Consider the following 144179-nt stretch of genomic DNA (forward strand, 5'->3'; position numbering starts at 1 on the left):
TTTCATCGGCATCTTTTGATGTGTTGGTGAATGGACAACCATCTCGGGAATTTAGGCCGTCTAGAGGACTCCGACAGGGAGACCCTTTATCCCCATTCCTCTTTATTATGTGCGCCGAAGGTTTATCAGCTCTCCTCCGGGATGCTGAGAAGAAAAAACTCATTCACGGCATTAAAATTGGGAGACATGTTGAGCCAATATCACATCTTTTCTTTGCAGATGACAGTCTCCTCTTTGTTCGGGCAAATGAGGATGAAACTGATATGGTTCTTGACATTCTTTCGACCTATGAGATGGCGTCGGGTCAGAAACTGAATATGGAAAAATCGGAGGTGTTTTTAGCCGAAACATTGATCTTGAGAAGAAAAATATGCTTCAGATGAAGTTATCTTTAAAGGATGTCGATGGACACGAGAAATATTTAGGGCTCCCTACGTACATGGGTGGTTCTAAAAAAATTGTTTTCCAGAATATTCAGGATCGGATCTGGAAGAAGCTTAAGGGTTGGAAGGAAAAATTTTTGTCACAAGCAGGCCGGGAAATTCTTATTAAATCAGTGGCTCAAGCTATTCCTACTTACGCAATGCAATGTTTTTCTTTCCCCGTTAGTATCCTTAATGTGGTGGAAAGAATGTGTAGGAATTTCTTTTGGGGTCAAAAGGAAGAGGAGAGAAGAACTTGTTGGGTGGCTTGGAACAAGATGTGCCGTGCCAAGAACCAAGGTGGGCTGGGTTTCCGTAATATGCAGGTTTTCAACAGGGCTATGCTTGCAAAGCAAGCGTGGAGAATTGTGACAAATGGAAATTCCCTCATGACTCGTGTTTTGAAGGGGAAATACTTCTCTCACTCGAATTACTTTGAGGCAAAACCTGTGTCTAATATGAGCTTTACATGGCGTTCAATTCTCAGTGTACGAGATGTTATTGAAAAAGGTGCAAGGAATATGGCGGGAAGGGGCGTTTCTATAAACATTTGGAAGGACCCCTGGGTGCCAAATTTGCCCGACTTACGCATTTACTCGAGTAAGGGGAATGGTGAAAATGTTCCAGAATATGTGTATGAGCTGTGGGAGGATAAAAATTGGCGCATTGACACTCTTAAGGAGCTATTCTCTCAGCGTGAAGTACTTGAAATATGCAGCATTCCGATTCCAATGGGTGATGATGATGAAGATGGATGGACTTGGCATTTCTCAAAGGATGGTACTTTCAACGTTAAGAGTGCTTATAATGTTTTAATCGAAGAGGAGGAAAGGAGGAAAGCGTCTTCTTCTGAAACTAGCACTCCGTTCTGCTGGAAAGCAATCTGGCACGCTCATATTCCACCCAAAGTGAAGCTTTTTGCGTGGAGATGTGTTAAAAATGGGCTACCTGTGAGATGCAATCTGGTGGCTAGGGGTATGAGCATTGATAATAGATGTTCTTTGTGTGGCGAGAAGGAAGAAAGTCTTGAGCATATGTTGCTTTGGTGTAAAACTGTGACCCCAATCTGGAAATACTCTGTCCTACGCATTGACACACAACTTGATGAGCAGACCAGTTTCAGAGAATGGTGCTTGAAGTGGAAGAAAAAAATTTTAGACTCCAAGTGGTGGGATATTTTTTGGTGTCTTGCTTGGGGCATTTGGCTGAGACGCAACAGATGGGTGTTTGAAGGTAAAAGAAAGTCTGGTTCTGATATTATGCATAAGGCTGTTAGCCTTGTGGGGGAGTATAATCTTGCTATGGAGAAGCTTTCTGTCACCCAACCTGCTCAACCTCTGAGTACAACCTGGAAACCTCCTTTAGATGGCATTTACAAGCTCAATTCTGATGTTGCAATTTTTGGGAGGAGTCTTGAGGGATGCGACAGGAGATGTAGTAATGGCGTGTTGTTTGGTCTTAGATGGGGCTTTTGAGGTGGATGTTGGGGAAGCTATGGCAATGAGGCAAAGTGTATTATATGCTAGAGAAGCAGGATACAGTAAACTGATTTTAGAGACCGACAACTTGAAGCTATTCCATCACATGAAGAAAGGCACGACCCCTCCAACAGCCTTTGGAAGCTTGGTCAGGGACATTTTGCGTATTACTTCTAGCTGTCTTTTTCTGTCTTTTGATTTTGTTAAGAGGTCTGGTAATGATGTAGCACATAGACTAGCAAAATTGAGCTGTAACTTTGACGAGTGCCGTATATGGCTTGAGGAGTATCCTGTGGAGATACACGAAGCTGTATGCAAAGACATTGACTTGATTGAGTAATAATATGCTGTGTGCTTGTTTTGGTGTCAAAAAAAAGAGTAATTAGCTGGAATACTATACATATAAAGAGTAAGAGAGTGGTGACACATATATATGTGTAAAGTCATACGACTTTCCCATGGGTACTAGTAACTTGTTTACTTGTGTATAATTTTCCTATATAAATGACGAATTGTGTTTGCAAGGTATATATAAAGGCTAGCAATTTTGGTTTTACTACCAATTGGTAAAAGTTGAAACTTGGGTTTACTAGCAATTTGGGTTTACTCCAATTACTCCACTTTTACCTCTCATTTTATTTAAGTCAATTAAATTGTCTAAAACTATGTGCCGGTCAAAGTGTAATGCTTAAAAAAACACGGAGAGAGTATGTATCTCTTCGGGTCTGTAACTTACCGTTTTTAGTTTATTCCTTTAAAAAATTGATAGCGCCACGTACAACAAAGTTGTTGGTGGAATTTCGTTGCTTGACTTTTCGAGTCCATATGCGCTTATATTTTTTCTTTGTAAATATGAGGGTAAAATAGTCATTTGACATCTATAATGGTACTCGTTTTTTTTTATGGTTACAGACTTGCAGTTTGTGAAACGTTTTTGTGTACTATTATGCATGTATATTATACATTTAGATTATTGATTGTCTTATAGTACTAGTATATCTCACATTAGTATAATATTTGACGTACAATTTACATACTTAGGGCCTGTTCTCATTGACTAAACTCAGTTGAACTGAACTGAACTGAACTGAATTGAGCTGAACTGAACTGAACTGAAATGAATATTTATACCACTACAACATTTAATGTTACTATTACATACTCTTCTTTTTTTTGTTGAATAGCAAAAATATTTCATTAATCAAAAGTCATACGACATTTACAATAGATATTCGACATTAACAAATACATAATTTATTGAATCAAATAAAATTTTCCTTTATAAAAACTACGATCGTTGAGTAAATCTTGCACTATAAAACACCTCTCGCTTATATTGTTGGAAAATACAACCTTGTTGGAGAGCTAATCTAATGATCATTTGTAGCCATGAGGATGTTTTTCTTCTGATTTATCTGTCTGTATTCGAAAACTTGATAGCTTTTTCCCTAACGAAATAATTTCACGATAATCTATTAGATCTAATATCATGAATTCAAAACTAAGAAATTTCTCTCCCTAAAAGTGGAGATAAACCTTGTCTTTCAAAAAAGGTTGAAAAACCCTTGTGTTTTGAATGAGATCGAAAACTCTTTATTTCGAGGGAGAAAAATTACTCCAAAAAAAAAGGAAGCATTATTAAAAAAAACCTACAAAAACTTTAAAGAAACAAAATTGGGGCTTTTTACCGGTTAAAACCGATGAAAACTCCTTTAAAATTCAACAATGGAGGCTAGAGTTTTAAAAAGAGAAATAAGGTACTATTTACATACTTGATGATATACTTTATACTCATGTTAATATTTACAACTTAACCATTCTATTTGATTCAAAACAAATACGGGTTATGCGCTGACAGTTATTCTGGTGACTTTTCTTCCCATAAAGTACAAAAATTTAGCATTCTTAATTGTCTTATCAAGAGTTGACTTGTCCAATTATAAAGAGAGTTTACTAGTCTATTTATTTATTTTGTATATAAAGGGTGGTGGGTCGGTGGCTGCTCATATGAGGCATGGCAATAGTATGCTTTCTCATCACTAGTAGAAAAAACGCATTAGGCAGTGGTTCAAACCCGGTTTAAGGCACCGGTTTGAACCGCTGCCTATTTAAGGGGTGCCAAAAACCCCCTATTTGGCACCGGTTCAAAACCGGTGCCATAGGGTTTAATAGGCACCGGTTAAAGGTGTCATATGGTGGAATAGGCACCGGTTAACCGGTGCCTAATACTGCTCTCCCGCCATTTTTTTTTTGGGTGGTGGATAGTTTAGGCACCGGTTCCTGCCTAACCGGTGCCTTTTGTATATTTTTTTTTTTCGTTTTTTTATTTCCATCGTGCAATAATATTTAAAAAAAAAACCTGCAATAATAATACCCTGTAATTCCAACAATTATATTAAATATAATAATTAATAATTTTATTATTATAATAACTAATAATAATATTATTAATTATTATATACAAAAATAATATTAGATACAAGAATTCAATTATATATATATATAGATATAAATATTCCCAAACGCAATACAAAAAAAAAAAAAAAAAAAAAAGTTGCTTACATATACAAATAATAGTAAGTACACATATATAATGAATAATAAGTTATATATAGTTCAAAAGTTAACATAAATAATTTACAATTACAATGCATGCCATTTAGATGTTGAAGGTGATGAAAGACGCCAACATGTCACGAACTTCATTAAGCTCCTTGATTGTCAACGGACCATCCTTTTGGACCTTGCAAAACTAGAAATACAAAAACATTATTTTAAAAATAATTAATTAGGCAAAAAATATGTATTTTATCAAATATTACCTATACAACTTCTATATAGCCCATTTACTACATTACTTATCAAATGAACTATTTCTTTCTCATAACATTTCAATATTGGATAGTTGTATGTGTGTAAGCCCTAAAATTGTATAGGAGAGCATTTTATTAAGGTTTATGACGGTTTTTACCCAAAATGGCCCGAATATGGCCTATATGTCCTTACTTTGCCCATTTCCTACATTTCTTATTAAATGAACTTTATTTATCTCATAACATGTCAATATTATCTAGTTATAGGTGTATAAGGAAAGAAATCACATCAAAAGAGCATATTAACACAAAATGGCCCTAATATGGCCCATATGACTTATATTCAACCCATTTTCTACCTTTCTTGTGAAATAGCCTTTTTGTTTCTCATAACATGTCATTGTTGGATAATATTAGGTGTCTAAGGCTAGAAATCACATCAATATAGCATTTCAAGAAGTTTAACAACGCATTTTACTCAACATGGCCCAAATAGGGCTTATATGACTTCTATGTAGCCCATTTTCTACATTACTTATCAAATGAACTATTTCTTTCTCATAAAATTTCAATGTTGGGTAGTTGTATGTGTGTAAGCCCTAAAATTGTATAGGAGAGCATTTTATTAAGGTTTACGACATTTTTACTCAAAATGACCCGAATATGGCCTATATGACCTTACTTTGCCCATTTCCTACATTTCTTATTAAATGAACTTTATTTATCTCATAACATGTCAATATTATCTAGTTATATGTGTATAAGGAAAGAAATCACATCAAAAGAGCATATTAACACAAAATGGCCCTAACATGGCCCATATGACTTCTATTCAGCCCATTTTCTACCTTTCTTGTGAAATAGCTTTTTTGTTTCTCATAACATGCCATTGTTGGGTAATATTGAGTGTCTAAGGCGTGAAATCACATCAATATAGCATTTCAAGAAGTTTTAGGACTTACCTCATCAAGCTGTTGAGTGTCCGTACAATGAGTCACAATGTCAAGCATGAATCTCATCACATACAAAGCACAATCAAGTCCATTCTCTTGTTGTGCGCACTAGCATATGACAAACAAATCACATCAGTGAAACATGCAAAGGAAATGAGCAAATATTTACTACTATAGATTTTCAAGATAATCACAATAATATCATGTAAATTACCAACGGTGTCTTCCATGTTGGACCCTTTGGAGCACGACAATGTATCTTCTTCATAACACTGTAGTATAAAAAAATACAATCAAATTTGATTAGTCGTATGATTACTAAATTAGTTATTATTAACAATAATCATCACTATAGGTTGCTATATATATTTACTTTTGCAATATAGACTTCACGAGCCACTTCTCCGATGATCGAGCTGAATCAAGGTGATAAATTGTGTTAGTGGAATTACAAATCACCATGAGGCTCCAATGCTCCCTACATAAGTTCACAATAGACAAGGTAATTAATATTTAGGAGTCAACATATAATGAGGCCAAATCGATTGAATTTGACATGGTTAGTCATACTCTCTATAACATGGGGCGAATATGAACTTGTCTCCCGCACGCGTTGATTCCCTTATACTCTGTTCAACATAGTACAACACGTCATGGGGGTTGCCTATGATTTTAGTAGTGGATAACTGCTCGGGGCATAACCACCCAACTTTACAAGGAGAATTAGTGTCAGTTAAGTGCTCCTGTAGTGCTCTGCGTGCATGAACATTGATTAATTTATCAGATGTAGGATAATCACCATCAATTTGAATAACTTGAAAAAAGTATGAACTTTATGTGGGCATTGAAGTACCTCATGAATGTTTGAATGAGGGAAATGTTAAGCTTTGCACCACGTAGAAATTCCTTCACATCTTCTTTGCTGATCCATGCAATTGCATCCTCATCATAGTGGAACATTGCCTTAGGAAGTGCAACTTCCATGGGATCGACCAAATGACAAGCACGGTTGTGAAGAAAGGTCATGTCAGTAGAGAGCGATTGAAGAACAATGTCTTCAACAATTGGAGTAGGTGGCATGGGTGAACCTTTCGAAGAGTGCAACTTCGACGCTTGTTCACTCTTGGATTGTTGTTCACTAAGCTTCTTCTTAGGTTGATCAATTCTTTTAGGCTTCTCCACCCTCTTTCTCTTTGAAGTTTTGCTTCCATTGGAAATCTGAAATAGTTTGAGAAATAATAAGTTTCAACTCACAATCACTTATAATAGCCAAGTGAGTAGCCATTTTGGGTCGAAATGGCTTTTTTTGATGAATTGGACCCAAAAACTTAGAACTTGGCGATTTTTATGTAATTTAAATGACAAACACTTATAAATATGTGATTATGAGTTTTTTTGAGATGCAAGGAGTTTATAAGTTGAGAAATAAAGAAAATAGTCAAGTGAGTAGCCATTTCGGGTCAAAATGGCTTTTTTTGATGAATTGGACCCAAAAACTTAGAACTTGACGATTTTTATGTAATTTCAAATGACAAACACTTATAAATATGTGATTATGAGTTGTTTTGAGATGCAAGGAGTTTATAAGTTGATAAATGAAGAAAATAGTCAAGTGAGTAGCCATTTTGGGTCAAAATGGCTTTTTTTGATGAATTTGACCCAAAAACTTAGAACTTGGCGATTTTTATGTAATTTCAAATGAAAAACACTTATAAATATGTAATTATGAGTTGCTTTGAGATGCAAGGATTTTATAAGTTGAGAAATGAAGAAAATAGCCAAGTGAGTAGCCATTTCGGGTCAAAATGGCTATTTTTGATGAATTTGACCCAAAAACTTAGAACTTGGCAATTTTTATGTAATTTCAAATGACAAACACTTATAAATATGTGATTATGAGGTGTTTTGAGATGCAAGGAGTTTATAAGTTGAGAAATGAAGAAAATAGCCAAGTGAGTAGTCATTTCGGGTCAAAATGGCTATTTTTGACGAATTGGACCCAAAAACTTAGAACTTGGCAATTTTTATGTGATTTCAAATGACAAACACTTATAAATATGTAATTATGAGTTGTTTTGAGATGCAAGGAGTTTATAAGTTAAGAAATGAAGAAAATAGCCAAGTGAGTAGCCATTTCGGGTCAAAATGGCTTTTTTTAATGAATTGGACCCAAAAACTTAGAACTTGGCGATTTTTATGTAATTTCAAATGACAAACACTTATAAATATGTGATTATGAGTTGTTTTGAGATGCAAGGAGTTTATAAGTTGAGAAATGAAGAAAATAGCCAAGTGAGTAGCCATTTCGGGTCAAAATGGTTATTTTTGACGAATTGGACCCAAAAACTTAGAACTTGGCGATTTTTATGTAATTTCAAATGAAAAACACTTATAAATATGTGATTATGAGTTGTTTTGAGATGCAAGGAGTTTATAAGTTGAGAAATGAAGAAAATAGCCAAGTGAGTAGCCATTTCGGCTAAAAAAGGCTTTTTTTGATGAATTGGACCCAAAAACTTAGAACTTGGCGATTTTTATGTAATTTCAAATGACAAACACTTATAAATATGTGATTATGAGTTGTTTTGAGATGCAAGGAGTTTATAAGTTGAGAAATGAAGAAAATAGTCAAGTGAGTAGCCATTTCGAGTCAAAATGGCTTTTTTTGATGAATTTGACCCAAAAACTTAGAACTTGGCGATTTTTATGTAATTTCAAATGAAAAACACTTATAAATATGTAATTATGAGTTGTTTTGAGATGCAAGGAGTTTATAAGTTGAGAAATGAAGAAAATAGCCAAGTGAGTAGCCATTTCGGGTCAAAATGGCTATTTTTGATGAATTTGACCCAAAAACTTAGAACTTGGCGATTTTTATGTAATTTCAAATGACAAAAACTTATAAATATGTGATTATGAGGTGTTTTGAGATGCAAGGAGTTTATAAGTTGAGAATCGAAGAAAATAGCCAAGTGAGTAGCCATTTCGAGTCAAAATGGCTTTTTTTGATGAATTGGACCCAAAAACTTAGAACTTGGCGATTTTTATGTAATTTCAAATGACAAACACTTATAAATATGTGATTATGAGTTGTTTTGAGATGCAAGGAGTTTATAAGTTGAGAAATGAAGAAAATAGGCAAGTGAGTAGCCATTTCGGGTCAAAATGGCTTTTTTTGATGAATTTGACCCAAAAACTTAGAACTTGGCGATTTTTATGTAATTTCAAATGACAAATACTTATAAATATGTAATTATGAGTTGTTTTGAGAGGCAAGTAAGTAGCCATTTCGGGTCAAAATGGCTTTTTTTGACGAATTGGACCCAAAAACTTAGAACTTGGCGATGTTTATGTAATTTCAAATGACAAACACTTATAAATATGTGATTATGAGTTTTTTTGAGATGCAAGGAGTTTATAAGTTGAGAAATAAAGAAAATAGGCAAGTGAGCAGCCTTTCGGGTCAAAATGGCTATTTTTGATGAATTTGACCCAAAAACTTAGAACTTGGCGATTTTTATGTAATTTCAAATGACAAACACTTATAAATATGTAATTATGAGTTTTTTTGAGATGCAAGGAGTTTATAAGTTGAGAAATGAAGAAAATAGGCAAGTAAGAAGCCATTTCGGGTCGAAATGGCTTTTTTTGATGAATTGGACCCAAAAACTTAGAACTTGGCGATTTTTATGTAATTTCAAATGACAAACACTTATAAATATGTGATTATGAGTTGTTTTGCGATGCAAGGAGTTTATAAGTTGAGAAATGAAGAAAAAAGGTAAGTAAGTAGCCATTTTGGCTCAAAATGGCTACTTTTTGATGAAATGATGAAAATTGCTTAAATTTTTTATTTTTTTTAAATATGCAACGGCAGCCGCACCGGGATACCCGAGGGAGGCGCCCCCGCTGCTGGAACAGTGAAGGCAGCCCGTGCCGAGGCCACAGCAGCCCCGACAGGTGGCTGCCAAGGCTGTAGCAGCCACGGCAGGTGGCTGCCAGTCTGCTGCTGCCTCGACAGGCGGCTGCCATGGCTGTAGCAGCACCTGCCGAGGCTGCAGCAGCCATGGCAGCCGCCTGTCGAGGCTGCAGCAGCCCAGGCAGGCTGCTGCCGAGGCTGCAGCAGTCTGGCAGCCACCTGCCGTGGCTGCTACAGCCTTGGCAGCTACCTGTCGGGGCTGTTGTGGCCTCGTTGGGGCTGCCTTTGCTGTTCCGGCAGCGGGGGCGGCTCCCTCGGGTGTCCCGGTGCGGCGGAAGTTGCTTATTTTTAAAAAAAAAAATAAAATTGAACTAGGCGATTTTTATGTAATTTCAAATGACAAACACTTATAAATATGTGATTATGAGTTGTTTTGAGATGCAAGTAGTTTATAAATTGAGAAATGAAGAAAATAGGTAAGTGAGTAACCATTTCGGCTCAAAGTGGCTTTAGTTTGATGAATTGGACCCAAAACCTTAGAACTTAGCGATTTTAATGTAATTTCAAATGACAAACACTTATAAATATGTGATTATGAGTTGTTTTGATATGCAAGGAGTTTAAAAGTTGAGAAATGAAGAAAATAGTCAAGTGAGTAGCTAATTTACCTCCTTATTAATCAACTTCACCCATGCATGTGGCCAATCAACGAAGCTACCTACAGCTTGCCAAAGCGCTGTTATCTCAACCTCCTCTATCGGTACGGGTAGTGGGATGTCTTCGAACCCCGCAACCACTGAATCGATCCCAACCGAGTAATGATGTGGCCCCGCCGTAGCACCCGTCGTCGGTTGGGCACTACCATACGCCACCAATGTCCTCTACCAAACGAGGATCATGATCGTCCGCCATGAGATATAAGCACCTGTCAAAGCAATCATAAAACAATATTAGTGTATAGTAAAGTATATGCATGATAGTTATTATGGTTATGTAGAAGCTATTTTAGCCATTTTCACCTACTTATTATGGTCCTATAACCTTGTATATGCATGATAATGAGTACAAAATGCCAATTTCAATCTACATATGGAAAATAGGTTGTTAGAATGAATAAATGTTAGTTCATACACAAAACAAAGGAGTTGGGTTAAGTAGAAGCTATTTATGCTAGTTTCACCTACTTATGGTCCTATAACCTTGTATATGCATGATAATGAGTACACTTAGGCAATTTCAAAACTACAAATATATCATTTTCGCCTACTTATGCTCCTATATACATGATAACTAAACTATATTTGCAATGAAACCATTACTAACTTTTAATCAAACTACCTCATTCTGAAATTCCTTCGTTGTGGTCTGATCGCATATAACCTGCTTCGTTGTCTATGTCATTTAGTACTCTAGGTCTAGGAACAGTGAAAGGTGCTGAATCATCAAACGCATCATATTCTTCCTCATCCTCAACATCTCCAATGCCTAGGATTCTTCTTTTGCCAGCTAGCACTATAGACCATTTTGAATCCATTGGGTCTGTTACGTAGAACACTTGCTTAGCTTGAGATGCAAGGATAAATGGTTCCGCACTATCATTCAAGTGGCCAAGATCTACAAGAGTAAAGTCCTCATGTTTTACGTTTCGCCTGATATTATCAACCCACTTACACTTGAAAAGAGCAACCGTGAAGTCACAATAATCAAGCTCCCATATTTCTTGAATTCGACCATAGTATGACAACTCTGCATCGACAGGTGATTTATCCTTAGAACTTGCAAACTCCCTTGACGATGCCACAAGAGTTACACCACTGTTTTGGGTGGAGGAAGATTTCAAATCACGAGCCTCGGTCCAAAAAGTGTACCCATTGATGTCATATCCCTCAAATGAACGGACATCATCCCTAGGACCGTACGCAAGCCACCGTACTGTATCGGTCACATTAGTATCATTCAATCCACTCATTACTCGTTCACGAAACCAATCAACAAATTTCTTATTATGCAACTGCATAAGTGCCCTTTCACCTTTGGATGGAAATTCGGCACGCAAACAAGCCATGTGCTCGTCTAAATATGGGTGCACATCTGAAACATGGTGCTACACATAAAGGTGTGCTTGTAAGAACTGATCTCGGTCTGGTGACATTCGTTTCGACCCAATTGTGCCATGACCATCAAGTCTACCTTCATGTCGAGAAGTAGAAAGACCAATAGGTTGAGCAAGGGCTATGTAGTTCGCCACAAAGTTACCTATCTCCTCACCCACTGTCCTTTGCATTATACTTCCTTCAGGGTGATCTCGGTTCCGTACTTTATCTTGTAATGTACCCATGTGTCTTTCAAAAGGGTAGCACCACCTCATGAACATTGGACCGCACAACTTAATCTCACGCACCAAATGAAGAACCAGATGAACCATTATGTCAAAAAATGAGGGTGGGAAATACATCTCAAATTTGCACAAAGTCACAACCACATCAGCTTGCAAAGCATCTAGTGTACAAGGATCAAGAACTTTGCTACAAATTGTATTGAAAAACGAACAAAGGCTTGTAATCGCTTCCCTCACGTGTTTCGGTAGAATACCACGGATTGCAATCGGTAGGAATACTTGCATCATAATGTGACAATCATGGGATTTCATACTTGTCAGCTTCAATTCTCCATTTAAGGTTACAAATCTTTTCATGTTAGATGAGTACCCTGATGGAACCTTAATGCCGTACAAACATGCACAAAACATACGTTTCTCTACCCTTGACAATGTATAGCAAGCCGGGGGTAAATAATTCTTTTCATCCTTCCCTTTACCCTTAACTTTCTTCTTTGACGCATCTTTGGCCTTTCCCTTTCCTTTGCTCTTCTCCTTCCCTTTTTTCGAAACACTTTCATCTTCTATTCTCGGCTCCTTTCCCTTTCTGACCTTTTCTTGAGGACACAATTCTGAACGAATCCCCATCTCTTGCAAATCTAACCGTGCACCCTTTCCTTCCTTTGTTTTGCCTGGGATATTCATAAGCATCCCAAAAAGAGCATCACACACATTCTTCTCTATATGCATCACATCAAGACAATGCCTAACGTCATGTTCTCTCCAGTACGGCAGCTTCCAAAAGATTGATTCTTTCTTAAATAGAGCAGCTGAGACCACAATTTTTTCTGATTTTCCAAACACCGTTTGTATCCCTTTCACCCGAGCACTAATCTCAGTACCAGTCAATGGTCTAGGCGCAGTATCCTCTTCCACGGTTCCATCGAAAGCCTTTTTCTGCCTACGGTACGGGTGATCACGCCTAAGGAACCTTCGAGTCCGTAGGTACACATCTTTGTGAGAATGAGTCAGGTATACGCTTGATGTGTCATCAATACATATGGGGCATGCTTTTTTCCCTTTGACCTTGTACCCACACAAGTTGCCATATGCAGGGAAGTCATTCATGTTCCACATAAGGGCTGCACGCAATGTGAACATCTCGTTCTGATGAGCATCGAAAACGGAAACCCCTTCGTCCCACATCTTTCTCAAGTCGTCAATAAGTGGCGCAAGGTAAACATCTATGTCGTTTCCAGGTTGCTTAGGACCAGTTATTAGCAATGAAAGCATTACATACTTACGTTTCATGCACAGCCAAGGAGGCAAATTATAAATCACTAAAAGTACCGGCCATGTGCTGTGTTGGGTACTAAGAGTGCCAAATGGATTCATCCCGTCCGTGCACAACCCAAGCCTTAAATTTCTGACTTCATTACCAAATTCCTCAAACTTCAAATCAATGTTCTTCCACTGTGGAGAGTCAGCTGGATGCTTCAGCATTCTGTTTTTCTTTCTTCCCTCTGCATGCCACCTCAAGTTTTTAGCGTCTTTTGGTATTGAGAACAGACGCTTAAACCTTGGAATAATGGGAAGATACCACAACACCTTAGCAGGAGGTCCCTCCGTGCCAGGATTGCAACTCATGCGCTTGTACCGCGACCGCTTGCATCGTGGACACTCCTGCAGTTTTTCATACTCATTTCGATACAAAATACAGTCATTAGGACATGCATGTATCTTCTTATACTCCAAACCAAAGGGACACATGAGCTTCTTTGCCTAATAATAAGACTTAGGAATTTCATTCCCATCAGGCAACATATCACTTAATGCGGTCAACAAAGAAGTAAAACTGATGTCCGTCCACCCATGCTTCGACTTAATGTTGAAAAGTGTTAGCACGGCCGATAGTTTGGAGTATTTTTTGCACCCGGGATACAAAGGCTTTTTGGAAGCCTCCGATAATAATTCAAACACTTCACCTTCAACACCTTGCAACATCTCATCCACTTGTTCATCCTCGACCTCATCCGCCTGATCTTCATCGGCTCCATCCTCACCATTATCAACAATATACTCATTATTCTCGTATTCCTCGTCCACATGAATCTCAGTGCTTCTAACACGCACATCATTCCGATCAAGATCCCCACTGTACCCTCCACTTTCTCCGTGCCAAATCCACACATGGTAAAATTGCCTAAACCCACGACATAATACATGATCTCTAATGATTTCAACACTATCGACCACATTCACACAATTACAATCAACACAAGGACAATAAAGGCCTTTGCCTCCCAGTGTGCGTTGATAAGCTAAAGCCCTCTCGCAAAACTCTTGAACCCCATTCCAAAATTCCAATGTATCGCGTCTACCATACATCCAACCACGATCCTTCTCCATTTAGTAAATTGTCTCTAAACATATATATAGCACCATATAATTATAATGTGTAAGTGCTACATATTTTATGTAAATCAAATTCAAGTACAAAACGTGAATATACCATTCATATAGTGAAAAAATGCATGTTTCCAAAGGGTCCTTATCACTCCAACCTAACCCATCCTTGAATGTCTACTCTCACTAGTGAATGTATGTCAACTTTCCAATTTTAAGGAAAATCCGGCAGCATTTCCCCCTAGTTCTCCAAGTACACAATGTAGATAATTAATTACCCACATATGTACCCAGAGAACATAGTGAGGAAATGGTAAGCCGAGATGTTCCTTAAAATCGAAAAGAAAACATACATTCACCACCTAAGTGAGAGTACACATTCAAGAATAGTCCCAACCGGGGACTATTCAAGACTTTCTCCTAATGAGAAAGCCTTGAACGGGTATCTAGGCATATGATGATGCAATTCAAGTATTCTATATATTGTTGTATTTATTTGCAATTAAACAATACACAAGTTGCAATTTCATGAATAAACTTTTATTAAATGGATGAATAGAAAGAAATATAGCTAAGTAAAGTTTAGTAGTCATACCAATATAGCAACTACCCACTTGAGCTCAATATGTAGTCCTTAGATTGGCGTGGTGATGGGGTATAGTCGCGGTGGGGGTGGTGCTCTGGTTTTGTCTGGGCTGGTGGTTGGGCTGGTGGTAGGCAGGGTTGGGTTGGGATAAGGTTGTCATTTTATTGTATAAAATTTACTAAAAAGGGAAAGAAAAAATTTTGTTGCAGATAATAGGTAGCACCTATTTATGGCAAATGTTGCAGATAATTGAATGCGGAGGGAGTACATAAAACCGTGTTTAAGAATAAGTTAAGTTAACTTATTTATATTTTATAAAACCTACTTTCTATACGAGTAATACTTGTATAAATAGTAGAGAGAAAAATGGTTTTAGGTTTTTTTTTTGTGAGTTTATGCGTGGAGAAATCACAGTGCTATAATTGAGTAAGTTTACCAAGCTTCTAACTTGTCATATTAGTTTCGGATTTCGTGCATTGCTTATCTATCATACTAGGTGTTATACATTTGTATTGGTTGGGTTATTAGGGTGAGTTTATAGTTTGCTTTACATACAGTTTGTGTAAGCTTCTAGGTGAAGCTATGAGTTTCGTACTTAGGTGGTACAAGTATTTTGTACTTTGGCAGTACGTGTAGTACTTTGGTGGTACGAGTGAATCTAAGTGTGGTAGGTAGGATAGTGTCCTATCAAGTAGCAAGTCCAGTGAGGAACTTGTGAAATAAAGGTCCGTGTCTAATAGGTTGTAACTTGGTGTTTGCCCTATTATAGTGAAGTTTGTGTGTTTGAAATCCCTAAGGTAGGGTCGAGGTTTTACTTCCAGTTGGGCCCTGGAAGGTTTCTTCGTAAAATCCGTGTGTTCTTGCAAGTTCCTATATGCATTGTTTTATTATTCCGCAAAAGTAGTCAATAGGAACTCTAAACAATTCACCCCCACTCTTGTATTAATAATCTAAACTAACAAGACATCACTATAGTAGTTGTGCTTGGTTAAGTTAAATTTGTGTGTTTAGCTTAAGTTAATTTGTGTTAAATTTATTTGCTTCGCTTGTGAATGTTATGGGACCAAATTTAATTGTCTTCTCGTTTTTAGTTTTGAGATGTTTTGGTTTACTTTTTTAGATTTATTTTGTTATTTTTACAGATAACATATGTGAAAATCAAACCTACATCTTCTATGTATTTATTTAGGAAAAATTGAGTTTATAAATCCCAACTTTGGACGGTTTACTATGAAAAATCCCAACTATTCATTATCCCTTAAAAATCCTAACTTTGATACCCATATTCTTTTAAAGATCCCAACACGTCACCAAACCTTTTACTTCAAGTTACAATAATCTATGTGTCAACACGGGATTAGTAAAAAAATAAATAAATTAAAAAAAAACTACTCCCCTCTCGGAAAACACCCTACCCCACCCCCGCTGGAAAATTGGCCCCCCACCCCCCGAAAACCCCTCCTCGTGATGCCGGGAAACGGCGCCCACCCTCCCCCAACCTCGCAAAACCCTCCCACCCTAAACCCTAAATCGGAAAACACCCCTCTTAAAACCTCCACCCTCGAAATCGCCCCCCTCCCTTCCCGCACCCCTGAAATCGACCCCAATTCCCCACCCACGTGGAACCCTCCCGGTGGATCGATTTCAGGGGTGAGGGAAGGGAAGAGGGCGATTTCAAGGGTGGGGGTTTTGGGAGGGGGTGTTTTCCGGTTTAGGGTTTAGGGTGGGATGGTTTTTGCAAGGTTGAGGGGGAGGGAAAGGGGTGGGTTTCGAGGGTGGGGGAGGGAAAGGGGTGGGTTTCGAGGGTGGGAGAGGGATTTTCGGAAGTGGGGGCCGATTTTCCGGCAGGATGGGCTGGGCGTTTTTCGGGATAGGGTGGGGGTTGGGTTGGATTTTATTTTTTATTATATCGGATTTAAAAACAATTAATTTTATTTTTTGGACCACTAAAATTCTGACAAGTGGTAATTTTTTTTAAAAAAAAAAAGAGTTAACCTTCTTTTCAGGTAACCGGTCATCTAGGTTCTTTAAAAGAAGATGGGTATCAAAGTTGGGATTTTTACGGGATAATGCATAGTTGGGATTTTTCATTGTAAGCCGCCCAAAGTTGGGATTTATAAACTCAATTTTTCCATTTATTTATTTATTTATTTGCATAGTGATCTACCATTTAAGCTAATATGTTTTATCACACTTGGTGCTAAGAATCGAAAATAATGTAGACCAATATAGCACACAATTCACAATATATACTCTATAAAGCCGCACTAGGAGTTAATTCAAAAGTAATAGCAACCTCCTTATTCATGACAAGTGAAAAGCTAAAATTCTATGTATCAGCACTAGAGCCTACTCTAAAAATAATGGCACAGAGACAGAAATATCTGTGCAGGGTCAATACAAGATTTAAAAGACAGGATATTAGAAATTTAGGACTACACTATAAGCTGCATACATGCTGTGAAGTATTGAGGGCTAAACAGCAAATAGTTTTACTTCTTCTAACATATAAGCTCCCATATTATTACAATAAGACCATAAAATAGCATGATTATAATCTCTAGACTACCTATTAGTCAAATAATTAAGCATGTTATTGCTATAGCATAAAGTTTAAAGTATGTCTACTATACTATTCAGCTCACTGCACATATCTAGTTTGACTATTTCAGCAACACCATCAAATGCAGCATCTATATTACATGCAATTAACCAAACATTGCGTTATTTACTCAACTATCAAACACATTACACTAATTCTTGCTAAAGAACATGCCCTTAGAGTTTGACCTAAGAAAGTCAAATGACAAAAGTCTATTAAAAGAAAATTTATTAATAATTAAACAAATAAATCACCACCATTCGCCCATTCGTGAATGAGATGGGGATGGCGAGTGATGATCATTCACAAAATTAAAATCTTAATTAGCATAACCTTGGTCAACTTTGCTTGGTGGTGTACGTCCATGATCATTTGGAAACTTATTCAACCACAAAATAAAATTAAATTAGTTTAGAGATTTTCACAAAATTATACAAATATTAAAATAAGTTTTTTTTTTTTTCATGTGTCATTGAAGTATTTAACCTAATTGTTAGTGGACCAACTCAACCAAAAGGGCCTTTCATGTGAGGGGAAGTGATAGAGTATAAAACATATTTTTGGGCTTGAAATGTGGATGCAACACAGGCCCACCCATATCTAGTGCGCGCAAATTATAACATGCACCCTTGTGCATGTAGTTCAGTGTGAACCATTAATTAAACGATGCGTTTAATTGGGTAATTCACAAAACTTCAATGTTCTTCTATTCCTTTTCTATTTTGTGCGTCTTCCAAGCTCTTCTATTTCCTTATTTAAATCTGTCCAATTTTCTGATTATGTCTTCTCTTCTTCTTAAACTTTCCTCCACTTTCTCTCTCCTCAATTTTTCTCTCTCCTCTATTTTTCTCTCTCTGCTTTGATTGAATTCCTTCATCACTTTGTAACTCAATAAGTTGATCACTCTGCTTGTATGAATTCGTTCATCGCCATTAAAATACTGAGCACTATGGAAGACATTCTTATACATACTTGACGAGATCGGCAATGTATGTCAGATTTTTTTTTATTACAATTGATATTAATTTCTAATTAGGTCATATGTTCTTAATGCATTTTAATGATTTTGCAATTGAAATGGATTTGATTGAGGTTTTGATGATTTGGCAATCTAACTACGTACTCTTTCAATTATTAGTTGTAATTTGGTCTACTTTCTTATAATTCACTTTTACAATTAATTAAGCTTTGATCTAAGGATTGATGAGTTTTGTTTGTTTTTAGTATGATTATGAATGTTTTGTTCATAATTTGGTATTTTGAACATTTTTTGTTAAAATTATTAACATTTTATTTGAAGAAGAAATCTACTCTAACTCTATGAAGAACAAGTCAGAAATAGGAACTTATAAAGAAGACTTTTGAGCTATAAGGGTTATTCTTTTTTTTTTTTTTAATTGCTTAATTTTTTTTTTTATTTTCAGTTTCATTTATAATTTAATTGTTGAATTGGTGCTTTAATTTGTATTTAATGAATATAATTTGTTTATATCATGTTTTTGAACATTTTGTTCATATAATTCGCACTTATCATTTTATTTATTATTAAAATTGTTATTAGCAGTATCATATTATGAACATTGTTTCTATTTTTACGAACACGTAGGTTACTTTAATGAACCTTTGCGTTTTACATAATTCTCTGAGTATGTATATTTGCTTTTTAAAAAATAATTGTACACGTAATTATGAACATTTTTTCCCTGTATTTAAACTTTGTTGTTTTATTTTTGAACTCCAGTAATGATAATTATGAACTGTGTTTGTTTATTGCAGTTAGAACGTATGAAGTTGTTTATAAGGAAAGTCTAAAGGCTGAGCAGCAGTGTCTTCAGGTGCAGAAATTTTTGAAGGGTGTTCAGTGGTTTGTGGTTGGGGTTCAGAAGTTGTTGTAGGGGGTTCAGAGGTTTGTGGTAAGGTTTTCAGTGGTTTGTGGTAGGGGTTTAGAAGTTTTTGTAGGGGGTTTAGAGGTTTTTGTAGGGTATTTAATGGTTTGTGGTTGTGGTTCAGAATTTTTTGTAGGGTGTTCAGTGGTTTGTGGTTGGGGTTTAAAAAGTTTTTGTAAGGTATTTAGTGGTTTGTGGTTGGGGTTTAGAGGTTTTTGTAGGGGGTTCAAAGGTTTTTGTAGGGTGTTAGTGGTTCGTGGTTGGGGTTCAGAAGTTTTTGTAGGGGCTTTAAAAGTTTTTATAGGATGTTCGGTGGTTAGTGGTTGAGGTTCAGAAGTATTTTTAGGGTGTTCAGTGGTTTGTGGTTGGGGTTCAGAAGTTTTTATAGGGAGTTCACAGGTTTTTGTAGGGTGTTCAATGGTTTGTGGTTGGCATTCAGAAGTTTTTATAGGGGGTTCAGAGGTTTTTGTAGGGTGTTAGTGGTTCGTGGTTGGGGTTCATAAGTTTTTGTAAAGGGTTCAAAGGTTTTTGAAGGGTGTTCAGTGGTTCGTGGTTGAGATTCAAAAGTATTTTTAAGGTGTTCAGTGGTTTGTGGTTGGGGTTCAAAAGTTTTTGTAGGGGGGTTCAGGTGTTTTGGTAGGGTGTTCATTGGTTTGTGGTTAGGGTTCAGAGGTTTTTGAAGGTGGTTAAAATGTTTTTGAAGGGTGTTCAGTGGTTTTTAATTGGGGTTCAAAAGTTTTTGTAGAGGGTTTAGAGGTTTTTTAAGGTGGTTAAAATGTTTTTGAAGGGAGTTCAGTGGTTAGTAATTGGGGCTCAGAAGTTTTTGTAGGGGATTTAGAGGTTTTTGAGGTTGGTTTAGTGTTTTCTGGTAGCTTATCAGAAAATTCTTTGGGCTTATCAGAAGTTTATAGGGGCTCTTGTGTTGCTTCTAGTGATTTATCATAAGTTTTTGGGGGATGTTCAGAAAATTCTTGAAGGTGTTCAGTAGTTGGTCTATAATTAAATATTAAACAACAAAAGAAGAAAATACATAAGATCCAAATAAATTATTATTTCATACCAAAATACTTAATAAATTTTTACACAAATTATTGCTTCATACAGCACATATATATGGACATAAAAGACAACGTATGTGAACATCAAACAGGAAATATATGGAAAAAAATATGAAGGTAATGAATATGTAACGATTAACATTAGATTTGCTAATTTTATTGCACAATCCACCAAAATTGGTCAAAAAGCTAAAAAAAAAATCCATTTTTTATTTTACAAAATACAATAAACTTTATATTAAAGTGGATAGAGAAAGTAGAGTTCAATTGTTGAAAATTTTAGAGCTTCTAGTAGTTTAAAGATAGAAAAAAGGGAGAATCAAAATTGTCAATTAGGGAAACAAAAAATAATCTTAATTTAAAAAAAAAAAAAAAGAAGAAGAAGAAGAAGAAGAAGAAGATTAAATACGAAAAGGTTGTTGAAAGTTTTAATTTAGATTTTCAAAGAAAAAAGATAATATCAAAATTCAATGGTGAAAAAAAAAGGGCTGGGCTTCTTACTATTGGGCATGGGCTTCTTTATGTTGGGCACGGATCCTTCTGGGCTAGGCACGTATTGGGCCTGGTGCACCTATTTCAAGGTGCACCATGGTGTATGTAATACCAATTGTCTAGTGCGAATTAATTCCACTTTGAAGGAGGGGCGGATGAGATTCGAACCTGTGACCTTTGTGTCACGCTGGCTCCGATACCATATTAGTGGATCAACTCAACCAAAAGGTTAAGCTGATGGTTGAAGCCCAGGAATATGTTTTATACTAATTTTGTCTATCTTATTTTCTAGAAAATAGGCCACAAATTTACAAATCAAAATAGACTTTGCATAAAAAAAAAAAAAAAAAAAAAAACAAATCAAATAAATTATTAAAATTTTTATTTTTCTAAGATTTTATTATTTCAATATAGAAATATAAAGATCGATTAAATTTGTATGCATAAGATATACAATATATGCATTAATAACTATATTTAAAAGAATTTTTAGCAAAGGTAATCATCATAAATCTATAATATTTGTTTCAATACTTTAATTTAGTACATAGTTATTAATGATTCGTAATTATACAAAGTATTTTTTAATTAATCATTTTTTTGTACAGTAGATATTCCTATTACGTTAATACAAAAGATATGATCATGTGAATAATCAATCAATAACATAATAATAAAACAGACACCAAGAATGACACATGTCACATCTTGGTGATGTTTTTTTCCCTCCAAAACCACTTTTTTATTTTTATATTTTTATTCATCAAATCTTCATCAAATATACTTACCATATTCCATATTATTAAAATATAACCTTCCTATTTGATCACTATATTTTTGTCAAACACTAAAAAGGATTTAAGCCATTTTCCTGTCAAAAAAATATCTAAAATTATCACCAAAATATTATTGCATACATCGCAAATATAAATTTTCAAATTAAATCTTCATATACACTCAAGTCAATAATTTATCTATAACAATTTTTAGTATTATTAATATGTAAATAATACTAAAGTAGTTACCGCTAACATCATAACTATTCCTAGTGAAGTTTTTTCCCTCAAACACCTCTTCCCTCTTTTTGTTAAAACCATCCTTGAGAATTTAAGTATAATATAGCTATCTTAATATATTTCAAATCTTTTATAATAAATATATCCCTTTATTGGCTTTATAGATATTACTTTGTTGCCCATATCTTTTAATAATACGACAATAAATCATAACAAATATAATTGTGTATGCCTTATTTTTAATACATCTTATTTTATTCAAAATGATGAATCTATTAAATAATAGATTCGTATTGCACAAATTATAATTGTAATTATTACTCTGTATTATTATTTTTTGTTATTTTAATTGATTTCTCGCCTATTTCAAATATGAATAACATTATAGACACTTTGGGCGTGTTCGGCGTTAGCTTTTGAGTAGCTTTTAGTGGTTTGACCAAGTCAAATCACTACTTAACAAAAAAAGGTGAGTGTTTGGCAAAGTAGTGGTTAGGGTAGCTTTTAGTGGTGGAGGTAGCTTTTGTGAAAAGTTAGAAAGATTAGCTTTTGAAATTAGAGGTAGCTTTTCAGGTAACTGTTGAAAATTTAATCTATAGTTTTAAAAATAAAATATTGATTTTTATATGTAACAGCTAGTCAACCACTACTTTACCGAACACTCATATCTAAATTATTTATCTTCACAGCTAACATCTTGTTGACAGCTAACAGCTACTTACACAGCTAACAGCTACCTCCACAACTATATTTTGCCGAACACGTCCTTAATCTATGCATATAATAGTCATGTAAGAAAATTTGATTAAAATATCATTTTTAATTTATTTATGGGACCATTGTCTCAATAGTCTTTCAACGTGGACTTCCATTATATTACATGTGGATTTGTTTATGGGATAACACTTCCACACACTCACATATTATCATGCTAGTTTGTTGGGCCCATATTTTGCAAGCCCATTTCTAAAACGACAATCAAGAATGAACCTAGCTGCAATCTACAAGAATAAAGAATGGCAAGAGAATATTCAACCAAGGCAACTTAAGGAAAACCAAACAAAATAAAGGAGATACACAATCAATCAAGATCAATTTGAATTATTTGATCGTCGTAATTTTTTGAACAATGTACGAAGTCCCTAAGATCTCATATGTGTAATAGGCTAATAGATGTTACATGTAAGATAAACTTTTTAAAACAATCGACATTAGTGTACATCTATTATAAAGATAGGCTAAAGTGATCAAGAGTTACCCCTAAAATGAATAAAAGTTACTTCAATATGCATAAAAGTAACCCAATACAAATAAAAATTACCTACGCTTTATTAGTAAAGAATCACATTTTAAATGACTAAAAATCAATTATTATTGATGGAATGTAATTAAATTACCATTGTAAAACTTTTCTTGTTGTCTATTTATATAAAAATCGTATTATGTTTAAAGTTACCCAAAAAAAGGCAAAAAGTTACCCTAAAATTAGGTAAAAGTTACCCTTATACCGCTCGATATACAATAATACTAGTGTAAACCGGGTGTATACAAAAGTTTTCCTACATGTAATAGCTTAGCTTCATTCATTCACGCATACAATCTAATATATATATATATATATATAAAGGGGAGTTTTTCCCCGAATTCTTAGAGTGCCACGTAGGATTCAATTTTCTAAGCGCGCCACGTAGGATTATAATTTAAGTTGTAACCAATTAAATAAGAGATTATTAATTTCATTTACAATAAAATAATTCAAATGCCACGTAAGCAAATTTGACGAATGAAATTTTAAAGTTTAAATTAATTATAACAAGGTATTATCTTTTGAGATTAGGAATTTTATCTAATATTTTATTATTTTAAAACTATATAATAACAATTTTAATCACATAAATATGAAAAATATTTTTTTTTAAAATACTGACAAACCGTGCGTCGCACAGGCTTCATCTAGTCACTTATATTCTACTGTATTTTCAATAGAGATCGGTCATTTCTCAGTTTAGTTATGTAAATATATAATCAGATTTGTCCCTTATTGTCTTTGATTTTATCCATTTAATTACTCGTTTATTATTGATCTTAGCATATTATATCGCGTTAATTGGTTTGTTGTTGAAGTTGCATTTTAATCGTTTTTGGAGATTTGATTATTATATATGTTGGAATTTCTTGATGAAAACAAAGAAAAAAAGTGGTATAAGAGTGAGGTAAATGTCCCACATTAAAGAAAGTGAGTGATCTCCCTTAGCTTGTTTCAATATTGTAGTGCCTTTCCCTCAAAAAACTTTTAAAAAAAGAAAAAAAATAAAATTGTAGTGCCTTAAACCTGCTTTGTGTATAATTTATGGTGCAATAGACAATGGTCCATAGCAAAAAGGAATAATGACTATTTGCGAGCATTATTTATGAAAAAAGGCAAGGTTTTTTATAATTAAAAATTAATTAAAATTATAAAAAAAATTGTATTATGAAATTTTATATTGATACCAATCAAATAAATTTTTTTTTTAATGATAAAATAGATTTTTATTATGTTAGTAAAATATTATAAACAAAGTTAATACTACGTATATGAGTAGTGAAAAAAGTCGAACATATCACTTATGATGAGATGTAGGGAGTGTTAATTAAGATTTGAACCTAAATTTGCAAGTTAATAGACGGTGTATGAATAATAATAGTAGGTGGCATAAATAGCGTTGCTTTACTTTTCTTCCCATAGTTAATTAGAGGAGAGAAATAAGAAAATTCAAGCATATCAATATTTGACTTATCAACGGCTTTGTCAAAAAAAGACTTATCAACGGCTGACTAATGCAATTACTAAAAAACCCATTTTCAATTCTTCAACGGAAAAACAAGTCAGAGGGCATTTGTGTCAATATAACGATGACAACATTTTGTACCTTGTACGGATATTTTTATCTTCGGACATGATATTGAAGAAATTGTCAGCAAATTATTTCACTCGTTTTCCTTACTTCACTACTCTGTTTTTTTCCTTTACAATAATTTAGTTCAATTTCTCTTTACTATTTCATTGTTTGCTTCACTCGTTTTCTTCTCTACACTTCACTCTTGTTTACTTCATTTTCTCTCTCTTTTTTTGTCACAAATTAATGTGTAAATGGCGGAGGTAATCATATTACCGATTGCCAAATCTATACTTAAGAAGATCGGTTCTTTTACCGGTGATGTTGTCATTTCCTCTGTTTCCGAAGAATTAAAAGCGGCCAAGTCAGCTAAGAAAGATATCAATAAGATAGCCGATAAGCTCACTGCTATTTGTGCTGTCCTTCATGATGCTGAAAACAAGCAATACTCGAACGAAGCCATGAAAGTTTGGCTAAGAGATCTCAAGCGTGTTGTTTATGATATTGATGATCTCTTGGATGAAGTCGCCTTTGACGCTTTACAACGCCGTGTCAATAAAGGTCGTTTTCGCCGCAAGCTTAGGTACTATCTTTCCTCCTCAAACCCCATCATTTTTTCTTTTCATGTGAGTCACAAATTACGAGACCTCCGTGAACAGCTAGAACACATTGTGGCTAAGAAAAATGATTTTGGTTTGACTGAGAATCCGGTTGACTACTCAACCGCTGACATCAGGGATCCTTTTGATAGAAGCTCATATGTCCATGTACCTGATGTTGTTGGAAGAGATGAGGCTAAGCAAGACGTTATAAGAAGATTGGGTAGTGTCTGTGATGTTAGTGAGCTCTCTGTGCTTCCTATTGTTGGGATGGGTGGGATCGGAAAAACTACATTGGCTAAGTTGGTGTATCATGATGTCCAACACTTTGATCTTAAGTTGTGGGTATGTGTTTCAGACACGTTTCACATACCCAAGATCATAGAGGACATTTTGAAGGATGGTACCGGTGACAGTACTCCAAACCAAGATATGAGTATATTGGTGAAAAAGCTCCATAGTTTGTTGAGAAGGAAGAAATACTTGCTAGTGTTGGATGATGTCTGGGTCGAGGATTTTGCAAGTTGGAAAGAGCTTAAGGATGTGCTAGTTGTTGGTAATTCGGGGAGTGTACTTTTGATCACCACAAGAAACTCCAAGGTTGCTTCTATCACTCAAACATTTGAATCGTCTTATGATTTGGAAAGTCTTCCAATGGAAGTTTGCTGGTCAATGTTCAAGCACCTTGCATTCAAAGATGGCGAGGAAGGCAAATATCCGAGACTTTGTGAAATTGGCAGGTCTATTGTTAAAAAATGCCATGGCATCCCACTTGTTGTGAAGACTTTGGGGAGTGTATTAAGAAGTGTGAGGGACGAACAGGAATGGCAACGAATTAACGATATGGAAAGTTTTACAAAATTGAAGCAACATTATGGTAATGTTTTACAACTACTAAAATTAAGTTATGATAAATTACCATCTCACTTAAAACCATGTTTTGCTCACTTGTCCTTGTATGTGAAAGATCATAAATTATATTCAAATTTTGTACCATGTATGTGGAGCGCACTTGGATTGTTGCCACTGGATCAGAGAAATAAGTATATTGATGGTCTGGGATACTCTTATTTAAGGGAACTGACATCAAAGTTCTTGGTTGAAGAATCAAGTGAACATGTTGTGGGTTTATATTGCGAGAGTAAAATGCATGATCTTTTGCATGATCTAGCAGTGAACATTATGGCAGAAGAGTTAGTTGTTGTAACTTTGGATAAGATAATAGATTTAGACCATGCTAGGCATGTTGTTTGGGGATATGAGGAAGTTGATAGTTTAAAAGAAGAACAATTTCCAACAGAACTTCTCAAAGCGAAGAAAGCCCGGACGTTTCGATTTGGTTATAGAATGAAACATGTAAGCATGTCCTTTCTAGAGGGTATTATATCCAATCTCAGCTGCTTACGCATCTTGGATCTTGAGGGTCTTTGGTTTGAAGAGCTGCCAAAGTCGATCGGGAACTTGAAGCATTTGAGATATCTTGACTTGTCATTCAATCCCATCATGAAATCACTTCCAAATACAATATGTAATCTATTGAATTTGGAAACTTTTCATATCTATGGATGTGAGCAATTAAAAGAGCTACCAAGGGAGATACATCAGTTGCAAAGCTTAAAGAATTTCATGGTGACAACATGTCAAGAGAGCTTAGTTGACACCAAATTTAATGAACTAAGTTCTCTACAATTCTTACATTTTTATTCATGTAAGAGCCTGATCTCGTTGTGGGACAGTGATAATATTGGGCACCTCAACTCCCTCAAATACTTGAGCATTATGGATTGTCCAAAATTGACAAGTCTTCCAAAAGGTATGAAGTACCTTGTTGACCTTCATATATTAGACATAACGAATTGTGAAGAGTTCGATATGAACAAGGGAGATGCCCTTCAAGGCCTTCAAAGCCTCCGGGTATTGATCATCGAAAATGTGAAAATGGCAAGTCTTCCAAATGACATACAATCTGCTGCAACTTCTCTTCAATATCTTCGTATTGCAGATTGTGAAGGTTTGGTGGAGTTTCCAGAATGGTTACATTGTTTTACCTCTCTCCGGGAATTTGAAATTGAAGATTGTCAAAATGTGTTGGGTTTGCCTAAATGTATTAGCCACATCAATTCTCTACAAAAGCTCGAAATTGAGGGATGCCCAAACATATCAAAAAGATGCGTTGTACCAGATGGAGAAGACTACTCTCTCATACAACACATTCCCACATTCAAGCTTGACGGCGTCACATTTACTCCAAATCAAAGCCACTGAAAAAAGGTCTCAACTTCTATACTCACTAATATTGATTTTATATTCTTTTATTGTCTCATCTTTGGGTAGTCTTTGATTTCCTCCAAATTTATTTTAATTTTTAAATTTTTTTACTTAATTATTTCTATTATACCTAAATATTACTAACAACTAAGGTAATTGGGGAAGAATTATAAATCATGATTTTCATTAGTTCTAAGAGTATACTCTGTAACTATGATGTGTTGTTGACGTTTTTGCAATTATTTGTTTTACAGATTTTGGGACGACTTTCTTTTGCTATTGGAGAAAGTATTAGTCTGATCGTTAATGGCTCATATCTATTTGAATACTCAAGGCCTCAAGGGCATATATATGTCTAAGTCGTTCTTTTGTATGATATAATGATTGATGCTATGTATCTATCCTTTAAATGCTTTATAGGAGTTATATGGTTTTACCTTACTCTTAAAGTGAGGGTTTTACATGTAACAAACTTTTTTTTTTCATTGTACGTTGTTTATTTGATTGTGGCTGGCCGCACGGTGTGGTCAGCCACATATGAAACTTTGTGTTGTTTATTTGATTGTACTTTTAAGAATGTTTGAGTTATTGTGTTAAAATATCATTGTACTGCATAATTTAAGTTATATCCAATTAAAATAAAGAAGAGATTTATAAATTAGTTTAGAACTTTTCAAATACCACTTAGGTAAAATTAACGAATAATATTTTAAAGCTTCAATTAATTAAATATAAATATTATCTCTTAAGATTAAGAATTTTATCTAAATATTATATAACAAATGAGAGGAAAGAAATTCACCATATATATATATATATATATATATATATATATATATATATATATATATATATATATATATATATACATGTGGGAGGGATCCGGTAAGAACCCCTCTTTATATTAGAACCTTTTCTTATGTAAGAACACCTTATGTTCTAAACTTTTTTCTGTTTATATTCTAAAGTTTTTCGTATATTCTAAACTTTTTCTAATGTTCTAAATTGTTTTTTAAGATAATGTTCTAAATTTGTTCCTATGTTCTAAATTATTTTTTAGCTTATGTTCTAAAGTTTTTCTTGTATTCTAAATTTTTTTCTACTGATGTTCCAAATTATTTTCAATGTTCTAAATTGTTTTTTAGATTATTACTAAATTTGTTCCTACGTTCTTAATTATTTTTTCAGCTACTGTTCTAAATTTTTTCCTATATTGTAAATTATTTTTTCAGCTTATGTTATTAATGTTTATTTATGCTATAAATTAATTTTTTCAACTTATGTTCTAAATTATTTTTCTTATGTTCTAACATTTTTGGTTGCTTATGTTCTAAATTTTTGCTATCTTCTAAATTATTTTTCTTATGTTCTATAATTTTCTGCTTGTGTTCTAAATTTTTTTTGCTTATGTTCTAAAATTTTACCTATGTTCTAAATTTTTTTCTATGTTGTAAATACGAACTTCTCAAAATTACAGATATGCTGAGATTGGTTTTTATATAAGATTGGGTTCTTATATAGAGGAGGGTTCTTACACGAGCCTTCCTATAAATTTTTTTTGGTGTGAATTATTGAAGGTGGATAATTTGATGGTGCAATATATAGACAATGGTCCATCGTAAAAAGGAATAACTTTTTTTTTTTTTTGTGCACAGGAATAACTTGGTTTTCAATAATTGATTTAATGTTATGAAATATACATTAATGTATGTCCATTATACTTTTGTAACCTATTAAGCTTTATTATTTCCTCATAATGGTTACTTCTTAGTGTCACTAGGAAGTTACAATGATCTCATGTATATATATATGTTGTATGGAAAATGGAATGGACAATGTATATTTGCTCTACATCTTCGTCATTTATTCTTTCTTTTCCTCTAATTTATAGCACGTTATCAGCACCAACCCTAATCGACTGAGTATGCAAATGTTAAAGGAATATGATATTACTGATATTGAGGTAAGTATCATCGTTAGGCATCATGACCCTTGTATATGTTGGACATGCATATGATGGTTGTGTAATTTAAAAGTTGGAGTTAAGAGTACAATTAGGTACTCAATTCTTCCTTTTTTCACCTTTTAGGTACTCAATTTTTTTTGCTTTGCTTTTGGGTACTCAAAGTGATTTTCAGGTGAACTAACTCACCACTAACTCATCACTAACCATACCTAATTAAAAAATTAATATTTAAAAAAAAATCTTAACTTTGACTCATAAATTAGTCGTTATTACTCTATTTAAAGGGGCATGAACTTGGCCAAAAAATGCCATGAAAACACCTGCAAAACACTAGCACCACACCATTTTTTCTTAACAAAATTCATCCAAAACGATTTTCCCTGATTCAATTTCAATAAAAAAATAAAAAAAAAAACAAAAAACAAAAAACAAAAAACAAAAACAGCAACGCAGAAGCTGAGCAGTACATACACTAGCAACAAATATCATCAAAACAGGTTCATTCACCATGTCTATTTAGGCACAAATTCTTTAACAAGGTTTTCCCAGATTTTTTAGAAAAAAAAAAAAAAAAAAAAAAACAGAAACAGAAGCTGCTACTAGGTTCTTCCCCTGCTGCTGCTAGGTTAAAGTGATATAATGACGTCATAGTTGGGTTTAATGGGGGTTTGGTAGTAATCGCAACATTTTAAAATTTTTTGCGGTAGTAATTCACAACTTTTTAAATTTGCGTTAGTAACTTACAAAGTAGTATTAACTTGCGGTAGTAATTGGCAAATTTTCCAATTTTTTATACTGAAATTGTTAAGTTCTCTAAGTTATATTTATTTTTTACTAAAATAAAATAAAATTTTTGACAAATAGTTTTTAATTTTAATGCAATAGTAAAATAAAATTTTACATTTTAGCTACAAAAAAAAAAGGAATTACATAAATTAATTAAAAGGAGTATTCTCACCATATTTTTTTTTTTTGGTAAATATGGAGAATTTTATTACCAAAACGGGAAGTTACAACTTACAAAAGCTAAGTAGTAACAAACACCAAACCCCACAACCCCACCTAGACTCAGCTGCAAAAGCAACAGGACTAGACAAAAGAGGGAAAACACCAACTCAAGAAACAACCAAGAAAAACACCAGAACAAAATAAACCAAAAACTGACTAAAATCAGCAGTAACAGCAGACCAAAACCAGCAGCAGCAGGCCAGAAAACAGCAACAGCAGCAGCCAGGATCAGCAACAACAGAACAAAGCAGCAGCACCAGCATCTGACAGTATGACAGCAGACCAGAACAGCTGCTAGTACTGCCTGCAGACTAAGAGCAACCCAAACCACCAGCTGCCACCCTGAACCACCTGCAGCATATCTGAAACAGCAAGACAGCACTGCAACAGCAGCAGAACAACAACAACAACAAAGCAGCAACAGCAACCCAAAACAGCAACCAACTGCCAGAAACCAACAAAACCAGGCTGCTGAAGACTGCAGGCAGCACAGAAGCAAAGAACTGACCAGGAACCAGCTGCCACCCAACCAGAACAGCACCAGAAAACAGCAGACAACTGCAGCACCAGAAATTCAGTGAAGCAAAAGCAGCTTCCTGTCTGTTCCTTTACATCTAATAGCAACATGAAAAATAGTGTCTTTAAAAACAGTTTCTGCAGGTTTACAGTCACCTGTAAACATCAAACTATTCCTTTGCAGCCATATACTGTGGATAGCCTCAGCAAAACACATAGAGTATACTCTACCCTAGCTGCTAGACTTCCTGCAAGTCTTAACTATCCATTGTTGTTCAATGTGAAAAGGTTGAACTGCTTTTTTCACATCAAGAAGCTTCAAAATCTGTTCCCAAATAGTCTTAGAGTAAGGACAGCAGAAGAACAGGTGAGAGACAGTTTCACAAGAGTTCTGGCAGAAAAAACAAAGAGGATCACAACTTGCATTCCACTTAACAATTCTGTCCTTAGTGGCAAGTTTGTCAAGCAGAGCTAACCAAGTAATGAAAATACTCTTAGGAGCGGCTTGGTTATTGCAAACAATTCTTTTCCACCCTACTTTAGGAGTCTGTGGTCGAATCCGGGCATAAAGTTTAGCAATACTCATTTTCCCATTTTCCATAATAGAGGACCAGCCACCAATATCATCAATAATATCTCTGCAAGTCAAGATTTTCTTCAAAACCCAAGAGCATTTCTTGGGAATAGTAGCAGTCCAAATATTCCTATTGCTGAAATAATAGGTATGCACCCATTTCACCCACATATTGTCAGATTTGTGAGCAAGATCCCAAAGAACCTTGCAAATAGCAGCTTTATTCCAATCACCAAGAGAGGTAATATTCCAGCCACCACAAACCTTAGGAAGAGTCATATGATGCCAGGAGACAGGGGCCTTTTTTGCATAAGTGTTCTTCCCAGTCCAAAGAAAAATCCTGAACTTAGTTTCAATTTCCCTAAGAATCTTCTTAGGAAGAATGAAAATCTGAGCCCAATAAGTTTGAATACCAAAGATAACACTTTTGATAAGCTGTAACCTGCCAGCATAAGATAAGTGTCTAGAAGTCCAGCATCCAATCCTAGCATTAACCCTTTCAACCAAAGGCCTACACTGAGCAACAGTAAGCTTTTTAGAAGACAAGGGCACCCCAAGATATCTAAAAGGCAAACTACCTCTACTCATACCAAGAACAGTTTGCAGCTGATCTTTATCAGAATCAGAGATACCTCCAAAATAAACCTCACTCTTACTTAAATTAGCCATCAGACCAGAAGCACAAGAGAATTTCTGGAAAGCCTGCAAGAGAAGCTAAATAGAGATGGAATCAGTCCTAGAGAAGAGGAGAAGATCATCAGCAAAAATCATGTGGGTAATACCTAATTTCTCACATCTAGGATGAAAATTGAAATTAGGATTCCCAGTCATTTTCTTAAGTCACCTAGATAGGTACTCCATACATAGAGCAAAGAGAAAAGGAGACATATGATCTCCTTGCCTAAGACCTTTTTTTGCAGAAAAAGGCTTAGCAGGAAAGCCATTAACCATCACAGAGTAAGAAACAGAACAGACACAAGTCATAATCCACTTCACAACAGAATGAGGGAAACCAAGCTCTTCTAAAACATTTGCAAAAAGGGCCATTCAACAGAGTCATATGCCTTCCTCAAGTCAATCTTGATCATGCATCTAGGAGAAACAAACTTATGAGAGTAGCCTTTGATCAATTCAGTAGCCAGGAGAATATTGTCACCAATGTGCTTACCCGGGATAAACCCAGCTTGAGCATCATTAATAACAGTCCCCACCACTTTAAAAATCCTATTTGTGAGAACTTTAGAGATCAGCTTGTACAACATGGTACAACAAGCAATAGGCCTAAACTCTTTGACATAAGAAGGATGCTAAACCTTAGGCACTAAGGTGATTGTTGTACAATTCCACTACTTAGCAATGACACCAGTCTCAAAGAAAGAGAAGATAGCAGCATAAATATCAGTTTTGATCATAGGCCAAGCCTTTTTGAAGAAAACAGCATTGAAACCATCAATTCCACGCGCCTTATCATCTCCAATCTGAGCCAGAGCATTATCAATCTCAGAAGTAGTAACCACAGAAGTCAAAATATCAATGGAGCTAGAGCTGAGTTGAGAACCTCTCCTAATAGTGGCCAAGTCAACAGCAGGAAGAGAACTAGCACTAGAACCAAGCAGCCCTTTATAGAACCCCACAATCTCATTTTCAATAAGCACAGGATCTTTCAAAAGGACATCATCTTCAGTGAAGATAGAATCAATTCTATTTCTACCTTGCCTGTGCTTCATAACAGAAAAGAAGTAGTGAGAACTGGAGTCCCTCAGCTTAATCCAATCAACCCTAGATTTCTGCTTATAAATGGATTCCTGGGTATACATCCAATGCTTCACCATATTTACAGCTTCAGCCTCTTTAAGATGAAGGTCAGAATTAGAATAATCCACAGCAAGCTGGTCCTGAATGGCTTTCAAAGAGGCAAGAGCCACATCAACTTTCTCATCAACATTAGCAAAGTACTTAGTGTTCAAATCTTTCAGGTTCTTTTTGACAGATTTCAAATTCTGCCAAATGGTAACCATAGCAGAAGAATATGTAACACTATGCCAGCTGTTTTCCACAATAGAACAAAAGTCAACATGATCAGTTAGGCAATTAAGAAACCTAAAAAATCTCCCCTTAGCAACAACAAATCTACACACTTCAACCAAAAAAGGGTTGTGATTAGAGAGGAAAGGGGGAAGATAGATAGATTCAACATGAGAATACTTGTTCAACCAAGCCTGATTCACAAGCCCCCAGTCAATCCTTGTAGCAATTCTAGTATCACCATGACCCTTATTAGACCAAGAGTAAAAAGAACCTTTACTCTTGAGCTCACAAAGATCAAGATTGTCAAAAAAACTTCTAAAATGGTTAACCTCATAATCAGTGACAGCATTACCATTAATTCTATCATAAGAATTGAGAACAGAATTAAAGTCACCAATAACAAGCCAAGGCCTAGAAACAGCTCCAAGACTAGAAATACCATCCCAAAGAGGCAACCTGTCATGAATAGAATGCAAGCCATACACAAAGGTACAGAAAATCTGATGTTGAAGATCCTTGGAGCTAATTTGGACATGAATGAACTGCTCATGAAAGGAGAGGACTAAAAGATTAACCTTGTCATGTAACCAGCCAACCCAGAGTCTACCCCTATGTGAAGATGAGTAGTTACAAAACCAAGACCAAGCAGATCCAAATTTCTTCTGAAGCTTAACACTCTTATCACATTTCACCTTAGTTTCCATAATACCAATAACATCCACACACTGTTCAACTAGCAGTTTCTTAACAGAAACTACTTTGCAGGGATCATTAAGACCCCTGATACTCCATGATAGGATAATCATGACCCCAAAGAGGGATTACCATCACCCCCGATAGGAACAAGATCTCCAGCACCATCCCCATCCTTAATCAGAGCAACATAGGTATTAGAATTAGGAACACTAGTAAAGACAGGAGGATTACTATGACTTCTATGCTCCCTTCCCACCACTCTCCAATCATCATCAGAATTAGCTTGCAAAGTAGTTGGAGCAGCAGTGAAAACACCAGCACTATGAACAGAGCCATTACCCCCAGATTCAGGCACACTAGGCTCAGGTGCAGGAACAGTAGCAGGTTGGGGCTTAGAAACTCACACCTTTTGCTTAGGCTGCTCCTTAGAAGCCACCTGCTTCTTTTGAGGTTGAACCTTCCTAGGAATAGCACAGTCATGGCCCACTTTGTTACATTTGCTACAAAAGGGGGGTGTCCATTCAAAAACAACTTTTTGTTCAATCAAAACACCATCTGGACTTTCAAACCAGATAGTCTTGGGTAAAGCCTTTGTTACATCAACTTCAATGAGCAATCTAGCAAAAGAGACTCTCAATTGCTTTGAAGTACATTCATCAGCACATAAAGGAACTCCTAAGGCACTTCCCAGTCTGCTCAAAGTGTCCACACCCTAGCAATTCAAAGGTAAGTTAGGTAACTTAACCCATATAGGAACAGTTCTCAAAACCTCAGCATGAAAGTCAAATTTCTCAGACCAAGGCTTAACAATAGCCGCCTTACCAAAGAACATATGTGGACTAACACTAAGAACAACATTCATATCATCAGAGTTTTTCATTTTAATCAGAAAGTAGCCATCATCATGCCAAAAAACATCAGGTTTAGCTATAACACTCCAATTTTCAACAATATATCTATGAACAGCAGCTATAGTAGGATAATAGCCTATGACATAGAAAATTACAGAATTCTTCCACTTAAGATTACCTTCAGTAATTTCAGCTTGTTGTAACATGGCAACAGACTTGCCATCTTTGAGCACAGGAGCTACGAAAGAGAGGGCAGAACCCTTAGCTGTGAGCTTAGCAATGCCAGGCTTAGTAGCAGGAATAGAATTAGGCTAAGGAGGTACCACATCATTCTCCAAAGGAATCGGGTCAGCAATTGGAGTAGAATCGACCTCAGAAATCAATGGAACAATAATTTCAGGAACCCTAGGAACTTCTGTCTCTGGAATTCGAGGAACTGATCCAAAATTGAGGACAAGATTACCTTCAGCCATCTTAGAATCACCTGTCGAAGCACAACCTGCATTAAGATCAGACGAGGAAGCTCTGAGATCCAATGGAACAGTAGAACGGGGTACTGTTTTATTGGCTTTAATCAATCGGACATGGAAATCCTCAAGGGCTTTCAGCTCAGCTCTAGTAATCTTCTCGGTTGAGAATCGACTCAAATGAGAAGGAGGAGTGACAAGTTCATCAGGGTCCTCATCAACTTCTGGAATCGAAGCAGAACCAGAAAATTTAGACACATTCAACCGATTAACACCATCATTCAATAGAGATAAAGAAGATTTGGAAGGATGATTCAAGTTATTTGAGGGTTTAGGAGTAGATTGCTTCTTCTTCTTCGCCATTAAGACTCAACTAAGCTGAAGAAAACCAACAAATTCAAATCGCCATGGGAGGAAAGAGAAGAGAGAAAAGTCAACGCAAAGTCAAACCCTTAAAAATTATGTGTTTGAACTAAGTTTATTCTCACCATATTTATTTACAAGTGTTATATTATGATTAACACATAGCATTCTGTGATTTAATTAATTTAAATATAAAATAGGCCGACGCGTTTTGTGTGTGGCTAGCCATATCATGTGGTTGCTTGTAAAAGAACAAAGTAACCCTCGAATAACCCTGTAATACTAATCAAGTAGACCTTATAACATTGATCGAAATACCTCTATAACATTGACAAAGTAACCCATGTAAAAGTGACCTAGTAGCTCCTACAACACTAATGAAGTAAGTTCCATGATGGTTGGTCACGCCGTGTAGCCAACCACATATAAAAATTTGTGATAAGCATTAAGTATGGTAATTGGAGTATAAAAAAGTTGTAAAGGAAAAAAAGTAGGGTTAATAGTTTATTGAAAAGAATTAATGAATACGAGAGAAAATAATAATTATGTAGAAGAAGGTTTGAATCAAAACTATGAAAGAAGAGAAATCATATAACTAATATATAAAGCTAGCCAGGCGACGAGACAACGACACTTGATGTTTCACCTCTTTGCCAAGTGTTGTGCCACGTAGGATAGAGTTGTTGGCAAAAAACCTGTTGATTCCAATAACAAAAAATAGAGAAGATGAAAGGGAAAATACTTGATTGAAGATCTCAAACTCACAGTTGCGCCGTGGAACAATAATCCACTGCCTTAGAAGCGAAATACGCCACCACCGGTACAGGTTTCCTGATGACGCACGCCCCCCAAGTTTAACGCAACTCTCCCCGTAATTCGTGCACCCGAACCCGAAGAGTGGAATTGCTCAAGAACTGTTCAGATCTCAAAGGGTAGGTTTTTGTTTATGTGTTTAGGGTTCAATAATATTAAAATTATGAATACAGGAAAGGCAATGCTCGTATTTATATGTGTCCTGAAATTAGGAAACAAATAAACAAAGCGACCTAAGAAAAAAAAGGCGAGCTCGATCGGGCAACCAGCCGCCCGATCGGGCGCGAGATGAAGTTTTCCAGACCTGGTGTCGTGCCCGGTCGGGCGAACCACCGCCCGATCGGGCGATCTAGAAAACCCACCACGGGCGAGCAATCGGGCGAGAGCCGCCCGATCGGGCTCGTCAAAACTCGACTCCGTCGCCCGGTCGGGCGAGAGCCGCCCGGTCGGGCGCGAAAGCCCTCCTATTTTCCTTAGCTAACTCCGCCCGGTTGGGCGAACCACCGCCCGACCGGGCACGAGGATCCGTTTGCATTACCATCTCCAACAATCCCCCACTAATGCGAGCGGATTATCAACATGAAATCTGAACAGTAAATGAAAGTTTTAGTACTTAAATGCTAGCATCCAAAGGTTTGAACTAACACATTAGTGCACAAGGTTTTCAACACTTCCCTAGTGAGTATCCTAAGATTTGAGATCCTAGGAACGAGGAAGGGACCTTGTATACACAAACCTTGACTTTAGAGCTTAAGCAACTCCGCCAATCTTGGCCTACACCTTGGGCTCTCATGAGCACTTCAGGAAAACTACACCACAATTTTCCCTTGAAGGAGGCCACCCCTCGTAGGTGTTCCGTCTGTGCATTACTTACACATTCCCAGCATATCTAGGGTCTTTCCATGCAGGCTTAAAACACATTCAAGCACCTTGCAAACCCAAGATTATCTATGCAATGGAATAAGAACATTAAGGGATACTCCCAACCTCAGTCATTCGGTACCACTATCGTTCCCTACTCGAGAAGTATCAGGGCTAGTGATTCTAATTTATTTAAGAATCACTATCGTTCCCTCCTCTCAAGCAACTGGGCTAGTAGTATTAAGAGAAAGCAATGCTCAATCTTCCACCTTCGGTGTCATTTTCAATCCTACTCTAAGAGCCACTGGGCTAACGGTTTTAAATCCACTTAAGAACCATTATCAATCCCTGCTCAAAGAATAACTGGACAAATGACATTAAGAGCCACGCTCAACCTTACTGAATCTATCTACCTGGTCAACAGGCCACAAAAAGAGTTATAGATTCAATAAACATATATGGTGTAAATTCACCAATGAGTCAACCAAAACAAGGCTCCAGACCAATTCAGAACTAAAGTTCAACAAATTAAAACACTTTGGTGTGTCCATGCAAGCTGTCTCAATAATTGACCATCCAACCTGGGTTATGGACATATTAAGAGCACTTTAAGCTCAACCTACAAACATCTCATAACAAATCTACCAAAGCATCTCATAACCATATAAATTAGAGGGTTATCAAGCCAAATCACTTCAGGACGTAGACTCAATTTTTTAAACTTCGTCACTAGAATAATTTAAAATACCCCAAAGGATCTTAAATATATTCTCTTAGACAATCAAGCACTTACTTGTGCTTCATCCTTGTATAAGGACCTGCTTGATTCTTCTTTGTTTTCACGTACTCTAACATGAATATCACCTCCACAAAATCTATCTAACTTTGTCACTACATCTGTAGTTCCTGACAACATACATAGACACTTATGAAAAATAATGTAGAGAACATGAGGATCAACTTACCCCCACAATGGACAAACTTCTAGAGATTAATTTTTGCAACAATCATCTTCTTGACACACGTCATCCAATCTAATGAACCTTTGATTCATAATGGATAGTGTACAACAATTTGTTTTGCAGTTCACTCGAAACAGAGCATCACCCTTCATCATGTAAAAACCATACACTGAAGAAATTCAACTAATCATCGTTGTTCATTCAATAATTGTCTCTTAGAACTTATTGGATAGGTACTTGAGAAATTTTCTCACTTTAACCTTCATCCCTGTACTAACTGAAACTTAAACAATAATTGAGTAATTCTCTTTTGACAAACAGAATGAACAATATAGTTCACAACAAAACCACTACACGTCAAGAATAGTTTGTTCATCATTTAGATTGCAAAACATTAGCACATTTGAATCAAACATCAATGCCAAATCATAAAAATAACTCTAGCTTAGGCATGATAAATATAATTCACCAAACCACTTTCTCTACATCACAATAATGAGATTGATGCGTACCTTTATTAGTTCATTGGCATACTGCCTAGAACCATTCTGCTTATCTCATTATCTTGTACTTGTTTCTTGGCTTAGAGACACATATACATCTTTATCTCAATAAACAACATGCATGTGAAGTTAACAACTTATGATCATTCTAGCAAAAGAACTCTATCAATGCGAACCATAGTAACATCACACATGCATCAAGAAGTTCGACTCACATGCCAAGAAAAACTTAACATAACATGTTAGAGTACTCAAATTTAACCCCCACTCACCATACATATCACAAAGGATATAACATCATGAGCAAAAATACCTCATCTTCTAAGTTGTCACTTGTGCATGCGTTTTAATTACACACCATTGATTTACAATCAATCATGCTAGGAAGCTTAAGCAACCTTACTGCAAACCAGACAAGCTCAGAACAAACCAGGTGAGTCATAAGAGTTGGTCAGCACCAAACTTACAGAATAAATGCTAACAACATAGTATCTTACCTTTAGCCCATTTTCAATCAACCACCTTTCAACTCACCTTGAAAGATACTTATAACTGATGGATTTATAATAACAAGGAAAGATATACTATTCTCAAGCATATAAGACTCAAAGGAGCGCACACTAGCATTAACATGCTTCTTTCAACAACTAGTTAATCAAGGTGTATTCATATAGTTCAGGAAGTTTTCATCCACCACTACATGAATATATACCACACAACAAACCATCTACATAAAACTTTCGATCAAGAAAGTAAAACCCAAGATGATACACAACTAGTTTAAGCGTTAATCCAATACACCTTAGATGATGAACTTGTCAACTTTACTGGCAGAATAAAGCTTAGGAAGCAAGAACAAATCCTATGAACGAGCAAAACTAACATGTCATATCATAGGAAAACATATACTTGAGACATTTCAAGGATTTAACATATCAAGCTCGTACATGATAAACGTAGCAGATATTCAGCATACATATCACCCACAGTCCCACAAGCCTTCATGCTTTACGTGAAACATATCTAGAAGTCAATTCTTCATTATTGAAAATCCCATCACATATACCACATGAAAATAATCATGACTCGGGTAACAAAATAGGGAGTATCAACCAAAATCTTGGGTGAACTACTTACTACACAAATAATCAACTGAAACATATTTGCAACCCCCACAATACTAACATTCATAGAATATTAATAGATTTTTAAAGACATATGGAATGTTAATTCTCATCCTTACCTCATGTGGGGCACTTACACTTCAAACTTGCACGACCATTCTAGCTTTGTTAAGTCAAGCCTTTTTATTCTGCTAATAAGCACGGAAATCAACCCGGTCTCATCTAGACCATCAACAAGAAAAATAAATTACACCTCTAGTAAAATAAATACATTTCAAGTTCGTGAACAAGGCTGATTAAGGTCACAAGAATTAAAAGAAACAAAAAATCTAAATCCCTTTTTAATCTAAAAAGGGGACACTTACAAGCTTATCACATTCTCCGTGCTCAACAAAACATTGTCCATGATTAGGAATAATAACAATAAAAACACTATCATGTGATAGAACATATTTAAATATCATCCCTAATCTACTAGGACAAATCACATTAAAGTCCATGAGCATAAGTAAATTATCATTGGACAAAACATACATTAGCAGAGGTAAATTACTTGTAAAACAACAAGTCAACAACAGATAGCCACAGATAAACATCTCTTACAGAAACATTCCTCCTCAAAACCACTCTTGAACAACAATAACACTAACATACTAGTCAGTCTCAAGATCTAACTCAAATCACCCCCACATTGCTACACAATACATCATAATAATTAAATTATGCATACTTGGGGCACATATAATAAACATATTGTATAAAGATAGAATTTAGTCACAACAATAAAATTTGAGAGGAAACTTTCCTGATGATTGGCACAAAATTGGTCATCGATGTCATCCGTCCAGGGCGACCTCTCGATTATCATGGTATGCCAGTTGCACATAAACAGTACGCGAATCATGACCAAACTCGTTGCTTGGAGAAACCCGAGAACTATCGCGAGCCTAGTTATTAATAGACTAAATTTGGAAATAAATTCCTTCACCTTTCTGACACAATGACCACCAAGATCACAAAATAAAATCAAGTAGGCTGCTTTATCAAAGATTAAAAGACAAAGCTAAGGTTTAGCGGCAACACATGTCATGAGTAAAAATATATGCAACCAATCATGAAGCAAATAGCTTCTGCCTGTACATGGTATCAAATTGATCGAAACAACTAGTTTCTGACTCCTTTGAATTCTTGATTTAATTACCCAAATTAAATCACCCGTAAACAATAATCTGAAAATAAAATCAACATCAATTTCCCTTGTCCTATGATCGAACAAAACGGTACACACAAGGAATCAACAGTATAAATAAAATATTATTTCACTTCTAAATTGTTGGCAAAAAACCTGTTGATTCCAATAACAAAAAATAGAGAAGATGAAAGGGAAAATACTTGATTGAAGATCTCAAACTCACAGTCGCGCCGTGGAACAATAATCCAATGCCTTAGAAGCGAAATACGCCACCACCGGTACAGGTTTCCTGATGACGCACGCCCCCCAAGTTTAACGCAACTCTCCCCGTAATTCGTGCACCCAAACCCGGAGAGTGGAATTGCTCAAGAACTGCTCAGATCTCAAAGGGTAGGTTTTTGTTTATGTGTTTAGGGTTCAATAATATTAAAATTATGAATACAGGAAAGGTAATGCTCGTATTTATATGTGTCCCGAAATTAGGAAACAAATAAACAAACTGACCTAAGAAAAAAAAGGCGGGCCCGATCGGGCGCGAGATGAAGTTTTCCAGACCTGGTGTCGCGCCCGGTCGAGCGAACCACCGCCCGATCGGGGCGATCTAGAAAACCCACCACAGGCGAGCAATCGAGCGAGAGTCGCCCGATCGGGCTCGTCAAAACTCGACTCCGTCGCCCGGTCGGGCGGGAGCCGCCCGATCGGGCGCGAGAGCCCTCCTATTTTCCTTAGCCAACTCCGCCCGGTCGGGCGAACCACCGCCCGATCGGGCGCGAGAATCTGTTTGCATTACCATTTCCAACAAGAGTTATATAGAATTCAATTTGTAGGATAAAAAAGTTAGTACATAATTATAAATAATCAAATTTGGATAGAATTTTAGAATATATTTTTCATTTATATTATTATTAGTCATTGCATGTCTATTACATAGTTTAAATCATCACAAAAATACATCAATTCCTAACTAATTTTGTATCAATGATATATTTTTAAAAATTACATATAGATTAAAATTTATCTTAATTTTATATAAACAACCCGGGCATTGCACGGACACAAAACTAGTATAATAATAAGAATATATGGAGTAAATTTTTACCAAAAAAAAGTGCAACATCCAAAAATTAGCGGCTGCACTTAAAGAAGTGTAACTAGAGCTTGCAAAGTTGACATACAGACACAAATCAGACATAGAAATATTAGATTTTTGTTAAGGGTTTTTGAGACATCCAATCAAACGCCCGGGACAGTACGACAAGACACTTTTACTTAAATAGATTATATTAGTGTTGAATTTCCCTTTAATCAATTTTTGAAACTTAAGTGTTTTGAAAATATATCATAATTTCCTGTGAAAAAGAAAGAGAAAAACATCTTAATTCAATCATGGGAATTGAAGAGCACAAATGAAACTGCCTCCACCTACACAATATCACCTCCCACTCTCCATTTGTCATATCACATGGCGGAAGCAATAATATTACCGATTGCAAAATCCATACTTGATAAGATCGCTTCCTTTACCGGTGATCTTGTCATTTCCTCTGTTTCCCGAGATTTAAAAGCGGCCAAGTCAGCTAAGAAAGATCTCAACAAGATAGCCGATAAGCTCACTGCTATTTGTGTTGTCCTCCACGATGCTGAAAACAAGCAATACTCGAACGAAGCAATGAAAGTTTGGCTAAGAGATCTCAAGCGTGTTGTTTATGATATTGATGATCTCTTGGATGAAGTTGCCTTTGACGCTTTACAACGTAGTGCCAACGAAGGTCATTTTCTCAAACCCCTTCATTTTCTCATTTCATGTGAGTCACAAAATACAATATCTCTATGAACAACTAGAGCACATTGTAGCTAAGAAAAAAGATTTTGGTTTGACTGAAAATCTAGTTGAGTACTCAACTGCTGACATCAAGAATCCTTTATATGGAAGTTCACACATCCATGTACCTGATATCATTGGAAGGGATGATGCTAAGCATGACATTATAAGAATATTGACAAATGTCAATGATGTTAGTCAGCTATCAATGCTTCCTATTGTGGGGATGGGTGGGATCGGAAAAACAACATTAGCTAAGTTGGTGTATCATGATGTCCAACACTTTGATCTAAAATTGTGGGTATGTGTTTCAGACAAGTTTCACATACCCAAGATCATAGAGGACATTCTGCATAACGGTGGAGTCGGGAGTGGTAACAACACATCCAATCAACAGTTGGATGATCAATTAATAAATAAACTCCATTGTTTGTTAAGTGGAAAGAAGTTCTTGCTTGTGTTGGATGATGTTTGGGTAGAAGACTTTGCAATGTGGAATGAGCTAAAGAACGTGCTAGCTGTTGGTAATCCACGCTTGCGCGACCCCCTTGAGAGTGGTGGGAAAATACTTGCACCAGGTCGCTTCGGACCTGGGGTAAAGATGCATGTGCCCCTCGTAAGAAGCAATATGGTCCTTCGGATCCGAAGTTCCATCGTATGTAATGTGCGACGGAATTTTAACCGTCAGCACGTGCTCTTCCAGAATCCATTGCTCGAATGGAGAACTGGTAGGAAGCATCACGACCTTGCCCTTATTCCTGGCCGAAGGGACCGCGCTCTGCCCTCTTAGAGAGGTAGGAGTGGTTTTCGTCCCTGGCTGGGAAGTTCGGGCCTCGGCTGCAGGGAATGAGAGGCGACTAAGCACACTCGGCTCCCTGCCGCCGAGTCGGTCGAGGGCGCTGCGGCGAACAGTCTCTGGCCGCCCTCGGTGAACAGTTTCTGGCCGAGAGGCAAAGCTGCTGCTTTTGAGAGTTTCTGGCCGAGAGGTAGAAGATCCTTTGAAGAAGTGAGGGTTCTTTTTCCTCTCCCTTTCGGTCCTCCATGTGTCCTCTTCCCACTCTTCCAGCTCCTTGAAGGAGGGAGGTTTCTCCCTCTCTTGGTCGAGCTTCCTCCGCTGATGCCTGGTATGCGGAGGAGTTCGGTCACGAGGTGGAGGCATATTTTGTGCCCTCATTACTTTCATGAGCACCGCCAACTCTCTTGCCACTTCTTCCGAGCTGGGCCCCGTTAAAGTGGTCCTCGGCTGAGTGTGAGAGTGAGAGCGGATGGTCAAAGGTTGGCTTTAAGGTACTGATTGAGTCCTATGATCGGACTGGCTTCTGTTAGACCGAGGGGGACTCGGTCTATGATGAGATTTGCGAATTATGGGAGAAAGGGAATCCTCCCGGTATGATCCTCCCCCCGAACTGGCACCCTTAGAAGAGTTCCGGTCCGGCGAAGGTGATGGTGTAGGAGTCTTAGGCCTTTCGCCCGCTCCTTGACTAAGTCTCTTGTTCTTGCGGTTCTTAGCCATTGCTACTAAGATTTTTGCAAGATGATTTTGGTTGGCTTAAAGATTTTTTGAAAGTCTTCCCCACAGACGGCGCCAAATTGTTTCGGGTAAAAACAATGGGACCTTGTCGAAAGTCCAATTAGGTGGATGAGGACTAATCCGGTCCAAATGATGCTGGGCCGAAGGTTTCCTTCACAACAAACACACGTAAACTGGCCTCGGGGGTGGATCCGAGGAATACCCCTCCGATGCCGAAGTCAAACAGTGTTTAGAGAGAGAAAGCTATGCAAGAAAGTTAATGCTTGAGGCTTTAATATGAATGAATGATAAATGAGGCCATTGAAGGCTTTTATACCTTGGCATGACAAAGGGAGGAGGATAATTGGGCCGGAAATAGTCATGGGTTGACCATAACAATTTGGACCATTTGACCTCATGCTGACTTGGCTTAATGGAGGCTTGGGCCTTGACTTTAGAACATTGGATCATTTAATGACTAGGCCCAATTGGCTAAATTGGACCCAAACAACTTGCCCCTCAGACCCGACTTGGAAGGATGACGGGTCAGGTTTGAATCCAATAAAAATGGAGGGAAGTAAATGATTTAATTAAATCAAAGGTTTTAAATTTTAAACAGTCATCAACGAAATAACTGTAATTAGGATAATTAGTGGGGAAGTTGAGTTGATAATGGGCGGTTAATTAAGAGAGAGAGTGTTTAACGGTTACTTACGGAGGTTTTTAAGAGAAATTAAGCATTCTGACTTTCAAAATTCCCATTTTCTGGAAATATAAAACCAAATTCGCCTTTTTTCTCCTCATTTCTTCACCAATTCACTTTCGAACTCTCTAAAAAAACCATCATTTCCGCTTCGAAACTTCACTCCACACTCGAAATCAGAGCTTGACACTCAAACCCGTTGCTCCGACCCACTGAATCGGCGAGTTTCGATTCTCATAAAGGTAATTTTCTTCGAATTTCCCTTGATTTTCTTAGTTTTTCGAAAGAATTCCTCTTTTCCTGACTTCCTTTCTTGCGAATTCATAAATGGCTCGCTTAAGAGGTCGCCAGACTGGAAGGCGAGGTCAGGCCAGGGACCGCGCCGACGTTTGGAATGGGGAGCGCGTCCAGGAAGACCTAGAAAGGGGGATTCCGGCCGTCCCTTTGAACGCCGCTGCCCCTCAGCAAGGTGCCGAGGCTGGGGTTGCTAAACAGGAGGAAGATCTGCCTCCTGTGCTTTGAGATTTGCTACCTGGGCATGTTGAATGGCAAAATGCCGAAGCCCAGAGAGCCATGAGGGACAATGCCCCTTATTACTGGTGGGTTAGGCACGCCGAAGCTTATCGGTTTGCCGAACAGATTGAGTTGCCACTACTACAAAAACACCCTATGAAGTCGCCCTTTTGGAGTCGCCTCAAATTAATAGGTGATGCGTATAGTTTTAGAGTCGCCTCTTACAAAGCATGTGACACATAAAGCCTGATAAAAGACACATAAAAATAAATTGACAGGCATAGACATCACCTACGCTATAATAGGCGACACGTAAACTATACACGTCCCATCTTTCTTTATGTGTGACTCATAAAGTATTACTTTACAAGTCGCCTCTAATCCTCCACTATCATAGGCGATACCTTTGCCAAATTTAAAAACAAACTAAAGCAGCTTAAAACAAAACCCTAGAATCCTCATTCCCTTGGTCTTTTTTTTTTGTTCTTTCCTTTCCTCGCCTCCCTCATTCATTCCTTCATCGCCTCTCACCGACCATGAATAAAACTACTTATCTCCGTTTTCAGATATCCGTCGATCAATATCTCATCTTTGATCCCTCAACTTCATTGTTTTCTCTCTTTAATTCATCTTCAGTTTCTCTCTTTGTGATTTTCCCTTTTATGGTATTAGTTTAATTTGTTAATTTCTAGGTTTTTTTAGATCCCCAATTCCCTTTACCCATCATGCGTTTCCTCGTTCTAATAGCAAACTCTAACCTCAAAGCCCCAAATTACTCTCTCTTCTAAATCGAGCTCATTCAACGTCTCCAATGTCATTTTGTAAATGTGGGTGGTATTCTCGGCTTCTTGTCTAGTCGGTGGTGTAAGTCAAGTTCTCGACTTCCCGTCCGTCCTTGTTGAGTTGTTGACGGAGTCAGATGGTAGCAGCCTAGCCGTTTGTGATTCTCGGAAGGCAACATCCCAGTTAAGGTATATTAAGCTTTTGATTCATTTACTTATGTTAGATTAGTGAATTAGTTGGTATGGTTATTTAAAAAAAACACAATTGATTTGTTAGTTTTGTTTAATTGCTTGTAATTACCGACTTAATCACATATATGATAGGTTTACCTCAATTGTTGTCTGATAATTGTATTAAAATGGCTTATTAGTAAATTGGGTTTTATTCAATAGATTAAGATTAGAATATTTGCAACATCATGGCTAAATTCTAGTAAGTTGGATTTTTCTCTAATACTAGATAATTAGGTGTCTGATGTTCAACTATAAATGTAGAAAGGAGTTTTATTGTTGTATTTTAATGCTTAATTGTAAGATAATCAATTAGTGGGTTTATTCTCAATGCTTTGTTTTTCGTTGTTCTATACAGATTATAATTTTTTTTCTTAATTTTTCATTAATTGCTAAATTTAAGGTTCCTGTATTTGTTAAAAACCACTTGATTTATTTTCATTCAATGTTTATTGAATGATGGGTTTGTTTTATTTTTGAATTTTGGTTTTGTTAATGGTGTGTATGATGAATATAAATTTATGAATTTTTTATTGTTTGTTGTGATTTAAGTCAAAATTTAGGGTACTTGAGTATGAGTTGCAGCCGTTAGTGTGGCAATTGGCTTTCTATGTGTAGCAGTTGAGGTAGATATATCGTGGTGGATCTTCCAGCTGAGTAATTGATTTGGTGGCTAGTTTGTAAGGTATACATTTCCCCCCATCTTTGTGTATTGCTTGTTTTTGGATTTTTTTTCTTGGTATTGTGTCAGAGTATGAATCTTTCTTGTTAATTGCTTGCATTATGGTAGCTTGTATTAGTTTCTGAAAGACTATACTTAGATATTAATGTGGCCATATAAGTGTAATGTGATGATATCTATGGCTGGCCTTCGGCTTCTTCAAGTCATGTGCCATTTCGCCTATTTTCTCTACCTCATCTAGTTTCTATGGGTAATGCTTTTATGTTTAGAGTTTTTGAAAGGAAAATTTGTGTTGAACATTAACCGGTGATATCCAGCTCTCATCATACCAAGGAAAGGGATTAGTTTTAAGATGGGGGATGTGGAAAGAGTTAATTCAACCTTCAGGCAGGATGGGAAACTTGATTTGCCTGATGCAATATACTTTGTATATCTCTTATTTTATTTTATGCTCTTTCTTGAAAGAAATTATTACATTGATTTCACTGTTGGTTTTCTTGATGTTGTTTCATCATATTTTTATAATCAGTTTATTACTTTCAAAGGTTATTTTTCTTTTGTGGGTTCTAGCATTATGCTTAGTACTACTTTTGTCATTTCTTTATAAGTTAATCATTAGGGTCTTTAGTACGTACATGGTAATTAGTTTTCAATTTTAGTTCTATTATTTTGTTCAAACTATAATTAGTTTTTAAATTATAGGATGATAGTGGTTATTAGCCCAAAGTCAAAGATTTAATTATTAAATGATGTGTTCTGTCACTTATGTGGTATACACAAGATACATAGACAAGGATAACTTTTCAAATTCTATTTTCGTAATATGCTGGGAAACAGAAGATATAAAGGATGGAAATATAGTATCTTGATGTCTCGGGATTAGAATACATTGAAATTGATTAATGAAAATATTTTATGCTTAATCAAAATAACATTACCCTTTGTTACTACTGCATACTTAAGATAACTCATTTTTTCTTGTAGCTTTTTGGTAAGGTGAATATGAATATCAATATAAGTGTTATGCTTATGAGTTTCAATTTATTTTGATGAAGCTAGGGTTTGATTTGGTGTTTTTTGTCTCTTAATTGTGCTATGTAGATGGAGTTACCTTGCTAGAACGAAAGTTCAAGAAATCGCACTATATGCCCCTGATTGGATTGTATAAGAACTGGTAAGTTCTGTTCCTAGGGAGCTTTGTTGTCATGTCTAATGTGCAACATTATATGAATTGTTTACCATAAAGTGACCTGTGCAGATCTTATGATGGAAATGCATGTCTGAAAGGTATATCTACCCATTTATGTGTACTCCCTTCTTTGTTAGTATAATGTAACTCAATTTGTTTGTAGATAGGTGATGCTTTTTGAAAATATTATAGTATCTTGAAATTACAATCAATTTATTCGTTTAACAGTAATGAAGTCTTATCAAAGGTATAATGGGTACAATTCTCTGCAATTGTTGGTGCATAATGGTCAAAGCTTATTGTCACTTTTCTTTGCTATTCTAGGATGTCTATGTTTATGTTGATACTTCTAATGTTAGTGTTACAGAAGTTTAGCCATAGAAGTTTTTCCATAGAAGTTTTCAAAAGCCTATTAGCTCAAATGGTAGAGCAATGTGCTATTGCACATAGATGTAGGTTCAACTCCTAAATAGGTTGTAATTATAGCAGCAAGTGTGAATTTTAATGAGGAAAAAAAGAAAAAAAAATGTATTTTGGGCATCGCTATTGAAGAATTATACTTTTCAAAAAATTACTTTACACGTCGCCTCATAAAAAGCAGGGGACTCGTAAAATACACCTAACATGTCGCCTATATGGAAAAAGGCGACTCATAAACCAACCTAACGCATCACCTGTAATGAAAAAGACAACTCATAAACCAACCTAACACATCACCTATAATGAAAAAGGCGACTCATAATCCAACCTAACGCATCACCTGTAATGAAAAAGGCGACTCATAAACTAACCTAACGCGTCAGGTCATAAGCGACACGTAAAGGGGTACCTATTGTGTCGGTGCCTATAGTGTCGCCCTTGAAGCGATGTGTAAGATGGTTTAGAGGCGACTCGATAGGGGTTTTTTGTAGTAGTGTGCATAATGGCATCCTTGAGGAAGATGGGTATTGGTGCCGAATGCCTTCGCCTACTGATAGAATTCACCGCCCTCCCCCTGGGTATGTGGGGGTATATACTCGGCAACTGCAGTACGGGCTTCGGTTCCCTTTAGATCCCTTCGTCAGGGACATTTTGATAAAGTACAGGATTTCCCTGTGCCAGTTGACACCCGTCAATATTCGGCGGGTGATGACCTATCTCTGGGTATGCCGGTTCTTTGTTGTTGAACTGAACTTGCACTGTTTCCGAAGGAAGCATCAGCTGGTGCAGAATACCCAAAGTGTACATGGTCACCATGGGGCTGGCTGGTGGCGAATCGAGAGCCATCCACAATACCTGACAATGTGGCTGAATGACTCTTCGGATAAGGACTGGAGAGGTCAGTGGATCTGGGTAAGGGCTCCTGCTGATCCAGAGCACCCCTACTTTTTCGGGGCCCCCCCGCTATCTCTCCAGGCCCGATCCAAACATGCAAGATTTGGGTCCCGAAGACCCTGATGCCGCTAGCCACCCAAGCTATGAGCAGATGAGCTTCTTCGGGAAGCAGAAAAAACCCTGGGGGACTGGCCGAATGAAGTTCATCCCCACCCGATGGCTTCCAGATAACCACTACGTCTTCCAGGAGAAGATGCTGGCAGTTGTCGGCCTCAGCCGAAAGCACAGAGGCGGTAAGTACCTTCGACTGGGGCCGAGGACTTTAGTTTGTTATTGCTTTATTTGTTTTGTCTATATCTTGAGGCTAACCTTCAACTTCTCTTTTCAGAGTTGAGCGAGGCTACCTCCGAAATCGACTACGATCGGCTAGGAGTGAACGCTGAAAGGGTCATCTTAGACCAAGCTTCAGCAATTACTGCTCCGAAGGATCGTCCGCTGCACCTACACTCGACGGGCCTTCAGATCGAGGCTGCTGCAGATTATCTGAAGCAGAAGCCTTGGTGGGAGAAGCAGGATCCTTTGAGGCCCTTGCTAGCCGAAGAAGTACTCGCCGCCCAGGCTGCTGCAGAAGTGACCAGAGCCATCAACTCCCTGGAAAGGGGTGAAGGAACCTCTGGTGCTGCCGAGGCTCAGCCGAGGACTTCGGTAAGGCTTTCAGCACTTGCTCTTTTTTTTTTTTTACTGATCCCTTCTTGCTCCCCCACTTCTGCAGTCTGAGGAAGAGGGCAGAAGGAGAGAAGGGAAGGCTCCATTATCGTCAGACGACCTCTCAGAACTCGACTCTTCGGATTCTGACGATATGGACGACCAGCCCCTGGAGAAGAGGAAGAGAAGGAGGACGGGCCCAGCTGTTATGGGTCCGGGAGAATTCACGCTCAGGCCGATGCCTGGCGTAGTAATAAGGGAACTTGCTGCTGGCCGAGGCAGGGTTCCAAGAAGTACAGGGGGTCCTCCACCCCCGACTCAGCCACCACCGCCAATTCCATCGCCGCCGAGGACCCCTCCACCACCTCCTACTGCTGACATGGAGGTGGATCAGCGAACTCCCGATCCAAAGGAGGAGGTTCCTGAAGCGGTTTCCAACAAAGGGAGTGCTGTTGAGCTCCCTGAGGTTGAAGTTGTTGAAGTAGCCGAAGAGACGGCTACTGCTGAAGACGAGGCCCCTAGGGGCTTCAGTGCTGAGATTCAGCGAGAGGTTGACGCCTTAACAAGTCAACCTCTCGGCGAAGCTGAAGGGGTCCAAGTTGGAGGGGACCATGCTAAAGGAGGGGCAACGACTGAGCCCGAGAAAGCGGACGAAGTTCCATCAACTTCGTTCCCCTCTTTCAAGTCTTTCCTATCTGGGGACATGGAGTTCTCAGCCAAGAAGTGCTCTATCCCCGCTAGCATTAGGGCCGAAATCTAGGGGAAGCACAAGGAAAGCGCTGAGGCTTATTTAGGCGGCTGCTCCGACTTATCTGAAATGGAGCAAGTCCGAGAATGGTCTATTCAGGCAACCGCTGGAATTGCCGAACCTGGTCCCTCAGTACCAGATCCTGCCAGAGACAACCAGAGGCTACTGATGCAAGTATGCAATAAGATTTTGTACCTTCAGCATTTCCAGTTTACTCCATTCACTTGTAATTTTATTTAACATAAATTTACTCTCGGTTCTGCAGGTTGTCTACAACCATACCATGACCTGTGAGATGATTGACATACTCCAGGAAAGGGTAGACATCGCTGAGACAGAGACAAAGCTTTCCCAGCTGAAGTAGGAGAAAGCCGAGCACAGGGCTAGGGTCGTGATTGACTCCTTCAACACTTTCTGTGCTGAAATGGAGAAGGATGTCCTGCCTCAAATAGATGAAGGTGAGGCCCTGCTTAATGCTTTCGGCGCGGTTGACGTCCCCAGCCTCAAAGCCAAGATCCAGCACAAAATCGACACTGAGGTTCAATCTCAAGTGCTGGCCCGAGAAGAAATATCTCGGCAAATGATCAAGATCTTGGAGGCTGACGTCAAGCAACACCGCCAAGCCTGTGAAAGAAGGGAGAACGAGCTAGTTGAGGCCGGGGTTTAGCTAGAGTCTCAGCGACAAAGCATCACCAGCCTGGAGGTTCAGCTGAAGAACCAGGAAGAGCGCCTTTCCCAGGCCCAAGACAAGGCTGAGCAGACTGAGCAGCGGCTTGCTGATGCCGAGGCTCAGTTGAAGGAACAACGGGAGTCTTCCCAAAAAGCCTTGGAAGAGGTGCTGAAGAAGCTGGCCGATGCTGAGGCTCAGCTAGCCCTCAAGGTCTACACCCAGGAGGAGTATTCGACTGCCTACCTCAACGGCTATGGGGTGGCTCGGAGACTGGCTCTTCACGCTGCGCCTGATTTGGACTGGTATCAATGTGAGATATGGGCTGAAGACCCCAAGGATCCTCATATGCAGCAAGCCAGTCAGGCTAAGGTTGATCTGCTGGCCCGCCTCCAGGCCGAGGATGCTGAGATGAAGGAGGCTGAGCTGAAAGAAGCTGAGATGAAGGAAGCTGAGGTCCAGGCTTCAGTTCAACCTGCCTCTTCTGCAGCTGGAGCTGACGCCGCACTGGATTCCACCCTCGCTGGGATGCCTGACCCTCCAGCAGAAGCCTAGGGACTCGGGCAGTCGTCTTCAGAATCTTGCGGATCAACGTGCTCTTAAAATGATAGATGTCGCTTTCTGACTGTTTTTTGCCTCTGTTTTTGCTTCAGCTTGCCTCAGTGTACAAACTTACTTACTTTTTGTCTTGTACGCATTTCGGCAGCTGTTATTTTCCGCTTGTGGGCGGCTACCGATACTGTCTTTTATTTACTTGGAACATTTGTGCTTTGTAGCTCGTAATCCGAGCATGATTTCCTATTTATGCATTTGATATTTCCCTCATATTGCCTTGCTTTGAACTTGCATGCTTGAATTGAAAAATTTTGTTGTTTTGTGTTTTTTTTTTTTATTAAGTATAAAGCTTCAGCTTTAGAGGTCTCAGCTGAGTCAGTCTGCACTTATTTGTGCCTTTTGTCCCCCCCAGAGATTTGAAGACTTGATCTTCAGATTTCTGAGATCCTTTTTGTTTTCCTTGTTTATTTTCTATCAGTTTATGCTTTTGCTCTTGATTTTCTGTCTATCTAAAAATGGATATCTCAAACACAGGGCCAACCGAAGGCAGTGTTTCAGATAACGACAATCAGGGATACAAGGCTCAGTTAAGGCAATATCCCAGATTTGTCCATAGACTCATTGCCTTCTAGAACAAGTCTTACTGAGGTTTTCACCCCAGCTGTAAGACCAGAGTTCTTTAAAAAGGCGAGTTTATCGGCAATCCAAAACCTGATTCTCTGAGGGCGAAGGTTTCATACAGGGCCGAAGGAAACCCTTAAAGAGTAGATAGCATGAATAAAAAATGGAAGAGTAAAGATTGCAAATGTTTGTAGAAAATAGTGGCTTTGAGGCCTTTCATTAATAATTCAAAATGTACTTACAAAGATTGTTCTGCCCCGAAGGGTTTACACATGATATTTTTTAAGTACATCAGCATTCCAGTGATTTTTCAGCTCAGTTCCATCCAACTGCCGTAGCCGGTATGTTCCTGGCTGAAGCTCATCATATATTTCATAGGGTCCCTCCCAAGCAGCTGAGAGCTTCCCATGAATTCGGTTTTTCTGTACTGCAGCAGCATTCCGAAGGACGAGGTCTCCAATTTTGAGAGGCCTTTCTTGGACTCTTCGGTTGTAAAATTTGCTGATTCTCTGCTTATACGCAGCTATTCTGACTCGGGACGAGTCTCTTACTTCGTCAAGGAAATCGAGAGATTCCTTCATAAGTTGCTCATTCTCGGCCGAGAAGTGGTGCACTCGTAGGCTTTCAGTACCAATCTCCACTGGCAGAACAGCTTCAGCACCATACACCAATTCAAAGGGTGAATGGCTCGTTGCCTCTTTTTCGGTTGTCCGAAGGGACCAGAGGGTTCCTGGGAGCTCCTCCAGCCATTTGGATTTTGATCCTCCACCCTCTTTTTGAGGGCATTCAGGATCTATTTATTCGCAGCTTCGGCTTGTCCGTTACTTTGCGGGTGGCATACCGCTGAATATGCCAGCTTGATGTCGAACTGATCTGTATACCGCTTCAGCGGCAGATTTTCGAATTGTCTTCCATGATCAAAGACAAATACTTTCGGGATGTCGAAACGAGTGATAATGTTCTGCCAGATAAACTTTCTGACAGTTTGCTCTGTAATGTTCGAGGCTGCTTCGGCCTCAATCCATTTATTGAAATAGTCAACGCCGACTATCAGCCATTTTTTCTGGTATACAGCGTCCGGAAATGGACCAAGGATGTCCAACCCCCACTGAGCAAATGGAAGTGGACTCAGCACAGGCTGGAGCTCCTAGGCTGGCTGATGGATGACTGGTGCGAATTTTTGGCATTTTTCGCATTTTCTGACCAGCTCCTTAGCGTCTAGATCATGGTGGGCCAATAGTACCCTGCCCTTAATGCTTTGTGGGCTAGAGTCCTTCCCCCAATGTGGTTCCCACAGATGCCGAGGTGGATTTCCCGAAGGATATAATCTGCATCTGTTGGCCCCACGCATTTCAGTAACGGGGATGAGAAGGATTTCTTCAGCAGTTCCCCGTTGAAGACAATGAATCTTGAACCGCTTCGCTTCAACTTGGAGGCCAAAATTTTATCTTCGGGAATTTCTCCCCGAAGCTTGAAAGCTAGGATGGGATCCATCTAGCTTGGTTCCTGGTCAACGCAACACACTTCAGGTGCTTCGTCGACACTTATTTCTCGGCGCACCTCCACATAAACGGATCGGTTCAGCTCAGTGAGAATTGAACTAGCAAATTTGGAAAGTGCGTCAGCTTGAGCATTCTGACCCCTTGGGATCAGCTGAACTTCAAAAGTTCTCATCTTTGCAATAACTGATTTGATCTTGGCAAGGTATGATATCATTGAGGGCTCCTTGGCCTCGTAACTGCCACCAATCTGATATGCAACTAGCTGAGAGTCTGTCTTCAGACAAACATGTTCGGCTTCTAGTGAGATGCACATTTCTAGGCCGGCAATTGCCGCCTCATATTCGGCTTCGTTGTTCGAAGCTTTGAATGAAAATTTTAGTGCATACTCGAAGGACTTGCCTTCAGGAGAGGTTATTACCACCCCTGCCCCCGAACCATTCACAGTGGAGGATCCATCCGTGAACACGGTCCAGGTTTTCTTTTCATCGTCCAGCGTCTCCTGGTATGAGCATTCGGCCAGGAAGTCCGCCAGAGCTTGAGCCTTTATGGCTGCTCTCGGCTAGTAGCTGATGCTGAACTCTGTAAGCTCGAAAGCCCATTTGGCCAGCCTACCAGATTTCTCAACTTTGCCGAGAACCTTTTCCAGCGGCTGATCAGTCAAAACCAAACCACTATCTGATGACAATCAAAATAGGGTCTCAACTTCCGAGCAGCTACCACCACTGCATAAGCAACTTTTTCGAGTAAAGGGTAGCGGGTCTCGGCATCCGTCAGAGTGTGGCTAACGAAGTAGATCGGTTGCTAAATTTTATTTTCCTCCCTCAGCGGCACTGCACTGATGGTGGCTGGGCTAACAGCCACGTACAAGTACAGGGACTCTCCCTCTACTGGGCTAGCAATGTTGGAAGTTGAGCTAGATGCTCCCGAAGCTGCTTGAAGGCTTCTCTTTGCTCGTCCTCCCAGACGAGCTCTTTTGTTTTCGGGAGTTTCAGGGCTTTGAAGAAAGGTAACCCCTTATCCGAGGCCCTGGAGATGAACCTCTCGAGAGGGCCGCCATTCTTCCGGTGAGCCGCTGAACGTCCCTCTTTGTTTTCGGCTCAGGAAGATCGAGCGCTGCCTGCACCTTGGCGGGATTGGCATCAATCCCTCTCTTGCTGACCATGAAGCCAAGGAATTTCCCTGACTTCACACCAAAGACACACTTCTTCGGATTCAGCTTCATCTGGTGCTTTCTTAGAGTGGCAAAAGTTTCTGCCAGGTCCTTAACATGGTCTTCATCTTTTTTGCTTTTGACGATTGAATCGTCCACGTAGACTTTCATGTTTCGGCCCTTTTGCTCGGCAAAAACTTGGTCCACCAGTCTTTGGTATGTTGCCCCCGCATTTTTCAATCCGAAGGGCATCATTTTGTAGTTGTACACCCCGGCGTTCGTGACGAATGCCGTCTTCGCTCGGTCGTCGGGATGCATGAAGATCTGATGATACCCAAAAAATGCATCCATGAAACTAAGCAAGGCGTGGCCACTTGTCGAGTCGACTAACTGATGGATCCTCGGCAAGGGATAGAAATCCTTCGGACATGCCTTATTTAGGTCCGTGAAGTCAACACACATTTTCCAGGTGTCATTTGCCTTCTGAACCATCATCATTGGCCAGCCATTCTGGATACTGACATGGTTCGATGAAGCCTGCATCCAGTAACTTTTTAACCTCGGCTGCGATGTCTCGGTTCGTATTTGCGGAGTAATTCCGCTTCTTTTGCTTAACTGGCCGACACGTTGGGTCGACGTGAAGCTTATGGGAGATGAGGTCTGGGCTTATCCCGGGCATGTCAGCTGCCGAGAAAGCAAACACATCTCGGTTGTCCCGAAGGAGTTGGATGAGTTCAACGCGGACTTTCGGATCAAGATCCAGCCCGATTGTAACGCATTTTTCGGCGTCTCCTTCAGTGAACTCGACCGTTTCGGTCTGCTGTCCAGCTCCATTGCCGTGGGGCTGGACTCTTTGTTTTCTGGCCTGCTGTCTATGTCAGCAGGGGTTCCAGATTTTTTCTTTTTCGGCTGGCTCTCTGAGTCTTTCGGCTCAGATGATGAGCTAGCCTTTTTTATTCCTGGCCCTTTTTCTTTGGCCAGGTCTCCTTGAGCCGAAGCACTTAGATCTTTCGGATTCTTCGTGCTTGGCTGCCTATCTTTCTCCTCTTCATCCTCGTCGTCCTCTTTTGTACGACTAGTGGATGGCTTGAGGTAGTTGCACCTTCGGGCCTCCTTTTGGCTGCCCTCGATCCTTTCGGGGTAGCCGGCATCCGAGACATAGATCATCAGCTGATGGTATGTCGAGACTACCCCTTGGATCTCGTGAATAATGGGTCTCCCCATGATCACGTTGTACACGGAAGGAGCATCAATGACCAAAAATTCGGTCATGACATTCCTGGCTGCCTCATCACAGCCGATGGTGACAGGAAGAGTTACCTTCCCGTCTGGATAAGTTGAAGCCCCATTAAATCCGGATACGGGGTAGGGTACCGGCGTGTGGTGCTTGGGCTTCAGCTTGATTTGATTGTAGGCCTTTCGGAACAAAATGCTTGCTCCGCTGCCGCCATCAACAAGAACCATGCTGACGTCGTGGTTGGCCACCGTGGCGATAATCTCCAACGGATCCTCATGAGGGTACGTCACCCCCCAACAGTCGGCGGCTGTGAACGTCATGTTCGGCACCGGCGACTGGGGAGGCTGAATGCTGGCATTGTTCACTTGATGGGTCAAAGCCCTAAGGTGACGCTTGTGCTCCCTCCGAGAACATACTCCTCCCGAGATAACGTTAATTGGAGGAAATTTTCCCTCCGCATTTTCGCTGTTCTTTCGGGGGAAGTCAAGTTCTTGCCGAGAATCCTTTTCGGATTTCTCATCCTCTTTTTTCTCGCGGTGATCCGCAATGTATTTTTTCAAGTATCCCTTCCGAACCATATCTTCGATTTGGTCCTTCAGCTGGATACACTCTTCAGTGTTGTGTCCCGGCGATTCATGGAACTCACACCACTGATTTTTATTTTTGCGCTGATACCACTCAAGGAGTGGCCTCGGCTTCCTATAACTCTGCTCTTGCTTTGTCACGCTATAGATCTTAGCGCGCAGAAGGGCCAGCGGAGTATAAGATTCATATCTGCCCGTGAAAGGGGCGGATTTTTCCTTCTTCGGCTCGTTGGCTGAAGATTGCTCAGAGGCTTTCGCCTTTCCTTTCGTCTTCTGGCCTTGGCCTTCAGACGATTGCTTTTGCTTCCCACTCCCAGATTGGGGTTGGGACTTTGTTTTGTTCCACTCTTTGGCTCGGATGAATTTATCCGAGGCGTTCAGAGCCTCCTCCAGGGTCTACGGAGTATGCATGACCATGAAGTCTAGGAACTTTCCAGGCTGAAGGCTGTTCTGCATTACAAAAACGGCTAGCCCTTGGTCCAGCTGAGAAACACTGGATGACTCGTTGCTGAAACGAGTCAGGTAGTCTCGGAGACTCTCGGTCTCCCCTTGCTGCAGGCCCATGAGCTCCGCAGTGGTCTTCTCTAGGCGGTTAGCCGTGGAGAATTTGCTCTTGAACTTGGTGGACAAATCGTCCCACCTCGTTATTGAGCCTTCCTTTACTCCCTTGGAGATCCACGCTTGCGCGACCCCCTTGAGAGTGGTGGGAAAATACTTGCACCAGGTCGCTTCAGACCTGGGGCAAAGATGCATGTGCCCCTCGTAAGAAGCAATATGGTCCTTCGGATCCGAAGTTCCATCGTATGTAATGTGCGACGGAATTTTTTCCGTCGGCACGTGCTCTTCCAGAATCCATTGCTCGAATGGAGAACTGGTAGGAAGCATCACGGCCTTGCCCTTATTCCTGGCCGAAGGGACCGCGCTCTGCCCTCTTAGAGAGGTAGGAGTGGTTTTCGTCCCTGGCTGGGAAGTTCGGGCCTCGGCTGCAGGGAATGAGAGGCGACTATGCACACTCGGCTCCCTGCCGCCGAGTCGGTCGAGGGCGCTGCGGCGAACAGTCTCTGGCCGCCCTCGGTGAACAGTTTCTGGCCGAGAGGCAGAGCTGCTGCTTTTGAGAGTTTCTGGCCGAGAGGTAGAAGATCCTTTGAAGAAGTGAGGGTTCTTTTTCCTCTCCCTTTCGGTCCTCCAGGTGTCCTCTTCCCACTCTTCCAGCTCCTTGAAGGAGGGAGGTTTCTCCCTCTCTTGGTCGAGCTTCCTCCGCTGATGCCTGGTATGCGGAGGAGTTCGGTCACGAGGTGCAGGCATATTTTGTGCCCTCATTACTTTCATGAGCACCGCCAACGCTCTTGCCACTTCTTCCGAGCTGGGCCCCGTTAAAGTGGTCCTCGGCTGAGTGTGAGAGTGAGAGCGGATGGTCAAAGGTTGGCTTTAAGGCACTGATTGAGTCCTATGATCGGACTGGCTTCTGTTAGACCGAGGGGGACTCGGTCTATGATGAGATTGGCGAATTATGGGAGAAAGGGAATCCTCCCGGTATGATCCTCCCCCCGAACTGGCACCCTTAGAAGAGTTCCGGTCCGGCGAAGGTGATGGTGTAGGAGTCTTAGGCCTTTCGCCCGCTCCTTGACTAAGTCTCTTGTTCTTGCGGTTCTTAGCCATTGCTACTAAGATTTTTGCAAGATGATTTTGGTTGGCTTAAAGATTTTTTGAAAGTCTTCCCCACAGACGGCGCCAAATTGTTTCGGGTAAAAACAATGGGACCTTGTCGAAAGTCCAATTAGGTGGATGAGGACTAATCCGGTCCAAATGATGCTGGGCCGAAGGTTTCCTTCACAACAAACACACGTAAACTGGCCTCGGGGGTGGATCCGAGGAATACCCCTCCGATGCCGAAGTCAAACAGTGTTTAGAGAGAGAAAGCTATGCAAGAAAGTTAATGCTTGAGGCTTTAATATGAATGAATGATAAATGAGGCCATTGAAGGCTTTTATACCTTGGCATGACAAAGGGAGGAGGATAATTGGGCCGGAAATAGTCATGGGCTGACCATAACAATTTGGACCACTTGACATCATGCTGACTTGGCTTAATGGAGGCTTGGGCCTTGACTTTGGAACATTGGATCATTTAATGACTAGGCTAAATTGGACCCAAACAGCAAGTATTCGAAACTTTGTGAGATTGGCAGGTCTATTGTTAAAAAATGTCATGGCATTCCACTTGTTGTGAAGACTTTGGCGAGTTTATTAAGAAGTGTGAGGAACGAACAAGAATGGCAACGAATTAATGATATGGAAAGTTTTGCCGAATTGAAGCGACTTAATGTATTACCACTATTAAAATTAAGTTATGATAAACTACCACCTCGCTTAAAACAATGTTTTGTTTACTTGTCATTGTACGTGAAGGATGCTTATTTGGATTCTCTTGATGTACCATATTTGTGGAGCGCACTTGAATTGTTGCCACTAGATAAGAGAAAGAAGGATTTTAATGGCTTGGGATACTCCTACTTAAGGGAACTGACATCAAAGTTCTTAGTTGAAGAATCAGGTCTACATTTGGTGGGTTTATGTTGCGAGAGTAAAATGCATGATCTAGCAGTAAACATTATGGCCGAAGAGTTAGCTGTTGTAACTTTGGATAATACGAAGGATTTAGACTTTGCTAGGCATATCGTATGGGGCTATGAGGAAACTGAGAGTTTAAAAGAGGAACAATTTCCAAAAGAGCTTCTCAGAGCAAAGAAAGCCCGAACATTTCGATTTGGTTATGAAATGAAACAGCATGTAAGTATGTCCTTTCTAGAGGATATTATATCAAATCTCAGCTGCTTACGCATCTTGGAGCTTCAGAGTCTTTGGTTTGAAGAGTTGCCGAAGTTGATCGGGAATCTGAAGCATTTGAGATATTTTGAGTTGTCATATAATCCAATCATTATATCACTTCCAAATACAATATGCAATTTATTGAATTTGGAAAGTTTTTACATCAATGGATGTGAGCAATTAAAAGAGCTACCAAGGGGCATACATCAATTGCAAAGCTTAAAGAATTTCACAATGACAACATGCCAAGAGAGCTTAGTTGACACCAAACTCAATAAATTAAGTTCCCTCCAATACTTTTCTATTCATTCATGTAAGAGCCTGATGTCGTTGTGGGACGGTGATATTATCGGGCAGCTCACCTCCCTTAGATGCTTGAGCATCAAGGGTTGTCCAAATTTGACAAGTCTTCCAAACAATATGAAGTACCTTGTTGGCCTTCAAATGTTAGAAATAGTAAATTGTGAAAAGTTAGATATGAACGAGGAAGAGACCCTTCAAGACCTTCAAAGCCTCCTACAATGTGCACCAAATGGCATACAATTTGCTGCAGCTTCTCTTCAATATCTCTGGATTGTAAATTGTCAAGGTATGGTAGAGCTTCCTGATTGGTCTCATTGTTTTACATCTCTTCAAGAAATTAAAATAGTAGATTGTCCAAATGTGTTGGGTTTGCCCAAATCATTTTGCCTTCTCAATTCTCTACAATATCTCAAAATTTCGGGATGCCCAAATGACAGGGTAAAGTCGTATCCCCTAATCAAAAATAATTACCTAATTCACTAACTAAAGTAGATAAGGAAGTAGGGTCGATCTCCACAGGGAAACAAGTCTTTTTACTCCTAATTAAATATTATAATCTAAATTATTTAAGTAACCAATATTAAAAGTTGAATATGAAACTAAACTAAAAAGAGTAGGAAAAGGGAGAAAATAATATATAAAAGGATCTAGGGCATAGGTTCACCAATAAATAATACTCCGGGGCAAAATAGGGTAATCAGTCATTGACATTGCATAAATAACATGATTAACAGGCTCTCGCAATTTATTAACCAACATAGACCTAACAGGCTCTCGCAATTTACTAGATCTAAGTTCTTATTGAAAATAGCCTTTAATATCAAATTAACATCTGCTCGATTCATCAATTTAATATTGCTATACTTTTACAAGCCGCAATTGTAAAACATTAAAACAATCCAATAAGAAATCATCATGCAATACCAACAATCAATAATAGTCAATCATCAATGCATCAATTAACCAGATTGTAAAGGGCTCTCGCTACTTATTACAATCACACAATTAATTTATCGGTATTATATCTCATCTCTCGAATCTTGACTTAACCATTTATAAATTAACTTGCCTATTGAAACTAGACCTAAACATTAATTCTCATCTCTCGATTCTTGAATCAATATTGTCAAACTCATGCATAAAAGATAGGCCTAATCTAGTCACAGAGCATTAAATCAATCAATAGGAAATTAATCTAGCATTGATAATCAACAATAATAATTTACCCCTTCATATTATTTATTAGATCCCCATAAACCCTAGAAATTAAACTACTCACACATAATTAAATATAAACTAAGCAAAGCAATAAAATAAATCATGATCAAAGGAATAAAGTAAATAACTAAGATTAAGGGAAGAGAAATCGTCACCAAAATAAATCTGGAATTAATCAAAGAAATAAGAACAAAGGTTTAGAGAGAGAGTTTAGAGAGAGAAAACTAAGTAGAGAGAGAAAGTCTAAGAGAAAAGATTAAGAGAAGAAAAAGAGGTCGTCCTAAAATCGTATTACGGAGGAGTATTTATACTCCGTACAAGAATCCTAAACTAAAACAAATTAAAACGACGTTAATCGTCTCCTAAATATACACGCGCCCGATCGGGCGAGGCACCGCCCGATCGGGCGCGCCTTTTTTCACCTCTAATAACAATCTCGCGCCCGGCCAGGCGCGTCACCGGGCGCTCCTCCCGCCCGACCGGGCGCGCCTCCGGGCGCCAGCCTTTTTGGCCGGGCGGATCATTTGGGCCAATATTTGGACTTCGATTGGGCTCCAATTCTTCGGGCCAATCTGGGTTTCCTCTTTGGGTCTTGAATACTCGGTCCAAACGCCCCGGTATCACCTCTACCGAGCCCTTAATCACCGGTTCGATGGCTCCAACCGGCCCTGGGCTATAAAATCTGGTCGTGCTTCTCCAGTGCTCGTGATTGCTCCAAAATATCTCGGGAAAATACTCCAAAAGCATAAATCCCTGCAAAAATCAACCAAATCTACGAAAACACTAGAAAACATCAATTAGTAATAAAAGTGGCTCTAAAGAGCCAAAAACACTACTAATTATGACCAAGGGACGGGGGTAAAATACTATATAAAATGGATACATCAAACTCCCCCAAGCCAAACCTTTGCTTGTCCCTAAGCAAAGATCTCATCAATGAATCAATAAATATGCTTCACCCCAATAAGTAAAAATCAAGCACAAGCGATCCAGGGTAAATCAAATAAACACGCTTCAGAGTCAACCAATCAAATCCATCCAATTACCTTTCTTCCCTAACAATTGTCAAACAGAGCAAACCACAATAGCATATAGAATTCAAGACTAGTGCTCACACATTCGACTCTCATTTATGTGGCGAGTAAAAGATGTACTCGATCGCTCTCCAACCACCCCTTTAATGTGAACAATGCCCTCCCAACTCACACTCTCGTGTGTATAAAAACAATGAACGCTCCATCCTACTAGTCGACTCGAAATATGCCAAATCATAACTTGCATTGATAAGCAACACTTTTACATTCATACAATTCTATGCACAAAGGTCAGAAGGTCTTTAAAGCTTGTAATGTAAGGCTAGGGTAAAGGGTAGGATAAATTTGGGAATAAGTGAGAGAAAAACTATGCTTAAAGGAGCCATATCCTAATAAAACCCATGATCAAAATAAATAATGATCATACATCTCCTACATAACCAACTCTAACATCAACCAAATATACTCCAAATATACTATATAAAATGGATACATCACCAAACTTATCAAAAAGATGTGCACCAAACGGAGAAGACTACTCTCTCATACAACACATTCCCACATTCAAGCTTGAAGGCGTTACTTTTACTCCAAATCAAAGCCACTGAAAAAGGTCTGATCTTTGTATAGTCTTTGATTTTCTCCAGATACATTTAAATTTTTTTACATAATAGCTTCTTTTCTTCCTAAATATAACCAACAACAAGGAGAAGGGAGGAGAATTACAAATTAATGAATTTACTTCAAGAGTATACACTATAACCATCATGTATTGATTTTTTTTTTTTTTTTTTTTTTTTTTTTTTTTTTTTGCAATTATCTTTCATACAGATTTTAGGACCACAGTTTTTCAACCTATTGGAACAACATTCTGGTCTGAATATTCAAGGCCTCTAAAATTGAGGGTTTTACATGTATCATTTTTTTTTCCCATTGTACTTTGTTTACTTTGATTGTTTGTTGTAATCTTATCAACATTTGAGTTAATTGTGTTTATACTGATAAAGTTGGAGTGTGAAACATGATATACGGAGTATCTACCTATGTTTTATTAGAATAATTACACAAATAACCCATTAACTTGATAACTACCATCACATCAGGTTTTCAATCAAAATAAAAATTGTAAATCATTCATATACAAATCACTTGGCTACTCTGGTTTCCATAAATCAATTCTTATTTTATGTTTCTATAGTTCAGATTTTCAATACAAAGAGTAAAGAAGGCAACATTCATTATTCAAGTATCATTCTCGATTCTCAAACAATCAATCCACCCTCCTTGGAAATTGGAAGAGTTGAGAGGGACAACAAAACGATATATTGTGAGATTTGTGACATACCTTGTTACATCTAGGCAATAGAATCACAACTTCTGTTCACAAAATCACAGCTTGCTAGGCAATTGTCTCAGCAGATAGTATCGGTTCTACACAAGCATTTAATCAACAATTTGACATATCTACTCGCAGATACTGCTTTGCCCTGCATCAAGCTGATCTGGTTTTCAGACTCTGCATCAGTAAAATAGAAGCACGGGACTGTTGGGGCAGTCTGATTCATAGAATACTGCACAAGAGAACAGCAGTTGGAATCAATTACTTGAGAGCAACTACTGTTCAAATTGCAGCTTAACTAATGTGGCAGCAAACAATACAAGTCATATAACAACTATATGTAGCTAACAAATATAAGTATATCATATCAGTGCAGCGGCTGCAATTTTTTTTTTTTTTTTGTCATGCATATTCAATAAGCAAGCAACAATGCAACATAAAACTAAGCATATTCCTTGATTGAGTATAACTTTTGTAGTGTTAAAATTAACCAACAATAAATTGAAATAGGTATAAGACCTTATTACAAGATGTTACAATCCTCAATGTCACTGCTGATCACTAAAATGGTTTCGAGATGATCATTAAATGACAGTTTTTCTAATTCTTCAATCACATCAAAATGGTTTCGAGATGGTTCATAGTTTTTGGGAAGATAGAAGGTAGTGATGCACCGACTTCATATGGTTTGTAGGGAATAAGGGATCCTTTATGTTCAGTAACGGATCTTGAAAATAACTACAGAGTCGAATGTTTTGTCTCTCTTTTATGGTCTTATTAAAGTTCATAACATGGATGTTGTGTATATCATCCAAAGCAATGAGATCGGTTGCTCCTCCTCTAGGAACTAGTCAAGGCTTCCTAACCTGATTTTAAAAATTACAATAATCCAATGGTCATTTCTAAGAAAACCTAGTTCTTTGAACCAAGACTTGAATCTGTAAACAAAAAGGAAAATATTTACCAACTTGTATACCACTTGAGCATTAGATAAGTATTTTGCAGCTTTGCTCATGGGTAGTCACTTTGGTGAAATAATAATCAATAATTAAGGTAACTATACATTCAATCATGATTAGGACTATCATTTATTATATTCTAAGTGACAAATAATTGAGCATTATAAAATACAAGATACAGGACCTGCAAGAGAACACGAAAGCACTACACATTCAATCATGATTAGGACTATAATATATCTTGCTATTTAGTCAATGACTAAAGAGAACACGGAAGCACTAATCTAGCTTTATGTGCCACTATAAGATAATTTAATCTAATCATAAGCCTAATAGTGCTAAACCTCACACACAAAAGCCTAATTATTTATGCCACAATAGATAAAATGAAATCCAGTCTTCACATTCCATCTAAAAAGTTATAGGTAGGTAGGTACACCGTACACCCATCCCCAAAATAGGCAAGTGATGAGCATTTGCAAAAAAGAGCAAAAAAAGTTGCTCCCAATTAGAAGCAAAAAAAAAGCAATACGAAACTAACAATGCAAAATTATCAACTCTAGATTGCAATAAACAAAATTGTATTTCACCCAAAAGCATGTATAGTACTCCGTACTACACAAGTTGTGCATACGCCGCTTGTCTAGGTAAGTTTATATAATGTGAAGGGCTGGACTGCTGGAGGCTGTTCATATTCATATAGCTAAATCTTCCAGCCTAAGAATTTATCAAAATGGCACACCAAATTTACAATCAAAATGATCAACCAAAACACCTCAAAGATTCTTCAGTTGCAGCAGTCATGGTACCATTCCCAATGCAAGGCCATCTCAATGAAACTCTCCATCTATCCAACCTCATAGCCTCATATGGTATACCAGTTCATTTTGTTGGATCCACAACACACAATCACCAAGCTAAACTGCGCCTCCACGGGTGGGACCCCGAAAATACAAGTAAAATTCAGTTTCATGACTTGCAGCTCCCTCCTTTAACCTCAGTTACTCCCAAATTTGATCCCCACACCACATTCCCTGGGCATCTCCAACCACTTTTTGATGCTTCCTCTCATCTCCGTCAACCTGTATTCCAACTTCTACAAGAGCTCTCAACTAAGTTTAGGAGGATCATCATTATTCATGATACTTTAATTGCTACAGTTGTTCAAGATGTGAAATTAATCCCAAATGCTGAGTCATATGCTCTCCATAGTGTCTCTGCCTTCGCTATCTTTTTCTACATTTGGGAGTCGATAACTAACAAACCATTTCAGCTAGATTCTGATATCCCAAATAACATTCCCTCAAGTGAAGGCTGCTTTACACCAGAGTTTGCAGACTATGCAGCAAAGCAATACAAAGTATTAAACTTCGAGAGTGGAAGAATCTACAACACATGCAGACCAATAGAAGGTAGATATATGGACTTACTGGAAAAGCTACCCACAAACGCTAACAAGAAGCTTTTTGCGATCGGACCTTTAAATCCAGTGGAAGTAAAGGGTAGATACACTTACAACCGACATCAATGTCTCGAGTGGCTAGACAAACAAGAGAAGGATTCTGTAATATACATCTCTTTCGGAACATCAACATCAATGTCAGAGGAGCAGATTAGTGAGTTGGCAGTTGGGTTTGAAAGAAGTAGGCAAAAGTTTTTATGGGTTGTTAGAAGTGCTGATGAAGTAGAACTTTCTGCAGAAGGTGATGTGAAAAGGCCTCAACTACCAGAAGGATATGAAAGCAGAATACAGGACAGGGGAATGGTGGTGAGAGACTGGGCACCTCAGCTTGAAGTTCTAGCGCACCCGTCAACGGGAGGATTCATGAGTCACTGCGGCTGGAACTCATGCATGGAGAGCATCAGCATGGGAGTGCCGATGGCAGCATGGCCAATGCATTCTGATCAACCAAGGAACACAATTTTGGTAACACAAGTACTAAAATTTGGTATAGAAGTCAGAGATTGGGCACAAAGAAATGAGCTTGTAACATCAACTACAATAGAAAATGCAGTGAGAAAATTAATGATATCAAAGGAAGGTGAGGAGATGAGGAAACAAGCTGCAGAGCTCGGAGGCATTGTTCGAGGATCAACTGCTACAGGTGGATCTTCTCGCCTAGAAATGGATTCTTTCATCGCTCACATAACCAGATAATGGTGTAAAAAAGAGGATACATCCTAAGAAAATCTTGGATAGTTGGAAACATAATTGAAGATATGATCGCGGGCAACTCAATCAGTGAAATGTACTAAAATAATAAATGAACTTTGCCTAGCTAGGATCTAGAATTACTGATGTATAAGTTTGTATGATACAAAAAACATGATATTAGTCTCAGGTATGATACCAATCTTGAAATTCACGGAGATGTGAGTACTAAGAATTGACCAATAATCAGGCCTCTGAGCCTTTCTGCTATTACAATTACAAAGCAACCAGCAACAACCTTCTGAGTCTCCCTTGGGATGATATAGATCACAACCCTAAATTTTTATTTTGGTCACTTTCCTAGTATAAACCCCCTTGCTAGTTCTGGTGATTAAGATTGCCTGTGCTAAGATAGATACTAGAGAAAGCCTAGAGACAATGATGATCCCTACCATAATTTTATATGATGAAAAGCAATTATATGTAGCACTTTCATATAAAGTTCTGTTTATGTATGTAAATATTTGTTAACTTGGTTCCAAGCTACCATACTTCTGTCATTTTAAGTTACATTTGACCGGTCAAATCAATCACAACGGAAACAAAACACAATCCACATCGAAAGCATTAAAAATTCATCCTTCACAAGTGAGAAAGTTTGGCTTTCCTTTCTACAGAGCTAACAAGTGTATTTCACTATATTATTCCAGGACTACCCAATCTATTTGTTATACTCCTGCTCAATAGTCAATATAATGGTCTCCTTGTATCTCCATTATCTTCATAGCCTAAAAGTTGTCATGGACTATAACTACTTTGTAATTTAGATATCAGGGGAAAAAAAAAATCTCCTTGTTAAGGCATTGGACCACAATATTTGTATCTCCAGTCCTCATCTTACCCACAATTTGTCAAAAACAAGATAAATACAGAACAACCCAACACAAAAAGGGTCAGCTTCCACAAGAAATCCCAAAGATTCCAAAATAGAATAAGTATCTTATGATACTTTTATATACACTAGAAACCAGACTTTTTCTCATATAAACTTAGTACCTTTAAAAAATAAAATACTGTAAAAACAAAATAATAAAAAAAATGGAAGAAAAAAAAAACTGCACGCAAACACATACACATGCAGACACAATACATCACATACCAGATACCACATTTTAAGGAGAGAAACTTTACCTTGTTTTCATCCCAATAGACTAGTGGAACAAGCATTTTTAGATAAGCCATACAAGGTCCTGTCCCCAAAATATATAAACAAACATATATTAAACAAAGGATTTTTTTCCCCCTTATATCTTTAAGGTTTTAATGGCTATCAAGATCCATCTTAAGACATCCTAAAATTTATGCACAATGGAAAGACAAAAAGGCTGTCAAACTGGCCTTAAACAACCTCAAATAGTTGTGGTGATGGTTCCCTTCCCAGCCCATGGCCATATCAATCAGCTCCTCCACCTCTCCCGTCTTATAGCCTCCTATGGCATACCGGTTCACTTTGCTGGATCAACTGTGCACAATCGCCAAGTGAAGCTCCGTGTCCATGGTTGGGACTTGGAAAGTTCAGGTAACATCTATTTCCATGACTTCCAACTTCCTACTCTCAGCTCATTTTCCCCTAAAAACAATGCCTGGATCAAATTTCAGAGCATCTCCAACCACTTTCTGATGCTTGTTCACATCTCCGTCAACCTGTGTTTCAACTTTTACAAGAACTTTCATCTAAGTTTAGGAGAATAATTATCATTCATGATAACCTGATGGCCTCCGTAGTGCAAGATGTTAAATTGATCCCAAATGCCGAATCTTATACTTTTCTATCAGTATCTGCTTTTACCATCTTCTTTAATAAATGGGAGTCCATTATAGAAAAACCTTTTGAATTAGATTCTGATGTTCCAAGATACATCCCTTCTAGAGAAGGGAGCTTCACACCAGAGTTTGAGAAATTTATAATAAATCAACACAAGCTTTTGGAATTTGAATCTGGAAGACTTTTTAATACATGCAGATTGATAGAAGGTAGATACATGGAACTATTGTCAAAACTATCAACGAATGTTAACAAGAAACTGTTTTCTATTGGACCTTTTAATCCGGTGGAAGCAAAAGGAAAAACGAAAACTTGTAGGCCTGGATGCCTTGAGTGGCTAGACAAGCAGGAGATAGAATCTGTGGTATATGTTTCTTTTGGAACAATAACATCTATGGTTGATGAGCAGGTCAAAGAGTTGGCAACAGGATTGGAAAGAAGTGGGCAAAAGTTTATATGGGTCCTTAGAGATGCTGATAAAGGCGATTTATTTGAAGAAGATGAGGCAAAAACTCTTCAGCTGCCAGAAGGATATTAAAAAACAGTGATAAATAGGGGAATTATTGTGAGAGGCTGGGCACCTCAGCTTGAGATCCTAGCCCATCCAGCAACTGCAAGGCACTCGCACACACCACCCGTGATGTTGGTTTATAAAAGAAGGCAGAAACAGAATCAGCAATTGAACAACAACAACAACCTGATTTGGCCAAGGCACAAGGAAGCAGAGGACCGTTGATGTGCAGCAGGGAGACAAGATGTTTTAGTCCTTTTGTTTGTATTGAACTAAAGTAGTTAAATGCCAATAGTAGTAATGGTAGTAATTAAGGCTTGTTTGCCATTTATGTACATGTATTGGTAGTATAAGAAGTAGTAGTCTAGCAAGAGAGAGATCATCCAGAAAATTGTAAGTGAAACTTGGAGTGTCATGGCCTAAAGCCATGGAGACCCTTTTGTAAGCTTTGAGCTTTTCTATCAATCACACGTACAACCGTTCACTTAATTATACTTGCTCACGCTAGTCCGTTGTAGTTGGTATCAGAGCCGACATGCCGCCGACACCGCTGACCGTGACGCCGGAGAGGGTGGCGGCGCTCGAGGAAAAGGTGGAGGAAATTTCCGAGAGACTTGGAGACGATGAAAACTCCCTTCAGCAAGTATTGTTGAGGCAACAGGAAGAAACCATGGAAAAGTTAAGGCAAACGAACGACGGGAAAATGGACCGATTCCGACAAGATATAACGCAGCAACTTCACATGACGACGAGCCGCCAGGACAAGGTCATGGAGGAGATACGGAACGCCCTCAAGTCCTTGAACACGACGCCCATACCGGTGAACGAAGAGGTGGAACAACCACCGCCGCTCGGGGGGTTTGGAGGTCTGAGGTTTGGGAACTGGGAACCAGGGGGTGGCAGTGACTACCGCCACCACCACGACAATCACAACCGGGGGTCATGGAAGTATCGGAAGTTAGACTTGCCCACATTCGACGCACCGATCCGGACGGATGGATATTGCGCGGTGAGCAGTACTTCCAGTTTTACAAGTTGGCGGAGGTCGAGAAGATCCAAGCTGCTGTGGTGGCGATGGAGGGGGACGCATTACGGTGGTACCAATGGGAGAATCGCCGCCGCCCTATCGTCAATTGGGAGGACATGAAGCAGAGGGTCCTCACTCAATTTCGACCGGTCAATGCCGGAACCCTGCACGAACAGTGGCTCGCGGTGGTACAGACCACCACGGTGCCGGAGTATCGCCGGGTCTTCATTGAGAAGGCGTCGCCCCTGGCTGATATACCGGAAAGTCTCTTAAAGGGGCAGTTCATTAATGGTTTGAAGGAGGATATAAAGGTGGAGATTCGAATGCTGAACCCGCATACCCTTGAAGATGCTATGGACCTTGCTATCCGGGTCGAAGAGAGAAACCGGGTCACCGGTCCAAAAAGAACGGGTGGGGCTTTTGCCAAACCCGGGCCCTACTCCTATTTCAACAAAAGTCCAGCTACCACATTGCTTGGAGCTGGGCAGCCCAAATGTTTCCCACAAACAGCCCAACCTACAACACCACATCCAGCCCAAACAAGACCAACACGTCTTCTATCCCACCCAAACCCAATTATTCAACCAGCCAATCTAGTCATGGATCCATAGCTTCGGTTTCCCAGCCAACTAACAGAGCAGAGCAGCGTCAGGCACCTCGCGCTTCAACGGTGAGGTCCGGCGACTGACGGACCGCGAAATACAAGACAAGCGGGCACGGGGATTGTGCTTCCGTTGTGATGGGCGTTGGACGGGGCCCACGCATGTGTGCCCAGCTAAAGGGTTGAGTGTATTAATGGTGGAAGAGGAGACAGGGGAGGAACAAGGAGAGATGTCCGCCATCGAGGAGCCCGGGGATTACGAAGAGGAGATTCCGGCGTCGGTCTCTATGAATTCCATTGTCGGGTTAACCAATCCCAAGACTATGAAATTGATGGGGTCGATTAAGGGGCAACCGGTGGTCATTATGATTGACCCGGGGGCGACACACAACTTCATCTCGTTGCAAGTCATCGAGAAGTTGGGGTTGCAAGTTGAGGGGAAGGGAATTTTTGGAGTGTCACTCGGCAATGGAGAAACCATAAAGGGGCAAGGACAATGCAAGAATGTGCGGCTGAAGTTAGGAGAGGTGATTGAAATAGAAGAGGAGTTTCTGCCCCTCAAATTGGGAAACTCAGATGTTATACTCGGGGTACAATGGCTTGAAAAATTGGGGATGGTGATGACGAACTGGAAATTACAAGAAATGACCTTCACAATGAACGAACAGGTTGTCACGATCAAAGGTGAGCCGAGTTTGTCTAAGACCGGTATCACCCTCAAGGCGATGATTCGAACGCTACGAAAGGAGAGTGGGGGAATGCTTGTAGAGTTGAATAGAATGGAAGAGAAAGAAGGGGGGCAGGGAGGCAGTGAGTTGCCTGAGTATTTGAAGGGGGTAATAGCTGAGTTTGAAAGTGTGTTTGCCGAGCCCAATGGGCTACCTCCCACTAGAGGACATGAACATGCTATTGTCCTAAAAGAGGGGAGCAACCCGGTTAGTGTTAGGCCCTATCAGTATCCTCAATTCCAAAAGGATGAGATCGAGAGACTCATTAGAGAGATGTTGCAAGCCGAAATTATAAGGCCCTCCACGAGTCCGTTCTCTAGTCCGGTGTTACTAGTCAAAAAGAAAGATGGGTCGTGGCGTTTTTGCGTAGATTACCGGGCCCTCAACAAGGAAACGATGCCCGATAAATACCCCATCCCGGTGATCGACGAGTTACTAGATGAGTTACATGGGGCACAAGTTTTTTCTAAACTTGATCTTAAAGCCGGCTATCACCAAATACTTGTGAGGCCGAAAGATGCTCACAAGACGGCTTTCCGAACTCATGAAGGGCACTACGAATTTCTTGTGATGCCTTTCGGTTTAACCAACGCACCGACCACTTTCCAATCACTTATGAACGAGGTATTTCGCCCTTATTTGCGCAAATTCGTTCTTGTATTTTTTGACGATATACTCATTTATAGTGTTAGTCGTAAAGAGCATGCCAAACATCTAAAAATTGTGTTAGCCACTTTAAAAGAACATGTTTTGTATGCTATTAAAAAGAAATGTGAGTTTGGTAGGGAGGTTGTGGCGTATTTGGGCCATGTAATCTCACGAGAAGGTGTGTCGGTGGACCAAGAGAAAGTGAAGGCCATGTTGACTTGGCCCACTCCTAGAAACTTAAAGGAGTTAAGGGGTTTTTTGGGCTTAACAGGATACTATCGAAAATTCATCAGGCAATATGCTCAGATAGCTTACCCTCTCACTGACCAACTGAAGAAAGACAATTTCGGTTGGACCGAGGCGGCGGAGGTGGCTTTCCGGCGTTTGAAGGACGCCATGAGCACGGCTCCGGTATTAATTATGCCGGATTTCTCGAAGGTATTCATATTAGAATCAGATGCTTCCGGGTACGGGCTTGGAGCCGTGCTAATGCAGGGAGGGAGGCCAATTGCATTCTATAGCAAAATTTTGAGTCCAGGGAGCCGCGGCAAATCGGTGTATGAAAAAGAGCTCATGGCCATTTGTTTATCAGTGCAAAAGTGGAAGCATTATTTGTTAGGGAGACGATTCGTCGTGCGAAGCGACCAACAGAGCCTCAAGTATATCATGCAACAAAGGGAAATCGAAGCAGAATATCAGAAATGGGTAAGGAAGTTGATTGGGTTCGATTTTGAATTGCAATATAAGCCGGGCATTTCAAATAAGGTTGCGGACGCCCTGTCACGGCGAGGGGAAGAGGTGGCTGCCGTTAGTTGCGGGGTTGTGTGTGTCAATCAGGGAATTGATTGGGATACTCTCAGTCAAGAAATTGTGAGGGATGCCGAAATTCAAAGAATCAAAGCCGCGGTGGACAAGGGGGAAGGACCTCAGGGATACACGATTGATAATCGGCACTTGGTGTACAAGGGGAGATTGGTAATTCCCCGAAATTCTCGGTGGAAAACCACCTTGCTGAAGCTATATCATGACACTCCGGAAGGTGGCCATACGGGCGATACTAAAACGTATCTGAGGTTGGGAAGTGAATGGTTTTGGGGTGGGATGCGCAAGGATGTCGCGGAATACGTCCGAAATTGCTCGGTTTGTCAAAGAAATAAGCTTTCCCAGCAGTCACCGGCGGGATTGCTACAACCCTTGCCGATTCCGGAGCAGGTGTGGGAGGATTTGAGTATGGACTTTATCGAGGGGCTGCCACGATCCAAGGGAGTGGACACGGTGTTGGTGGTGGTGGACCGTCTAACTAAGTATGCGCACTTTATCGGGCTTAGACACCCTTTTACCGCATACTCCGTAGCTGAAATTTTCATGAAAGAAGTAGTAAGGTTACATGGCATGCCAAGTAGCATAGTGACCGATCGGGATCGAGTTTTCGTTAGCATCTTTTGCAAGGAGCTTTTCCGCTTGCAAGGAACCGAGTTGAAAAAAAGTACATCTTATCACCCCCAAACCGATGGTCAATCGGAGGTGGTGAATAAGAGATTGGAAACTTACCTACGGTGTTTTGCCGGAGAACAACCAAGAGCATGGGCCAAATGGTTGCCTTGGGCTGAATTTTCTTACAATACTACTTCCCATTCGTCTACACTGATGACTCCATTCAAGGCCCTCTATGGTAGGGAACCTCCTAAATTGGTGCGCATGGGAAAGGGTCAGACTACCGTGGATACCGTTGAGGAGATGCTAAGAGAGCGCGATTTGATGTTGGATGAGTTGAAATTTAACTTATCTAGAGCCCAGCAGATCATGAAACAGAACGCTGATGAGAAGCGCAGGGAACTTGAATTCCAAGGTTGGGATTTCGTGTTCCTTAAGTTGCAGCCGTACCGGCAAAAGTCTTTGGCCAAGAGACCTTTTGAAAAATTGGCAGCCAGGTTTTATGGGCCGTTTGAAGTGTTACAACGCGTTGGTAAGGTGGCTTATAAACTGTCATTACCCGAGCATTGTCGTATTCACCCGGTCTTTCATGTCTCTCAGCTAAAGAAGGCACTCGGGGAGGTGCCCAGCTCTCCAACCATACCAGCCCAAATTACCCCTGAATTAGAGCTCGTGGTGGAACCAGAAGGTGTTCTTGATGTCAGACCAAAGGCTGGTCGTAAGGAGGGAACGGAGGTCCTAATTCAATGGAGAGGCATGCCACACTTTGAGGCTACATGGGAGGATTCCGCAAAGATCATTGAGCAATTTCCGGACTTCCACCTTGAGGACAAGGTGGCTTCTTTGGGGGGAGTATTGCAAGGCACTCGCACACACCACCCGTGATGTTGGTTTATAAAAGAAGGCAGAAACAGAATCAGCAATCGAACAACAACAACAACAACCTGATTTGGCCAAGGCACAAGGAAGCAGAGGACCGTTGATGTGCAGCAGGGAGACAAGATGCTTTAGTCCTTTTGTTTGTATTGAACTAAAGTAGTTAAATGCCAATAGTAGTAATGGTAGTAATTAAGGCTTGTTTGCCATTTATGTACATGTATTGGTAGTATAAGAAGTAGTAGTCTAGCAAGAGAGAGATCATCCAGAAAATTGTAAGTGAAACTTGGAGAGTCATGGCCTAAAGCCATGGAGACCCTTTTGTAAGCTTTGAGCTTTTCTATCAATCACACGTACAACCGTTCACTTAATTATACTTGCTCACGCTAGTCCGTTGTAGCAACAGGTGGGTTCCTCAGTCACTGTGGGTGGAACTCATGCTTGGAGAGCATAACCATGGGAGTGCCAGTTGCAGCATGGCCAATGCATTCTGACCAACCTAGAAACAGCATTTTGATAACAGAAGTCCTACGGATTGGTTTGTTAATCAGGGCTTGGGAGCACAGAGCTGAGCTAGTAACATCAACTGTAGTTGAGAACACAGTAAGAAAATTGATGAAATCGGAAGAAGGAAAAGAGATGAGGGAAAGGGCTGCAGAACTAGGCAGAGCTGTTCGAGCCTCAGTAGCAGATGATGGAAGTTCTCAATTGGAAATGGATTCTTTCATTGCTCATATTAGCAGATAAAAAAAAATTCACAGCACAAAGGCACAAGTAGGGTAAGCACCCTATAATCATTGTTCCTTTCGGTATTATGGTCTTGTTGTGTATTGAACACTATCAATCAATACACCAGAGCATAAGTTGCACATTCATCTTGCACAAAACTGCAATTGTAGTACTGGCATATTCAAGTCTAAGAAGGTCTAATAAAATTAAAAGAGCCTAATTGACAGTACATAGACTTCTTATGACCAGAGAATTGGTCAGAAACAAGCACAGTATCACACTAAAATAATTCCTCGTATTTTACATATGACACCTTTGCACATGGAATTCCCATGTGCTTGTATCCCCCACCCCTGGCAAGCTACCTATTTCAAGTTTGCAATCGCAGGGAAGCAAACATGTCAATAGATCAATAAGCGTTTACTTATGTTTCCACAAAGTTTACAACCCAACAACATCATTCTTTCAGGAATAGAAAACACAAGATAAAACTTCAAAAACAATTATGGTAAATAACATGAGTAGAGAGCTTACTTATCTTCCAGCTACATTTTGTTACTCAAACTCAGCTACCAAAATGTAGAGCACTGAAACATGTCCAAGTGTCATACTCAAAGATTCTATGAAGATGTTGCATTTTCATCTCGAAATTTCAGGGGCCCTCCATAGTCATGTCAGAGTGTCTAGTATCAGAAACAAGCAAATAATGTAACTCTTGCGTACCTGTATAAGAACAGCTACTGACTTAGATACTGAAATATCACTAGCTATCAATATCATCAAGGACAGGAAGCAGCAATTGTCCAGCATTTTTCTTCTGAAGCAATATTACAGTTTGGCTTTACAGAAATGAGAACTTTAGTAACAAATGCAAACCTCCTAAACTATCATTCAAGAAGATAAGGTGCCCTGTAGGCTGTCAATTGTAGGAATCTCCACTTCTAATGAATTGAGAGAGATGCTATAATTGAAATTCTCATGTAGTGATTGGTTTTTAGTAAAATTTACTAAATGCCCAAAAATAACAATTACTACTTTATGTTAGATTGAAGATTTTAGTTATTTTCATTCTGAGGCACAACAAACAATTAACTATTAGAACTCTCAACATCAAAGACACTTGCTAAGCTGTTTACAATTTTCTTCTATATCAACATGTTCTAACTATTTTCATCCTATTAGACATAGGAACAACTTCCTGATTCGCGTTTCTGCACCAAAACAGTCACCATGTGGTCCATATCAGACAGCTTAGTAGCTCCTAACAAGCTCATCTTTGTTACACATAGTACATTGCTCAAAAACATTCTTTCACAACCAAACTTGACAGCTATATACATTATTATTACTTGTATTAGTCTAAAATCCTATACCTTTACCTTCGATAACTACATCAAGCATTCAAACGCAACAATGTTAACCGGCTAAAACTGAATTTAGCAAATGACCGCGTAAATGATGGATGAATTTATACAGGAAATAACAACAAACTGCTCTAACACATCTCCATTGCTATAATCTCAATAATTGTTCATACAATACCAAGTTATCATTGAAAAACGCCCAATTAACTTAATCTTGTCCCATTACTAAATTACCCTACAACTCAATAGTCAATACATAGTAAATCAGTAATTGGTGTATACCTAGTGTTTGGGTCCAATTTAGTCCAATTGGGCCAAGCCATCAAATGATCCAATTAAAAGCCCAAGGTCAAGGTTCAACTCTCCGATTGTGCTAAAGTCAACGTCAGTCCACAGAGCAAGTCAATTGGGCCAAGGCCCACTTCTCCCATATGTGCAAAGGTATAAAAGCCATCAATATCACATTTGTAAGACATATACACAAAGCCTCAAGAAATTAATTCTCTTGCATAGCTTTCTCTCTCTACACATTGTACTGACTTTAGCATCGCAGGGGCCTTCCTCGGCAACCCCCCGAGGCTAGTTTACGTGTGTCTGCTGTGTAGGAAACCCTCGGCCCAACATCATTTGGACCGAGCCCAGTCTTCATCCACTACCTTGGACCTTCGGCAAGGTCCCATTGTTTTCACCCGAAACAATTTGGCGCCGTCTGTGGGGAAGACTTTCAAAAATCTTTAAGCCAATCAAAATCATCTTGCAATCATCTTAGTAGCAATGGCTAAGAACCGCAAGAACAAAAGTCTACGTCAAGGAGTGGGCGAAAGGCCTAAAACTCCTACACCATCACCTTCGCCGAACAGGAACTCTTCGAAGGGTGCCAGTTCGGGGGGAGGATCATACCGGGAGGATTCCCTTTCTCCCGTAATTCACAATTCTCACCATAGACCGAGTCCCCCTCGGTCTAACAAAAGTCAGTCCGATCATAGGACTCATTCAGTGCCACAAAGCCAACCTTTGACCATCCGTTCTCACTCTCACGCTCAGCCGAGGACCCCTTTGACGGGGCCCAGCTCGGAAGAAGTGGCGAGAGCGCTGGCGGTGCTCATGGAGGCAATGAGGGCACAAAATATGCCTCCACCTCGTGATCGGACTCCTCCGCATACAAGGCATCAGCGGAGGAAGCTAGACCATGACGGAGGGAAGCCTCCCTCCTTCCGGGAACTAGAAGAGTGGGAAGAGGATACTTGGAGAACTGAAAGAGAGAGGAAAAAGAACCCTCAATTTTTCAAAGGATCCTCAACCTCTCGGCCAGAAACGCGCAAGAGCAGCAGCTCAGCCTCTCGACCGGAATCTGCCCACCGAGAGCGAGAGCGACCTGAGACTGCTCGCCGAAGCGTACTCGACCGACTCGGCGGCAGGGAGCCGAGCGTGCACAGCCGCCTCTCGTTCCCTGTAGCCGAGGCCCAAACTTCCCAGCCGGGGACGAAAACCACTCCTACCTCTCTAAGAGGGCGGAGCACGGTCCCTTCGGCCAGGAACAAAGGCAAGGCCGTTATGCTACCCACCAGTTCCCCATTCGAGCTATGGATTCTGGAAGAGCATGTGCCTACGGTTAAAATACCGTCGCACATTACATACGATGGGACTTCGGATCCAAAGGACCACATTGCCTCGTACGAGGCTCACATGCATCTCTGCCCGAGGTCCGAAGCGACCTGGTGCAAATATTTTCCCACCACTCTCAAGGGGGTCGCGCAAGCGTGGATCTCCAAGGGAGTAAAGGAAGGCTCTATAGCGGGGTGGGACGACCTGTCCACCAAGTTTAAGAGCAAATTCTCCACGGCAAACCGCCGAGAGAAAACCACTGCTGAGCTCATGAGCCTATAGCAAGGGGAGACCGAGAGTCTCCGGGACTACCTGACCCGTTTCAGCAACGAGTCATCCAGCGTGTCTCAGCTGGACCAAGGGCTGGCAGTTTTTGCAATACAGAACGGCCTTCAGCCCCCGGAAAGTTCCTAGACTTCATGGTCATGCACACCCCGCAGACCTTGGAGGAGGCTCTGAATGCCTCGGATAAATTCATCCGAGCCGAAGAGTGGAACAAAACAAAATCCCAACCCCAATCTGGGAATGGGAAGCAAAGGCAACTGTCTGAAGGCCAAGGCAAGAAGACGAAAGGAAAGGCGAAAGCCTCGGAACAATCTTCGGCCAACGAGCCGAAGAAGGAAAAGTCTGCCCCATTCTCAGGCAGATATGAGTCCTACACTCCGTTAGCCCTTCCACGCGCCAAGATCTACAGCGTGACGAAGGAAGAGCAGAGTTATAGGAAGCCGAGGCCACTCCCCGAGTGGTATCAGCGCAAAAATAAAAATCAGTGGTGTGAGTTCCACGAATCACCGGGACACAACACTGAAGAGTGTATCCAGCTGAAGGACCAGATCGAAGACATGGTCCGGAAGGGATACTTGAAAAAATACATCGCGGATCACCGCGAGAAAAAAGAGGCTGAGAAGTCTGAAAAGGACTCTCGGCAGGACCTTGACTTCCCCCGGAAGAACAGTAAAAATGCGGAGGGAAAATTCCCTCCAATCAATGTTATCTCGGGAGGAATATGTTCTCGGAGGGAACACAAGCGACACCTTAGGGCTCTGACCCACCAGGTGAACAACGCTAGCATGCAGCCTCCCCAGTCGCCGGTGCCGAACATGACGTTCACAGCCGCCGACTGCCGGGGGGTAACGTTCCCTCATGAGGACCCGTTGGTGATCATCGCCACGGTGGCCAACCACGACGTCAGCAAAGTTCTAATTGACGGTGGTAGCGGAGCAAATATTTTGTTCCGAAAGGCCTATAATCAAATCAAGCTGAAGCCTAAGCACCTCACGCCGGTATCCTACCCAGTATCTGGATTCAATGGGGCTTCAACTTATCCTGATGGGAAGGTTCTGCTTCCTGTCACCATCGGCTGCGATGAGGCAGCTAGGAACGTCATGAATGAATTTTTGGTCATCGACGCTCCTTCAGTGTACAACGTGATCTTGGGGAGACCCATAATTTACGAGAACCAAGGGGTCATCTCAACATATCATCAGCTGATGATCTACGTTTCAGACGCCGGCTTCCCCGAAAGGATCCAGGGCAGCCAAAAGGAGGCCCGAAGGTGCAACTACCTCAAGCCATCCACTAGTCGTCCAGATGACGACGATGAGGATGAGGAGGAGAAAGAAAAAGAAAGAGAGCCGAGTACAAAAAAGCTGAAAGGTTTAAGTGCTTCGGCCCAAGGTTCTGTGCCCAAAGAAAAAGGGCCAGAAAAAGAAAGGGCTAGCTCTTCATCTTAGCCGAAAGACTCAGGGAGCCAGCCGAAGAAGAAAAAGTCTGGGACGCCTGCTGACAAGACAGCAGACCAGATTGTGAAGAGTCCAGCCCATCAACAATGGACCTGGATCGGCAGACTGAAACGGTTGAGTTGACCGAAGGAGACGCTGAGAAGTGTGTAACAATCGGGATGGACCTTGATCCGAGCACCCGTTGTGAACTTATTCAACTCCTTCGGGACAACAGAGATGTGTTTGCTTTCTCGGCAGCTGATATGTCTGGGATAAGTCCAGACCTCATCTCCCATAAGCTTAACGTCGACCCAACGTGTCGGTCAGTTAAGCAAAAGAAGCGGAACTATTCCGCAAATAAGAACCGAGACATCGCAGCCGAGGTCAAAAAGTTACTAGATGCAGGCTTCATCGAGCCTTGTCAATATCCAGAATGGCTGGCAAATGTGGTGATGGTTCAGAAGGCCAATGGTACCTGGATAATGTACGTTGACTTCACGGACCTAAATAAGGCTTGTCCGAAGGACTTCTATCCCTTGCCGAGGATCGATCAGCTAGTCGACTCGACAAGTGGCCATGCCTTGCTTAGTTTCATGTAGGGGTGAAACAAATTCGGTTTAAAACCGAACCAAACCGAATAAGAAATTTGGTTTGGGTTTTTTTTGAAGTGGTTCGGTTTCGGTTTTTTTTTAAAAAAAACATTCGGTGTGTGGTTCGGTTTCGGTTTGCAAAATTAAAAACCGAACAAAACCGAACCACACCGAAATATAGGCCCAAACTAAAAAAAAACCCTAGCCAAACATATTTTTACCCTCAGTATATATAGGAAAAAACCCTAATCCCCCTCTCATTTCTCTGAGTTTCCCCTCTCTCTCCTCTTCTCCGCCCTCTCTCTCCCCTTCTCAGTCTCACTCTCTCTCCTTTCGTCTACATCTCTTCTTTCTTCCACCCTATCTCCACTTTCACTCCCATCTCCTCTTTTCCTCACCAGCCCGCATCACCATCAACTAAGGTTTTGAGGTTTTTCGAACTCCATAAGGGCATAAACTATGGTTTCTCATTTCGTACAACATCAATTAAAGGGTTTTCATGTCAAATTCGACCATGAAAACTCTAGATCTAGAGTTTTCGTGGTCGAATTTGATCTTTAAAACCCAAAATCGACGTTTTTTGGTGGAATGTGAGGACGTGAGGTAGTTCTCTTTTTATTTCGTTTAATTTAATTTGTTTAAGTTTTGTTTTTCTACATTATTTTTATGGTGGTTTGGATTGAATTGTGATTTGTGGTGGGTGCGTAATTGCGGATCTAGGCTAGGGGTGTGGTTTTGTTTGGTTCGGTTTTGATTGGTGTGGTTTGGTTCGGTTATTTTTGCTAAATTTGATGTTTATTATCCTGGATAGGAAAATTCGGTGCGGTTTAGTTTTTTATTTAGAAAACCAAAATTTAGGTGGTTTGGTTTGGTTCGGTTTCAAAATTAAAGTGGTGCGGTGTGGTTTCCAAAATTTAGAAACCGAAATATGGTGGTTCGGTTTCGGTTTGGGAAAAAAACCAAACTGAAAACCGAACTTTCACCCCTAGTTTCATGGACGCATTCTCGGGGTATCACCAGATCTTCATGCACCCCGACGACCGATCAAAGACGGCATTCGTCACGAACGCCGGGGTGTACAATTATAAAAGGATGCCCTTCGGATTGAAAAATGCGGGGGCAACTTATCAAAGGCTGGTGGATCAAGTTTTTGCCGATCAAAAGGGCCGAAACATGGAAGTTTATGTCGACGATTCAATCGTCAAAAGCAAAAAATCTGAAGACCATGTTAAGGACCTGGCTGAAACCTTCGCCACCTTAAGAAAGCATCAAATGAAGCTGAATCCAAAGAAGTGTGTCTTCGGCGTGAAGTCAGGGAAATTCCTTGGGTTCATGGTCAGCAAGAGGGGGATTGATGCTAATCCCTCCAAAGTCAAAGCAGCGCTCGATCTTCCTGAGCCGAAAACAAAGAGGGATGTTCAGCGGCTCACCGGAAGAATGGCAGCCCTCTTTTGGTTCATTTCCAGAGCTTCGGACAAGGGGTTACCTTTCTTCAAAGCCCTGAAACTCCTAAAAACAAAAGAGCTCATTTGGGAAGAAGAGCAAAAAGAAGCTTTCAAGCAGCTTCGGGAGCATTTGGCTCAACTCCCAACACTGGCTAGCCCAACAAAGGGAGAAACTTTGTATCTGTACGTGGCCGTCAGCCCAGCCACCATCAGTGCAGTGTTGCTGAAGGAAGAAAATAAAATTCAGCAACCGGTCTACTTCGTCAGTCACACTCTGACGGATGCCGAGACTCGCTACCCTCTACTCGAGAAAGTCGCCTTTGCAGTAGTGGTAGCTGCTCGGAGGCTGAGGCCCTATTTTGATTGTCATCAGATAGTGGTCTTAACTGATCAGCCGCTGGAAAAGGTTCTCGGCAAAGTTGAAAAATCTGGTAGGCTGGCCAAGTGGGCTTTTGAGCTCACCGAATTTAGCATCAGCTATCAGCCGAGAGCAGCCATCAAGGCTCAAGCTCTAGCGGACTTCTTGGACGAATGCTTGTACCAAGAGACGCTGGACGATGAGAAGAAAACCTGGACCGTGTTTACGGATAGATCCTCCACCGTAAATGGTTCGGGGGCAGGGGTAGTGATAACCTCTCCCGAAGGCAAATCCTTTGAGTATGCACTAAAATTTTCTTTCAAGGCTTCGAACAACGAAGCTGAATATGAGGCAGCAGTCGCTGGCCTAAAGCTATGCATCTCCCTGGAAGCCGAACATGTCTGCCTGAAGACAGACTCTCAGTTAGTTGCCTATCAGATCGGTGGCAGTTACGAGGCCAAAGAACCCTCCATGATAGCCTATCTTGCCAAGATCAAATCAGTCATTGCAAAGCTGAGAACTTTTGAAGTTCAGCTGATCCCAAGGGGTCAGAATGCTCAAGCCGACGCACTCTCCAAACTTGCCAGTTCAACTCTCACTGAACTGAACAGATCTGTATTTGTGGAAGTGCGCCGAGAAAGAAGTGTCGACGAAGCACCTGAAGTGTGCTGCGCTGACCCAGAGCCCAGCTGGATGGATCCCATCCTAACTTTCAAGCTTCGGGGAGAAATTCCCGAAGATAGAATTTTGGCCTCCAAACTGAAGAGAACCAGCTCAAGGTTCATCGTCTTTGGAGGGGAGCTCCTGAAAAAATCCTTCTCAGCCCCATTGCTGAAATGCGTGGGACCAACAGATGCAGATTACATCCTTCGGGAGATTCACCTCGGCATCTGTGGGAACCACATCAGGGGAAGAACCTTAGCCCACAAGGCATTGAGGGCCGGATATTACTGGCCCACCATGATCTCAGATGCTAAGAAACTGGTCCGAAAATGTGAAAAATGTCAAAAATTTGCACCAGTCATCCATCAGCCAGCTAGAAACCTTCAGCCGATCCTTAATCCACTCCCATTTGCCCAATGGGGGCTGGATATTTTGGGACCCTTTCCGGATGCACCTTACCAAAAAAGATGGCTAATAGTCGGCATCAACTATTTCAGCAAATGGATTGAGGCTGAAGCAGCTTCGAATATCACAGAGCAAACTGTCAGGAAATTTATCTGGCAGAACATTATTACCCGCTTCGGTATTCCGAAGGTTTTTGTCTTCGATCATGGGAGGCAATTTGATAATTTACCGCTGAGGCGATACACAGATCAGTTCGGCATTAAATTGGCATATTCAGCAGTGTGTCATCCACAAAGTAATGGCCAAGCTGAAGCTGCAAATAAACAAATCCTCAACGCTTTGAAGAAAAGGGTTGAAGATCAAAAGTCCAAGTGGATAGAGGAGCTCCCAGGAACCCTCTGGTCGCTTCGGACGACTGAAAAGGAGGCAACGGGCTATTCACCTTTTGAGCTGGTGTATGGTGCCGAAGCCGTTCTTCTAGTGGAAATCGGCTCTGAAAGTTTACGAGTGCACCACTTCTCGGCTGAGAATGAGCAACTTATGAAGGAATCTCTCGATTTCCTCGATGAAGTAAGGGACTCAGCCCGAGACAGAAGGGCTGCTTATAAGCAGAGAATCAGCAAATTTTACAACCGAAGGGTCCAGGCAAGGCCTCTCAAAATTGGAGACCTTGTCCTTCGGAATGCTGCTGCAGTTCAGAAAGGCCGAATCCATGGGAAACTCTCAGCTGCATGGGAGGGACCCTATGAAATCTATGATGAGCTTCAGCCAGGGACATAACGACTTCGTCAGTTAGATGGAACTGAGCTGAAAAATCACTGGAATGCTGGTGTACTTAAGAAATATCATGTGTAAACCCGTCGGGGCAGAACAATCTTTGTAAGTACATTTTGAATCATTAATGAAAGGTCTCAGAGCCACCATTTCTATAATTATTTGCAACTTTTTATTCTTTCAAATTTTCTTTATTCTATCTACTCTTTAAGGGTTTTCATTCAGCCTCGTCTGAAACCTTCGCCTTCGGGAAACTGGGTTTCAGATTGCTGACAAACTCGTCTTTTTAAAGAACTCTGGTCTTTCAGCTGAAGTCAAACTTCAGTAAGACTTGTTCTCCAAAGACATGAGTCCATGGACAAGTCTGGGATATTGCCTTAACTGAGCTTCGTATCCCAGAAAGCTATTATCTGAAACATTGCCTTCAGTTGGCCTTGTGTTTCAGATATCCATTTTTAAAGATAGACAAAAAATCAAGGATAACAGCAACTGTTAGAAATTTTTTATTCAGCTCCGTCTGAAAGTCAAAGAAACAAAGCCCAACTCAGCAATCCAAAGACGAGTCTTCAGATTTCTGGGGGGAGGAAGGAGGCACTATTAGTGCAAGTTATCTTCAAGCCAAAAGCTTCGTACTTAGCAAAATTTTTGTGAAATTTCTCAAGTTCAGAAACAGTAAAGCATTCAGAATGAGACAAAGCAGTTGAAGAAAAAGCATCGGATTAATGAGAGTAAGGCTCAGAAAGTGAGCTACAAGTTCAAATGTTCAAAGAGCATAACAAAGCATCGGCAGCCGCCCACGAGCGGAAAATTACAGCTGTCGAGGTACATACAAAAACAAGAAAGCAGTTTGTACATCAAGGGAAGCTGAAGCAAAAAACAAGGAAAAAAATTCAGAAAGCAGCAAGTCTAAAGTTAAGCGCACGATGAACCGCAAGATTTTGAAGACGACTGCCCGAGTTCCTATGCTTCAACCTGAGGATCAGACTGACCAGCATTACTAGGTCCCATGGTGGCATCAGTCCCAACAGCAGAAGAAGCAGGCTTTGCACTCTGCTGAGCCTCTCTTTCCCTTCGTTCAGCCTCCAACTCTTCTCTTTCAGCTTCTTCTTCGGCTTCTTCAGCCGCAAGGATTTCAGCTTCGATTGGAGTTGCATACTTCATGTGAGGGTCTTCGGGGTCCTGGATCCATTCAGCACATTTGGACCAGTCCAGCTTCGGCTCCGCATGTAGGCAGACTCTTCGGCACACTCTGAACCCGTTTCTGAAACCCATTTCATACTCTTCTTGGGTGTAGATACGGACCTTGAGTAGAGCTTCGGCATCAGCCAACTTCTTCTTTGTCTCCTCTAAGTCTTCCTTGGATTTCTTCAGCTCATCAGCGAGCTTGGAGGAGGAATCTTTCTGCTTGTTCAGCTCCTGCTGAACTTGGGAAGCTTCAGCCTGAGTCTGGGTCAGTTCATCTTTTTTGGCCCTCAGCTGATCCTCAACCTCTTGGAGCTTAGCTCTCTGAGCTTCAGCAGCAGTAGCAGCCGCTGAGAGTCGGACATTTTGAGCTTGGATCACCTCTTCAGCAGCCATTCTACTGACTTCAAGAGCTTCCAGTTTTTGTTGCACTTCAGCTTGTGCAGCAGCTCCTTCTCGGGCTCGGCTCTCAATGGCAGCCTTGAACTTGGAGATGTCCACTCCCATGTGCTCCTGAAGGAATTTCTCCCCTTCTATCAGCGGGGGAAAAACTTCCTTTTCCATAGCAGCGCAGAAGGTCTGAAGGGCCTCAGCAGCTTTTTTCTCATACTCTTCACCCTTCTGCTGCTTCTCTTCCGCCGCTGCTTGCTTCAGTTTTGCAAGTTTCAGCTCCTCCTCTGCCACTTTCTTGTCGTACTCAGCGGCTTCTACCCTATCTTGTGGGGTATCTATCAGCTCTACAGTGAGAGTCTGATTGTGCACAAACTGGAAACAGAGGCACAAGTCAGTAAAAAAAAAAAAAAAAAAAAAAAAAAAAAAAAAAAAAAAAAAAAATTGGAACTGAAGAGCTGAATTGAAAAAGAGATAAAGGCAAGGAAGGAGATTTACCTGCATCATCAGCAGTTGGTTAGACCTTGCCGGGTCTGGAACTGATCTGCTGGATTCGCCCATCCCAGCAGTGGCCTTCAGCGACCAAATCCTCGCCCTATCTACTTCGGACATACCAGCAAAATTGCCGAAGTAGGCTGCAGCACCTTCTCGGTTCTGGCCCCATATAAGGTCCCAAATGTATCTGGAATTGGCATTCGGGGGGCCGAGAAACCCATTTCTCCAGACTGCAGCGTCTGGAAATAAGGAAAAGATGACGATGGAGCTTCCTGAGTCTTAGGTGGCTCAGCTTCCTCCTTCTCAGCAGAGTCAATTATTATGACCTCTTCCTCTTCTTCAGGTGTGAGGACGAAAGCCTCAACCTCTCTGGCAATATCAGCTGTGAAACCCTCAACATCGGGCTTCACAACATCTTCAGCATTGTGCTCGACAGCACTCTCTTGAACCTCCTCTTGGACCCTTCCCTTAGGATCGGGAGTTTTCTGATCCACCTCCATCTCAGGAGGTGTTGAAGGGGTCTTCGGTGGTGACTGAGGGGGTGGCTGGGGAACCCTCGGCGATCCACCGCCTTCCTCAGGTTCCCTTATTTCGATGCCGACGGTCCTCGGCCTCGTCTGGAAGTCGTGGGGGCCGATGATGGCCATCCTTTGTCTTCTTTTGTGAAGAGGCTGCTTGTCCATGTCCGACTCTTCGGATTCTTCTTGTATTTGATCTTCGGGGCGAACAGGGGCTTTCCCTTCTCTTTTCCCTTTGCTCTCTTCAGACTGCAAAGGACAGGGGGGCAGAAAGGATGTAAATAAAAAAAAAAAAGAGAAGAGAAGCTGAAAAGCTAAGACTAAAAACTCACCGAGGTTTCCAGCAAAGCCTCGTCTTCTTCAGCTGCCCTGGCCGCTGCTTCTTCAGCAGCCCTGGAGGACCCTTCTCCTCCTTCACAAGCTTCAACAATCCGTGCAACCTCTTCGGCTGTACGGGCAGCTTCAACTTCTTCGTCTAACAACTGAAACCAGGGATCCCTCTTCTTCCACCAGGGCTTCTGCTTCTGATATAGAGCAACAGCCTCAATTTGGAAATGGGAATGATCTAGATGAACTTCCCTGTGCTTCGAATCGGTGATAGAAGGGGCCCGGTCAATTACAACTCTTTCGCGGTTGACGCCGAGACGATTGTAGTTAATGCCGACGTTGGTCTCGTCCCGCTCTAAAAAAAAAGAAAGAAAGAACAAAGATTAGTTCAGCAAAGAGAGGAGGCCGGATCGGCTCAGCAGAAAAGTGCGAAGCAAAATCAGAAAAAGAAATAAATAAAAGGCCTCGGCCCCACCCGAAGAAGCTTACCATCCCTAAACTTTCGGCTGAGGCCGACAGCTGCTAACATGTTCTCTTGGAAGACGTAATGCGTATCTGGGAGCCAAGTCTCCGGGATATGCTTCATTCGGCCGCTGCCCCCACGGTTCGGCAGCTTGCCGAAGATATTCTGTTGATTAAGGTTCAGATCTGGGCCGTTATCTTCGGGGGGACCTAAGCTTCCCATTTCGGGATCAGGCTCAGCAAGATACCTGGGAGCGCTGAAGACGTAAGGGTGGTCCGGGTCCGTGGGCGCTCTGACCCAAATCCATTGACCCCTCCAGTCCTTGTCTGAAGAGTCGTTCGGCCACATGGTTAGGTACTGGGGCCGGGACTCAATCCGGTACCACCCAGGACCATGATCTCCGTGCCCACTTTGAGTGTTTGGCACTAGCCGATGGAGCTTCTTGAAGCAGTGTAGGTTCGGCACATATCTGAAGAACTTACAAACCCACAAGTATGTCATCACCCTTCGGATGCTGACAGGAGTTAGCTGACACAAGGAGACATTATAGTGGATCAGCAAGTCTCGGACGAATACGTCCAAAGGGAACCTCAGCCCATACTGAAGTTGTCTTGTGTACACCCCCACATACCCCGGGGGTGGACGATGGATTCTATCGGATGCCACAGGCATTCGGCACCAATACCCATCAGCTTCAAGGATGCCGTAATGCAATTCAATCTGCTCGGCAAACCGATATTCTTCGGCATTTCCTACCCACCATGAGTAGGGGCGGTTCTTTATCATGGCCGAAGCTACTTCGGCATCCTCCCACTCTGTAAATCCAGGGAGGATATCCCAAAGGATGGCGGGAACTTCTTCGTCCCGCCCAGAAACGCTTGGGCCCTCCGTTCCCTCAGGAGGCGCCGAGGAAATTGGAGTCGCCCTGATCCCTTCAGCAGGATCAGACCCCACTCTTTGTCCATTCCATGTCCCAGTCCTGTTCCTAGGATCGGGATTCTGCCTTGCTCTTCTTGGAGCACGGGCCCTTCCTCTAACTCCTCTCACCATGGTTGAGTTTCGAAGAAGAAGTCGAAAAAAAAAAGAAAGGGGAAAAGAGTTCAAATTCGAAGAAAAATAAACCAAAATCAAAGGAAATTACCTTAATCCGAAGCGGAATTTGCCGATCTATGAGCTGGTAGTGACGAATTTCAGTTTCTAAGCTTAATACTCGGGGAATTTGCGAAGTTTTGACGCGGGTTCTTGGGTTTTCTCGAGAATTCTGGGTTTGTGTCGGTGAAGAAGTGAGGAGAGATGATGCGCCTCTTTGATTATAACTCCAGAAATGGGAATTCTGGGAGTCCGCGCTTTAATTTCTCTTAAACACCCCACTAAGTAACCGTTAAACACACGTTCCCACGATTAACCTCCCATTATCCGTCCAACTTCCATAATTATCCAACCAGCCGCCGTTATTTCATTAATTGCGGTTTAAATTCAAATTTTTTGGGTTAATTTAATCATTTACTTCCCTCCATTTTCTGATTAATCAAACCCGACCCGTCATACTTCCAAGTCGGGTCTGGGGGGCAAGTTGTTTGGGTCCAATTTAGTCCAATTGGGCCAATCCATCAAATGATCCAATTAAAAGCCCAAGGTCAAGGTTCAACTCTTCGATTGTGCTAAAGTCAAGGTCAGTCCACAGAGCAAGTCAATTGGGCCAAGGCCCACTTCTCCCATATGTGTAAAGGTATAAAAGCCATCAATATCACATTTGTAAGACATATACACAAAGCCTCAAGCAATTAATTCTCTTGCATAGCTTTCTATCTCTACACATTGTACTGAATTTAGCATCGGAGGGGCCTTCCTCGGTAACCCCCCGAGGCTAGTTTACGTGTGTCTGCTGTGCAGGAAACCCTCGGCCCAACATCATTTGGACCGAGCTCAGTCTTCATCCACTACCTTGGACCTTCGGCAAGGTCCCATTGTTTTCACCCGAAACACCTAGATCATCAAATTATCAATTTACATAAGCAGGCAATCAACCAAATTAAGCAATTCTATATCCCATTTTAAAAAAGAAAAAATGGGTAATGCTTGATTTAAGTAGCAAATTCTTGTATGAAAGATTTCTTAACAATTTCTTCAAAATAATTAATTTCAGGCTGTAGAATTCTGTAATTTTATTATCTCATAAAATTCTTAAAATTACAAACTCAAACAACTTCTAATCTCAAATTATTTTAATACAGTAGTAATTGAACTCATATGAAAACAGAAACTGAATAAGAAAAATCATAAAAGTACAAGGAAATGCAATTAAATAAAGAAGAAATTACGGGAACTGTAAGACTTACATTTCATTGAAACTTGAAAGTTCCTAAAAGTGCAGAAAATAAAAATAATGTGGTCAAAGGACAAAAGCTGGTGTTATTGGACTGAGATCCGGTTAGTTTGTGTACAGTACAGTATCTGATGTGGATCTGTCTCTACATATCTACAATATTGCCACACGATTCACGTTTTTGTTTTTTTTTTTTGTTTTTTTCAAGAGAGCCATAAGGACGAGAATGAGAATCACTATTATGATTCACGTCAATTTATTTTAGACTACTAATATTAGGGCCACTATATTAAGGTCTTATTTGACAATTGGTTATTGGTTCCTAGCGATTTAATTTGGCTGGTTTGACTAGTCGTTAACATTGTTGTTTGTACGGGCGGTTGATTATTGGTTGTATCTAAATGTGTTTGGTAAATCAATTGTTAGTTGTTGGCTGTAAATGACCTGTAAAATTGTGTTGATATTCTTGGGTCAAGTCCAGTATTTTGAGGAAATAATTTAGATATACGAGTTGTGTTTAATGGTACTCAACTCCATCTATCTTCTCATTTTAGTTGACTTTATTAATTATCGGTAAAGGCTATCTTATTTCATATGCTATATATGATTGCACAAGATATAATAATTATATAATCAATTATTGGTACATGCGATATCTTGGATCATTACTTATCAGTTATCACTACAATATGAGACTTACATTTAGGAGATCAATTTATAACTAAATTAATTGATATATGATCTTAATTTTAAGTAATTTGTTGGGTCATTACTTCATTACTTACGATATGAGACTTACGTATACGATATTAATTTATTACTAAATTAATTAATATTAATATACAATCTTAATTTTAAGTACTTTGATATTTTGATAGTATTACAACACGGCTTGAGATAAATATATAATTTTATTAACAAAATAATTGTATGATGAATAACTAGAAGTAAGGTTTTATTAGAGGTTGTTACTAATCTATCACTTTTTTTTTTAATTTTATTGTAGTAGTTGATGCATGCTTTCCGAATAATATGTCGTTAACAACAATGCATACTTTAACAGGCACACATAATCCAACAAAATAAAGGTTGCATAATATTGACTCTTGGTGTTATTACTCAAAATTATACACTAATTAACTCAGATACGAGGGAATATTTCCATGCGCTTATTGTCATGCGATATTTGATTTGTATTTGTAACTTTTTTTTTTTTGACAATCGTATTTGTAACTTAAAATATATTGATGATCAAATGTGTGCATTATATTTAAGATCTAACAAAATGCAAAGAAGAATTTTCATAAAACAATGTAGTTGTAACATAATTAAGTAGATATTTAATTAAAGAGTCAAAGTTTACTCATTTCTTTTGATGTATTAAAATCAAAAGATTTAAAACATTAGCATTTTATTTGTTGTTAAGACGTGCGAATCGATTAACCAACTTAATGCATGTTCCCACGAGGACCATGACGCAGCAAGTGATTACACAAATACAAATTATTAGAATTTACAACAATCACGTATTCACGTACCAATAAAAAACACAAATTAAACAACTTGCATCTTCACAAATCACAATTATCATGATTTTGTAACATTATAAAAACCAGCATTATTTATTCTACAAAATTAAACTTCTAAACAAAAAAATATAATGGAAGGCCTAAACAACCACAATAATGAACAACACCCTAGAGTGGTAGTAGTAATGGTGCCAACACCAGCACAAGGCCATCTAAACCAACTCCTCCACCTCTCTCACCTCATCACCACCTACGGAATCCCGGTCCATTACGCCGGCTCCACCACCCACAATCGCCAAGCGAAGGTCCGAATCCAAGGTTGGGACCCCAAAACTCTAACAAAAATCCAATTTCATGACTTCCATCTCCCTCTTTATAACCCATCCCCTCCAAACATTGACCTCAATGACACTAGCTCTTTCCCTCAACACCTCGTACCCCTTTTCGAGGCCTCGACTCATCTCCGCCACCCTGTGTCTCAACTCCTACAACAACTCTCGAAAGATTTCGACAGAGTCGTAGTCATACATGACATTATCATGGCTTATGTAATACAAGATGTTAAACATCTCCCAAATGCGGAACTCTACACTTTCAACCCTATATCCGCCTTTGCAACATTCCTACAAACTTGGGGAACCATACCAGAAGAGCATAAGCCGTTTCGGCTACATTCGAGTGATGTTCCGGATCATGTACCTAAAGATGAATACATGTTTATGTCACCAGAAATGATGGAGTTTATAGGTAAACAGTTTAAGCTCTTGGGGCTGAAGTCGGGTTGGATCTACAACACGTCGAGAGTGATCGAGGGAAGGTATGTTGAATTAATAGAGACTTTACATTCGATGAAGGAAGATGTAAAGCATTTTGCCTTAGGACCTTTTAATCCGGTGGAAATCGAAACAAAAGGCGTCGAAAATAGACATTCTTCCTTAGAATGGTTGGATAAACAAGTGAAAAACTCGGTGATTTACGTGTCTTTTGGTTCGACAGTGTCAATGAAGGATGATCAGATTGATGAGCTAGCAAAAGGGTTGGAAAAATCTGGTGTAAAGTTCATATGGGTGCTAAGAGGGGCCGATCCGAACGATGTTTTTAAGGATGGTGATGAAGTTATAAGGCCTAATCTTTTAGAAGGGTATGAAGAAAGAGTTAAAGGTAGGGGAATGGTGGTTAGAGATTGGGCGCCGCAGCTAGAAATCTTGGCTCATTCATCAGTTGGCGGGTTCATGAGTCATTGTGGTTGGAATTCATGTATGGAAAGTATTAGTATGGGTGTGCCAATTGCGGCCTGGCCTATGCACTCGGATCAACCAAGGAATGCGGTTTTGATAAGCGAGGTGCTAAGAATTGGTTTGGTGGTGAGGAAATGGTCACGCGGTAGTGAGCTTGTGATGTCGAGTACGATAGAGAATGTAGTGAAAACATTGATGACTTCGGAGAAAGGAAAAGAGATGAAGGAAAGGGCTGCAAAATTAAGTGAAGAAGTTAAAGGATCAGTTGCTAAAAGTGGTGTTTCTTGTTTAGAAAGGGATGTTTTCATAGCATATATTACCCGATGATACCAACTCTTTTTAATCAATCTCACTACAAAGAGAACAATTAATGAGTCGGGTTTAAGTCGGGTCATTTTAAATTAAATTCAAAACAAGTTAATTTTTCATGTATTTCAGTTTGGGTCTTTTTGAGGCCGAGTTTGATTCAATTTTACAATATACTATTTCATGTCAATTCAAAGGTCAAATTAAAACGGAAACGATTATTAGTTATAAGAACGTTGAATTTTCAATTTGGGATTTGATATGGTTTTGTATGATACTGTGTTGAGCTGGTTAATTGCACATTGAATTAAAACAACTTGAATTATTTGTGTAAGTGCAAAGTAAATTTATGTATCATTCACAAGTAGTATTGATGTGATTGATTATTTCTAAATCATAAAATGTACATTTACATTTAAATTTATATTATTTGAATCATTCAACAGCTAGTGATTTGTTAATATAAGCCTAACAATAATAATAATTATAGGTCCCTTAGTCTCTAAAATAAAATAAAGTAACAAAAATCATTTCGTCAGGAATTGATGGAGCTGAAATTTCATTGTAATACTTGTTCTACATCTCTAATTGATTTTCATATCAAAAGATATTTTGGCATATGGGAGGAAAGGAATATTAATTTAAAAGTTAGACTATAATTTAAATCATAAAACACAATCAATCTCATTATTGTATTAAAAAATATTCAGATAAGTCATTATCTCAAATACATACCCGGCTGTGGCTCCGTGGCTTAAGGATCCACAATCAAAACTTAATAAAAAAAATATATTGCTATTAAATGGGGAATATATACTTGGCATATGACTAAATCATCAAAATGTTATTATTGAAATGAGCTTGAATCTAATTTGACATTTATACATGAACAAAGTATAATCATGAATATGTTTAATTCTCTATCAGGAATGACTAACGTAACGTAACATAGCAAACACAACTACACAAGCATCATTGAATTTTTTATGATATTTTTTATGATACTAAATTGACAGGAAACTAATTAAGTAGAGTTCTTTAATATCGACATCAATGATGAAATGAGCTTGAATCTAATTTGACATTTATACATGAACAAAGTATAATCAAGAATATGTTTAAAACTCTATCAGGAATGACTAACGTAACGTAACAAAGCAAACACAACTACACAAGGATCATTGAATTTTTTATGATATTTTTTATGATACTAAATTGACAGGAAACTAATTAAGTAGAGTTCTTTAATATCGACATCAATGATGAAATGAGCTTGAATCTAATTTGACATTTATACATGAACAAAGTATAATCAAGAATATGTTTAAAACTCTATCAGGAATGACTAACGTAACGTAACAAAGCAAACACAACTACACAAGGATCATTGAATTTTTTATGATATTTTTTATGATACTAAATTGACAGGAAACTAATTAAGTAGACTTCTTTAATATCGACATCAATGAAAATCGAACATAGAAATTTGATTAAGTGATTAGTTCATGTTGCACATTTTAGTCAAAAACAGTTAAAACACCAAGCTATTGCATATAGTTTTTTGAAGTCCGTAGTAATTTAGTTTGATTAGTTATTAGAGAATTGCTAAATACCGCCAACATTTTTTATCAAACCGCCAACAAAAGTGATGAAGGGACAAAACTACCCTTACTCATCCTCACTTTGCTTTCTCTCTCTTAAGTGCATCAATCCTCAAACTCCACCGTCAACCACCACAAAAGCATCCATCATTGCCACCATCACTCACGCCTCCACAACCACCACCATGCCACCATGACCACAACCACCACCATCACTGCCCGCAACCTCCAAGGGGTACCAGTTTTTTTGTTTAATTTTTTTTTTGTTGCCGAAATTCCCAAAGAACCAGCAGCAACAACCATTGAAGAAACAACCCACCACCTACCCTCGTCGGTGGGAAGGTGGTGGTTTCCTTTTAAATTCAGCAACCATCACAACCGACACGCAAAACTGGTCACCCGGGAAGGTAACTGATTTCCAGAGTCGGTTGACCATGGTAACCGGCGTGCAAAACCGGTCACCCATGACGGTAACCGGTTTCGAACGCCGGTTACCATGGTCAACCGACTCTGGAATTCGGTTACCCTCCCGGGTGACCGGTTGTGTTGGTCGCCGGGGATTGTTAAAAAAATCGAGTGAGATGACAAACTGGTATTTCCGACCACCATGATGCCATTTAATCACCTCCAATCCTTGCTGCCACTGTCATTCTATCTCCGACGAACAACCGCTGCTTCCCTTCACCTCCGACGTACAGCCGCTTTTGTGGTTGGGAAGTGGTGGTTGACTTGCGCCCCTAATAGGTGATGAGAGAGAAACAATAAAAGAGGAAGATGGAGGTGGGAATATAGTAAGGGCATTGGTGTCCATTCACCTTAAATGTTGGCGGTTTTGATAAATATTGTTGGCGGTATTTAACACCATCAGCACATAGTTCAAGGATCAGACACGAAAATCGTCACTTTCGCCCATCATCAAATTACAAAATTGGTTTGCATGTACCCAAGAGACTAGACTCACTTCGAGTCCTCGGCAATTTTCATACTCAGCCATTAACCAAAAATCATCACAACAAGCTTGATTCCTTAATTGCTTCCAAGAACTTTTTATGAATCAAATTGAGCATCACTCAACTAAATCAATAAGTGAAGCATTATTATGTACTAACACTTTATTAGTGCAACATTTCTTCCACATTTGTCAATTGGTAACTTCCATCATAAAAAAAAATTATTATTTTTGTAAAAAAAATTTTAAAAAAAATAAATTTTAATGAAGTAAACATTGAGAGTTTGAGACGGATCTAACGTTATCCCACATTACGACCAAATTACAGCTTATCACAATGATAAACTTAAAATGTTTATCAATGGGTATAAACGTACTTTAAGTTGTTTATTTAGGGGGTAAAAATGACATTGACACTAACAGTTTGTTTGGATAAAGAAAAGGCCAGAAAGGAAAGGAAAAGAAGGGGAGGGGGGAGAAGAGGAGGGGAGGTAAAAATGGTGAGTTTTCCTTCCAAATCTCTCCATTGTTGGAGGGATTAATTTTCTACTATATAATCCTTCCATTTATCTTCCCTTCAATTCCCTCCCTTCCTCATTTGCTATTCAAATGAAAGATACTCCATCTCTCCATTTCTCTTCTCTTCCTTTCCCTCCATTTCCTTCAATCCAAACACACCGTAACTTTCATATGATTCAAATAGAAGATCTTTTATAACATTTTCTCTCTTGCTCATTTATCTTTCTTCTTCCTTTCATACCCTTTTAAAGTTCCAATGGAGAAATTGAAGCTCACAAGTAGATTTAATGGAGGAGTACGACAAAAAACCATGCACTTGAGTTCTCTATTTTTTTTAGGGTTTTAGTTTCATTTGGTGGCGAAGCCCCTGAAATTCGATGGAGAAAATGGTAGTTGTCCATTGATGAAATTTACTAATTCCTCCGTTGAAGCTCACTATTGACTGAGCTTAGAAACTAAATTTCGGCTGCACCTCCTTGCTTCAATGGAGAAAGCTCTCTAACATCGTCAATGTTTGTCCGACAATGACATGTGGTAAAAAGGAGAGAAATTATTTGTTTAATACACAACACAATTTTCAAAATCAGATATTTACTACTCCCTGCGTCTCATAATATAATTCTTGTTTGTGTTTTTTCACGATATTTAAGAAATAGGAGGAAAAGTGGAAGTAATATATTAATAAGAGTGAAAAGTACAATTATAGACAAAATTTATAGAGAGAAAGTGGATAAAAGTGTAGAACATGTTCAAAATTTAAGGATAATTTAAAAAGTATAATAAATAAAGTTAAAAAATTGAGAGTATAATTGTCTTTATATGCTATACAAAAATGAAAATAAGAAAAACATTTTAGAACCTCAAAATAGGAAGAGAAAAAAAAATATTAAAAAAAAAAGAAAAAAAAAAAAAACTGTATGAGGAGACGTAGGAGTAAAAATATCATTAGGAGCAACTTGGACTTTCTCCCACGTTACTATGATTTTGTCAAAGTATAATAAACCACAAAAATGTGCTAATATTGTACAATACTACAATACATTGAAGAAACGTTGAAAGTTATTAAAAAAAAAAAAAAAAAATGGGATGGGGGGGGAGAAGTGTCACGTGTGACGTTGTTCGTTTACTAGATTTTTTTTTTTTTTTTTTTTTTTTTTTTTTGAATAGTGGTCGTTTACTAGTTGATTGAGTGAGAAAAAGTAATAAGTACACAACTTGAGGAGCAAATCAGAGAACATGTAGAGTTTCAGTCCTTGTTTGTTTTGAAAACAACTGTACAAAGATTTGTGGAGATCATCCACCATGGCTCCACTGTCTACCCTACTATATTATTGACTAACACTATGTGTACAAATAAAATAAACTAAATCTTGCAAAATTCCAGCAATCTCACAATATATGTAAGCCAACAAAATAATCTTGTAAAGTTCCAGCAATCTCACCCAAAAATGGAAGGCCACAATTCTAGTGGAGGCAGGGAGCAAAGTAGCCTCAATCGCACACTAGCCGAAGTGGTGGTTGTGATGGTACCCTTTCCGGCACAAGGCCATCTCAACCAACTCCTCCACCTCTCTCACCTCATAACCTCTTACGGATTAGCAGTACATTATGCAGGATCCTCCACTCATAACCAACAAGCCAAACTCCGCATCCAAGGTTGGGACGCGGATAGTTTGAGCAAAATCCATTTCCATGACCTTGAACTCCCGTCTTACGACTCCCTTCCTCCCAACCCGGACAACTCCAACCATTTTCCTAGGCACCTGCAACCACTTTTCGACGCTTCTTTACATCTACGTCAACCTATTTGCCAACTCTTACAGCAACTTAAAACCAAGTTCAGTAGAGTTGTTGTGGTTCATGATAGTTTGATGGCTAGTGTTGTCCAAGACGTACATTCCATCCCAAATGCTGAAACCTACTCCTTCATTTCAATATCAGCGTTTACTTTTTTCTTCAATTCTTGGGAAAAATTACAGCAGAAACCTTTTCCCTTAGACTCAGATATTCCGAAACTTCTTCCCTCCAACGACGGGTGCTTCACACCTGAGATTTTAAACATAATGATCCAAAACCGAAAAATGTTAGGATTAGAGTCAGGAAGACTCTACAACACGTCTAAGGTTGTAGAAGGTAAATACATCCAACTGTTGGCGAAGCTATCAACAAATAATAAGATGAAGCACTTTGCAATTGGACCTTTGAATCCAGTGCAAATGAAAAGCAAAAACGGAAAATATAGACATACATGCCTGGAATGGCTAGACAAACAGGAGACAGATTCGGTGATATACGTCTCTTTTGGATCGACAACATCAATGACAGATGAGCAGATCATGGAGTTGGCACTAGGATTAGAAAGAAGCGGACAAAAGTTCATATGGGTGCTTAGAAGGGCGGACACTGGAGATATTTTCACAGGTGGTGAAGTTGGGAAGCCTCAGCTGCCCGAAGGGTACGAAGATAGAGTGAAAAACAGAGGAATTGTAGTAAAAGACTGGGCACCTCAGCTAGAGATTTTAGCACATCCGTCAACAGGTGGGTTCATGAGTCATTGTGGGTGGAACTCGTCTATGGAGAGCATCAGCATGGGAGTGCCAGTCGCAGCGTGGCCTATGCATTCTGACCAACCAAGGAATGCCTTTTTCATGACTGATGTTCTAAGGATAGGTGTACTGGTGAGGGATTGGACACGCCGTGCTGAGCTGGTGCCATTCAGTACTATAGACACCGTGTTGAGAACATTGATGGCATCAAAGGAAGGAGAGGAAATGCTGAAAAGGGCAGCAGAACTAGGTGATGCTGTTCAGGCATCAGTTGCTAAAGATGGTGCTTCTCGGTTAGAAATGGACTCCTTCATATCCCATATCACAAGATGAGTATCATGAACTGATTTGTTCACTGCAGGATTCTCGATTACAGAGGATCTGTTCATAGTTTTAATGCAGCACTTAGTTAATTTGGGCAGTCTCTATGAGATAATCGTGCATTTGTGCCATGTCTTCATAAATTTCATTTTTCAGAAATTCACCAGATTGGCAAATGTTTACTGTTGTAACTTCTAAGCAATCAAACAAACTTTATTAACTCTGTATATCTTTTATGTTTGATAGTATTCCTTCCAACATTGATACATAACTGCATATTCACCTTGCTCTGGATCATAAGCTTTACTCTTGATAAACAACCAATAAGAAATCCTCTGTGCTGTCACAATGCTTAAATTTCTTCCATTCCAAAATAAATGCATTGGTTTGACTAACACCCTTGCTAATGCACAAGATTGATCATTAATGTCTCTACTCATCTATCACGGAGTAGTAAAAATTATGAAAGTTGATATGTTATACAATAATATGAATTTATAACAGCATTAAAATAATATTCACATTTTGACTTTTTGCATTATTTATATACAGAGTACTAACTTTGACTAAAGTTTTTTATTATTTTTTTATACTTGTAATAATCAATTATATACGAAATATATTAAGGAACAAACTAATGCGTTGATATACGTGCTAAGTTTGACTGTATCAGTTTTCAAAAGGAGATAGAATTTGTTTATATACATTAGTAAAAAAATTATATTGAAGCATGCATTGAAATAGTATTTATTAATGCATTTATTTTGGAATGAAGGGGTATGTTGATATAGGATATTGCTCAGAAGGAGAAACTCCAGCACATGCAAGAGCAGTTAGAATGTAATACAATATTACAAACCCAACCCCAGCAGACGGGGGGGGTAACATGGCCAAGTGAGAATTGTCAGCAAATAAACAACCACATATAGACCGAAGCCTATAACCCTACTTTTTATCAACCCCAGCTACCATGTTAGACTTAACTCCAAGGTTTATCAAGACAGGTTTATAAAACAAGATACTCCCTCCGTCTCTAAAGAGACTTTGTATTAAGGGACGAAGGGAGTAATAAGCTAATCAAAAGATTAGAACCGACAACAGTCACAACCATATAGTATTATAAAACTAGATTTCCAAAAGATAACAAGCACATGGAATTATTGGTTTATGTTTGTTCACATGACTCTTGCTTTTATCATTAATCATTATAATAAGATCTTAAATGTCCTAATTAGAATTAGTTTAGACATATGTGACAAAATCACACATCAATCGGTGCAATTAATGTTTGATTTAACTTAATATTTCCACTTTCAACTCATTATATACATCTCTATCAGCATATATCATATATCATTATTAATTTATTACTCGTATATTATATGACCTATGATCCAAGATATCTTCTCTAGAGCATCAAGTTTTGTCCAATGAGAAATCGAAAAGATGCCCACACAGAAACTTAATGTGTAGAAAACTAGAAATTTCACAATAATCGGCCACTTGAAACAAAAGCACATACAAATTCACTTGTATAACTAATGTATGATTATTAGAGGTAAAATAATTTATTAATCAATCAAGTTTCAATAATTGATGAATTATTTCATATTAGGATTAGCGCATTAAAAAAGATGACTAAATTGGTGAGATAAAAAAAAAGAAAGCGACTATCAATTTTTTTCACATGTATAAATTATGATAACAACTACCAAAATAAAATTATAAAACACAATGTTAAACCTTCTTACCTGTATTTTGGACTCATTAAGACCGCGTAATTGCTGTCTGCTGGCTGCTGTTGAACACATCAAGACAAACCACTTTGTGTGATGTCCAAGTTGTAAACACTATAAAACTACATTCCTACAGCTCCAAGTTCAGCCACCCAAAATTTGAGCCAAAATGGATAACCAAAATAACCCGAAACAACTTTCTCAAGTTGCAGTGGTGATGGTACCACTTCCAGCACAAAGCCATCTCAATCAACTCCTTCATCTCTCTCAAGTCATTACCTCCAATGGAATACAAGTCCACTTTGCTGGATCGGCGAGCCACAATCGCCAAGCAAAGCTCCGTCTCCATGGTTGGGACAAACAAAGTTTAGCTAAAATCACTTTCCAGGACTTCCAACTCCCTCCTTATGAAACCTCACCTCCTGTTCCTTCAAACATCGGCCATGCTATTCCTTTTCCAACACACTTTTATCCCCTTTTCGAAGCTGCTACGCATCTTCATGAACCTGTTTCTCAACTCTTACGGCAACTCTCAACTATGTTCAGGAGAATCATTGTTATTCATGATATAATGATGGCTTCTGTGGTCCGAGATGTAAAATCCATCCCAAATGCTGAGTCCTACAGTTTGCTTCCCATTTCTGCTTTTTCCTATTTCTTAAGTGTCTGGAAAAGAATAGCTGACAAACCTTTTCAGCTAGATTTAGAAGATATCCCAAATTGCATTCCCTCCAGTGAAGGGTGCACTACACCAGAGATTGATAGATTTGTTGCTAAGCAATTCGAATATTTGGGAATAGAGTCCGGAATTATCTACAACACTTCAAGAGCAATAGAAGGCAGATATGTCGAACTGTTGGAGAAGTTATCATCAAATTCTGAGAAAAAACATTTTGTACTTGGACCTTTTAATCCAGTGGAATTGAAAAACGATAGTGGATCACAGAGACATCAATGCTTAGAATGGCTGGATGAACAAGAGAAAGATTCTGTGATATACATATCTTTTGGATCATCAACATCACTGAGCTACGAGCAAATCATGGAATTGGCAATAGGGTTGGAAAGGAGCGGGCAGAAGTTTGTTTGGGTACTTAGAAACTCGGATACAGGTAACATCTTTGCAGAAGGTGAAGTAAGGAGGCCTCAACTACCCGAAGGATTTGAAGACAGAATGAAAAACAGAGGAATCGTGGTAAGAGACTGGGCACCCCAGCTAGAAATTCTAGCCCATCCGTCAACAGGTGGATTCATGAGCCACTGCGGGTGGAACTCAATCATTGAGAGTATCAGCATGGGGGTGCCCCTCGCGGCATGGCCTATGCACTCTGAGCAGCCAATGAACGCTCTATTGGTAACAGATGTTTTAAAAGCAGGTACATTAGTGAGGGATTGGGAACAGCGTGCTCAGTTAGTAACATCAACCACGATAGAGAATGCTGTCAAAACATTGATGGCTACGAAGGAAGGAGAAAATATGAGGGAAAGAGCTGTAAAACTGGGTGAAGCTGTTCAAGAATCACTTGCTAAAGGTGGGGCAACTCAGTTAGAAATGGATTCTTTCATTGCTCATATTACAAGATGACCTATCTATGAATAAACTTACATTGCTTGATAGGTTTCAATTCACATTAGTACTCTTAAGGAAATTGTATCAATTTTTTCATGCAATAATTTTCTCGTGTTTCTAGGGAACTTTACTTCAATTTACCTTTCTATGATCTGAAACTAAAATGAGAAATTCAGTGTTGTTGCCTCAAAATAAAATGGGAAAGTCAATTTTACAAGGGAAGCAACAAGTCAATAACCAACCACACAACCTAGATCACCAACAACAGAAACAAGGACATAAAATCAGCCACTCATCCATGTCAACCAACATTAAGAGGGTATTTAAATGAAATGGTATTTATAACGTAAGGTATGATATATCCATCAAAAGACAAATATAATCAACTATATTTTTTGTTTATTCATGAACAACTAGCTATTTTTGTTGGGTTATTCTCTCCAAATCAAAGTTAAGTAATACTCTCTCCGTCCCCGAAAGAATGACCCATTTGGGTTGATTACGCGAGTATTAAGAAAGTTAAATAAAAAGAAGTAAAAGTATATTGAAAAGATAAATTTACATGGGGTTTGTAAAAAAATAGAGAGAGAAAGTAATAAAATTATATGGAAAATCAAATTTTTATATGGGGAAGTTAATTTTGCACAAATATTGTTGCAAATTGGTGGGTGTTTTAATGCAAATGGGTCATTTTTTTGGGGACTAAAATTAGGTCAAATGGGTCGTGGTTGCTTGTGTACGTGAGAAGCTTGGTGAGGAGTGTTGAAGAAGCCAAGGAGGATGGCATGTGGTAGAAAGCTATGTGAGAAGCTTTACACATATCTGTGTATATATAGGTGATGTGCCGTGTGTGTTGATGTGTGTGTGTGGGTAGATACACCACCAAAGTGGAGCTAGTAAGATGTAGTAGCTAGCAATTGAGGGTAGAAACAGTGAGTGCATCTCAATGTGAAGGAGATCGGCACAATAGCTGTAGTAGTGATGGAGGAACAAACGAGAGACAAACACAATATTAGTGTGAGGGGTATTTTAGGATTAGTATAAGTACCAATGTTAAAGGGTACTTAGTGTAGATTATTCTAAAATACATTGTATCTAACATTGTAATTGTAGTGGTGGTCATTGTACTCCCTTAATTATTGCTAGTGAAGTTGTTTCGTCCGTGGAGATTCGGACCGTGGTTTTTCCCTTTATTGAGGAGGGGTTTTCCATGTAAAAATAGTGTCGTTATTTTTTTTGTTCCGTATTTTATTATTCTTCCGATATTGTGTTTATCTGTTGCTTCACCCCCAACAATTTTGACATATGAAGAAATTAAGGACCCCATTTGAGAAACAATTCCCTCTTTCAAGGTTGGAAGGAGAGCCTCTAACCAATTAGGCCAACCTTGATTCTCGATGTTGTAATTTAACGACCGTATTCCATCTAAATTTCTGTTAAGTGGGTTCAACATTCACACTTTCCTAATTTTTTTTCCCTTCTCCCTCAAAAGTCTCCCCATTTTCTTAAGGGGGTGTTTGGAAAGTGGAATTATGAGGTGGGAATAGGATTATTTAATCCCAAGCTCCATGATCCCATGTTTGTTTGATGGGAATTAGTTTAGGGAGTGGGAATAAGCTTGGGAATATTTACCCTCTATTCCCACCATTTTATTACCTACCCTACCTAGGGGGGTAGGTAATAAAATGGTGGGAGTTCTCTAGCTATGTAAAAGACATAATTGTCCTCAACTTAATAATACATATCAAATTTGAGTCTTTGAGATTTAAGACAATAAGGATAAAATTGTAATTTCATCCTTTAATCCTAATTTTATTCCAAGTTATATGCCAAACAAGAGATTGGGAATATTTGACAAACTCCCACTTACCAATTCCCATTCCCACTTCCACTTTATATTTTCCAAATTCTCATTCTCATTTGCCAAACGCCCCGTAAAAGAAACACCATGAAATCAAAATTAAATCACGCAAATTGCGCCAATTAGCAATAATAAAAAAAAATTATACTCGTACTAAATACTAATGTAACACAAAATTATCAAACTACAACCATTAAATAGCAACAGAAATTAGCAAACGAACCTTAAGCCCATAACACCTTAAGGTCACGGCAATAACAAACTGATGAAAACTTCAACTCTACTTCCTATAAAAATGGTAAATAACTATTAACTCAACACTTAATAAAAATGGAATTATTTCTTAAATCACATAATAACCTGAATTTAACTCTGAATTTCTTAATTTTCTTCAAATCACCATTTTTCAATCATCTTCGCCCCTTATAAAAACAGAAACCTTAGAAATTAACGAGTACCATGCCCAATTTCATAATTGAAATTCTTGTAATGGTATGCGTCGTTTTGAGTTCAAATGTTAGTGAAGCGCTGCGTTTTGAGGTGTCATCGGGAGCAACAAAATGTATATCGGAAGAGATAAAGCACGACGCCATGACAGTTGGAAAGTATAAGGTTATAAGCCCCATTGATGATGGTCACCCTGTTCCCGACAATCACCGTATTACTGCTCGCGTAATTACCATCCCCTTCTTTTGCTTTGTCTCTCCTAACTACTGCTCGTAGTAATTTTTTTTTTCCCGTAATTACCCCTCAATTTTTCAAGTGATATGCACCTAAATATATACTTTGTCCTATAATATAGTTTCTGTTTTCTAATTTTAAAGATACAAAATGTTGTTTCTATTTCTATTTTTGAATATTACGTAAAGACTATTATACCATCATTTTTTTTAATTTTATTCATTATACTTCTTAAATTACCCTTAAATTTTGCACATGTGAGGTACTTTTTTCCACTTTTGTGTAGTTTTTTTTTTTTTACTTTTATTAATGTATTGCATCTACTTTCTCTTCTTATTTCTTAAATACGGTGAAGAAACACAAACATGAACCATATTAAGGGACTAGGGATGTCAATGGGGCGGGGCGGGACGGCCGGACGGATGTTGGCATTCCCATCCCCATCCCCATCCCAGCGGCGGGTCTAAAATTCATTCTCATCCCCGCCCCGGCAGGTACAATTCCAAAACCATTCCCGCCCCGCCCCCCACTTGGATATCCACCCCCGCCTAATCCCCGCTAAAGACTTGTCTTATCCCCACCCAAGACCCACCTAACCTCCACCTTTCAAACACACAATCCTATATAATTAATATAGATTACTTTTTTAAAAAAAAATCATTCTTAATATTACACATTTTTTTGTTTATAATATAAGTGTAATACGTATTATAATTATATTAATATTTTATTTTACATAAAATTTTTATAAAATAGTATAAAAGTATAGAATTTTGTTTCAAAAAGATATATAGATGTGGATACAAGGTGGGGATGGGGCGGGTATGAAGTGGGTTGGGTGGGGCGGGTACAACCTAAAATACACCCCCGCCCCATCACCCATGGCGGGTATGGTTTTCATCCTCATCCCCGTCCTACTACCCGCCAAACCGAGACCTATCCCCACCCCAAGCGGGTCTCCTACTTGACCCACCCCACTGACATCCCTATAAGGGAAAAAGGAAGTACAAGTACAAAGTTTTATCAAAATGATAGGGTAAGATATATTGGCCATGTTTGGTAAATGGCTTTTTGATGACTTTTTGGTTAGCTTTTGGCTTTTGGCTTTTTTATGAGGTCAAACAGCCAAAAATTGTGTTTGATAATTGGCTTTTTAGTCAGTGAAAAAGCTGGTTTTTAAGCCAAAATGAAAAAGCTGCTTTGAGTAGCTTTTTTGTTAGTTTTTGGCTTGTTGGCCCATAAATTATCTAATAAACAGCCAACTACCAACAATTAATTTACCACACACTTTTATAAACAGTCAGCTTTAATAGTCAATTTCAAAAGCCATTATAAACAGCCAAACATACCAGCTGGTCAAACAAGCCAAGTGAACCAGCCAACCGCCAACAGCCACTTGCCAAACAAGGCCATTATATTCTTGTCTTCTTGATAATTATTCCTTCCGTCCATAATACTTGGGACATTAGGGTGGACACGTAGTTTAAGAAAACTACAAGTGGATCCATTAAAATATTTAATTAGGGTCTGTTCTCATACGTTTATTTTCAGTTCAGTTCAATTAAGCTCCTAATTTCCTTCTCTTATAAAATATTCATTTCAGTTCAGCTCAGCTCCTAATTTTCCTCTCTTATAAAATATTCATTTCAGTTCAGTTCAATTCGGTTCAGTTCAATTCAGCTGAGTTCAGTCTATGAGAATAGACCCTTACTATATAAAGGATTTTCTTTTACACTTTTATTTTGTAAGAAAATAAAAAGTGGAGGAGGTGGAGGTAGTGAGGATAGTGAAAATGTAGGATTTAATTGGGTTTGGGGATTTGTGGTCCCAAAGAGAGTTTAGGAAACTATTTTTTTTTTTATTAATGATTCCATTTCATATTTAGTAATGTGTCAAGTATTTTGGGATGGACGAAAATAGAAAATGTGTCAAGTATTATGGGACGGGAGGAGTAAAATAGAATAGGCCCAAAAATAGTGAGAGGACATATATTTTTTCGACATATAAGTGAAGAAAATGACACCTGAGAGTATGAGTTTTTCAAAGAGGAAAAAAAAAGGTGTAACACTAAAAAATATAAAGGGTTTGATTAAGACAATTAAAAAAGTTAAATTATATGAAGTGACTTTAGTGAGTAATAGTCCTTGCTTGGATGTTGTATCACTAATATTTATTATACATAAGGCCTTTTTAAAAATATTTTATATACAGTCCGATATATTGTACATCCAACTAACTAAAGTTATTACGTAATATTATTTGCTTTTCATTTGATGATTAAATGATAAACATTCATTTCATTGAGAACAAAACTTTCATGGGTGTATCGTGCACCCGGATTTATATAACATCTCCCTTTATTGTTGAATTATTTGCAAAACTTCTTAAATTAGTTCAAACATTTCACTTCAATTTAGTTCAGTAAAGTTTGTTTTAGTTCAGTTCAATTCATTTTTATTAGGAATTTTTGTTAGAAACTACCTAATAAAACACAAATTTTGTACAGAAACTAACTAATAAACAAAATCTTATAAGAAATTAACTAATAAAAGGTACAATGTTGTAAAATACTAAAGCTGGTCGGATTTTCAGCGTTGAGCTAGCTAATTTTTTTCGACGTTGACCTACGCTAAAACACCGATAAATTAAATTTGATGCAGGTAACATCACCACGAGGTAACCATTACCATTACAAAGATGTAGTAGAATCGGGCATCTTTGCATTCACAGCAGCCGAAACTGGGGATTATATGACTTGCTTTTGGGCTCCATATAATAATCCTCCATCCAAAATTTTAATTGATTTTGAATGGAAAACAGGGATTGATGCTAGGGATTGGTACAATGTAGCACGTAAAGGTCAAATTGATGTAAGTTTCCCCCTTTCATTTTTCTACATGAGTTTGCTTGTATAATTATCGTATGCTTAAACAATTTTACCATTGATTTGACATTTATGGGAGTGTAAACTTTTTTTGTTATTAACTGAGGAAAAAAAAAAAGAAAAAAAAAATCCAACCTACATATGAATGTATATGACTATTTTTTTCGTGATTAATTAACAATTTGTGACGTACTTTACTTATTTATTGGAACTCACTAAAAGCCATAATGTATTAACCATTATTATACGGAGTAGTTGCTTGTAAAATAAACAAATTTGTAAGTGCAATAAGGGCCTTATAGGTGTTTTATTTGCCTATGTTAGTGTCTGTTCTAATTTACTGAACTGAGGTGAACCGAACTAAACTGATTGTAGCTGAACAAAATTGAATTAAACTGAGCTGAACTGGATTGTTTATGAGAGAAGGAAATTATGAATTAAATTGAACGGAACTGATTGGATCTGAACTGAATTGAGCTGAAATTAAGCTGAAGAGAACATGCCCTTAATGTTAGTTGTCAATTTGTGAGATAATATTTTCCAAGGTGTTAGGTAGTTATAAGTCATTGTAGCTTTGGAAAAACTAATAATACTACCTCCGTTACAGGTTATGTGCAATGATTAGACATTTTTCCTCTCTGTTTTATGTCAAATCGTTGCACAACCTGTAACGGAGATAATACATATTTTTAGTACATATTTTATAAGCTATGTACATTTCCATAATATCCTTCAATTTTAGGTTTATGCCATTTATATAACAATTGTATTCCTTGTTGGATAAGATCTTATGGGTCACATATTGCATGTAATTACCTTATAAGATTTCATGGTATCAGAGAATATTTATTTGTTTTCTTCTACTGATTGTTTTTTTTATCCCTTCTTCCATCGCAATATGAGTGATGAGGACAAACTATTGAGTATAAACTATAACACTATAGGCTTAGGGGATCACCAACTTAGTGTGTAATGGTGTAGAAAATGAGCAAAGACATTGCATTGATAAAAAAAAAATAAAAAAAAATAAAAAAAAATTAAAGAGATTATATAATGCCAAAATTATTAAGTGTGATATGTGCGGTGCATTTCAAATGGAGTTGCTCTCATTTCCCGTAACCTTTGTTTTGGTCCTAAAGGCATGTGTAAGGTAACTAAGGTTACTAGTACAATAGATAGTATATATGCTCTTCATCCCTAAGTAATTAACTTGAAATTGATAAATGTTTTTGAATTAAAGTACAACATGTAACTCTTACTTGTCTTTGGTACAACTCTCTACCTCCCTTGTAGTTAGTAGACGTTGAGCTAAGGAAATTGTACGACAGTGTGAAATCCATACATGAGGAGATGTTTTACCTTCGTGAAAGGTGAGAGCTAGCATTTATATTTTCATTTTCTTACATTGTCTTTAATTTTTTTTAATCTTAAAAAGATCATATTAAAAAAATTATACATAAAGTATTCTTCTATTCATTCTTGATTTGGTGTTTCCAGGGAAGAAGAAATGCAACTATTGAATAAATCTACCAAATCAAAGATGACAACCTTCAGTTTAGTTTCAATCATCCTTGTCCTATCTGTAGCTGTATTACAGTTGTGGCATCTTAAATCATATTTTGAGAGGAAGAAGCTTCTTTAATTAAAGTTTATAATCAATGTATGAGGTGTACACCTTTTATATACCTTTTTTTTTATTTTTTTATTTTTTTATTTTTTAAGTCAAGGAAACACGTAGCCCAATCATAATTTTTTATGTGCAGTACATTTGAGCACATAAACATTTGAGCACATTCATCAAATTGTCTAATATTTCATTACTTTTATTTGATTCTCTCGATTTAATTTATTTCTCTAATCATAAGACACTTATAGGTTTATCGTGGATTATATATAAGAGGTCACCTCTAATAAGAGGTCAAAAGAAACTTATGTCGCGTCTTGCATAATAACATTCTCTCTATTGATTCTCTCTATTAATTATGTAGAAAAAGGGATTTGTCATCGTTTATAAGTGATCTCTAGTTTATAAGATAATTATATTCTAAAAATCATCCAATTTAATATAAAAGAGACTTATTTAATGTTTGTAACAATGAGTCTAATTAATTTTTTTTTTTTAAAAAAAAGATCTATTACATGTCATATCAGACCTTTTAATCAAAGAAATCCGTTGTCTAATTTAATTAACAGGTTTTTTTTCAGAGCTCTCTTTGCCTATTTTTGTAGTCTTGCTAATTAGGATTGGTTATAGGTTTAAATTTATTTTTTGCACTTATAAATACTTTAATAATGTTATGAAAAAATAGAATATAAGTATTAGAAAAATGATTCTTTAATGCCTATTTTGATCCTTTAACTTTTTTTTTTTTCAAAAAAAAACTTTTTGACCCTTTAACTTAAAATGTCTCAAAAATAAATAAATAGCATATTAAACATAAAATTTAAACATTCTAGAAGTGTTATTCATAATTTTAAAAAAGACCGATTCGGTCTATGATTGGTTTTGAGGGGTTTTGGACCAAGCTAAACCAAAAACCGTTTTTTTTTTAATATTTGGACTCCGGACCATATTAATTGGTTATTTTCGATCCCATTCGGACCATTTGTAGTTTTTGGGCTTGGTTGGTATATATGGGAAGCAAATTCCTATAGGAAATCATAATCATGGGAGATTACTTCCTAATTACAATTCCTAAGAATTTTTTTAATTTTGTTTGGTTTTAAACAAGAGAATTTGAAGTTTCCTTGAATTTTGATCGATCAAAAGGGATGTAGTAATATATTCCTTATGTTTTGTGGGAAGTAAGAATTTCCATGATTTTCTAATTCCTCCATTTTCACATTTTTGTCAGCCAAAAAAAACTCCTTTTGCAAATTTCCATGAATTTCTATCCTACACTTTTGAAGGTTAACCAAACAAGCGCTTGGATTGATTTTTGAACAACTAAAAGTTCAAGTCAAACCAATACACTTATTCGTATATTTCGTTCAAATAGATTATAAACATATTGACAAGTGTATATATCATATTGTTTTTTTTTTAGAATTTTTTTTAAATTACCACAAAAAAATGTATCCATTTCCAAAATAACCATCCGTTAATTTTTTTTAATTTTTATTTTACCACCCCTTAAATTCAAAAACTACTTAGATTACCACCTATTTTAAAATTCCGCTGAATTTCTCTTATGTGGGCCCCACCCAGCGACTCTTAGGGCATGTTCTCTTCCGTTGAAATTCAGTTCAGTTCAGTTCAGTTCAGCTCTTAATTTATGTCTAATGATATTGCTAATGATATAAAGCCAAATTTCATTCTTTTAAGCTCTTATTACAACAACAACAACAACAACAACAATAATAATCAATAAGTAATAAATAATAATAATAATAATCATCAATAAATAATAATAATAATAATAATAACAATAATAATTGAAATAATAATACTAATAATAATAATCAATAAATAATAATAATCATCAATAAATAATTATAATAATAATAACAATAATAATAATAATAATAATACTAATAATAATAATCAATAAATAATAATAATAATAATCATCAATAATTAATAATAATAATATTATTAATAATAATAATATTAATAATAATAATAATAATAATAATAATAATAATAATAATAATAATAATATTGATACAATTCATTGTTCAAATGGTTCTATTTTTTTGATACACATTTCTAATGTTAATCTCATTGAGAAAATTAGAGTACTACACAACTTAAACTAATTTTCATAGTCAGTTAGTTCTTCGTCTTCTTCTTGTCCACCAAGCTCCTCCATTACCTCGGCATTCCTCTGAACTGACTCCCATATCTGATCAGTTATTTCTTGTCGAACAATATCCATAGCTGCTTTTCTGTTAGGATCGTACATAGTGTGATCTTCTCTTCGCTCCATGACTTCAACTTGGTGCGTGAATGGAATCCCTAGTTCATGTAAACGAATAAAATTGTGTAGAGTACAACAAGCAATGATTATTTGCAACTGAAAACGTAATTCCATAAATTTTATAATTATATAGTATATTTTTCGTAAATATTTTAATATGTACATTTGTATATACACATATGTATAGTAATAAATAATCAATAAATAATCAAAGATCACTAATCCGTAGTTAAAAATTACTAATTAATAAGTTCAGTTCATTTCAGTTCAGCTGAGTTCAGTCAATCAGAACAGGCCCTTAGTGGTGACATGAAGAAGATGATCAGTAGTAGTGGCAATTCAAACAACAAGCTCTTGGTTTTTTTTAGTTGTTTTCTTTTGGTTTTAAATTAGGTTGTCTTGTACTCAATAAACTGGTTTAAGGGGGAGGTGGAGTGAAGGCAGGGCTGATTGTAATGATTAGATATAACCGTTACTAGCCGTTGGGTGGGTTCACATAACATAAATTCACCGAATTTCTAAAATGTGTGGTAATTTGAGTAGTTTTTATTTAAGGGGTGGTAAAATAAAATAAAAAATTAAGGGTTCGTTTGGCATTGTTGTGGTTTTTTGTTGTATAAAAATATATGATATATGTCACATAATGAATAAAAAATTATTTGAACTTATTAAAATCATAATAATTTTGAAAACTGACAACAAAAAAGTGGAAACACCTTTTTCTTGTTTCTTGTTTCCTGTTTTTGGTTTTTAGTTTTCAAAAAAACAGGAAACTAAAAATAAAAAATGATGCCAAACAAGCCCTAAACGGTTAGTTATTTTGAAAATAGATACATTTTTGGATGGTAATTTTTTTTTTTTTTATTGTATCATTAATTAAAAACCAAAGGTATTAATTCCAAACAAGACTTAATTACATAGTAAAATAAAGCAATAACCACTAAAAGGATGTTTTTCCATTCTTTTCTCTCTCCCCTAAATTAACACACTGAACTTTGATAAAGTGGATACAAATGATTTGTTTAATTTGTTGATGCATTGCAAAATACTTTTCAATTTTTATTCCAAATAGGTAATTATTTTTCGTGTTTTAAAAAGCCAAACATCGTGTTATGTCAAGGGATGTGACAAAGTTTTACAGTGACCGTCACTAGCCTACTAAAACCCTCCTCCTTTATCAAGACTCGAGACTAGCATTGGGAAACCCTCCTACTCCTTCTAATTCATGTACTCGACTTCACTTATAGGATTAAAACTTTGACTAATTAATTAATTGAAAAAGCTTAGCATCGCTTGGATTAATTAGTGGTTAAATTAAGCAAAGATGTAGAGGCCACGAGCCCACGACACAGTTGACAATTGATATCCCCTTTTCTCAAAAAATAGTTCATATTTATAATTATTTTTGGGGAAAAAAAAAAGAAAAAAAGAAAAACTCTCCGCACCATTCAAATCATACATCTCTCCATTCACATTTCTCGGATCCTCCTATTTATTTATACACCCTTCAAAAAATCCAATCAATTTCAAAACAAAAACCTTTTTAATATTGTTTCAAAAAAAAACCTTTTTAATACTACAAGATCTCAATTACCAATCAATCAACCCAAAGAAACGATGTCGTACTACCCAAGAGGCAGCGGTGGCGGAGACTACGACGGCGATGACTTCGAAGAATACGATCCAACCCCTTACGGCGGAGGTTACGACCAAGCACTCACCTACGGCCGCCCTCTCCCTCCTTCCCATGAGACTTGCTACCCTCCTTCCTCCTCCGGCAGCGATGGCGGAGGCATTGACTACGATCGTCCTCATTACTCATCCTACGCCGAGCCATCCGCCTACGGCGAGGAGGCTCAGGAGAATGAGTACAAGAGCTATGCCCGCCCTGGATCTCGCCCGCCGATCACTTACGGCGGTACACCCCAACCCGCTCCCGCTTACGGAAGCGGGTCGGGGTATCAGCCCCACCTTCCCCAACCTGGTTATCATCAAGGTGAGGGGATAGGTGGTGGCTCAGAATATGGTGGGAGACCTCAATATGAAGCACCCACCTCTGAATATGGATCTGGGTATGAGAGGAAACCTGAATATGAAGCTCCGACTTCGGAATATGGATCTGGGTATGGGAGGAAACCCGAGTATGAAGCTCCGACCTCTGAATATGGATCTGGGTATGGTAGGAAATCTGAGTATGAAGCTCCGACCTCCGAATATGGATCTGGGTATGGTAGGAAACCCGAGTATGAGGCTCCGACTTCTGAATATGGATCTGGGTATGGAAGGAAATCTGAGTATGAAGCTCCAGCTCAGGAATATGGATCTGGGTATGGGAGAAAGACCGAGTATGAAGCTCCGGCTCAGGAATATGGGTCTGGGTATGGGAGAAAGACCGAGTATGAAGCTCCGGCTCAGGAATATGGGTCTGAGTATGGGAGGAGGACTGAATATGAAGCGCCGACTCCGGAATATGGATCTGGGTATGGTGGAGGAAGGAGTGAGTATGAGAAGCCTAAGTATGGAAGGGAGGAAGGAGAAGGATATGGTGGATCATCTTATGGTAGGACTGAGTATGAGAAGCCTAAGTATGAAAGAAAGAGTGATGATGAAGATGAAGGCTATGGCCGCAAGAAATATGTAAGCAGCTCATTTACTCTAAGTTTCTGATTTTATATTTTGTGTTTGTGAATTCAATTTTGGTTGTTCCTGTGCTATCTTGTGATCTCTTACATTTTAAAGAAATGGTTGATTTCAAATTTTCGATCATGGTTATGCATATAAATATATAAAGCATGATCAAGTAAAGTAATATAATGACAGTATTTAAATGTCAATTACTCGTAGAATTTAAGTCTTGGTAGCTCAGTCGAATCACTTATTAAATTTAGGAGCATTGATGTAGAATATATAACATGAATAGAATTTTGGCCGTGAACCTTAAGTTAGTTAGCCATTGATGAATGTAGTATCATAGCAAAGTTGAATGCCTTGAATAGACATTACTTAGTGGCCAAAAACACATGATATTTTGGTAAGAGGGAACCAGCAGTTTCAGGCTAGTCTTGTGTTTGCATTTTAATATGGGATTGGATGGTGACAACTGAGTGTCCTCAAGGAATGTCTTGATGAATGAACATGTCCTTGTTCACAGGCTGTGCCTTTTTAAAATTTTTCTCTTTATAATTCCTTAACATCCTAGTTTACATCTCCTTGAGACACTGACAATTTTTTGCCCCATCACTGGTGCAGAACAAATATTTATTTAAGCTATTAATTTCGGGATTGGATGAGAGCCCCCATATGATTAACATTTAAGGGTCTTGTATGGCGTAGTCAATGTATGTGGTAACTAAAAGTCTAAATGTCATTGTCTTGTATCATGGTGATTCTGCTAGGTTCTATACAATTGCCCTTTTTCACCAAGGATAAAAAAGTGAAAACTTCAGCTTCACTCTTTGCTTTCCTGAGGTGATCTTAAAGTTCAGCAGTTCAGCTGCTTCTCCACATTTTAAAATTCATCTATTTCTATTTATTGAGATATTTATTCCTTGCTTCATTGTCACTTTGATCTATGATTCCAGGCAGCTTGTGGTGCACACCCATTGGGATGTGCAAGGTTCCTCGTGTCTTTTTTTCCAACTTAATTAGGAAAATTTAAAAATATCCACCTTTAAAAAACCACTATTTGAAAATGAACCCCTGAATTTTTTTAATTTTTTTTTTCCTATTAAACCACCATTAAAAGCAAAAGAATATACTTTGTAGCTTTTACCACCACTTAATGGTTTTTGTGCAAAACAAGGCTTTTCTGTTGCTTTTTTTTTTTAAAAAAAATAAAAATAAAAATTCTTAGTTTGATTGGTCTTAAGGACTAAAATTATCCCTAAAACTTTAATTGATTAATTTTACTCGTAAATTGACACATTTCTTAGCAATTAAAATGAGACATTTTTGTTGCTTTTTTTCTTCTTCTTGCAATTTCGAGCTCAATTTGGTCCTTAAGGACAAAAATGACCCCCTAGAACCTAAAAGTTAGGCCACACGCCCCCACTCACGATTCACTAGTCTGAAATTAAAAACTATAATTTTTTTTTTCTGTTTAAAGGTGGTTAAACACAAAGAAATGAAAGTAGTTAAAATCAAATAGTGGTTTTTTAAAGGTGGTTATTTTCAAATTTTTAACTTAATTATTTATTCCTTTGTCTTGTAGTTTTGTATTTTAGAATGTTTAGAAAAATTTGTCACGTTTTTAAAAAATATACTTCCTTTATTTTACCATAGATGCACTATTTTGACTTTTAAGCTTGCCCACGATACAACTTTGATAATTAATTACCTCAATTATATATAGTAGAAAAAAAATATTAATAGTTATATATTGAAAATATAATTTACATTAACCTTTAACAATTAAAATATTGATATTTACTTTTCATATTAGTCATAAAACGATGTCAAAGTTGGTATTTGAATAGTTTTAAAAGTCAAAGTGATGCATGCATTGTGAAACGGAAAAAGTACAAAGTAACTTTGGTTGGTAGTGGACTTTTCCGTAATATAATAACTGTACTTGAAAGTTCTGCTGTGATTTAGCACACTATTTTGGTGAAGCTTAAAACTGCTTTTTGTGTCATATGATTTGAATGTAGAGATGAATTTTACATTTTGTAACATCAAAAGAAACTAAATTCTCCTTGTTGAAAAAAATAAAAATATTATTCTGGCGAATCTTAATTGTTTAGTACTTGAGTTGATATTTTTTGGATAACATGCTAAATATTGAGCTAAACTTATGTGGTATGATTCTATCTATTCTTGCTTCCCCTCATGACTGCAAAATTAGATGGCTGAATCTCAATCCTGTCAATAATATTTAGTTAAACAATGTATTGGATTTTTTCATATATGGCATGTACTCATGATTTTATTGTATAAAATTTGGCAGGGTCACAAATCTGACAATGATTCTGATGATGATGATGAGAAGCGTCGTCAGAAGTATCATCACCACCACCAGCGCAGGCACCATGATGAGGACTGATATGATTTATCATCTAAGTTAATCTCCCCCATCTCTATCCTTTGATACTAAAATAAGGGGTTGAGGCTTTGAGAGTGATTGGCGTGTAGCATACCCGCTGCTTTATGTATTCTTGTTTGATGGCCAACGGGCCTGTGTTATTCTATTATGTATTTCTAAAACAAAACTCCTGTGTGTTTTCTATTGAATGGAGTTTATGTTGTTTTGGTCTATTGAAGCATAATTTAGCTCAGTTTCCTGGTTCTATTTTCTTTCTGTTTCTTATTCAAGAACATGAAAACAGTAACAAAGGAAACAAAAGGTGATCATCTTTGCGGTATACTCTTTGAATTTCGTGTCTACAACTAGCCCGTTTGAAAAAGAAAAACTTTAGTATTCCAGGCCATGATTCTTGTGTAACTTTAGTCTGTATACAGTTGCAGAACAAATCTTACTTCCTGTTTACAGGAGTATCCTCAGTGGACTTAGAGCTCTCTGTTTTGAGTTTGGACATCAGGACTATAGCTGCAACCTACAACTTGTTGTCGATATGGCTAATATCTAGTGTTTGGATGAGAGAATGGTCTGCATTAACTATAAGTTTAAGATATCTGATATTCTGATGCATGGGGATATGAATATGATACAGTCTATATTCTGTGTTTTGATGAGATAATGATCTGCGTGAACTATAAATAAGATATCTGATGCATTGGCACTACAGCACAGAAGTGGTGATATAAATATGATGCAGTCAATATTCTTTGTTGGATGAAAGAATGTTTACCTGAACTGTAGAACCTAAAAGGCTAAAATGTTAAAAGCTCCTTTGTCTAATGAATTGGTACAGAGGTGCTGATTTGTCTGATGCACTGGTACATGGTACATTAATGATGATATGAATACGGCGTCAGCACTGGATTTGGTAGGTTTCTAAAGTTTAGAATTTGGCAAGGCACAGGTACATCCTTATTTTTGTACCAATAATCTAAGGTCCACTTTCATAAGTTAGAAATATAAATTGAAGTAATGTGGAAAAAAAAGACTGCATGAGTTTAATTAACCAGATACCAATACCATGATCAAGAAAACTAAATTAAGACATTCATTGATGAATAAACATGTCCTCATAGAATTATCCATGTTTTCTTTTGCTGAAGCATGTTTAGGTAGATGATTATCTGGTGATATGAGCTATGAAAGAACACATTTCTGAATGTGCAGCACCACCTTTAGCAAGTGATCCTCGAACAGCATCACCAAGGTCAGTCGCTCTTTTCCTCATCTGCTGTCCTTCCTCTGTAGCCATCAATGTGCTAACTGCGTTCTCTATAGTGCTTGACATTACCAACTGATCACGGTGTGCCCAATCCCTCACCGGTGTACCTATTTTTAGAACATCTGTTACCAAAACAGTGTTCCTTGGCTGGTCAGAATGCATAGGCCATGCTGCTATGGGCACTCCCATGCTGATACTCTCAAGGCATGAGTTCCACCCACAGTGACTCATGAATCCACCTGTTGACGGATGGGCTAGAATTTCTAGCTGTGGTGCCCAGTCTGCTACCACAATTCCTCTGTTTTTCACTCTCTCTTCGTACCCTTCTGGTAGCTTAGGTCTTCTCTTCTCACCTTCTGCAAAAACATCAACTGAATCAGAGTTTCTAATTACCCATAGAAACTTTTGCCCGCTTCTTTCCAACCCTATTGCCAATTCCCTGATCTGCTCGTAACTCAGTGATGTTGATGATCCAAAAGATACGTATATCACCGAATTTTGCTCTTGATCATCCAGCCATTCTAGACACTGATGTCTTTGTTCTCCACTTCTGCTATTAAACTCTACTGGATTAAAAGGTCCAAGTACAAAATGTTTTCTCTCAGCATTTGGTGATAGCTTCTCAAACAATTCAACATATTTGCCCTCTACCGGTCTGGATGTGTTGTAGATCCATCCAGTTTCCGGCCTCAGCAATTTAATTTGATTTGTCGAAAACCTTGCTATCTCTGGTGGAGTGCACCCTTCATTGGAGGGAAGGTATTCCGGGATATCTGTTGAATCTAGCTGAAAAGGTTTCTCAGCTAATTTTTCCCAGAAATTAAAGAAAAGGGTAAAAGCAGAAATAGGAATCAAACAGTAGAGCTCAGCATTTGGGATAGATATTACATCTTGGACTACTGAAGACATTACAATATCATGAACTACAATGACTCTCCTGAACATAGTTGACAGTTGATGCACGAGTTGAGAAACAGGCTCACGGAGATGCTGTGCAGCAGCCTCGAAAAGTGGATAGAGGTGCGTAGGATACGGAATAGAGTGGCCGGGTTTAGAAGGAGCAGGATGTGAGGTGTAGGGAGGGAGTTGGAAGTCATGGAAATGGATTTTAGTTAAACTATCAGGGTCCCAACCATGGAGACGTTGCTTTGCTTGGCGATTATGGGTCGCGGATCCAGCAAAATGAACCGGTATACCGAAAGAGGTAACGAGGTGAGAGAGATGGAGGAGTTGGTTTAGATGGCCTTGCATGGGAAGTGGCACCATCACCACTACAATTTGAGGATTTTGGTTTTCAGTTTCACTGCAATTTTGTCCTTCCATTTTCAGTGAATGTTAGTTTTTTTTTGGTGGTGGCTGGACTTGAAGAGTTGAAGGTTGATCCAAATTGTTGTAAGCTTGCAGTGCGCACAAAGAAATTTATTGTTGCCGACTTGCCATTGGCGGCGCAGCCTCAATTATTATGACTTTATTGAATCAAAAGTTTGAATGGTGTGTGTGTGTTTTTTTAAATGTTGAACTTAATTGTTTTTTAGTTTTTTATTAATTGAAATTATTTTTTTTCTAAACTGAATCTCTAAATTTAAGAGGGGTTATTGGAGAATGGAGAGTTAAAAAAAAAAAAGGGATAATCTATATCTATTCTATAAATATACTAAAGTGTATGACTTATTTTAGAAAAAAAAAAAAAAAAATCATGTAATAGTTTAGATATATTGTACCCCCTCCGTCCCTAAATTACATCCCTCCTTTCTATTTTTGGTATTCCAAAATTACATTCTTTCTTTCTATTTTTGGTAAGTTTTATTTAGTAAATCAACTCTCTTTTCCTGTTTTATATTTAATGCGTTCTCACTCATCCTTACCTAATCTCACTCATAATCCTTGTGCCAAATTACAATGAATATGATTGGTTAAAAATTTTCAATTAGAAGCATGTGATTGGTCCTTTTTTTTGCAAAGGATTGATGACATGTCATGATGAGTAATAACTAATCTATCTTTGTACTTCCCATTGCATTATCTAATTATTGTTATTTGTCTTATTCTTTCCTCCTTAATTCCCGTGTAAATTTCCAAAGAGGAATGTAATTTAGGGACGGAGGGAGTACCTAAATAAATCATTTAGGGCATGTTCTCATTGACTGAACTGAGCTGAACTGAACTGAGCTGAACTGAACTGAACTGAACTGAGTTGAGCTGAGCTGAACTGAACTTAACTGAAATGAATATTTTATAAGAGAAGAAAATTAGGAGCTGAACTGAACTAAACTGAGCTGAACTGAACTGAACTGGACTGAACTGAACTGAGCTGAACTGAACTGAACTGAACTTCAACGTAAGAGAACAGGTCCTTAAAGTTGTCGTTCCAAAAAAAAAAAAAATACTATTATTTCCTAAAATAATGGGATTTTGAATTGGTAGAGTTGTTTTTGTATTTATCCTAAAATACTACACATTTTACATAAATCAATAATTTAAATTAATAAAAATAAGCTGACTACTATTTTCCTAAAAGGTAAGGATATTAACGGATAGTTGGTTATTCTACTTTGAATTCATATTAATGATTGATTTGCTTTTAAATAACGATGAATCATATTGTTGTGGTTGCTTCTTAATACAAGAATTTTGTTTTTTTTTTCAAATCAGAATATTTTCTTAATACAAAAACTTTGTTTGTGTTTGTGTTTTTGTTTTTTCATTTTTTTTTGTTTTTTTAATTTTTTTTTTTTAAAAAAAAAATTATCAACCTTAATATTTTGACATACTATTGAACATGTTGTTGATGATACATTTTTTTTTTTTTTTTTTTTTTTTTTTTTTTTTTTTTTGCTTTCAAAGATTAATAAATTGAACTTTGTAGCATTTTTGTGTATTTGATAATTTGGGTGTTGTTTCATTTAATTTTAAGTTAGTCACTGCAGGTCAATTACATTGAAAGCATTATAATATTATTAGTAATATCTCACTTAACAACATAGGCTTATGATTTTATCTATGGCAAGAATGTGGAAATATTAAAATAAAATTAACATTAATTACCCGATTGATGTGTGATTTTGTCATACATTACAAACTTATTAATACGGAGTACTATTTTAAGTAATATATTAATATTAATTAGTTATCTAACGCCTCACACGAGAAGATTATTTGTAGAGTATATGCAAGTTCAACACTACAATTTTATTTGTTAAAACCGTGCATTGCATGAGGCTAATCTAGTAATTTAATAAAAGTGGAGTAAAAAAGAATGAGACCATGTAATGAGAAATAAATATATATATATATATACACACACACACACACACTAGTAGAAAAATGCTCATTTGCGTCGCCTTATTTGCGTCACTCATAGAAACAAATGACGCAAATAAGATATTTTGACAACCTTATAAGTAATTTGCGTCGGGCATTTGTTATAAAGCGACGCAAATGTCAAACATATTTCAACTTATTTATATTTACGTCGCTTTTATAAGTAGGAGCGACGCATATAACAATGTTATTTGCGTCACTCGTTTATTGACAAGTGACGCAAATAACCTTTGTGAGTCAATTGCGTCATTTCTTTCTTGAGTGACGCAAATGACCATTACGACTTATATTAATTCTCGCTGCCTTTTGCTGTCGAATTTCAATACTCCAAACCCTAGAAAATTCAACCCCAAAATTCCCAGAAATTCAACATTAAAACCCCAAAAAATTGATCGGTAAAACCCCTGAATTCCCCATTGCTGCTTTGCTGCTGTTCAACCCCCTAAACATCAGCAAATTAAGAGTAATACCTCGAGAAATTCGTCTTCATAACCTACCAATTTGACCACTAATAAAAAATCCCAGCAAATGTGAGGCAAAACCCCTTATATTCGAGCAAATCCGAGCAAAAATCCCCTACTTTCTTGCAAAAAATCTACCCAAAATCCCCACGAAATTCAATTGCAAAAAATCGAGCAAATTACCTTAATTAAATTTGAGCAAAATAACAATTGAAAGTTAGGGTTTGTACTCAATAATATGGGATTTTGGCTCTATCGTTGCTGAAGTTGCATATGCAAAATCGATTTCAAGCAAGGTAAGACCTCTTCATCTCTTTTCTTTTTTATCATGCACTTCAATCTACATAGATATTTGGATTCAATTGTAAATTAACTTAGTTTAATCTACCTATTTTGTTGTTGTTTTTTGCACGAATTCTAGTTTTACAAGTATGTTTATAAATAACAGCTTTTTGGGGTTCATATTCGAATTTAGGGTTCATATTCGAATTTAGGGTTCATCAAATATAGGATTTATACTCGATTCTAAGGAATTTTGGTTCTGTTTTGGTGAATTTATGTAGTTGATTTCACTATTTTGGTTTTGTTTTGGTGAATTTATGTAGTTGATTTGGTGAATTTTGATTTTACTATTTTATTGATTTTTCTCCAATCTGACTGTATTTTCTTTTATGTTTTGCTGCTCATTTTACAGTTTTTTAAATCTGACTGTTTTTTTTATTTTATTATTATTATTATTATTATTTTTTTTAATTTTTATGTTTTGCTGCTCATTCTGGTTGATTTTTCCCCTGCTACTACTAAGAGAAGCTCTTTCCCTTTTTTTTTAGCTCAAAAATGTTCCATGATATACTTGGCCGTGAAAAGATAAACTATGACATAGTGTTTGTATTGAAATAATTTTACCAGGCCGTTTTGTTAAAAATAAACGACCACTCCTAGCCTTGCCTTACACCCCTCAAGAATATGAGCATCTGAGTTTACTTTAACACACCCAAGGCACAGTTTCTTCCAGCTTGTAGCAGCATCATTTTGTCTCAGAACAGAGGGGGGCAGCAGAACCTTTTTAGCATAGCCATTGTAATCATGAACTATCCTTGCAAACCCCGCAGCCAGCAGCACACTATTCGGATTCTCACCTTGAAACATGATTAAATTCCTCTCCAAGCAGCCGACATCAGTGCGGCCATAGAACAAACTACTTCTGCATCATATTTCTTACAAAGCCATAACCATAGCTCTGCAAAATTATCATTTGGCGCATCTTCCAGGTTGGTTTTGTACTCACTGTAATGCCAAATTTCCTTTGCAACAACACACTCAAATAGAGTGTGATAAATTGTTTCGTTCACACCACATAATTGGCAAGTAGCGTCAGTTGTAATGTGACGATACCTTAGTCGATCTTTCACTGCCATATTCCCCTTCACGGCACTCCAAAGAAAATGCCTTAATTTTGGTGGCCCTCTTGGTTTTGTATTAAGAAAATCCTGATCGAATCGTATAAATGCCATTCTTGGTTTTTGTATTAAGAGGTTTTGCAAATAATTGACATCAATCCTTTATTCCTCTGCTAGTATACTTAATTAGAGGAACAACTATTAGTATTTTCTTGGAAAGGTAATGTAGTTGTTTAAATAATTGTAGAATATTATTTTGTTGCTTTGATGCTTCATTCTCAACTCTGATTGTTTATTGATTAATTGTATTTGATATCAGGAACTGGTGACTTTATTTAAACTGTTTGCAAGAGAAAAAGGAAGTGGACTTCCATTATGGACTTGTTCGATTGTGTTAGGGAAAATGAAGATTTTGTCCCTAAATTGAATTACGCTGGCTTCAAATTCCATATTATTTATTGGATTATTTTGTTATAGTTCTTAGGCTTGAAATGAACGCATTTGATTTACCAACATTTGGGTTGGTTTGGTGCTTGTGTTATACTTATTAATGATGAAGAGGTCAATATTGTTTTGTTGTAAACTTAGCGCATGTTGGACTCTTGTTTTGGATTATAGGCTTGAAATGAAATTTGGTTAATTGGTGTTGGGATGATGAGTATAATGTCTATAATATTGAGATGTAAATTATTGGACAGGTTGTTAATATAATGCCGTCATTCCCAATTTTATGGGTAGGCCAAATTACAAAGGAGACTCTGCCGAAATTTACATTTGCATTATTCAATAATATTGCATTTTAATTTCAATTATATTAGCGTTAGCATATTACTTTATACCACTAGTGAGGAAAACAGGTACTACAAACATATACAAGGCAATTATTATAATTAAAAAAAAAAATCACCTCATTTGCGTCACTCATTAAACAAACAAGTGACGCAAATACAACAATTTTGTATTGTCTAGTCAGTCATTTGCGTCACTCCTATATAAACAAGTGACGCAAATAACAAACAAGAAGTTTATCAGAAGAGTCATTTGCGTCGCTCCTTTATAAAGGAGCGACGCAAATGACTCTTATTTGCGTCGCGCCTAGGAGCGACGCAAATGACTTTTAAATCATTTGCGTCGCGAGCAGTTGCGTCGCTCATAGAAGCGACGCAAATACACTATAAATGAGCGACGCAAATGAGCCTTTTTCTACTAGTGATATATATATATATATATATATATATATATATATATATATATATATATATATATATATGTATGTATGTATGTATGTATGTATGTATGTATGTATGTATGTATGTATGTATGTATGTATGTATGTATGTAAAAGCGTAATGAATTAAAAAGAACGATTGATTTAGGAAAGTCATGCACTTTAAAAACGGAGTGAGTGTATAACTAGACAATTACTTAGGGCCTATTCTCATTGATTGAAATGAAATGAACTGAACTTATTAGAGTTGAACTGAACTGAAATGAATATTTTATAAGAGAAGGAAATTAGAAGCTTAACTGAACTTATTAGAGCTGAAATGAAAATATTCGTATGAGAACAGACCCTTATAATTAGTTTATTATTTCCACTTTCTAAGCCTATGTGGACTATTGAGAGAATATGTGAATATTCGCCGTAGCCTTCTCATTAATCCAAGATTAGTATATATACAAGATTAGACTTCTAGGTTAAGCTAAGCTAAACTAGGAAAGAGATATACACTAAATATATGCAATATAATTACAAAAGATTATTTCCATAATCTAACACACCCCCGCAGTCAAAACGGCAGGACTACAAACGCTGAGACTGTCTCGAAAATCATCAAATAGAACCTTGGGTAGACCTTTTGTGAAAATGTCAGCAATCTGGTATCGGGATGGAACATGTAGGACACGAACTTTGCCGCGTTGAACCTTCTCACGAACAAAGTGTATGTCCATCTCAATGTGTTTAGTGCGCTGATGTTGAACCGGATTACTAGAGAGATAAATCGCACTAACATTGTCACAATAAACCATTGTTGCTTTTGAGATAGGAAGAAATAGCTCGAGCAACAAATTGCGAATTCAGCAGGACTCAGAAACCACATTTGCAACCCCTTTGTACTCTGCTTCGCAACTAGACTTAGACAAAGTGGGTTGGCGTTTCGAAGACCAAGAAATTAGATTATCACCAAGGTAAACACAATACCCTGATGTAGAACGACGAGTGTCCGGACACCCGCCCCAATCTGCATCCGTGTATGACACAAGAGAAGAAACAGGAGATTTATGCAATTGTAAACCAAAATCCGTCGTACCTCTAATGTATCGAAGAATGCGTTTCAACGCATCCATGTGCTCAATACGGGGTGAGTGCATAGATAAGCAAACTTGTTGAACTACATAAGAAATATCTGGTCGAGTGAATGTCAAGTACTGCAAAGCACCACAGAGGCGCCGATAAGAAGTAGGATCGTCATACAGAGGACCCTCCTGGGAGCTCAATTTCCCTTTGGTGTCAACAGGAGTTTGCGAAGGCTTGTAGGTTGCCACTCCTGCTTTTTCAAAAATTTCCTGCACATACTTCTTTTGAGATAAAAATAAACCATTTTTACCTCTAGTAATAGCAATACCCAAAAAATAACTCAAAGGACCCAAATCCTTCATTGCAAATTCAGAACTGAGCCGAGAAATAATATGTTGTCGGAGAGAGTCCGATGAAGCAGTAAGCACAATATCATCAACATATAGAACTAGATAAGCAGTATCATTACCATGGCGATAGATGAACAATGGGGTATCAGATTTGCTATTAGCAAAACCAATAGTAGTCACAAAATCTACAAAACGTTTGTACCACGCACGGGGTGCCTGTTTCAGACCATATAGTGACTTCTCTAATAAACAGACATGATCAGGTTTATCAGGATCTTTGAATCCCATAGGTTGATACATGTAAACCGTTTCATTCAAATGACCATGTAAGAAAGCATTTTTCACATCCAATTGATGAATTGCCAAGACTTAGCCAAAGCAATGCTAAGAACCACCCGAATAGTAGCTGGTTTAACAACCGGGCTAAAAGTTTCATCACAATCAATTCCTTCCCTTTGAGTTTTGCCATCACCAACAAGACGTGCCTTATGTCTCTCAAAAGACCCATCAGACTTAGTCTTATGCCGGAAAATCCACAATGACCGAATTATGTTCACATTCGGTGGTCGCGGAACCAATTTCCAAGTCCCATTGTCAATAAGAGCATCATACTCTTCCTGCATAGCAATTTTCCAATTATGGTCACGAAGTGCATTAATCGGGTTCTTTGGAATGGGTGATATGGAGGTAGTAGTATGATGGGATTGTTCTCGGTATTTGGGATTGGGCTTGACGATTCCATGTTTACTACGAGTAGTCATGGAGTGTGTTGGTGTAGGAGTAGGATAGGAGAAGGAAGAAGAAGAGAAATCGGGTGGAATGTGAAGCACCCCATGCTCGTCCACATCCGCACTAGCGACCAATGGAAAATCATCGGGCTGGGCAGTGGGCTCGGCAGAAATGGGAGCTCTAGCACCAGCACCCGCTGGTAACCCGGCGGGGGATGCAGGCAGTGGCACAGGGCCACGTTGCAGGGTGCTGGGAGAGTTCCCACCTGCTGGAAGGGGGGTGATGGGGGGGAACGGATGGAGCTGCTGCTGCGCAGGCAGTGTACCCCGCAACCCACCCGCGGCCTAGGCTGGTGCGCCGCAACCAGGCTGCGGTGTATGCTGATTTTTGTGGTGAGTAGTATTAGGAGAGGGATTGATACTAGCATCATGAGCATGCCGAAGCAACGGATGAGCAAGAGGGCCTAAGTTATCACCCAAGAAATCATAAGAATGGGGTTGAGGAGAATGAATTTTAGAAAATGGGAAAACCGATTCATCAAACCAAACATGTCTTGCAATTATTATTTTCCGACTCAAAATATCATAACACTTATAACCTCTATGATTGCTTGGATATCCAAGAAAGACACAAGGAGTAGAGCGCGGTTGCAGTTTGTTAATTTGAGTAGAAGAGCAAAGAGGATAACAAAGACAACCGAACACCCTAAGATGAGAATAATTGGGGTGTTTTTGATACAATATTTGAGTGGGAGACTTGTAATCAAGAATTTTAGTTGGTGAGATGTTGTGTAAATAGGTAGCCATTTCTAAAGCATGATGCCAAAAAGAGGGAGGCATAGAGGCATGACATAGGAGAGTTCGAACGATATTATTAATAGTCTTAATTTTACGTTTGGATTTTCCATTTTGAGGAGAAGAGTATGGACACGATAAGCGAAAAACCATCCCATGTTGGTGACCAAATTTAAAAAGGATCATTTTTAAATTCGGTTCCATTATCACATTGGAAGGCTTTGACCTCCCTTTCAAATTGAGTACGGATATAAGTTCTAATTCGAAGAAACAAGTTAAAAACTTGAGACTTTGATGCAATGGGAAAGGTCCAAAAAAAATTTGTGTAATCATCGAGAAAAAGAACATAATATTTGTGCCCAAGAGAACTAGATACGGGAGAGGTCCATAAATCGCTATGAATAATGTCAAAAGGCATAGTAGTATGAGATTGAGAACCGTAAAAAGGCAATTTTATTAATTTTCCCAAAGGACAAGAGTGACAAACATCAATATGAGCCTTATTACATTTGATCAATTTAGTACTACGCAAAGAACCTAAAACCGCATTTCCTGGATGACCTAAATGGGAATGCCACACACTTGGAGAGACAACTGCAAAAGCTGATGGAGAGGAATAAGAAAGGACTTGACGATCCGAGAAGAAAGGATAAAGATCGCCACTGCTACACATCTCACTATTTTGCTCCCCGTCCGTAAATCCTTCACAGAAAACCCAAAAGGATCAAACTCAATGGAAACACTATTATCAGTAGTGAATTTTCGAACAGAAATAAGATTTTTGATAAGTTTTGGGACATGAAGGACATTTTTGAGTTGAAGTGTGTTTTGATTAAGAGATTCGTGACCATAACCTTTAATTGGAATTTTGCTACCATCACCAACAATAATAGATTTATTACTGTTTTTATGCAATTGAACATATGAAGACAATTTACCTTGGGAATTTGTCATATGAGATGTAGCACCGGTGTCCATGTAGTAGTTCGGATCCGCCATAGACAAGGTATGCATAGCTTGTTCAATATTAGTCGGAACATAACTCGGAGAGGGAGGGGCAGCCATGTAGTATGCTTGTTGTGGTCGAGGTCCGAGAACACCACTTTGATTCGTGAACTGAGGTGTGCGAGGAGTTCACTGAACTAGGCCTTGGCCTTGAGATGGGTAAGGACAAGGGGGTGTGGCCCAAGGAGCTTGACCCCAATAGGCCCAAGGAGGAAACATCCATCCTTGAGGTTGCTGGGCAGTGTTCTGTTGCGAAGGGGAAGCAGAGTTCCCACGCTGCTGCTGCTGGTGGGATGATGGCTGTGAGTTCCGGCCACCACTGCCGGCACTCTTGCCCTTTCCGCCTTTGTTTTTATTGTTATTTTTCCGGCCACCATGAGCCGGTGACTGCCCTCCACGACCAGAATTCGAGGGAGTTCCCTGATTTGGCAGAGGCGATTGAACAACAAGGGCTTCATTAGTAGAGTCCGCAACATGATTAGAGGCATTGCCCTGTTCCTCGAGTTCCAGCATAGATCGAAGAACATCAAAAGAAGGCAAGGGGTCGAGGTGTCGAACGGATGTGCGAAAGGGTTTATACTCCTCCGAAAGACCTTTAAGCAATTGAAGAGCCATTCGATTATCGGAGATTTTGTCTCCAACATTCTTCAAACCATCAGCAAGAGTTTTTAGGTGAGTGCAATAGGACTTTACACCATCAAATTGCTCAAGTTTTGTGTTTGTGAATTGGGCATATAATTGTAATGCCCTAGCAGTCTTGTTATTGTGGAAAAAATTTTCCAATCGGTTCCATGCATCCACCGCACGATCATCCGAGTCGATAATGGAATTGAAAAGGTCAATAGAAATGGTGTTGTAAATCCATTGACGCACAATATCATCAAGACGCTGCCACAGGGCTTTGTCAACAGCCACCTCCTTCACGGCCGGGTCAACAACCACCTTTTTCTCAACCGGGTTTGGTAAAATATGATCAATGACCAAATTAGCACGGCAATGGAGTTGAAATAGGGTAGACCAGTTTTTATATTGCTTACCATCGTAATCAAGGGTTATAGGAATACAAGACTTGATGTTATTGACCAAAGTCGCAGGATGGAGCTTGGAGGATTCGGCCATGGAAGGAAAATCAGAATAGAAAGGGAGAGAAGAAGATGAAGAAAGAGAGCGGAAGAGAGCTAGGGTGTACAGAGGATTGTAACCTAGACTCGTGATACCATGAGAGAATATGTGAATATTTGCCGTAGCCTTCTCATTAATCCAAGATTAGTATATATACAATATTAGGCTTCTAAGTTAAGCTAAGCTAAACTAGGAAAGAGATATACACTAAATATATGCAATATAATTACAAAAGATTATTTCCATAATCTAACAACTATGTATTCGTAAATAAGTTTTGTTCCAACGTGTATTTGTAAATTTTTTTTAACAGAGTCAAATTATGTGAATTATTTTTTAAATAATAAAATAAATTCTTGACCTAATAATTAAAAGGAAAATTTGTCAAAAATAACACGACCTTTCATCGGTCTTCCCAAAATAAAACGACCTTTGGATTATCTCAATATAACACGACCTTTGACACATATCTTCCATAAATGAAACGTGACCGGTTGGTAACCTATTTAACAGGTTACCTATGACACGTGTCAAAGTATCATTGGTTAATTTTTATATTATTTTAATTTTTTAAAAAAATAACCTTAAAACTAAAAAAATTAAAAAACTTAAAACATAAAAAAAAAACCTTATTAATAAAAAGAAACCCCCAGTCAGCCCCACCGACTTTACCGCCCCTCCTCCTCCACTGCCCATCCCCCTCTCTTCGCCGGCGTCTTCCTATCTCAACCCCATCGACGCCAGACCTCCCTTTGATCCCTTTTCCGGCGCCCTTTAATTCCCATCCCCGATTCCGTACCCCCCTCCCATCCTTGTCCCCAAATTCGGCCCCCCAATTCCTACCTTGTTCCCGATTTCATCGCCCCTCCCTACCACATTTCAATCAGATGCTATCACCTATTCAGCTTCCTCTCCTTCACGCAAGCTCTCTCTACTCTCTTTTCCCATAGGTTAGGGTGTTGATTGGGTTTCAAGGGTGGAGCGGCAATTTCACGACTTTAGGAATAGATGCTGTGGTTTAGCGGTGGTTTCAAGGTAATGGATGAGGATATGTACGTGGGTTTGTTTTGAGTATAGGGTGGGGGGGGGGGGGGCGGACTTAGGGAGTGGGCCGGGGTTGTTTCCGATGTGGTTGGCTGGGTTGGGGTGGTTTTCGGGGAGTGTGTGGTGGAGATGGAGGTAGAGGTAGGGAGGGGATCACGAAGAAGAAGGTGGTGTTTGGTTAATTTAATTTTTTTTTTAATTAAGATCATTAATATTAAAAAAAATCTTAACAAATTACAACAAAACACGTGTCAAATGTAACCTGTAAAACAAGTTACCGGTTTTTTGTTCTATTTATGGAAGATATGTGTCAAAGGTCATGTTATTTTGAGGTAATCCAAAGGTCGTTTCATTTTTAGAAGACCGGTGAAAGGTCGTGTTATTTTTGACAAATTTTCCTAATTAAAATTGAAAGTCTATATACAATAGGTTAAACGTGTAAATCCACACAAAGAAACTAAAAACAATACGAAAGAGCTAGCTAAATTTGTATACAAGTAAGTTCGTTGTCATGGAGCCATCGACCATCTAGATCCTATATCTGGCCTATAAAATATTCATAATATAAACTTTATATTATGGCACGATATTGTCATAGATTGCCTTTATGATCCCTATTTAAGTAGTTATTAGACGACACAAATATTGATATCATAGGAAACAAACAAACATAAAGCCAAGACTCCTTCATTTGTAAACATTATTCTTCCAAAACCAACCACCAAAACTTGACCAATAAAAAATGACCCTCCAAAATGAAAACCTTGAACACTTAACAAAAGTTGTAGTGGTAATGGTACCACTTCCAGCACAAGGCCATCTCAACCAGCTCCTCCACCTCTCGCATGTCATCACCACCTCCGGAATCCCGGTCCATTACGCCGGCTCTGCCTCCCACAACCGTCAAGTGAAGCTCCGACTTAATGGGCGGGACTCAAAAACCTTAACAAATATTCATTTCAATGACTTCGAACTCCCTCCTTACAACTCACCTCCTCCTAACATCGACCACTCTAATCCATTCCCACAACACTCGCAACCTCTTTTAGAGGCTACAATGCATCTTTGACAGCCCGTGTTTCACCTCATGAAACAACTCTCGATAAAGTATAGCCGAGTAGTAGTCATTCATGACAATAGTATGGCTTACGTTGTCCAAGATGTTAAGCTCATTCCAAATGGTGAAGCGTATAACTTTATTCCTATATGTGCTTTCACCTATTTCACAAGTGTATGGGAAAGCATGCCCCAGGAAGAGAAACCCTTTAAGGTAGACACAAATGATATTCCGGAATGTATGCCTTCTAAAGAGGGATGCGTTTCAGAAGAGATGCTAGAATTCCTGGTGAATCTCTCGAAATGTTAAGGGTTTGAATCAGGGTGGCTTTACAACACCTCGAGAGTGATTGACGGAAGATATGTCGAATTGTTGGAGAAGCTGCCTTCAGCAAAGGGAAAAAATATAAAGCATTATGCCTTAGGGCCGTTTAATCCCGTTGTTGTCAAAAGCGAAAGTGGCAAAAACAGAAATCAGTGCCTTAAATGGCTAGACGAACAAGTGAAGGTTTCGGTGATATACGTGTCTTCTGGTTCGACAACATCATTGACAGATGATCAAATCGAAGAGTTGGCAAACGGGTTGGAAAGATGCGGGGAGAAGTTTATTTGGGTGCTCCGAAGAGCAGATCCAAACGATGTTTACAGAAGCTGATAGAGTGAAAAGGCCTCAACTTCCTTTAGGTTATGAAGAAAGAATAAAGGATAGAGGAATAATAGTGAAAGATTGGGCGCCACAGTTAGAAATTTTGGCTCATCCCTCAGTTGGTGGGTTCATGAGTCATTGTGGATGGAATTCATGTATGGAAAGTATGAGCATGGGTGTGCCGATTTTGGCTTGGCCAATGCATTCTGATCAACCGATGATCTCATTTTTTGTGAGCAATATGCTAAGGATTAGTGTACCGATGAGATTGGGAACACCGCGATGTTATTGTGAAGTCGAGTGAGATAGAAAATGCAGTAAAAACATTGATGGTTTCAGAGAAAGGAATGGAGATGAAGAAAAGGGCTGAAGAATGAATTAGGCAAAGCAGTTAGAGGATCAGTTGCTGAACGTGGTATTTCTTATTTAGAGAGGGACGCTTTCATTGCCCATATCTCTAGGCAATGACATAATGTTATATCTTTTATCAAGTTTGTTTGAATTATTGTTGCCATCTATCCAAAATTGTAGACTCCCTAAATTTGGTTAGTAATACAAGTTGACTATGAATGAATGCTTCTACTAGTTTAATTTCATTATCTAGTTAATAAAAACATTTTGATTGATTCCATATTTCCATGTATTCTTAGTTCAGGTTAAGTGTTATTCATGGCTTGTCTTGGTGTTAGTTGAAATGAACACTACAAGAGGGGGGGGGGGTGAATTGTAGTTAAGTTCCTAGTGATTACTTTTGCAAATTTAAAACAGAATATAAAAGGAACTTGATAGTGCACACACAGTTTTACGAGGAAACCTTCTAGGGCCCAACTGGAAGTAAAACCTCGACCCTTCTAAGGGATTTCAACACACAAACAATCCACTATAATAGGGCAATGAAGAAATTACAAACCTAAAATAATCCAGACCTTTGTATACAAGTTCCAACTAGAACTTGCAGCACGGTAAGACTCACTCCTACCCAATTCAAATCCCCTGACTTGAATTCAGTCGTACTCTCACAGTACCAATGCACTCTTGTTCACAAAATAATTTCTACAGTATGTGATTATAAATCTCATACACTCTCACCCAATTACCCAAACAATTATAGTAAATAAAGTTCCTAGAATATGTTAGGCAAGCTATGCATAAAACCCGAAACTAATATGACAAGATAAAGCTTGGCAAACTTACACTTTGATAAAGCTCACAAGATTTTCATCACGCATAAAACTTACAAAGATCTAAAGCAGTTTTACCTCTACTATTTATACAAGTATAACTTGTATAGAAAGTAGGTTTTCAAAAGATAAAGATGTTAACTTTCCTTATCTCAAAATACGATTTTTGGTAAATCATTTTATTGAAGAAAAATCCTTTACGAAAAATACAAGAAGATATATATGAAAGAATAATATCGTTTTTGTAACTGATTTTAGGAAAATAAATTAAAACAAAATCTTTTTCCAAAATCTATCTTTTTATATTTTTCCAATTTTATCTTTTTGCCAAATTATCTTGTCACGTCTCTAATAGATTTCATTCATATCTTATTAACATATTTAACAATAAATCTAGAAGATAAAATCTTAACTAAATTAATATCTCAATGCCGCGCTTCTGTAATTCTGAATATCTTGGGCTTCACGCAGGCCAGGAACAAGTTCCTGCTGTCACATGGTCTCCAGTTCACAACTGGAACTTCGCTGCCTAAGTTCCTTGTGGAACTTACTGTCTTCAGCTTGCAGTCTTCGAGTTCATGTTAGGGAACATTCCTGTTAAGGAATTTAGTTCTTGTTAGAGAACTCTTCTTCTATTGATTAACCTTTTACTAAAGATTCTTCAAGTCTTCATAATACAAGATGTTCTTCCTCCACCAAGGTCCATTTCTCCTGTACTTAAACACTTGTAAACCTTTAGTTGAGTTTGCTTTAGTTTAAGTTCATCATCATCAAAACTTATAAGCTTTAACACTTGGTAAAGCAAATGGTTGATAATTGAAGTATTTAGCAAATAACAATTTATAAATTTAATAGTAAAAGAGACAAGAAATTAAAATATGGGAAAATCCTTCAAGCAATTACTTGAGAACTATAAACCCATCCAAAACAAAGAATAGTTAACTGTATTGATTTCAATTAGTGTGTTCAAGAGTAATCTCTCACTAATTTCCACTTTAAAGCACAAGGGTTCAAGAACATGAACCCTAGCTCTCAATGTGATTCTCTCAATTTGTGGATGAATATATAACAAAATAACCCCAAATGGGCATTTATATCCCCAACATATATCGGGCCTGAGTATCAGGTTAACACATATTTGCCAAATATGGTACAAACGTGCTAGACTAGAAAAATTAATCCAAACATCCAGTAACTATTTGTTGTCTGGAACTCTAGCTGCACAAATGTGCCACATTTGGCACAGACAAGCAACCCTGTTCATTGACAGCTCATAGTAAAAAACCTGTAACTTCCTAGTTTTTTTTTATTAGAATTAAGCATATGACCTATCGTTGGAAATTTATTGAAACACTGTTTCACCTCCAACTTGAATCATTTCAAAATTCAAAGTACTTTGAGAAATATGCCCAATTAAAGTTGACCAATTCAATTCTTCCTTGCTTAACACAAGCAGTTTATCCTTTAGCTTATACGGCAAACCTCGATTGATTCTCGAGTCATATTCCGACATGACTATTCTCAATTAATCAGTTTAAGACTTAAAATCAAACGTTGTTCTTTGGTTGGTTAGCTCCAAATCTGACCATTTCATTCGAAATTACAATCTAAGCTAGTTACTTTATTTTGAGTATAGTATGAATTTGATTTATTCTCTATGCTTATGGAGATTGACTGCATATTGCAGTACCTTCTATGGAGCATCGCTATGTAGAATCCCATTTTTACCTTCCAGTGCTTGTTATGTTAGAACTCCATCTCACAAAATTGTTCATGTTAAAAACTTACTATCTTATACATCAAAGAGAAAATAAATCCCAAATCATTTTGGGACTAATGCTTTGGCGTTGTTGTTGAAGAGAAATTAAGAAATCGAAACAAATTAAATTGAAAAATAACAAAATAAAACTGAAGTAGTCAATGTTTTTTTGTGTTTAGAGAGCCACAAGGGCAGGGGGCGAGAATCGAACTCATGATCTTCTGGAGCCGGGATAGAAGCTCTAATTAACCACTTGAGCTATCCCTCACTCTCATAATACAGTACAATGTAATGAAATTTAAATTAAAATCAAAAATCAAAAAGCTAAAATCAACATCACACAAAATCGAAACAAAAGAAAATTAAATAAATGAAGCGGTTTCTATGAATAATGCTAAAACGTAAATTATTTCCTTATATGCGTCGATTTATAAATTAATTTTGTGCATAACGTCCTCGTAGGTGTGGTTTCAAGTTTCGTTTTTATATTTTTTTTTCCAGAGCAAAACCGTTAATGGTGATGGAAATTTTAGTTATACGATTAATAGAACCTCAATTGGTATTAGCGCTTCTAAGGGAATGAAGTATCGTGAAGTTAAGAGGAAATACCAAATAGTGTTTGAGTGACTATATGTGAATATATTGATTAATGAAAGCCGCTTATAATAATAGTGGTATTGTGAAATTAATAAAAGGATAAAGAGTACATAATGAAGTAGGTATTGTAAGAAAAAAAAAATGACAAAATAAAAGAGTGTATAAAAGCGTTAAAAATATTACTCCATTCGTTTTTATATACTTGTTTCACTTTTTATTTTTGACATTTTTTTTGACAAAGGATACAAACAACTATATATTAATATTAAATCAAATAGAATGAACTGCCGCTTCTCCCGCAATTTGATGAGCTCTGTGGACGCGGTGACGATCCACCTTATAACACTAGTAGAAAAATACAAATAGGCAACCCCTAATGGCACCGGTTCAGGCCAAACCCGGTGGCAAAAACCGGCCTAAGAATGAGCAGGTTTTTAAACAAAGAGAAATGGCACCGGTTCAGCTCAAACCGGTGCCAAAAATAAAAAGGTACGAACTGGTTCTTTAATTATTAAAAAAAAAACTTGCCCATTTAAATCCCCCCCAAACCCTAAATTTGCCTGCCCATTCTCTCTCCTCTCCTCTCCTCTTTCTCTCTCCTCCGCCTCTTTCTCCCTCCTCTCCTCCTCTTTCCTTCTTGCTCACCATCTCCTTCATTTCTTTATCTTTCTGATCTCCTCCTCCTTTCTATCACTCGAAAACCAAAAACAAATCGAAGACAACAACAAATCGAAGACAACAAATCGAAGACCAAAAAACCGCCCATTTTAATCGATTTCTTGGTTTTTTTTTACCATGCATTTCAATCGATTTCTGGGTTTTTCGATTTGAATTTTTTTTTTTCAATTTCAATTATTTCAATTTCTGGATGTTTTCGATTTCTGGGTTTCTTTTTTCGATTTTGTTTTTTTTTCCTATTTCTGGGTTTTTTTTTTCGATTTCAATTTTGATTGTGTTGTTTTCGATTTTGATTTTTTTTTTTCGATTTCAATTTCGATTTTGATTTTGTTTTTCAAATTGCATGCGGTTTTGGGGTTTTATTTTCGTGATTTTTAGGTTTTTTTTCCTGGTTTTTTTTTTCCATTTCAATTCTCTTTTAATTGGGTTTTTTTTTTTCGGTTTTCATTTTTTTTTTCGATCTCTGGGTTTATTTTATTTTTGTTTTCAAGTTTGTTTTAATCAATTTCGATTTTGATTTTTTTTTTCAGATTTCAATTTTTTTTTCGATTACAATTTTTTTTTGTTTTCTGGGTTTTTCGATTTTAATTTTTTTTCGATTTCTAATTTTTTTTCTGGGTTTATTCGAATGTTGTTATATTTTTTTTGGGTTTTTTTTAATCGAATTTAATTTTATTTATTTTCTGGTTTTTTCAATCGAATTTAATTTTATTTATTTTCTGGGTTTAATTCTTTTTTAATTGATCGATGTTCTGGTTTTTTTTTTCTTTTCAACTGTTTTTCTTTTTTATTTTTCAATTTTCTGGATTTTTTTTTGGAATTTTTTTCGCATCTTAATTAAACCATTTTAATCGATTTATTTTGGTTGTTTTAATTGGTGCAGGTACATGGATTTAGATCTTAAATTGAAGTATATTGATTTATATGTTGTATGGGTTTTTTGATTGTGAAGTTGTAAATTTTTATTTTGATTTATATTGTAATTTTTTTTATATATGTTGTAATTTTTTTTATTTTGATTTATATGTTGTAATTTTTTTTATTGATCTATACTACTGTAAATTTTTTTTGATTATATATATATTGAACAGATTTGATTATATTGATTGTGATGTTCCATTTATATTTTGTATTCTATTTTAATTTTAGTTTATTTAATTTTTAAGTTAAAAAAAATTAATTTTTTTGGCACTTTTGGCACCGGTTAACCGGTGCCAAAAGTGGTGAATTAAATTTTTTTGGTACTTTTTGGCACCGGTTAACCGGTGCCAATTTCAAGTTTTGGCACCGGTTTGAACCGGTGCCTTTTTACACCACTTTTTGGCACCCCCCCACATTGGCACCGGTTCAAACCGGTGCCTTAGGCCGGGTTTGAACCGATGCCAAATTCATTTTTTCACGTAGTGTAAATACTACAAACCCGGAAACGCGAACCAAGAAGTAAAATTCTCTGAATAAGCCATATATAAGCGACATTACCCTGACCCTCCCCACGAAGCAAGGTAACAAGATTATATGAATCTGTAAAAATCGTTAGAGACAGGAACCCACAATCAAAAGCCCATTAAAGCCCATACAGGCATGCCTACGCCTCCGCATGTAAAGGTGAGGAACAAACCCCGTAGTTACTACCACCTCTGATCCGATCGTCCAGTGGGTCATCATTATCCATGCACCACCCCATTCCAGCTTGTTGAGAATCTTTGAACCAAGAGCCATCTATTTGGAGAGAAAGTAAAGTACACCCATGGGGAGCCAGGCCAAGCTGAGCGATGTAAAACCCAGGCGGAGAAGAGGCATCACCGTCTGCCACCGCAATATTACGGGTACTCTCTGAGTTGACAAAAATCGAATGATTATCCATGACCTCCACAAACAGAGAATCAAAAGGTCGGGACGCCGAAGAATCCCTAAAGATTCTAGAGTTACGACATAACCACAAGGTCCAAAGCGTACCGACGAAAGTACCTAGACGAGTACCAAAAGGTCCATCCTGACTGATAAAAGGTCGGATATAATCTTGGATCCAATCTAAGAGAGAAAGATCTCCATGAAATTCTGAGCGAATACCAAGGCATCCACTCCTCCAAACTGAACGCGCATTGCAGCACATTCGGAATAGGTGCTGTAAATCCTCCGGTTCCGCACGAAAGAGGTCACAAAAACATCCTGAATCGGAACTCCTCTATGATTGAGTTCCACCTTGACCGCAAGAGCACGCTGTAACAGCTTCCACAAGAACAACTTCCATTTAGATTGCAAGTGAAGAGACCACAGAACCTTCCAGAAGGAGTCAGTAACAACAGGAGTATATGCAGGAGAAAGCTGTTGTTGAAGCATAGCATAACCAGTTTTAACCAAGTACTTTCCAGAAGGGGTACCCGCCCAGTAACAAAAATCATCTTGAGTTGTATCAGGGACCTCCATTGCCAAGATAGTATAAGCATCCGCAGGGATAAAGGAATCGACAACTTTGGTAGTATCATGAAAAAACTGACAGTATGAGAGGCCAGCTGTGGCAAAGGAATTCCTGGTTTGAACTCCGGAATGCACCCATTGACCCACTTAGCTGAGCCAGCTAGAGTAGACTGGTCGTTACCAATTTTCCAGCAACAACCCTGTTTCAATAGAGTGTCCGCCTTAAGTAACCCCCGAAGGCCATAAGAATGCCGACCAGAATAAAGGGGCCGAGTACCAGGGGTGTTGGAAAGAAAGGATGTTCGAGCACCAAAAACTTTAGAGACTAGCAGCTGCGGGTTGGTAAAGAGTCGCCAAACCTGTTTCATTAACAACGCTTTATTTAAGGAGGACACGCTTTGAATGCCCAAGCCACCCAACCCGCGAGGAAGGTGCATGGTATCCTTATTAACCCAGTGCATGCCTTTATTATCCGAGTGCGCCCAGAAGAAGCGCATGAGCAAGGAAGACATTTTTTAAATACTTACTCTATTTCCTTATTTAAAAACTTTAAAATATTTAATTCATTTCTCTCAAATAATGGACCAACATAAATCATACGGAGTATTTTATAATTTCATATTTTCTTTCCTTCAATTCTCTCAAATACTTTGATTTTTACAAATTTTATTATTTTTACACTTACCCACTATCTCCATATTTTATTACTTTTTAAAATTTCTCCTAAAACTCCGCGCATGAAGAAATAGAGTAGATATTTAAAATTAGAGGGAATATATGAAACAAACAAAAACAAAAATTGTTGCAAACCTAATAGATATTGTTAAATTTTGGGAGGATAATTATTGTCATGCGGGTGAATTGACAAAATTGAAATTAAAATCTACTCAACAAATTAATATTTTATTCACTTTTTTAATTCAGTAAAAATATGATAATAGTATACCAAATTTGACCAGTATACCAAATTTGACGATTCTTTGCTTCATACTAGGCAAAACTTTGGCATGATTTTATGTAGCTGATACTAATATTGCAAATGACGCATTCAGTGAGGTCATTAGTCAAAAACATAATGACAAATTCGGATCCTATGTTTCAAACCTTCAATCAGGGTTGATAATTGAGTTAAGTAGCTTGCGAGCAACTCGAACTCGGCTCAGTCAAAACTTGGCCAAAATTTACGTGACTAATACGTGAAAGTCAACGTCGGAGTTCCGGCATTGATCACCAAGAAACTCACCCTACTACCCCCTAAAAACACAATACAGCTTAAAAGGTCATTTTTCACAACTTTTCACTTAAAAGGTTCTTTTACAATAAGTCGACCACTTTAAAAGGTTCTTTTTCACAAATTTTCTAAAAAAAATAGCTGGGGGAATAATCTTTAGTAGTAATTGGTCTTACATGTAACCAATTTTGAAGTTGTGTGGTGAATTAGTCCTCAAATATTTAACAACTCATCCTTCAATTATATTTGTATACTTAACATTAAGGAGTAATATTATAACCCAATTAAATCTATCAAATCCTACTAATAACTTGTTCTTTTGGACTTACTTTCAGTTTTGTTCAGTTTTATTTCTTTGGAACATAACCTAATAATCGTTAGTCTTGCCTACTCATACATACTTCAATTTATCTTATCTAATAGTGAATAGACAACATGCATTCAGATCTAGCCTAGTAGCCTACAAATGACAGTTGCATGCAATTGCAGGTAATAGTACAAATGATGCTTGTTCTGGGTGAGCTCTAATGATGTGAGTCTTGGGATCCATTTCAGCACCTGCACAGTCAACACAAATTAACTAATTTAGCCCGGGAGATTATTCGGGGATAACCGCTCTGATACTAAAGTTAGCAATTTGATGAGAAGAATAAGAAAGGAGATCAGAGAGTGTTTTAGAGAGAGAGAGAGAGATAAAGATCGTACCTTAATAATAAATTATGCTTGGGTATATATATGAAGATAACCAAGCTGATGTCGCCTATCGACATAGATGGCAATTTGACTTTATAGGCAGCAGGTGCTTGCGTGGTCAGAAGCAGCTCTCCACGTGGTGATGCTGAAAGCCATTATGGAGAGTAAGCCGATATAATTAATTACTGTCCTGAAAAACTAACATTATAACTTATTCTACTGGGTAAGTTCTAACGGTGTCGGCGCTATCTCGTACAATACTCCTAGTTTAGAGCAAAGTTTTGGCATGTTTTGTTAGAAATTGCCTAACTGATCACTAAGGACACTAATGTTGCAAATGACGCATTCAGTGAAGTCATTAGGCAAACATAAAGACAAACACCTATTGTTTTTTAAATAATAAAAGTATGGTACTTTCACATTCATGAGTCATAAAATTTGAAATGGTAGAAAAAGCTTGGCATTACAGATTTACAGGCCCAACTCGGCCTGCCTGAATTCGTGCCCAAAAAAAAAGCAATAAGTCTAGTACATCAATTTGAAATTTTTATCAAGTATAATATAAACACTTTGATACCGCTTTTGTGATTTGATAATGTTCCACCAATTATAGTTGGATTTCTACAAGTCCACATCTTTTATGCATTAAGTATAACCTTCATCTTGATATTGTTTTTAACCCAAATATATTCTTAGGCCTCAACCAGAAGCTTAAGTTTTCCGTTGAATTGATCTTTTAACATGGTGTCGTGACTAACGTGACACGAAGGTTCCCGCGTGAGGGGCATAGATTATAAAACATATTCATGAGCCTCAATCATCCGCTTAACTTTTGATTAAATTGGTCCTTAAATATGAATAAATGATTTTAATTTGTAACAGTCCCTATCTTAGTATTTTATTCACCAATTTTGGACGTGGTACAAAGTTAGAATTATTCAAGTAAACGTGACTTTCGCATACATTATTTTTTCAACAAAATTTGACTTAGTGATAACATTAGTGTACAAGTGGTTGAATTACTATTATTATACTAGCAAATCAAACCCAAATAAAGCAACGCTAATCAAACTTTTGGCTCATAATTGAGGCCACTTCAGTGGCAATTTCGCAGTTGAATACTCAAATAAATTTCTTTGTGCGCACTGCAAGTTTTCAACATATATACATAAAAGCAAGGCTTAAAGAACTTCAACTTTTGCCAACCACAAAAAAAAAAAAAAAAAAAAAATTGACTCAAAAATGGATAACAAAAATCCTAAAGTAGTAGTGGTGATGGTACCACTACCAGCACAAGGCCATCTCAACCAACTCCTCCACCTCTCGCATGTCATCACCACCTACGGAATCCCGGTCCATTACGCCGGCTCTGCCTCCCACAACCGTCAAGTTAAGCTCCGACTCAATGGTTGGGACTCACAAAGCTTAATAAAAATTCACTTCCATGACTTTGAACTTCCTCCTTATGATTCAACCCCTCCAAATGCCGACCTCTCGGTCCCTTTTCCCCAACACTTATTACCCCTTTTCGAGGCTTCTATGCATCTTCGACAACCCGTGTCAGATCTCTTGCAACAACTCTCGGTCAAGTATAATCGAGTTGTAGTCATTCATGACTATAGTATGGCTTATGTAGTCCAAGATGTTAAGCTCATTCCGAATGGTGAATCGTATAATTTTAACCCAATATGTGCTTTCTCCTATTTCACTTGTGTGTGGGAAGGCATACCTGAGGAAGCGAAACCCTTTCGAGTAGACCCGAATGATGTTCCAGATTGTATGCCTTCTCAAGAGGGATGCATTACAAAAGAGATGTTAGAGTTTGTGGTGAATCAATCCAAGTACTTGGGTTTTGAGTCGGGTTGGCTCTACAACTCCACGAGAGTAATTGACGGAAAATATGTTGAATTAGTTGAGAAGCTATCTTTGACAAAGGAACGTATAAAGTACTTTGCTTTAGGACCTTTAAATCCGGTTGATATCATAAGTGAAAGCGGCAAAAACAGAAATTGGTGCCTTAAATGGCTAGACAAGCAAGAGAAGGGTTCGGTTATATATGTGTCTTTTGGTTCGACAACCTCATTAACAGATGATCAGATCGAAGAGTTAGCAAACGGGTTGGAAAGATGTGGGGAGAAGTTTATTTGGGTGCTCCGAAGAGCGGATTCAAACAATGTGTTTGTAGAAGGTGATATAGTGAAAAAGCCTCAACTTCCTGCAAATTATGAAGAAAGAATAAAAGATAGAGGAATAGTAGTAAAAGATTGGGCGCCGCAACTTGAAGTATTAGCACATCCATCAACAGGTGGGTTTATGAGTCACTGTGGATGGAATTCGTGTATGGAAAGTATAAGTATGGGTGTGCCGATTCTGGCATGGCCTATGCATTCCGATCAACCAAAGAACGCGTTTTTGGTGAGTAATGTGCTAAGAACTGGTGTAATTGTGAGAGATTGGAAACATC

General features: G+C 38.4%; 11 protein-coding genes, 1 long non-coding RNA gene and 2 pseudogenes across 16 annotated transcripts in view; 11 read left to right on the forward strand and 3 right to left on the reverse strand.

The window, feature by feature from the left end:
- The first annotated feature begins 24948 nt into the window (after positions 1-24948).
- LOC145631016 (putative disease resistance protein RGA3) lies at positions 24949-28261 on the forward strand. The gene is made up of 2 exons (XM_081683125.1): positions 24949-27697; positions 27949-28261. Exon 1 carries the CDS (start codon positions 25082-25084, stop codon positions 27689-27691), a length of 2610 nt encoding a protein of 869 aa, XP_081539251.1. The 5' UTR covers positions 24949-25081; the 3' UTR covers positions 27692-27697; positions 27949-28261.
- A 3155-nt stretch (positions 28262-31416) lies between these two features.
- LOC145633135 (uncharacterized) lies at positions 31417-33020 on the reverse strand. Its single transcript, XM_081685418.1, has 3 exons — positions 32927-33020; positions 32707-32780; positions 31417-32460 (listed from the first exon to the last, which is right to left on the reverse strand). Exons 1-3 carry the CDS (start codon positions 33018-33020, stop codon positions 31417-31419), a joined length of 1212 nt encoding a protein of 403 aa, XP_081541544.1.
- A 13589-nt stretch (positions 33021-46609) lies between these two features.
- Positions 46610-65247, forward strand: LOC145632268 (uncharacterized). Of its 3 annotated transcripts, none has more exons than XR_014112539.1 (4): positions 46610-47137; positions 47732-47864; positions 48963-49035; positions 64348-65247. XR_014112539.1 is itself a non-coding variant. In XM_081684592.1 (2 exons), the coding sequence occupies exon 1, from the start codon at positions 60425-60427 to the stop codon at positions 61745-61747; it is 1323 nt and encodes a 440-aa protein (XP_081540718.1). In that variant the 5' UTR covers positions 59596-60424; the 3' UTR covers positions 61748-64129; positions 64348-65247. The 3 variants fall into 3 exon arrangements, 1 of the variants encoding a protein (XP_081540718.1); XR_014112540.1 differs by having other exon boundaries at positions 64715-65247; XM_081684592.1 differs by lacking the exons at positions 46610-47137; positions 47732-47864; positions 48963-49035 and adding an exon at positions 59596-64129.
- Positions 61000-90999, reverse strand: LOC145632269 (uncharacterized). 3 transcript variants are annotated; one of them, XR_014112542.1, is made up of 4 exons: positions 90985-90999; positions 76880-77068; positions 64862-65087; positions 61000-61027 (listed from the first exon to the last, which is right to left on the reverse strand). It is a non-coding gene; the product is annotated as an uncharacterized LOC145632269 (long non-coding RNA). The 3 variants fall into 3 exon arrangements; XR_014112543.1 differs by lacking the exon at positions 61000-61027 and adding an exon at positions 64074-64202; XR_014112541.1 differs by lacking the exon at positions 61000-61027 and having other exon boundaries at positions 64437-65087.
- LOC145631017 (zeatin O-glucosyltransferase-like) lies at positions 66457-68053 on the forward strand. Its single transcript, XM_081683126.1, has one exon. It carries the CDS (start codon positions 66548-66550, stop codon positions 67970-67972), a length of 1425 nt encoding a protein of 474 aa, XP_081539252.1. The 5' UTR covers positions 66457-66547; the 3' UTR covers positions 67973-68053.
- Positions 69015-76369, forward strand: LOC145631018 (zeatin O-glucosyltransferase-like; annotated as a pseudogene).
- A 1902-nt stretch (positions 91000-92901) lies between the features above and the next one.
- LOC145631019 (zeatin O-glucosyltransferase-like) lies at positions 92902-94351 on the forward strand. The gene has a single exon (XM_081683127.1). It carries the CDS (start codon positions 93040-93042, stop codon positions 94063-94065), a length of 1026 nt encoding a protein of 341 aa, XP_081539253.1. The 5' UTR covers positions 92902-93039; the 3' UTR covers positions 94066-94351.
- Positions 94352-98484: 4133 nt separating this feature from the next.
- Positions 98485-100148, forward strand: LOC145631020 (zeatin O-xylosyltransferase-like). Its single transcript, XM_081683128.1, has one exon. The coding sequence runs from the start codon at positions 98562-98564 to the stop codon at positions 99990-99992; it is 1431 nt and encodes a 476-aa protein (XP_081539254.1). The 5' UTR covers positions 98485-98561; the 3' UTR covers positions 99993-100148.
- A 1716-nt stretch (positions 100149-101864) lies between these two features.
- Positions 101865-103402, forward strand: LOC145631021 (zeatin O-glucosyltransferase-like). Its single transcript, XM_081683129.1, has one exon. The coding sequence runs from the start codon at positions 101886-101888 to the stop codon at positions 103299-103301; it is 1416 nt and encodes a 471-aa protein (XP_081539255.1). The 5' UTR covers positions 101865-101885; the 3' UTR covers positions 103302-103402.
- A 2204-nt stretch (positions 103403-105606) lies between these two features.
- LOC145633136 (transmembrane emp24 domain-containing protein p24delta7-like) lies at positions 105607-110490 on the forward strand. Its single transcript, XM_081685419.1, has 4 exons — positions 105607-105819; positions 108489-108698; positions 110006-110082; positions 110210-110490. Exons 1-4 carry the CDS (start codon positions 105607-105609, stop codon positions 110352-110354), a joined length of 645 nt encoding a protein of 214 aa, XP_081541545.1. The 3' UTR covers positions 110355-110490.
- A 3554-nt stretch (positions 110491-114044) lies between these two features.
- LOC145632270 (uncharacterized) lies at positions 114045-117885 on the forward strand. The gene is made up of 2 exons (XM_081684593.1): positions 114045-115269; positions 117578-117885. Exons 1-2 carry the CDS (start codon positions 114250-114252, stop codon positions 117671-117673), a joined length of 1116 nt encoding a protein of 371 aa, XP_081540719.1. The 5' UTR covers positions 114045-114249; the 3' UTR covers positions 117674-117885.
- An 816-nt stretch (positions 117886-118701) lies between these two features.
- Positions 118702-120254, reverse strand: LOC145631022 (zeatin O-glucosyltransferase-like). Its single transcript, XM_081683130.1, has one exon. It carries the CDS (start codon positions 120252-120254, stop codon positions 118830-118832), a length of 1425 nt encoding a protein of 474 aa, XP_081539256.1. The 3' UTR covers positions 118702-118829.
- Positions 120255-132148: 11894 nt separating this feature from the next.
- On the forward strand, positions 132149-133784 carry LOC145631023 (zeatin O-glucosyltransferase-like; annotated as a pseudogene).
- Positions 133785-142906: 9122 nt separating this feature from the next.
- Positions 142907-144179, forward strand: part of LOC145632271 (zeatin O-glucosyltransferase-like) — a 1623-nt gene continuing 350 nt past the window's right edge. Inside the window, exon 1 of the mRNA XM_081684594.1 lies at positions 142907-144179. This exon is cut by the window's right edge and continues 350 nt beyond it. Coding sequence (XP_081540720.1) covers positions 142958-144179 — 1222 coding nt within the window. The 5' untranslated portion in view covers positions 142907-142957.

Source organism: Chenopodium album, chromosome 5 (assembly GCF_948465745.1).
Source record: "Chenopodium album chromosome 5, dcCheAlbu1.1, whole genome shotgun sequence".
In the NCBI taxonomy this organism is placed as follows: Eukaryota; Viridiplantae; Streptophyta; class Magnoliopsida; order Caryophyllales; family Amaranthaceae; genus Chenopodium; species Chenopodium album.

Coding starts and splice junctions, on each gene's coding strand:
- LOC145631016 (XM_081683125.1), top strand. CDS start 25,082: ATGGCGGAGGTAATCATATTACCGATTGCCAAATCTATACTTAAGAAG.
- LOC145633135 (XM_081685418.1), bottom strand. CDS start 33,020: ATGTTGTACAAGCTGATCTCTAAAGTTCTCACAAATAGGATTTTTAAA. Junction 32,781..32,926: donor TCAAGCTGGGTTTATCCCGG/GTAAGCACATTG, acceptor CAAATGTTTTAG/AAGAGCTTGGTTTCCCTCAT. Junction 32,461..32,706: donor CTGTTTCTTACTCTGTGATG/GTTAATGGCTTT, acceptor CTTCTCTTGCAG/GCTTTCCAGAAATTCTCTTG.
- LOC145632268 (XM_081684592.1), top strand. CDS start 60,425: ATGGAAAGTTTTGCCGAATTGAAGCGACTTAATGTATTACCACTATTA.
- LOC145631017 (XM_081683126.1), top strand. CDS start 66,548: ATGGCACACCAAATTTACAATCAAAATGATCAACCAAAACACCTCAAA.
- LOC145631019 (XM_081683127.1), top strand. CDS start 93,040: ATGGCTTATGTAATACAAGATGTTAAACATCTCCCAAATGCGGAACTC.
- LOC145631020 (XM_081683128.1), top strand. CDS start 98,562: ATGGAAGGCCACAATTCTAGTGGAGGCAGGGAGCAAAGTAGCCTCAAT.
- LOC145631021 (XM_081683129.1), top strand. CDS start 101,886: ATGGATAACCAAAATAACCCGAAACAACTTTCTCAAGTTGCAGTGGTG.
- LOC145633136 (XM_081685419.1), top strand. CDS start 105,607: ATGCCCAATTTCATAATTGAAATTCTTGTAATGGTATGCGTCGTTTTG. Junction 105,820..108,488: donor ATCACCGTATTACTGCTCGC/GTAATTACCATC, acceptor AATTTGATGCAG/GTAACATCACCACGAGGTAA. Junction 110,083..110,209: donor ATGTTTTACCTTCGTGAAAG/GTGAGAGCTAGC, acceptor TGGTGTTTCCAG/GGAAGAAGAAATGCAACTAT.
- LOC145632270 (XM_081684593.1), top strand. CDS start 114,250: ATGTCGTACTACCCAAGAGGCAGCGGTGGCGGAGACTACGACGGCGAT. Junction 115,270..117,577: donor GCTATGGCCGCAAGAAATAT/GTAAGCAGCTCA, acceptor AAAATTTGGCAG/GGTCACAAATCTGACAATGA.
- LOC145631022 (XM_081683130.1), bottom strand. CDS start 120,254: ATGGAAGGACAAAATTGCAGTGAAACTGAAAACCAAAATCCTCAAATT.